This window comes from Gobius niger (assembly GCF_951799975.1).
Source record: "Gobius niger genome assembly, chromosome: 1".
NCBI classification, from domain to species: Eukaryota; Metazoa; Chordata; class Actinopteri; order Gobiiformes; family Gobiidae; genus Gobius; species Gobius niger.
The window spans coordinates 20,743,719-20,887,897 of NC_136852.1; the positions used below are offsets into that span (position 1 = coordinate 20,743,719).

At 41.1% G+C, this 144,179-nt stretch overlaps 2 protein-coding genes across 3 annotated transcripts in view; both read left to right on the forward strand.

Moving 5' to 3' along the window:
• Positions 1-18,470: 18,470 nt before the first annotated feature.
• Positions 18,471-104,388, forward strand: cntn5 (contactin 5). Its single transcript, XM_079553441.1, is given in 26 exon segments — positions 18,471-18,821; positions 34,022-34,102; positions 35,749-35,783; positions 35,786-35,857; positions 43,611-43,814; positions 48,776-48,899; positions 48,999-49,174; positions 54,086-54,181; positions 58,813-59,016; positions 64,309-64,411; positions 69,067-69,248; positions 70,372-70,508; positions 70,702-70,831; positions 75,523-75,667; positions 78,731-78,858; positions 79,440-79,627; positions 80,391-80,511; positions 81,807-81,965; positions 83,494-83,643; positions 84,247-84,317; positions 98,816-99,050; positions 99,164-99,273; positions 99,812-99,998; positions 100,170-100,282; positions 100,387-100,555; positions 103,595-104,388. Coding segments are annotated over 25 exon segments (3,345 nt in total). The 5' UTR covers positions 18,471-18,821; positions 34,022-34,097; the 3' UTR covers positions 103,696-104,388.
• Positions 104,389-131,126: 26,738 nt separating this feature from the next.
• The window catches only part of arhgap42b (Rho GTPase activating protein 42b), a 70,613-nt gene continuing 57,560 nt past the window's right edge, over positions 131,127-144,179 (forward strand). For both annotated transcript variants that reach the window (XM_079553530.1, XM_079553531.1), the window contains exon 1: positions 131,127-131,376. In XM_079553530.1, the coding sequence (XP_079409656.1) occupies positions 131,223-131,376 (154 nt within the window). In that variant the 5' untranslated portion in view covers positions 131,127-131,222. The remainder of the gene's footprint in view (positions 131,377-144,179) is intronic.

Genomic DNA, 144,179 nt, shown 5'->3' on the forward strand with positions numbered 1-144,179 from the left:
TTCTGATCGCTAAAGCTTGTTCAAACCTATTATTTTGATCCATTTCCTGTCAAATAAAAGTCATTCCCGATATAATTCCAACATTTTCTCTTCCTGTGTTGTTGTTCTGTGAAACATAAAATCTAATAGCCAAAGTTTTGCTAGTAACAAGTATTTCTTTGAAAAGAAAGGGAAAGCTTGTATCATGAATTTTGTTTACATGCTGTACATCAAAACACATTTTACAAGCATTCCTCAGACTTTACCAACCTACATGAGGTGATACAGGATTCAGTATTCTTCTGCCCACGGTGCACCCTCATATTTAGTTCAGATAAGCATTTTCCATTATATCCATCATTATCCATTTCCGATGTCTAGTTCAATAAACGTTTCCAATTGCTCCATGCCTGTATGTGGATTGAACTGCTGAAGTGAAAGGGCCCTGTTCCTATTATTAAAGCTGACTTTTTGTTGCTGTGAATATTCATGCTTCATATTGCAGCAAACATAGCAAAAAACAGACCTTGTTGCATGGTCTTCACCTAATGCGTTATTGAGCGATGGAAGATAAGTAGAATCTAAATGAGTGACACTGTACCCGGGCTTGAAACGTGCATATAAACAATTGTGAACAATTCGGACATTTGGGCCAAATCAGAAAAAGTTGTCAACATTTTGTGCAGGAAAAATCAGGTACAGCAACCAGCACTAAATAATATCACTCTATTACATAAAGTGCAGTGCAAATGTCTGGCGACATGTTTCTATCTTTATTTATTTATCTATTTATTTAACTTCAATAGCTAGATTGTGGTTTGTCTCTATACATGTAAAGCTGAGGAAACAGTAACAAGTATCTTTGAAATTGTGACCAATACACATCTTTGCTTTGACTTCTATGCAGAATCAAGAGACAAGTTGATTCATTATTAAACAAAACAAAGTGACACTTGTACCTGTGCGATAATGGCTCGGCTCATCATGCTCAAGTAGCCTCATGCAAATTAGCCCCATTTCTCCCTGTGGGAGGCCTGAATAATTTAACAACACAGCTTTGTCGCTATAGTAAGTTGCATTAATTTCACCAATTTTAATGACAGGGTGCGCATTATTGAAAAGAGAAAAGACTCTAAATAGCATCTTGGTGTTTGAATTAGAGGTCTGGCACATATGCCGCTATGAATATTCAAATCAGGGTTTGCCCTTTTCTGAGAGAAGGAATTGCCATTTGGTGATCTGCAGTAATGGAGAACATTATTTTCTCCAGCGATACATAGCCCCCCATTCTTTTTCTTTTGTTATGCACCTTTCTGTTTTGCTCCTGAAAAATAAACATAATACTTTCCAAGGTTTGGAGTCATTGTTATTGTGTCAGCCTCAGGTTGCTGATAAAAACGAGCCCGTTGTCTCGCTTTGATGTGACCACTTGAATAGGATCTTGCCTCTATTTCCTGGATACGCTGCACCCGGGTCATCTGGCCTTCGCTCCTCAAAGGTTTTTTTTTTTCCTTTTTTTTCCTCCTTTTCTTTTTCTAGAGCTTACCGCCTCCTTCACCTTTCGTTACAATTGCCTCTCATCTCTCCGTGAATATTATCCGGCGGCATATAGCAACAGCGCATTCACATTCTATCCCATTCCGCTTCCTTCAAGGCCCTCGCAAAGTCAACCCCAATTTATTCACAGAGGATGGACTCATCATCCTGGCTCTGGCCTGCCTTTCTCCATGGCACACTTTGCATAGGCGTATAACAGGGCCCGGGCTGCTCATTCGCATGCAGCTGTTCCCACTGTAGTTCGTATTTCCATAGCCTCGCTCCAGTCACAATGATCCCTGGCCAGACGCAGACAATGAAAAAAACTGCAGCTGCATTCAAATCAATGGGCAATTAATAATTTAGCGAGTTGAGTTGTTGCAATTTACATGTAATGAAGCGGCTGAAGAGGCCTACTTGAAAGATTAGTCGTTTCTAACCATAATGGATGAGTGAACTGTTACGAAGCTCTCTATTTCATTTAGGGTCTGATCTCGCTGTGATGTCAACGTAAGCAGTCAGTGTCCTGGTCAATTTGACATACATTTCATGACAATTGCACTTTGTGACCCAACTCTGTCCCGGCTTGGTACAAAGAGCACATTACACTCACAATTGTGACCTGCAGTGAGAAAGCACACTGACTGGTAACTGCATGTCCACCCCCAAAGGACAGAAGAATGAGAATTAATATGAGGGATGACTCTGCAACAATGTCTACAGGTTCTTTACACCTTAACCCTTTATAGGGCAAGAGACTACTTTGGTCATTTCTGCACACTTTACATATGGTCTCCCTGCTGCACATCAGTAAGGTAAAGAAGCATGTGGTCCTCACTCAGCCAATCAGAAGAGAATCAACTGACATCACAGATCCCACGACTGTGGCATTTGACCAATCAGCAGAGACCTGGTACATTTCTTAACATAAGTTGAAAACTATCCATGGTAAGTTCATGAAACTCACACATTTTATTGGTGAATAATTGTGCTAAGTGATGATATATGTGTTGGTTTTGGAGGACGTAGTGAAATAAGGGAAATTAGAGCATGAAAAAGGCAGGCACCATATTTGATCATACGCCCTGTTCACTTAAGCCTTAAAAAATCATTAGTTTTGTCCATATTTGGACATGCCCGTTGCATCTATAATTCATACTTACAGTATTTTCTCGACAAAAGAACCAATAAGCCCTAGGACTATGTTTTGTATGCTGCCAAAGGTTACTTTCATTGACATTGCCTATGGCCATTCAAACATCAGTATCACAAAACAACACAATGTCTCCTGAGTACCAGCACACCCCGAGACCTGAAGTACTTTTTGTATATTTTATATATACAACCTTAAGGGGGAAGGAACCAACTATGGTAACTTCACTCACATTGATTTTCTGCATGATAATGAAACATTTTGAAAAATGTTACAACAGAAACAAACTTGTTTTATGTCCCACAATAACACTCTTGTTGAAATTTTTCTTGTCAAAGTCTTTCAATGAGTGTCCTATAAAGGGTTGAGATGGTGGTCAGTAAGAATAATGTGTTTAATATAAGTTGTCAGCACAGCCTGTCACCCATTTATTACCTGTATAGACTATATTCTGTTCAATAAAACACATGCAGACTCCACTTGAACACAGTGCTACGTCTCATAATGAACAAGAGTGTATTCAATTACATGACACAATATCTGCATTAAAGTTGTTAATGAAAAAAAAGTTATTCTATTTAAGCTAAAAGGTTTTTAAATTGGTGACAGCTCATACAATCGGCACCTGGGCTGTTTGAAAAAAAGAAAGGTGAGAGAAAGTCAATCTCTTCTGTGCAGTGAGAAAACATTGGCCACTCTACAGATAAAATATTAAGCCGGCAATGAATAAAAAGCATGCACATACCATATATATCCAGTGTAGAACTCACCTCTTGATTTGTGAATGGCAAATGGGCGCAGGCCTCTACTGTGTTTTATTTAACGGTACTGTATTAAGTCTGAATTGGGAAGACTTGCAATTTTCTCCGCGGTTCAACCCCTGCGGTTAGAATAAAAATGGGTTTTTAAGGAAGTCTCTCTGTTTGGGGAATATCAAAACAAACATCACAAAATTGAACTGGGCGTGCCACGCAACACTTTGACATGGCTTTAAGTTTGTAGAGGAAAATTGTTCCATTCCCATGTGGATTTCATACTGTGCGCATTTACCAGTGCATTGCAGACGAGCGACTGCTGCTTTCAACACCAACTGAGTGAAAATAGACTTTGTTTTTTATACATTATTGATTTTTTTCTTTCTTTCAATTTGACATCAGGTATACACTTGTCATTTCCTGTTTACTGATGCCTATAACCAACCATAGATGGGATCGACCAGCGGTTCCCAACATTTTGTTGTCTCGTGTACCCATTGAGTCTTCCATTCATGCTCCGAGTATTACCAATCGTCAGCATCAAAAAGATCAGTGATCACGCACTCAAAATGTGGTGTTTTGAGATGATCTGCACCTTCAGATGCTTTGTTGACCCTAACCTTGACTTTTCAAGCAAGAGTCTGATACATGGGGGTCTCAGTGGGAGTTTATAGAGGGTGGGTTTAATCCCCAATACAGAATATCAGACATTTTATGTCTTGGATGATTTTATCAGTATATCAGAAGTTTAGAAGACCACACAGGGCAATATGCAATTGCATAACTTAAGTTGGTATGCGAGAGGAACATGGAAGATTTCCCATGCCAACACCAAGGAAACATAGTGTCAGTACAGTAACAGTAACTTTTCTATGATATGTTCTACAATATTATCAAATTACTTAACCCCTTAACCGAGTGCATTTTCTCCAGTTTGACATTGCATTGCTTCTGGACTTACAGCCTATGGGTAATGCCTCATTTGAAAGCTAAGGCCTTCAAAACTGATCTTAGCTTCTACCTCGTTATGACGGTCATGTTTTCGTCCTTTTGGGTTGTGTTTTCATCATGTTTTTGTTGCTTTTTTTGACATGTTTTGGCCACATATTTGTAGCTAGATCACAGTTACATTACATTAAAAAAAACATTGCATTAAAAAAAAGGCAACAAAAGGCAACAAAAAGCAAAGGAAACATGATAAAAATGTGAAAAAGGCTATAAAAAAGTGATTAGAAATGCAACCTAACAATTAAAACATGATAACACAAACAAGGGGGAAGCAGTTTTGTAGGTCTTAGCTTTCAAATAAGCTGTAACTCTGGCCTAGTTGAGAAGCTTTTAGATTTGCGTTAAACTGGAGAAAATGTGCTTGGTTAAGTCGGGGTTCAGGAGGTTGATATATGAAATGGAGCGCAAATCCTTGATATTCTATTTGTGACGAATGATCGCCTGGTTTGAGCCAGTGCTTCCTAATGGCTCCTGGGGTGTTTAGATGTCTCATGGCAGAGCAGCTGGTGGTCCTGGGTGCTACCGCCTCCTGATGATGGAGAGCATGTGTCTCTGTCCAGGCGTGCTACCGAGATCCAGGGCTTTCTGCAGGCGTGACCTTCCCCTCTCGCGCATCTTAACCTAATCAATTATGGTTCAGAACAGGAGCCGGCAGTGAGAGGTAGAGACGGAGCGCCGGTAACCTTGTCTGAGCTCTGAGGAGACTGAATAATTCCCTTTGAGCCCTGTAAAGAGGGTTTCTATGGTGGGAAGGAAAGATGAAGCCTGAAGAACAATGGGGAGGTGTACAGGTATAAGATCAGGGTAAATGGTAGATGTAGCCATGGAGAAAAACCTTTGGTGTGAGCTATGTTGTATGTATAAGATCCTCCCCCAAAACTATTTTCTAACATGTCTAATAAATTAAGTGGTGTAAAGTGCGAGTATTTTGATAAATGTACTTTACTTACAAAAATGCACACCATGTTGCTGTTAAGCGCAATAGTTCACGATATTAAAGTCATTAGCTTTCATACCTCACAGCAAAAAAGGTTCCTGGTTGGATTTCCGGTTTCAGTTAAAGGGACTATACAGAGTTTAAACGTTTTCAAATGAAGTAGTTTCATCCCCCCACATGTTCCAGCCATGTCCTAATGTGTAGAATGAGCCCAGACCTATTCACCACAACTGCCTCCAAAATCCTGCACTGTCACTCAAAAAGTTGTTGCCTCGGGTCCGAAGTGCCGTCATGCACGAGCTTAATATAGAGACTGCAGTTACGCGTAAGACCTGAGGTGGCAGTAGTGAGCATAAATGACCAACTTGCATCTAGTCCCTTTAAGTTATGCTTTATTCATCTCCATCTCATTTGACCCATCCTCTCTGCCGCTGTACGAGCAGTGAGCATCCAAGCGTGGGCCGGCGCTCAGGCTAATGGTCAGAAACTGCTGGAGGATTTTTTTTATTGGGGGAAACCTACGCAGACATGGGGAGAACACGCAAACACACAGCACCCGGAACCTTCTTGCTGTGAGGCAGGAGCGCTGCACCACAAACAAACTGATGTTTCCACATCATTGTAATCAATGAATGTGCACATAGCATTGATTTTTATGTCATGCTTACTCAAACTCTATAACGCTACGCTTGGTTTCATTTGAGTCTTGATCTAATCTCAAAGGAATTAACCCTTCAATGTTTTTCTTTCACTTTCTTGCAATTAAAGGTTACTGTAAGCCATCCACATCTCTTTCAACACCTGTCTGAATTTAGTCATATTCACACGCTTGATTTGTGGTAAAGAGCATGGATTTAATAATAGAGCACGTTAACACATTTAAGACAAAGTAAAGCTGCAGTGACTTCATAAATAAACTGTTTATATAATGTAGTTTAAAGCAAAACTAAGTAATTAACGCCTCTAGAGTCCATAAGCGCTACAGCAGGTGTCGTAGCATTAGTTTTTTTACTCATTAATAGTCCGTGAGTGTAAATGCTAAAGGGAGAGAGGAATATTGTACATTGTGCCACAACTCAATTACACAATGGAGATAATGATTTTCACTCAAACTTGGCTGTAAATGCTGCTAAAGTGGCGCTAGCCCGCAGTTAGCTTTGCCCGTTAGCCTGTTCGCTTCTTCTTCGTGATTCCATAAGTGTGTATTGGTGTCTCCGACCCGGAGGCAGGAAAGTTGCAAGTATGGTTTTCTTGCCAGAGACACCAGGGAAAGATGTAAGACCCCCCCCAATCATCACATTACCACTTGTCTTACCCCCAGAGGGACTACGAAAAGGATTTATTAAGGTAAACAAGTTTATTCACTAATCCAGAGCTCACATTGACTATAACCGCATCAAATCTATAAGTTTGCATTAAGATATTATGACGTGGTTTTATTGTGTATGAAATAAGTTGTTATATCTATTATAAATAACTGCTATCTTTTGTTGAACTATTCTCCAAAAGAAACAACAACATAATGTGGGCAAACGTCAATAAAAGGCTTTTCCCGTTCGGTTTAGCTTTGGCTTAAATTTTGATAACAAGCGCAGTGTCATCAAAGAGAATAGTTTTAATTTATTCTGATGAAGACATTTTTTTTTTTAGAGCTTGCATGCCTCAAATTCATTGGTGCAATGAACCAATGCTCCGCACATCCTTGCATATCAAAGCTTTTTAATGGTGTATTTTTTGCTTCAAAGAGAGTGGAGTGGAGATTGCAGCTTGTAACCTAACATTACCCCGTAAGTGCTCAATGTCTTATGGTGTTTTAAAATGTCTGGTTTAGAATTATGACTTTCTATTTCACAGAGCAGTTACTCACTTGAAATTGTTTTGCTGAGGGCCCAGAACCAATAATGTAACTTCACCAGCTTGTCTCTGCATGCAATTTGTGTCTTTATATCTGCTTATTACCTTCTGCTGGTCCGTTGTAGCCCGGAGGAAGCCATGTTATTGGGTTTACATTACTTTACGATACAGTTTCTATAGGTTTGCAGCCTGGTGGGTGTTTCAAGCGATTTAAATGTCACTGCAACAGGCAAGCACAAGCACAAATCAAGGAAAACAATGCCTCCTCATGTGTTCGATTGTTTATGTGTTGGTTGAAAGTGACAGACTCGTCCGGCTTTATCGATCGGAGAGTGAAGACGCCAGATCCAAAGGTGAGTGGAACATTTAAGCTTTTATGACTTATTATAACAGCTCTGACTTTAGCATCCTTTATAACCTGTTGCTTTTTATATGTTCATGTATATGTCCCCAGAAATCCGGCATAGCTTTTTTTTTCCTCAGAACCATTACTTAAAAATCCGCCAGATTTGAATAGACTGTCATCACAAAGACATTGCACATATGGCGGAGGAGATGCACAACAGGACGCGACACTCGCTCACCTGCAGTTTGCCTGGCTCCTTCCTCTCCGACTCCCAACTTATTTGTAGCAAACACATCAATCACCGTCACCTCCTAATGACTTATTCATTAACTACTCCTAAACACACACGCACACCGCTGATGAGACTGGATGAAGCATGTTTCCAGGACACACCAGTGGAGCGGCCTGCAGTCAGCATTCTGCGGATTTAAAAGACACTCTTAATCAATTGAAAAGGCTGGAACGCATCCCAGACACGTATAATCTTAAGAGCGAAACAACGGGGAAGTGCGCTTGCTTGCCTGCTTGCATGTGTTCTGGGGGATGTCTGGGTGAACGGGGTGCAACATGCATTATGCAACTTACGTGAGGGGGGAAAAAAAAATACACCAAATTAATCACTTCACGCAACAGCTGCTCTCTCAGTGTCGTCCTGTGGAGAGCTGAACGGTGATTTATTCGGCAAATCTCACCTCATCTCATCCCAGTTTGGATGTTTTCACAAGTCTCGTAATTTGTTTGTTGTTTTCATTCAACATTGAAGGTGGGAAATAAAAGTACTCTAGCTCTCCGCGACACCCTTTTTTTTTTGTTCCTCCAATAGTCTTTCAAGTCAAATTCAATTTAAATGGTAAAATGTATGTACGCACGCTGCTCCACTTTGGGGAATTATCAGTGCCCACGGGTAAAATGCTCTCCTTGAGTGACAGCAATATATTTAAGTGCAATATGAGGTGGTTAGAATGATAACTATTCAACATTAACCTGTTGCCACCCTTTCTCCAGTTCGGCTTTACCCAAATCTAAAATCTTCTGGATTGGAGTTTACAGCCTATAGGCCATGTGTCTCGCCTCATTTGAAAGCAAAGCCCTACAAAACTGATCGTGACTTTTTGTTGCTGCATTTTTTTCCAGATTTTTCATTTTTTTGTCTTGTCTTTGCAGGTTTTTTAGTCGTGTTTTTGTCATTTTTCGTTGCTTCCTTCATTGCTTTTTTTCCTTGCCTTTTAGTTGTGTTTTTGTCGCTTTTTTCTTAATAGGGTTATTGTTGCTTTTCCGGCACGTCTCTGTTGCTTCTTTGTCACTTTTTTGGTGGCTGTTTTTTATCACTTTTTTCTGTCATTCTTTGTTGCGTTTTCATCCTCGTTTTCGTTGTTGTTTTGAGTCAAAGCGTCAAAACCTTTGACACTTTTTTCAAGAAGCTTCTAGATTTGGGTCCCGCGATTTCCTTATCATGCATTAACCAAATAAAAGGTGTGGAGACAAATGTGTTCGCATCTGAATGTGCTACCAACTTTGGGCTGGTCAGTATATATTCATTTGTCTAATCTGTCTAATTTGGGGGGTGGGGGGAGTGTAACGTGATCATTGATCTTACGATGAAGCAGGACATATGACGGAATAAAGGATGGAATAAAACTAATGATTTCTGTGCATCATAACAGCTGTTGGTCTTTTGTCATTTAGACTAACACAGTTTATTAACGCTGTCAACATCATTATTATAAAACGCATGTGCAAAATTTCTACTAATAAAGACTAATTATCCCACTGCGTAACGTGGTGAATTATGTCCATAATTACATGTAAGGGCATGTGCTCTGTCTTCCAGGGTGAAAAACGGCGAGGACAATCCCTTCTGGCGCTGCATGCGGAGCAGGAAAGCCCCCTTATATCCCATGTTTGACAAAGACTGTCACATTTCCTGCCTGGGCTTGTCTCGTGTGATTCTGAAGCCGAGTCGCAGGTGGAGGATGTGACTCTGCTCATTAAAAGGGCTCTTGGTGGTGCTGTGACACATGGATAATGCAACTAGAAATCAATCATGGCGTACTTATTGAGGTAATAGGTGAGCAAATGTATTTCCTGGTGGTGGTCCTTATTATAGCTGCAGTGGCGGGGGCCCCCGGGAGACCCAGGAGCCAGATGGAAGTGAGGTGTTGTCACCACTGAGTGAACAGGTAATGAATTACTGCAGGACAAATGGGCCGCCACATGGGGCTCGACGAGGGTGTCCTGAAGAGCGGAGATAGAGAGAGTGAACGACAGCATCCACGGCAAACGTTTTACAACCCATTCCCACATGCCATTTGATCTAAGCGACTAAAGAGGTGAGTAAACGTTCAAATGCCAAGGATATATATTGACATGTGTGTATATATGTATATATTGACGTAGCTGAGGAGAGCGACATGACCACTAATGATCTGACGCATCACACAAGAAAAAGGAAAGACTTAAAACAAAAAACGATCTCATTCAAGGATATTGGTTTGTTACTATCAACAATTACAATTGAAGTAAAAGTGAACAGGAGCAGATTGGGAACAGTTTAAAGCAAAGGATTTGGAAGTAATACTATAGCTACTTAGACTTAAACTGTTCTGGCTTTTTCCATTGAAACCACATTATCTTAAAGGAACAGGCCACCGTTTTTCCATACTGAGATATGTTCTTACCTGAGCTTAGACGAGTTGATACGTACCTGTCTGGTCTTTGTGCATGCCCGTGGAAGAGCGTGGTAGCTTCTAACTCCACACTGTTTGGAGCTATAGGAATATACTGTGAGAGGCCAAATGTTAACAACATCTTTGGTTGTTCTTACCTGAGTTTAGACGAGTTTATACGTACCTGTCTGGTCTTTGCCCCTGGAAGAGCGTGGTAGCTTCCAACTTCACCCCCGTTTGGAACTATCGGAATATGTTGGGAGAGGCAAAATGCTAACAACATCTTTGGTCGTTTTGCGTGACTGAGGGCACGCACAAAGACCATACAGGTACGCATCAACTCGTCTAAGCCCAGGTATGAATATATCTCAGTATGTAAAAACTGTGGCCTGTTCCTTTAAAGAAGACCATCACATTATTTATGGTAATCGTATCACAATGACCTAATAGTACAGAAAATGCATTTCCAAAACATCATTTCAATACAAAAAAAATGGTCAAACTGAATTCTAAATTAATTGTGTATGTTCACTGGAAGTCACCCAAAGTGACACCATCTTGTTCTAATTTTAGTGGCCGACCTCATATGTTGTTGGCCCCCGTTCCTGCAGACGCTGATGTGTTATGACAGTAGAAGCGATGCTGACACTCACAGCTCGGGGATGTGATTACTCGGTGGTAATTATGACTGTTATTTTCAATCACAGCTGAATAGAAATGGAGTGTGTTATTTCATCGCCGAGCCTCTGCCTGAGCTCCTGATGGGTCTGACGGGGACGATTCCAGACATGTTCTGCTATCACCATCATCGGTCTGTATGGGAGAGCAGAGAGTCTAGTCCCCTGCAGGTGGATCTACTATATGGACACAAAAGAAATAAAAAGGGATGTCCTGCCACCACTGGAAAATGTAATCACTGCATACTGAGAGGAGAAAAATCCATAAAGTGTAATAAATGGCTGACAAAAGAGAAATTAGTAACCCAGGGAACAGGCGCACTTGAGCAAGCTGTTCCACCCTGTGATGACTGACTCAGGCATTGTTAGCCAGTAATATACAGCACTCCCAAACTTCACAGCTCAAAAGAAGTGAATCCTTCCTCTGGGGTTCACCTGATGAGTGGGTAAAGCTACTGTTTTACCCAAGACCGAGCTACATTACCACCACTACTCCACAATTCTTGTTCATTTACAACTACTACTACTACTACTACGACTACTACTACAATACCACTGTTACGGATGGGGATTTTCAGCCCCGGTGCACTCCCGTTATTTTTGTTTATAATTTCTGTTTTGTTTAATATATGCGAAACCGCTTGGCGAGGCCCGCCGTATGACTGGTCCGCACCTGTTCCGCCGGCTGGCCAAGGATTGGACAACCGACACCACGGTGGACCAATCCACAGATCAGGCTCGTCAACCGGCTCGCCAATCAGAAGCAGCACCTGGAAGGCCACTCCCAATAAAGCAATGGACTTTCGCCTTGTTCGAGGCGGCTGGGAGTTGAGCTTCCCAGTTCGTCATTATGTTTTGTCACTATGGCTAGCTGAAATTTGTTAGTGACTTGTTTGTTTCCGTTCAGACGCTTCGTTTAGTATTAGTTCCTTAAGTTGTGTTGTTTGTGTTAGGAACTAATTTGCATATTCGTTTGAATCTTTGTTTGGTAAATTTTCTAAGTAGTCTTTGTTTTGTTCGTTTCCATCTTTTGGTTTTCGTTTGAGCTATTTTTGTTTTACCCATTGGGCCTCCTTTTGTTCCCGTTTTCCTTTATTTTTGTAAGAATAAAATGCGCAGTTTTAGTTTCCAATCTACCGTGTTCCGTCCTTTGTTCCCTAGACCAAAGAGGTCGTAACAACCACAATACTCTTATCAGATTGTGATATCTAAAAAAAAGCACAGTATACTTGGGAAAGTTTATTATATAACCTATTAAGTATTTCAATGTTTAGTTTCCTGCACCTCCAGAGAGTTGCCTAAAGCAGTAATAAGTAACTTGTTTACCATAATAAATCATTTCCGTTGTCCGTCTCGGGGTAATACAAGTGTTAATGGGATGATTGGGGGGTCTTTCATCTCCCCCTGGTGTCTCTGGGAGGAAAACCACACTTGCAGCTTTCCCTGCTCCGACCCAATACACGCTAATGGAATCACGAAGAAGAAGCTAACAGACTAACAGGCAAAGCTAACTGTGGGCTAGCGCCACTTTAGCAGTATTTACAGCCAAGTTTGAGTGGAAAAAGATGATCTCCATTGTGTAATTGGGTTGTGGTACAATGTACAATATCCCTCTCTTCCTTTGTTTTTTCTGTCACTGTAGCATTTACTCTCACGGACGATTAAAGAGTTAAAAAACATGACACCTGCAGGTTACTACATTAAAAACACAGAATTACAAGAAACAATAAAAAGTACAGTAATAAAAGAAATACTTTTATAGTCTTTGGGTCAAATTACTATTTAACTCAGAGATGACTGTCGGGAGTTACTTAGTTCTGCTTTAAGTGTCCAGAGTTTAAAAAAAGAGAGAGAGAGAGAGAGAGAAAGAAAGAAAAGAAATTGACCTGTGTGTCAGACCACAAGGTGAGACAGGCTTAATCTTTGCCATTCCGCCAAAAGACGAAATGTCACAGGAGTTAAATGAGGTGGCTTTAAAAGGACATGACCTAAATGTGAGTGACCTACTCAAATCTACATATAAATGCTATCAGGTGAAGCTGCTTCTGCACAAAATCTTTAGGCACAGCACACTTTCAGATTTTATAACCTGGGATGGGAACATTTTTAATAATGGATTAGGGACTGTCCATGACCCCCTGCTGACGAGTTATTTTTGTTGCCATGGATACATCATCCCCAAACTAAAAGCTTTTTCTGTGGCTTAAAACTCACAAATGGATATGCTGACACTTGGCCAATCTCTGAGCGCTGAGTTGACTAATGAGAACAGGGACATGAATCCCCTATAAGCTTTTAAGTGGATCTGAAAAAATGTAATGTGGTAGCTTGTTTACATTACTGTTTGTATGCTCATTACAGGTCCAACTTCCCGTAAGGCTACACCATGTTAAAAACGTCTTGTGGCCATTGTGTTATCAGCAAACATCCTTTCTACGCCCTGGAAGTCAAACGAGCAATTCTGCAATGACTGAAGCCATTACATGTGGCTGCCATGACTGAACACCTGGAACCTTTTGAGCAACCAGTAGAATATAGACTCCAGACGTGTTTGGATCACACCAGTAACAAACAGCACAACTACAACTGATGAATTTCTCTCTGATGTGAATAAGCAGCAAGTGAACAACAAAACAGGACCAGATTTTTTTTTTTTTTTTCTAGAAGTCAATAGGACTGGGTACTGTTAAACAATACCACAATGGTGTTGAAAATATTGTATGTACTACTGATATATATATAACAGCACAGAAGAAAGTTACTTGGTTGTTTCAGCTGAAATAAATTATACACATTTAAATGAAATAGTATCTTATGGAATAATGAACAATATTGTTCTGTTTTATTACTGTATAAGCCCCAGTCCTCCTTCAGTACACTGAATATGTGAAAAGACTGTCCATGTGATAAAGCATTTTTATCGATTCTGAAAGGCTTGCAGCAATAACCTCCTTTTCTCGGTACAGACGCTTTTTTTGCCTTTTTCTGCGAACTGCATTTGGGGTTTCTGTGCTCCACATTGTTTTGCAGGATGCTTTTGTACATCTTTGCTGTGTTTTTGTGAGGTTCAGTGGATTTTTTACACACAATGATCCTAAAGAAAGCAACTTTTTAAAAAGTAAACAAACAGGTAATGAGCTAAAGACATTTGAGAGCTACACGTTTCTGCTTCTGAAACAATGGTCGCAGCGGCTCAGGACTAGCACCTGAACACAATTTCGTTGTACGTTTGTACAGTGACAAAAAAACACTTACTAACTTACTTAAAGGCTAGTGTTTAGCTAGCATTACACTGACAATGACCCAGAAAGTTGTGGAAAAACAACAGTGACTACAAACAACAACTAACAGTGTAAACTCTAGCTCCCTCTTTCATTGTTGCTCTAACCACCAGACCACAGAGAAGATGAGGTGCAGTGGCTACATGGCCAGAATCAGATAACTAGAGTAATCAGATAATCCAATAATCAGATCTGATGCATTAATATTCACTTCATTAATCTGATTATCCAAAACTCTGTGTTTTACATGAGCCAGAGCAGTTTTTAAAGCAACTGAATGTTCTCCCCACCACTCCCTTCAATCATCTCATGATTGCCAATTTGCGCCTCCATATTTGGACTTGGAGTCAAAGAGCTCCATGTGACATTACACTCCTCATCATGAGCCCATTGGAGACAGCACCGGTTTAGAAACTGAAAGGTCCAGGGTTCAAACCGATTCAACTGGACATTATTATTTTTCTTCGTAATTGTAGTGATCTCAGCAAAGTTAAATAGAAATAGCACAAACTGTGCTTTAATTTTTAATAACGATATAAGGGAGAGATGTAGAGACATTTTAGTAAAAACTTAAAGCTGGGACTCGAACCCACAACTCTGAGGATGGAGCAATATTCTGCATATGTCATGGATATGCTAACTTGTGATATTTTTTTATATTATTTTATTAAAAAGGTTTTTAGTCTTTTCACTATTAATTTTAATCTTTATGACATTAGTGTCAGTTTTGCTTTATTTTCCTGGCAAGTTACACCAGTGTGAAAGATCAGAAAAAAATCAGATTGCATCTTTATCCGATAATAAATGTACATCAGATTATGCTGTTAACATGTCTCTTTAATAATCTGAGAACTCCAGAATTCAGATTATGATCAGATTTTTTATCTCTATAAACGTAGCCACTGCCAGAGAGAGCCCTTTTCTTTCAATCCAAATATGGAGTAGAAAATCAACATCAGTCAGCTGCACCTGTTGCTGCAGTGGCTCCTGATGACGGAGAAGTGGTAGAAAGTTCAACCAAACAGTTGCTAAATCCACACCTGAACTGCCAAACATTATACCTGGAGGTTTAAATCATTATATTTCTGAAATGGGTTATCTGCTAACTCCAGTTATCTTTGACCATGTATAAACATATCCTGTGTGTGTTTAAAATATATGTATTATAGTATTTCTAATGCATATTAGTTATGACCCTGGAGATGACCCTGCTCCAAAGAGAGACAGTGGGACTGACACCACCCTTGCACCCCGTAGTTTTCGAGTCACACCAAACCTGAGTATATCATCCTCCAGCGTGACTTGTATCCATAAACGTTTGGGCACAGCAGATGTTGGCGCTACCAGTAATGAAAAGAATCAGTCTACCAACCAAATTGTAATTTAGCGCCTCTATCGAGTCAGCATCTGTTGAGCTGTAGATATAAATTGTTCAAATTGACTAAGCATGTAAATATAAATCACCATCTGCGGCAGTATACCTTTATGTTTTACTGACGTTTTTACGATGCACGCGCTGAACTCGACGCACATGCAAATTCCCAGTACATGCATGTGTTAAATCTCTTCTCACTTTGAAGTCAACAGGGTGGGGTTCTACGTCTTCACATCACAAGTTGTTACAGCAGCCCGAGCAGCACTGAAGTGGAAAGCAGTGTATAGCACAACACTGCTCCCTGAGAGTATAATGAAGATAAATTAAGATGTTTTGTTCGCGGATAGTGCTGTGCTGGCTGGAATGCTGCGAATTGCCATCTCCTTAGCATTTTCTTGGGAAATTAGGATTCACTCAACTGCAACATCACACAGCACCTCGTGAGCCGCACATGTCAGATACTTGAATTGTCGGAGGTGTGAAAGTGTTTGCTGGCACAAAAGAAGACAGACAGACAGAGAAGGGATTATGTAAAGAGCAGTGTAGCGGGACAAGATCACAAACACAGGGCCTGTTAGCGCTAATGCGACTACAACCGGATGGCAGATCCTTGGGTCGAAAATGCCGTGACTTTACTGAAAACTTCTAAATAAAAACTAAAGCTAATTGCATTGAAACGCTTCAAATAGAACATAAATGAAGTGAAAAATGAAGGTGAGGAAAGTGCTAAACAAAATGTACTTGTCTTACAAAGTGGTATTAAAAATAGCTTGGTTTCGATACGGTATTACTTGTGTTTTTGTAGTATACAGGAATTTATTTTATTTGAATAACAATAAGGGGGAGCTGAGTCGGGGGGCAAAGCTGTCGATTTACCGATGTTCCCACCCTCACCTATGGTCATGAGTTCTGGTTAATGACCGAAAGGACCAGATTGCGGATACAAGCGGCCAAAATGAGCTCGGATTAGTGTCGCTGCTCCTTTACATCGAAAGGAGCCAGCTGAGTTGGCTAGGGCATCTGTTTCGGATGCCTCCTGGTTGCCTCCCTCGAGAGGTGCTCCAGGCATGTCCTAGAGGGACAAGGCCTCGTGGAAGACCCAGGACACGCTGGTGGGAGTACATCACCGAGCTGGCCTGGTGTCGCCTCGGGGTCCCCCCAGAACAGCTGGAGGAGGTGTGCGTGGATCGGGAAGTCTGGGCATCTGCTGAGACTGCTGCCGCTGTGACCCGGCCTTGGATAAAGCGGAAGAAAATGGATGGATGGATGGATGGATGGATGGATGGATGGATGACAATAAGCAATAAAGTAATTGGCGAGATTTGTGAAAGGGATATAAAACAGCATTAAACCCATGTCTTCACCATATGTGGTTTAATGTCATTTATTTCGCTGATGCTTATCGTATTATTGACTTCCCTCTAAGCCATTATTCTGCATGAGCTCTGTAATCTCACTGTATTTTCAAGTTATAGGTTTTTTTAATATTTCCCATTAATTTCATGATCTGCTCAGCATGTTACAGTTAACAATTCAAGAATTACAGTGCCGGCTTCTGCAGTTCTCCAGTATTTTCATAACCGAAAATGCTGTAACTGTTGCCTCCAGATAATAAAGATTATGTTGGTAGTAGTCAAAGATAAAACTATAGGAAATGCCTTTATTGATGTTAAGCGCAGTCGGCTTTATTGACACTTTACAAAGAAGCCTTAAAACACTTTCTGAAAAAAAAAAAAAAAAAAAAAAAAAAGGATCTAAAAGCCGATGAGAGCTGCAAGCAGTGAAATGGATCAATCGTGCAACAGGAAGCACACTCAGTCAAGGGTGCTGTTTAATTAATGATGGGGCTGGAGATAGGCTGTTAGCAGCATATTGTCAGTCAAACACTCTAAGCAAAGGCTGGCAATACGAGCCATGTAACTGATCCGGGAGAGACAGGACACGAATCACTCCACAGTCAGGAGCATTAATGTTAAGAGCACATACGTGATGCTGCTGCCTTTGTAACCATATGACTTTACACGAGACCAAAAACATGTATACTCAGCCAGATCTGTGGAGGATTAGTTAGTAAAAGTCCTGATAATCCACGTCTCATTATGAGTGAAGTGGGTAAAGTGCATCATTGATTTAAAGCCAATAATGACCGTCAGTGCAGTTAGTATGGAGATTATTGGCTAATTATACAGGATTACCTCTTGTATTTTAGGTTTCCTTCCACTTAAATGTAGCCGTTGTCTACTGACTAAGTGAACTTCTGTGCAATATAAATATGTACAAATGTGGTGCTAAAAGATCAACAGGAGAGCAGCAGTAAACGCTACATCTTGGCCATAACTCAAGACTCAGGATTGACAAAACAAAACAAAAACTGTGGCTGGCTAAATGACAAAATAATGGCAGTGACCACTAGGGGGTAGAGTTTAGATCGTCTGCGCCACGTGTGAGTAAAGCATACAGAAGAAATTAAACAAACTTTTACCTGTCCGTCATGCTGTGAAGTGAACAATGGCACCTAAAGAAATATTTGTAAGTGTTTGTTTTTAATCATTTTGAAGCGTAAGTGTAAAATGTGCATAATCAAAGAAGAATGGCGAGTTTTCAGTGTGAACATACAACTATTTGCCAACTGTAGCCAATGTGTAGCCTTGTTTGACTTGAGCTATTCATATGTAGGCTGATCATTCTTTAAATGATTGTGAAACGTTGCTGCTCACACACGATCCCTATTGCCAACATTCATCCAACTTGAAACAATTATTAACCTAAATCCAACTAATATGAGATTATTAGAAATCTGCCCCACGCTTCATGAAAAACACGGACGAGTTGCCACTCCTTGTTACTCACCGAGGACCACCTTTTCCCCTCCTCGCAGTCTGGAGAGACAGGATGCTGCGGAGAGAGAGGCAGCCGGCTACAGCAGCGCCAGTCTCATCAGAGCGAGAGCAGACCAGCCCTCTGTCCACACGGCGACGCACGGAACACCGGATCGCATCTTCACTCGGGCACGGGGGGAAAAAAAGGCTTTGGTGAGGCGTGAACAAGGAACCAAGACACTTTCATGCACATAATATTATTCTGAGCACTCATGGATATACTGTTTACGCGTCCTGGACAGACGGAGGATACTGGCTCACTTGGATATTGTTGATTACGCTTGCCAGTTGCTGTTTGGGTCTGGAACGAGAGAGAGACAGTACGGCGGTGGGATTGCTTGGTTCAGCGTGGGACGCTGGGGTCTTTGCATTGGGGTAAGTACACGAATTCACACGAGTTGGCATTTTAATTTGGATGGATGATAGCGCGCCTTAGTGAACGCACCTTGTTGAAGTTTGTGTAGGCTACTAGGATAGTGATGATTGTTGGTGATAACAAAACTAAACAGACTGGCAAGCAAGTCAGGGTATTCAGATATAATGCTTTAAAATAATATGATACAGCAACGTTCAGAAAATGAACTGAGGGAGTTCATGTTGCAAGTAAGGCTACTACACCTTGAGTGAAGTCACTCAGTGAGAACATGTGGCTGATAGTAAGCGACGGTCTTGCATCCTGCCAATCATTGCTATTTCAACACAGTTGTTTAATTTTCTTGAGCTGTTTATGTAATTACCCGTTATTATTAATGTTGCAGTATTTTAAAAGAAAAGGCAGACAAATATGCTTTTAAATTTAAGGAAATCTAAAGACCAATCATGAAGTCAAAGGGAAAGCAAAAACATATATATGTACAATAGCAACTTGTTTTCTGGTACAGAAGATATATATATATATATATATATATATATATATATATATATATATATATATATATATATATATATATATATATATATATTTTATTATTTTTTTCTAGAAAGGTATGCGAAGATGCTTGTTCATACAAAATTATTTTTTTGTGAATCAATGACTGAAGAGTTTGCAGGAATAGTAAATAAACTGGTATGCAGTGTGAAGCTTCAGGCAGTGCTTTCTAGAGATGCGTCTTTGCACTCCTCTTTACGCAAAAATGCATTAAAAACATGCACATTTTCAATATCCCTTTTCTTTACCCTCCTTTTGAATGTTTGCCGTATTCTCAGAGTGAACCAACGACAGTATGCTGTGGCTTGGAGGCTCACACACTTCTTGCTTTGATCTCATTGATTTTGGCTTTTCCAAGGCTCTGTAGGAGATGCACACAACAAAGAAGACACTATTAGGGCTTTAATCAATTTGGAATATTATTAAAAAAGTGTGTGTGTGCACGCGTGTGTGTGTGTGTGTGGTATTCGATGAAGGTCTAGTCACTGATGGCAATTAGTAAAGTAGTGGCAGTGTAAATAAAGTCTTGACAAAGGGAAAGACAACCTCTAAAAGTCTGTTTCCTGTTAGTAAATCTGATTTGCAGTTTTGGGATTCCTTCACTTATAATGCAAGTCCATTAAGACCTGCCAAGGAGGTGCAGCATGATAGTTTAAGGCAGATTTTTATAGCTCTTAAGTACGCTACTACAATATTTACATATCTGGATGTTTTTGAACCAAGAACTCCAAACCAATTTTAGCTTTCTAAAAATAGAAAAACTGGATTTTGCGATTTGTTTGCTTCAGTTACTCTTGAGTCCGACACAAATGCACTGAAATGACTGGAGCGGTGCTGTTTGAATAGTGAACGAACAGCATGGGGTATGGGGAGTACATCTGTAGCACTTAACCCGTATACAGGCAAAGTGAAACAAGTGCGCAAGCAATTCAAAAGTCACTGATTTGCTATGAAAATATGGAAACAAATGAGCTATTATTTGTAAAGAATGAACAGCGCCTCAGACTTCACGCATCCCACCATGGGCTTTCAGCGGATAACACACCAATACACAGAAAACCATTGCAAGGCTACTGCAGTGATACACACACACCCACTCATTATTAATTTGAGATACTTTTTGATCTGCACAATGATGTGACCAATGTATTACACACAAATATTGAAATTGTGGTGTGAAAAATATGCGGAAAATGACAAAACCAACAAAAAAGTGGAATGTGGGTAAAAAAGGTATACTTGTAGAGCAGTCTTTGTTGTATAAAAGGGGTATTTTAACAGCACTCACTTTCTTTGTTTGTCAAATGATTGTTGAACATTTCTGAAGGTTGCAAAATGATTGCTTCACATGCCGTTGACAAAGTTCGCAAACCCCAAACTACATGTTGCCAGGTTGTCCTCCTTCCAGTGCACTGAAGTGATCTGTCAGGAATAGTGGATGTCTGCAGTGCTGCACCAGAGGGCCCATTCTTCAGATATTCAGCCCGGATCTTAGTCAGGTGTACCTTGTGGGTGGGGTGGACTTGTTTTTGATATTTTGACGGGACCAGACATATATAGCCCCGGTCTCATTCATATACTTTTTTCAAAGATTGTGAATCAAACCAACCTCCATTCAAGTGCCATGTCAGATACAGTGGTACAGTATTGTTTACCACATGGCCACAATCAATATTCAATTTAGTAACAATGTAATACAATAGGAGCTGTTTCAGCAAAATCACTGTACGCATTTCTCTTCCACTTGCACGTATGGATTTTGGAGCGTTTTATTTTTATTTATTACACTCATAAGAAAACCAATACTTATTTTTCTTAAGTGTAATAATCAATTGAGTTCGCACAGTGACGGAGAATATATGAATACATTGCAGTTTTATAACAAAGCTCTCTTTCCTATTTTGACTACTTCTCCTTCCCTGGACCCAAAGTTGAACTTGCATTTTCTTTTTTTCCCGGGAATAAGTAATTGAAGATGATTTGAAAGGGAAGCCCTGCAACTTGGCGAGCACTTTATGATCTGAGCTAGCTTTTGCGCCTCTAATGGAAGCAGTCTCACCTGCGCGCCTTGGGGAATGGACGGACCGATGAACAGATGTTAGCTCTAATCAGAAGTCCGCCGTAGCCGTATTGGCTGTAAATCACTTATTTAGCTGCGGTGCATGTTTTCAAAATGTTGGTAAATCTGCTTGGGGGCAGGTGCGAGATGAAATGTAAATTAGCCAATCGGTTAATCTTGACGGAAATTGAATACGCCTTTGCGTCCGCAGCTGTCCCGCCCCTTTATATCCCCATCATTATTGACACGGGCCAGCTGACATGTGTGCTCGGGGGGGGGGGGGGGGGGGGGGGCAGTATCATTCGCTAATTGAAAATGACAACTCTAGTGAAGGCGTGCCCTTGGGGGAAAGTTGCAATAGAAAACGCGTCCCAGCATTGACAAAGCGAGGCTCAACACAGAAACTGTCTACCAAGATAGCGGCACCCAAGGGAGTCCTATTTTCACAGAGAAATCTGAGACTAATAGTGAAAGTAGGGGGGAAAAAAGAGCACCCTTGTAGACCGTGCTTTGTATTCAACACATCCCGAAAGACTCCTCCTGTGATTCTGTGATTTGAGTCAAGATAATTCAGAAGACAGTGTGATATATGGCTCCCGGTACATGGCTGGATGTAAAGGGCAAGTGCAATTATTCCTCAACTGTAACGGAAAGAAGGCTCTGCAATCATGATAAACTGCATTGCTTACAGTGTCCACTAGGGGTGAGTGATTGCACATTACATTGAGCTACAATGTAATTGTTCATAATCCTTCTATTGAAATGCTCCAGGTCAAGTAAAATCAAGTCAAACTTTATTTCTTTGGCAGAACATTTTTCTTTTTGACTCCACAAAAAGCCAGGAACTTGTCCCTAAACTTACTACATTCGAAGACATTTCAAAATACTACCGGCTGCTCTGAATCATCATTGGAATATACAAGATTGTTACTGCATGGTTCTTGGCACTCTCAGTGTCCTGACCACGGTTCGTGCAGTTTTGTTCCCTCAAACAGAGCAGCGACTGTGAGTTTTGGGCAACAGCTCTTGGGAATATTTAAGATGACAGTGCATTTGTTAGATTAAAGCTATTCATTTTTTCAGACATGTTGCGGAGCTTGACAGTGTCCTCCGCCCCTCTCCTCTTTCCCTCCCAGTAACAGGATGCCAAAGCGAGCCGGTCACTGGCCTCTCAAGATTGCGCAAAGGCACAACATCCCTCGGGAACCATCTGACAACTTAATTTATATAATTGCTTGGAAGAGAGACTGACTTTGAGCCCCCTTATTACTTGTCACTGTTCAGAATGACTTTGAATGTGATGTTCAGTGAGTCAAACAAACAAGCTTCCCAAGTCCCATTTGCGTTGTCGTGCTAAACATGTGTGAAGTTGAAAGTAAGCGCGGTTAATTTAATTACAGGCTCGCCTTCGTCTTACAGAAAGACGATAGCCACAGTTGACATGTCTCTTCTGGCTGATTCTATTGTGCACCATCACAAATGTTCACATGTAAAGCAGGAGTGTGGTGCATATTATCAGGAGTGGCACAGTGATGACCCCCTTAACGCTTTTGTGTATGTGTGCATGCACATACGTGCATGGTCCAGGTTGGCTAAATAGGCTGCACTTTATATGTGTTGGTCTTTGTGCCCTCGATGTGTTAACGTGTCATGTGAAAATACCTGCAGACATAGCTCAAAGGTTAATAATGGTACAGAAAATATAACAGTTTCAGAAGTTAGAACAAACTATTTCTTAATTGGTCTATAGTCATACACTATAAATTATATTGAATGCCATGTTTTAGATCACTGAATGTTTCATACTAGTTTTAACAATTTGTTTCATGTAAAACTGATGGGGCTTACAGCTAATTTGTCACTCGTGATGAAATTACACTGCTATTATCCAATGCATCCCGAAAGTCTTAAAAGGCGTGTTTAGTACAGAGTTTCACACATGGTTTCAGTACAGAGTGATTATAAATAGAGTGCACAGTTTTCATATGGTTTTACTTTGTACAGCATACTTTAGGATTTTATTTGTTTTCCTATAGCTAGCAAAAAGTATGCATTTTTAATTATTATAGAGATTATTAGAGATATGAATCAGTTGTGAATTATAATGAGCTACATTATAATTCACTGTACTTCCGGCGGCATTGTAGTACAGCGGTTAGCGCTCGTGCTTCACAGCGAGAACGTGTTTCGAACGGGTCCTTTCTGTGTGAAGTTTGCATGTTCTGTGTAGTTTTCCTCCGGGCACTCCGGTTTCCCTACCACTAAAAACATGTACAATATAGGCCAGGATGAATGAGAGTGTGTTTGAGAGTGCGCATGAGGGACGACGGGTGGAAATTAGCCCAAGGCTACAATAAAAGCAATAAGCATAAACATTCAAGGACTATCTGATACTATCTGATACTGTGAATAAATGACAAATTGGTGAGCTTATTATGATTCTTTTTATTGTAGAAAATCTCCCTTCTCTCCCTATAATAAAGTATTTCTGAAAAGTGTTCCCTTGAGTATGATACAAATTGCACATTTTTAGCCACTCGTGCATGTTTGAGTAACCGTAGTGGCTTTTCTTAGTGCCTGTGTTTACCCTGAGCTTCTTATGTGACCCTACGCAACCAGGAAGCACATTTCTTACGGACCCCACTTTGGGAACCATTGGTCAAAAACATCTGCTGAAGCTTCACTACTACCAAGTACACGAGGCACCCTGAGGTTTGTTTTGAAGTGGAGTGAGGAGAGGGTTGAAAGACGGGCTTCGGGACAGCGCGCTTATTTATGCATAGGAAGTATAGCTAAGGAAGACTTTAAACACAATGCATCAGTTCGATCAAGATGTGTTTCAAATGATCACCAAATAACTGAAAAAAGTACAATAGTCCATCTAATTATATCCACAATTATATGTTTTTGTCTGTATTGTAGATTGCTCTGTATATAGTTGTATTTAGTATTGTGTTCAGGAGTTTGAGAGTAGCACAATATAGATTCTTTCTTTGAATTAACAATGAAGCTAATTAAATTGACATTAGTACAATTACAAAGTGTTAGCTAAGATTGTTAATTGTCACACTAAAAACGATGTAAGTCATCGTTGGCAGGTTTGTGTGTGTGCAAGTAGTCAGTGTAGTGAGCCGGGCGTGTACAGCGAGCAGAGAGGAGTCATGAGGCCGATGTTGGGGCAGCACCGGAGGATGAAGTGTTTTTCTGTAGGCAGCTCCTGATTTTATGTGACAGTAAAAGCCCTTATCTAGCAGGGCAATGATGAAGCACGGCCATCTTTGATTTTTTATCAGCCGCACGTACATTTAACAGTCTCATGCTGGAGACAGATTAGTGAGATGGGGTTGTATAAATGGGCTGTGGGGGAGCAGGGGAGCCAAATATACAGTCGCATATTAGTTCTTAGGCCACATCTGCATCACGCTGATAGTGCAAATGGAAAGATTTGCTCCAATATCTGTAATGCTTTTGACCTTCAGCTGTAAAATACTGTATTTGCTATCAGCTGGATCCAAATGTATTTGTCATAAATCCTGCAGCAAACATCCCTTGCATCAAAAAGAAAAGACTACAAAGTCAAACAGCGCAGAACCTATTAAGGTACCCTACAACCGTCCTGTGCATTCCACCTTTCACTCAGGTGCTCATTGCCTCAGACGTTGCATCGTGCCCGGCGGAATTTCAGCCGGTGTTTTTTTAACCTGATTAAAATTCATTGAAGGCCAAACTCTTCTATCTATTTTAGTGGCATCCTAATGAGTAAATCTTGTCCGTGAGAAAGAAAGCGAGGCCAAGTGTCTGCAGCCTGAAGAGAAACCAGATGGCTCTGACAGAGACAGACCAATCAATCTGTGTTCATTAATACGCTTTCTTTTGCAATAATATTTAAAGCTGAATGTAAATAAAATATTTTGTGCATATCAGAAAAAAAGTTATGATATAATGTAAGGATATAAAGTCAATTCAGTCAAAACAGACACTAGTAAGGTGGCTGAGTAAGACTACATTGATGTATTTATTTATACACCACGTTACATGGGGAAATGTTCTGAAAGAGATCCTCTGCTCTCTAGACCTGCCCTCTTCACTGATTCAGGCACTCACAGGCCTGTTGATAGTCATGAAGTGGTTGGATATTGAAGCAGGGAAAAAAATAAATATCCACAAACGTATGTGTTAAATAATGTTGCTTTTCAACACTGATCCATTCTAAGATGATTGCAAAATAAGCATTGTTGTGGGTCACCTTCCCTACAGCACTCAGTCATGCATCTTCCTGGCTCATCATGAGTTGTTTCGTTCCAGTCGCGCGCTTCCTTTCTCCCGAGAGATGAGGTGTGCATGCAGGTATCTGTCAGAACACAACCAGACGACCACTGTGCCGCCTTCCACATACCTCCATGTTCATCCTCGTGTGACAAACACTGAATTTATTCTGCTCAAGTGAGCTCATGTAGCATTCAGACAGTTTTAACTCTAAACTTAAAAGAGCTGTGCAAGTGAGACCCGGAAAAAGTCATTAACGCTGTTTTGTGTCGTATTCATTTTGGGGGTTATTTGTGATCTGTTAGTGTCCTTCTAAAATAAACGATTCAACAGGATTATGGTTAAGCGTTCGACTCTGGAAACCTGAGTTCATACAAAGCCAATTCCTAAATTACAATTTCATACAAAAATCAAAAGCTCATTTGGACCTTAATTGCATGCAGAGTAGAAATGTAAGTGGTACTAATAAAAACAGCTTGAGAGGCATTTTGCAGCCGATTATACAAATTGCCAGAGTTTTAGGGAGTAGAAAATTCTCAGCTATTATTATTCGATAGGTTGTTGTTTCCTCCTTGTGTGACTCTATGGATTCATGTTTTCATGGTATCTCAGCTTTTCTTTTTAAACTGGATTCATTTATCTTCTTTTTTTATAAATTCGTGTAAGTTTTACTTTCAGTAGGTCACATTTGTATTGTGTTTTGTAATGACATTCCCTAAAAAGCTGCTTCTGGTTTAAACACCATAAGCAGTGTTAGATCAAAGGGATTATTTAAGTGGAAACGCCATGTTCAGAGCAGGGGCTTTTGTTGTATCGCTGTATTAGGAAGAAAGGAGGCCGACAGCAGAAATTAAATTCAAATGGAGAATCTAATAGCTTATCTATTATTACTGTGGCTCTCCACTGAGTTGTGCTGGTTATGGTTATGTTCTGCATGATAATGCGCATTTTAACATTTGTTTTTATATTTGGGGGTGTGTGTTACAATTCATTATCAGGCTTTCTTTACCCGGGAATCTTTAGTGAGATAGGAGAAACAAATCCTGGCTGCTATTGAAAACACAACAAAGATTATAAACTCTATTTCTTCTTCATGGTTTCTTACTGAAGAATTGCTGCAACCTCTCACTCCCCAACATATGTATGTAAAGACACTGTATGTAGAGGATTGGCAAATAAGGAAGAAATACCAAAAGGTCCCTTTGTTTCAAAAGGGACATTAAAGTGTTGCTAAAGTACCATTACTCTGGCTGTTTTCTCATTTTGAATGACATAGTTGAAAATATGTATTAGTGTGATAAAATATGATACAAAGGTTGTTCACCATGACTTTGGTGGTGAAAGGCTCTTTTTAGAAGCGTCTTTGTCAGCAGTGTGGTTAACCCGATTCCCGGTTTGACTTTCTCCTTTCACTAGATCTGCTGCATTGCTTCTCACTCACTATATGATTCATCTCAAATAATTCCAGCTTCGGGAGTGCTGGTAGTCGGTAATAGACGTATTGCATCAGGTAATGGCACTTGCTCTGCCGGAATAGTCAATTATACACCTGTAAATAAAACATCTAGTCTACACATAATAATGCAATTTTATCTTAGGTTTCCCTTCTGTTATGCCAACATGATATACATCTTGCTTTTGAAAAAAAAAAAAAAAAAAAGCGAGAGCTCTGTGTCGCCTTCTCATCCAGGTGCAGCAAGTGTTAATTTTGCTGCATCAATTAGCAACCCGCTGTCCACACAGCAGGGCCGACAGTAACCACCGCCTCAGCATTTCACACAAACAAATCTGTTCTTTGTACTACTACTAACCATTGCATAGAACGAAGAATCAGCCCTCACATTATAAGCGTTAACATTCGGTACAGCTACACTGAGCCCTTGGCAGTGCACTTCTTGTTGCACTTGAGCTCGGATCAGAGGACAGATGTTGATGCATATTTTATTAACACGTGGGAATTAATGATATGGTTTGGTATAGTCACATGTTCCTGTGAGGACCTATAGATAGAGAATAACGCCTCTTCACTGTCAAATAACAGTACTATGAAGGCACACTGCATTTTGTAAATTAAACTATATACAACATGATGAAATAGCAAATCACTGTTTTCTTTAGTTGTTTTTTTTTTTTTGGTGAGGATGCTAATGGTTTAATCAGCTAGTTTTCTGAGCCTTGGAGAGAAACTGGTCAACTGGGGGCCAGTTAAAACTTAAATGGCGTGTAATGAGAATCCAATTAAAAGAAAATAGAAAGCGCTGTACTTATTAGTGCTTTGTGAGGTTTTTTGACTATTTTCTTTGCTTGTGTCTGCTGCATTAAATATGGTAATATGAAATAATAACATCCCTGAAACATGTTCAATAGGCTAATCCTGCTGTTTTGATGAACCGTTTTTAAAATCGTATTCTTGAGCTCTCTCCTACTATGGCTTTGTGGACCACCCTAATTGTCTGAATCTGTACTTTTTCTCTGTTTCTGCCTCTGATATCGGCCTGTACATAATGTCTAGTGTCATGGACTTCTTTTATTTAGATGACCGACATGAAGGAAAGGAACAGTGTACTATAGATCGTATACTTATCTCTCGTCACCTGTCTGGCTAGTACATAAATTGTAGAGGACTGCTGTTTCTCTCCGGCTCACTCTGCATCTGATCCCTTTACCAGCTCCTCACACGGGGCACTGCTCCTCCATTGAAGCAGTTTACATCTATGCTCCTCGAATGCTTTGATGACGATGATTCAACGCAAGTGCAGTATTACAGTTCACAACACATATTACTCTATATATAGTCACGTATTCACACCGAATACTTGTGAACGTTCATGATGACACTCTAGCCTTATTGTAGTCATGGGCTTTGATCATGAGTTCTTCCTGTTATTGACATGATTTGACCATGAAAGGAGTATTTTGTTTTGAACAGTTAAACGTTTATCGCTGTTACAGGGTCCTCATTTTTTCCTCGTATTTTCCGGACTAAAAGTCGCTCCGGTGTATAAGTCGCACCAGCCTTTTCAACTACCGGCATGGAGGCGTAACTGCCCTGTTTGACAAGCCTCTCCCGGCAGCACGTTGTTCAAGCACCCATTTGCAAACTCGTTCCTCTAGCTGTGGCCATCTAGCTTTTACGTCGCAATTAGCTTTTTTTGTTTTCTTTATTACAGTAAGAGTAACTGCCGCTTTTCGCAAGTCCCTCACAGGTTTCTCGCTCACTTCAGTTTCTCCTTTTTTTCTGATGCTCGATTACCGTTTTTTAAAATCTTCAGTAGTACAGGAGTGAAAGATACTGGTACACAAGCCGAGAGCGCCCTCTAGTGGCTGTCAGTGTGAAAATAACAAACATGTGAAATTATATATTTTGGTACATGAGTCGCACCTGAGTATAAGTCGCACCCCAGCTAAAATATGAAAAAAAGTCAGACTTATACCGTAGTCCGGAAAATACGGTCAGTGCTTTGTTTTACCACAGTTGGAAGACCACAATATCATTATTACTGAAAATTATATTGATCTGTTGGGCCAAGTGTCCTCCTACAGTAAACATTGATTTGAATCCTGTATTTTTTTTCTACAGCAAATGGTGCCAGAATTGAAAGGCTCTGGATAAAGTACCTATGATTCATCACAGAATGAGGAATGACTTGGGTTGGCTATTTACCAGTGAGAAATTTGATACAGCGTTTATCTATATCCTGCGAAATTGTCTTGAAATATAAAATATCTAAAGTGTGTTTGATGTGGTTGGACAAAACCGTAGTCGCCTTAAAGCAAACTGCCCGACTTAACCTATTTCTCCCTCATCCATGCCTGGCCTGGATTCCTGTGTAGAAGCTCCCCATCGCTGTGTACCATTTCAAGTACTTTGCTCTGCTGGGATTTGAACTGTCATTGCTGCATTCCGATACGAGGGCCGGGCAGAGGACATGCACCCTCCATGTTGCACTACAGCACATACTTCACACTGCTCACATCTTCATCGCACAGACACGACGCCTGTTCATGTAATTGTATCTCGATGAAAGGTGCCGGGCCCATTCAGGTGTGCGCCGGCTCCTGTTGAAGACAATAATTGCCTGCACTGCTTTTCCCTTTGGTAATTGTCTTTTGATTGAGGTCATCAGGACAATTAAAACCACTGAGGGGTGAAAAGTGGCAGCAAGAGGCGTGGGACAGTGGAGCTGATTCTTGGTGGTAAAATAGAACAAAACATGGAGGAGATAATTGTGCTTGGGGAGACACAGGACGGTGCACTGTGCAGGAGCTTTGTATCTCTCCTGTCTGCCTCTGAACTGCTGTATAAATAGATTGGAGGTTGGAGCATGTCTTTGTGTGCGCCCATTTTTCAAATTAGTTCATACCAGGCGTGTTTTTAATGATGCGTAGGGCTGGGTGCTGTTTTTTTCGGATACCAATACCTTACCGATACTTGTTTTCGATACCGATACCTGAACAATACCTTTTTACAATACCTAAACTAAAATATTTCTCATCTAGAACTAGAAAACAGAACAGTAATGTTTGGAAGATCTGTAAATTTAGAAGATCGGGTTCATCTCCATTCTTAAGAAATGTGTGAAAAAAGGGGAATAATTTGGGAAAAATAGAGGGGGAAAGGGAAAATATTGATTATATATTGAATATTGAAAATTGAGAAAATATTTGGGAGAAAATGAGAAAAAAAATGGGGGTATAAATGGAAACAAATGCGCATGTAGGGGGGGTATCCAGTATTCTGCAACTCAAAGTATTCTCAACACTGCATAAGTGTGGTCCTTAAAATGGCAATTTAGAAAATGTAAGTTCTAACCCTTGGAATTCATTGTAATAGTAGAGAAAACTCTCCTTGTGATGTTTTTTCTCAATTCAACCTGGATAGACTCAAACAAACAAAAGCAGCGATTAGGAAGATTTATTGACATGTATATTAGTTTTGGCGATCAGACACCGGCGGTAGACATCGATGTATGAAAGTCAGTATGGATGAACAGCTTGTAGTTAGGGATGTCTTCCCCCGGAGCCTGGACACTGGTGGTGGTATGGAAGATCCGTGAAGATGCAGCAGGTAGAAGCCGTGGATGGAAGAAGCGGAGATGGGGTGGAGGCGGGTCGCAGCGCAGCTGGGAAGCGAACAAACCATGATTGCTGGGGCTTAAAAGCGGGACCGAGGGCGATGATTGGCTGCTACGGAGGTGCGGCTCTTATGCTGATGGCTGAGGTGGAGGTGTGGCCCTCTCGGAAGCGATCATTGGCTGGAGGTATGTGATGCTGAAATTAATCTCCCAGGTTGAATTAACGCCTAGGCTTCATTTGGATAAAATTTACCCCTGCCTCATCGACCTTGAAGTTTTACCCTAGGGAACCCTTAGAGATGCTTTGTATTTGGGAGAAAATATAGAAATATATCAAACAAATATAGCAACAAAATAAAACCATCAATTTAAACCTGGCTGGATCAATTATTCAGATTTTGTTGCCAAAAAACACCTTATTTTTTAATGAAAACATACAATGACCAAAAAGCATTTTCTTTATCATATTCAGGTCTGTAATCGACAGCAAAAGGTTAAAATTGATATCTTTAAATTTGAAAATGTTCCCTATTTACCTGCAGTGTCTCACCTTAACAAAATGTCTTTTACTTCCAATACCTATTTTGTAGTTGTTGTAAGCAGTTGTAAATTAATTGTACACAATTTATATATTCTAGCACAACATGGAACACAATTGGAGTCTTTTTAGTCTTTAGAACAAGAATCCACAGGCTTCAAGACCCATTTGACTTTGTGCCTTTGAGGTGGAAACTTCAAGGTCAGTGAGGCAGGGGTAAATGTTGTTGGAATCTGAAAAAAAATATAGAGTTTTTGCGACTATTCGAGAAAATTTGGGGGTTGGAGCATAAAAAATAACAATTACAAAAAGTACATGGGATTAAGGACCACCCTATAAACATCATCACTGCAGTGTTACAGAAAATCTGTGTATCTAAAAATATTTTTGGGGGCTGGGCAATACTGTATGAGGGGACTAACAAGCAACAACAAGAAATAAATGCTCTCCACTTAAGCAGCATTTAACAAAAACTACTTTTCATTATATTCTGTAAGTCCTATCTCCACTCCAAACGATGAGCTTTAACTGCCATATAATTGGATGTGTGAACTCTATTACTACATATTAAGTATGATTACACTTTGAGCCAAATGATGTCTTCAAACATAACTCCCAACTGAAGTCTCTTGTGGGAAAGGTGTTTTGAAAGAACGGCACAGGAAGATTCAATTAAATGGCACCTTCAAATGATCAAACTATAAACATAGAGCCTCATAAGCAGTTCACCCTAAAAAATCTTCCAACTTTCATTTTATGTCACTTATGAGGCATCATTAGCTTATTTGGTTTCAAAATAATATTTACAGTTCCTCAACAAGAAACAGATGGCCATGTTTGCCCGGCAGATACATGTATGCAATTATGTGCGACAGAAACACACCGCCATCTCACTCAGTCATTTAGGCAGGCAGTATATTCTATGCCATGTTTAAAAGGTTTTCTAAATGTATGTATCCATTATGTTTAAAGTTATATGCTGCTGATGATCTGGTGGTTGAAGCTTCTCCTGTGTGGGCACTGTTCTGTCCCCAGCGTTGAATGTGCTTTATATTGGATTTAATTTCAACTCCAGATGTTTTAAAACTACAAAACTGCTTGTAGGTGTCTGAAGTTTATTTGGTTTGAAAGCTCTTCAGATTGATCTGAAATTCTGAAAGTACTTACCCTCTGAGAAAGAGGTGACTTGTTTGATGTCTTGAGCCCTTTCAAAGGCATGGAGTCCTGGAGCTTTCAGATTTAACGCTGGCGAGTGTCTATTAGACCTTCAGGACCAAATGGACAGGCATGTGCATTAGTAAGAGCATTGTACTTTTGTGGAGACTTTTCCTCAGTTCTTTATTCTTTTGTAAGGATGATTGCTTGAGAGTGAAGCTCGAGTCCTCAAATGACATGTCTGGCTTAGCTCTGAGACATAGCGTCAAGTGGAGTGAACTTTGAGTGCAGTTCTGCTTTATTTGATGCACACAGAGGACCACTGTTCTCTCACCATGAAAGCTAGATGTCTGACATGTCAGACACTCGCTTATTGTCTTCACAGATAATTGAAAAAGGCATTATTTTCACAGAAAAAAGATATTTGTATTTTGTTTATACAATATCCTTTGTCTTTTGTGCCTCGGAGACTTCAAATAATGGATTTAATATTGTATCCAATGCAGATTGTCAGGACTATTTGATTGTAAAAGCCAACAAAAGAGTTGAAAGCAGTATTTGTAATTGAAACTGCATGTTGTCATATAATAGAGTTAATCTGCTGAACAATGTAATGTGAATCACTGGGCTGGAAAACCATGATGGCGGAAGTATTGAAGAACGTGGACAGCTACATTTTTTTTCAAACACATTTTTTATTACATCTGTTGAACACATAAACCTTTTTGAGGACATCACTCACTGCATCCTTGTGAACTTTGCAAATGCATGGCTATTTGCCTGTGATCAGGTTTTTCCCCCTGATGGACTGTACTGGTAATAGGAAAAGGGAAAAAAACAATAAGAATAACATAAGATAACATAAGATAAGATTATATATTATTATTGATCTCACAATGGAGAAATGAACTTGTTACACACAGCTCTTAAAAACAGAGTGTGCAAATAGGCAGAAAATGTGACAACATAAACAATAGTATAAAAAATAGTAAAAATACTAAATAAAACATCGTAGTATTTTCTCAGCGAAATCATCTTCCCAAAAATGTATGTATGTTTGATAGAATGAGCAGCTGCACTCGTGCGATACTGTACATTTACCGTAGATGACATTCAGGCAGCACCATCTCAACTCAGTTTGTCTGTTGTCCTGCAATATGTTCCAAACACTACAAAGGGTTGTTCCCTAAACACATCTGTATCTAAATCCTATAGCAACAGTGATCTTTCAGCCATGACTTGCTGACAGTGACGGGCATGTTCTTGGTCTTGAAGCTTTTAGCAAAATCAAACCAGATCTGAAATCCTGGAGGCATCTGGCAGCTGTCTCGTCTGCAGACTTGTCAGTGAGTAAAGTGAGTGAGAGCTTTGAGCCACACGGAAAACCATCTCCACTTTTGTTGCTTTTCTGAAGACTGTGCCACTGGATGCACAATTACACGGGCAAACAAAGAAGGACAGACAGTTTATAAAGAAGTGACGCTTCCTTTTTGTTTATCTTTTCTTATTATTGTCTGCCTTCATGACATTGAGTCTTTGTTCTTTTCTCTGCAGAAACAGCGGCGTGCTCTTCCGTAATTGTTTGAGCCACTAGCCTTCTGCTAGTGGGTCCACGGAGGACACGGAGTAAATGAGGTGAGCAAGAGACACAAGTCATAAATCCTGTTGCATCTCCACATGCTTACACACTCAGAGGAAGAGATCTCAGATGACTGCCGGTACTTACACATCTGAGTAAAAAGACAAAATAAAAACATAGAATTATTCTAGAACGACAAACTACTGTATTCATCTCAATATAAGCTGTACTAATAGTGCGAGTGGGAGCGTGACTGTTGATTATGTCTTATCTCTGAAGTCATCCAATCATCGCTCTATTACAACACGCTATCTGTAACACTATCAAGTAAATTAGAGTAAAACGAGGATAGAGCCAATTATTCTCTTGAAGTGGTGCACTCACCTCTATAAAAGGGACAAAAGAACCAAAACCACAATTAGGCCCAGAGCATCATGGCTTCGTATAATTGGAGGTTTAACTGTTTTAGCCTCAGAATTAGCTGCCTGCCTGCACAGATGTTCAGCGTAATTGAGGTCACTGTATAGAGGCCAGCTATTAGTCCAGCCCCACTTGGAGTTTAGCTAAGTCTGATGTGTTTACTGTTCAGGAAAAAAGATCCGGCGAGAACGTCTTAAGAACTTTGAGGAAGGAGACGATCCGATGCACTCTGACTTTAGTAACAGATACAGATGTTTACATGCAAAAGCTAAATAGATTTCAAAATACACTGGAGATAAGCAGGGAGACAATAAAGAACTCGGAATCATATATCGCTAAAAAATATCGTATCGTGACATTAGGCGATGCAATATATGTATCGCAAGAAGCCACGATATATCGCAAACATCACTAAAGCCTTTATCGGACTGAGATTGACTTTTTTATTATTATTTTTTATTTATTTAGTTCAATCTTAGTCTCGTTGTGGTGCTGATGTTGTCTTTCTTCTTTTGAAACACTTTGCTGAAAAACAAGTTGCTTTTAATTAGAAAGGAACATATCGTGTTGAAATGGCTTAGTGAAATATCGCAATGATACTGTTATTGCGATATTGCACCGCCGTATCGTATATCGCAGTTTACTTCGAAACTCGCCTGTTTCTGCTCGCCTACGACCTACAATAGCCCTCCATCTTTGTTTCGATTTGTAGAGCGTGTTAGAGTTTCTTGAAGAGCGCTTTAAAAAACATATGCATTATTATTATTTATGAATACACACACAGGAGATAACACTCAGGGAAACCGAGGGCTAGAGGAAAAGTACTTTCTGCCGAGCCAAGCCTCCTTCCTCAAAGTTCTTAAAAAAAATAAAAATAACATCCTGTGGTGGCAGTGTAAGGAACAACTGGTTCATCCACAGCCCCAGAACAAATACCTCCACACATTCTTAAGCGAAGAAATAGGACCAAAAAAACACAAATTTCTCTGAAATATTGTATGCAAACTAGCTTTAAAATACTTTGGATGAAGAAATGTAATTGACTTATTGTATGTTCAAAGACAGTGGCTCAGTCGATTCTCTTGACCTGTATATTGATGTTGTAGCTCTGTTTTCTCTGTGAATAACTGCTCTTACTGCTGAGGTTTGTCAATGTCAACTGTCAATGTAAACATAAGAAAAGAAACCTGCAGAGTGAAGCTTCAGTTTGTGAACAGTAGACTGTGATTTATGAAGATGGAAGCATTCGGCTGACACTCTTTCTCTGTTCTGTCCAGTATAGCTTTAATGAAGAAGCAGACCTGCTAACACTGCTGAAGTGACCTCTTCAACAAGTATGGGGTCACCATGGAAACCATTTATTTTCTTCTCGATCATCAGTGGCCTTACAGGTAAGAGCTTCAAAGGACCTTTAGTTCACATGTGACTTTATGTTTTTCTTCCCAAGGTTGGTTTTCTTCAATGTTTAACACCCAGGTAGAAAGAAATGTGGGAAGAAAGATAGTTGAAGTTGATTTTATACTTTGAAGATGGTAACAGTTTACACAACAAAAGTTCCATATGCAAATGAAATACGCTTTCACAGTGACGTGACCATCTTTTGACCTATTTATTACTATGGCTAATGAACTTATCTATTTGGACAGTGAAAGGCATTTAAAGGCATGTCTTTTTTTACAAAATGGTGAAAAAATGTGTGTTCTTATGTGTCAACTTTGCTAAATATCCACAGTAATTGATTTATGATGATTATGTCTGCTGATGCAAATTAGCATTATTTATTACAGAATGCCTAGATTTTAGTCAGTAAAAGTTGTGTGAGTAGTGTAGAAAGTTTTGTTCTTCCTGCATTTACCTTTGCACAAGTGAAACCCGTGCAAAGGTAAGTGGAAGCTTGTTTTTGCGCCAAATTGATTGTCCTTTCTTAAGACAGTGGATACAATTTAAACATTGATGTTCTACACTACACTCTACATCAGTGCTCTATTAATGTGCATTGTCCCAATTAACAAAAACAACATAAAACATTTGGTTACTGAATAATAGTTGTTTTATTACAATTACTCTTCTTCTTCTTACTGTTCTTTTAATTGTTCTATTATTCTAAATCTTACACTGTCGGCACATGTTAGTCATTATGTTGATAATAGCAGCCGGGGGAAGCTAAAAGGTCCAACTGAGGCAAGCTGATATTTTAGCATCAGCTTAGAGTAGGTAGAGTGGTTCATTCTACCCAGTAATGCCTGTAACAAAAAGTACCCATAAAAATTCCACTTCAGTCTTAACCGTGTGGAGAGCTGAGTATGCTCTTACCACTCACAACTGTCTCAAATGTGTCAGGTTTTAGAAAGCGAGCGACACTTGAACAGCCTTTCAATGTTATCAGCAACAAGAGCAATGGGCAGCAATTCTCCGAGGCGTGATGCGGTCTTTGTCTATTATGATACTTTTGACATGACGGCTGCTGTAATGGATTATTGACCCACTACTCTCTGAATATTCAGATTTTTTTCTTTATCAGTGTATCAGGCTTTTTGTATTGTTCTATGTTTTTCCTGCTTCGAGTGCCTTTTATTTCTGCTGATATGGAAATGACACAAAACCAAAAGCTGCTTTTGTATTTGTAAGGTTCATGAGTAGTATGTCAATACTACAATACATCCCACTACTTTTGGCATGTGGGGTATGTTACATTTTTTGAATAAATAATTAAATATGGCCAAAATATAGGCGAAATATGAGGTAACACTTTCAAATCAAAAATGTATATTACTGATGACAATGTTGTTTTTGGAGATTTGTGTGATTCCACAATGTTTTACATTTTGGTTCTCAAAACGATTGTCCAAATCAGTACACACAGCAGTCCTTGGGTTACCAAGTTCTGTGGCTACAGTCATGAACATAATGAACTCTTCCTTTGCACAATCCCAGTACCTTTCCCCAATCGCATCCTACACAGTGCTAGTGCAGCCTCCAGACGCTAAAGCTCGGTAACTGAACTCTGGAGATTCTTACCTTTTGAATGAGTAATGATGTTCACATTGTGTGTGCTTGTGTCTTTCTCTGCAGCTAAAAGCAACCCAGGCTCAGTTGTAGTTTTTTTAAGCAACTAAGTGCACATCATTCAAGTAACTTTTTATAAAGCATAACATAAAACATAACATATATAGAGCATTGAATTTCTTATTTTAACAATTTTGAGTCCTTTGTGATAAACCAAATTGGCCCAAATTAATTGAAACTTCTTCTTTAACTTCTTCTTTCATCCATCCATCCATTTTCTTCCACTTTTCCGTTTCCGGGTCGCGGCACATTGCACCAGCCCCTTATGGCTCCTCCTGCAGGTGATGGGTCCACAGAAGGACGGCCTCATGATTAACCGGGCCTGTTAGTCTCTCATAAGAGGTTTCTGAACCGCTCTTTGTCTGACCCGTCACCTAGGACCTGTTTGCCACGAAGCCCCCGACAACAGAGCCCCCAGGATCATTTGGGTGCTCAAACCCCTCCAACACGTTAAGGTGGCGGTTCCAGGAGGTGTCTGCTAAACATTTCATCTGAAAACTTCATCATAGCTAAAAAAAAAATCTCCACTGAATAATTTTATTTGTTGTCTCCTCCCTGGAGAAGTTTGGTTTGTTTGCAATCTAGGGCAGGTACAAAAGCACAGAATCTGACAATAGAAAATCACATGTAACGCACAACACATCTGTGGCAGAGTTTATTTCATGATGGCACCAAACACAGCTCCACTGAGACCCAATACTAATAATGTACTTCACAGAATAGTTTTAGGCCCAATCTCAATTCTCCCCCTTAGCCCTCCGCTTAGCCCTTTCCCTTCGTTTTGCGCGTGCACGAGAGACGAAGGGGTGTCCCAATTCTATTTTGTGGCGAGGGGTTGGGGTGAGGGAGAGGGCCACATAGCCCTTCAAGCGAGGGTTTTTCTGATGCACACTTCAGACGAAGGGGTAGGAGGAGTTTGACAAAACACGGAAATAAGCTGCGAAATGAATTCACGAACATCATCACTAAGCACTCTTACAACATTTATAAAGTTGCAGAACTCTTCGTTCATGACTTTATTCACTTTGTGTAACAATTAGAAGAGTCTATTGCGTTAAACGTGTCAGTTCTATGTTTTCGCTTTGCTGCTGCGAACGCTTTATTTGCGCTGTATTGGCTGACTTTTGCAATTTCTTTCCAAACTTTCGATACGTCGCTATGCCATGACACACGGGGTTCATCGCCGCTGCGCCCTCTGTCTCCCGGCTGTCTGTCTCCCCGTGCCGCTTGTGCTCTGAGCCCATGTCCGAGGCTGTCTGTCCCCGGTCTGAGCGCACCTCAGCAGCCTCCGCTCAGGCCCGGGCTCAGAGCGGAGGCTGCGGGTGCCTGTCCCCGCCCTGTGCGCACTGCGAGCGGGTCTACCTCTGTCCATCCCCGCTGAGTGCGCTACATGAGCAGATCTCTTGCAGCTCTGGCTGCAGCCACAGCGACTCACGGTAGAAGCCGCAACACACGAACGGGGGAAGGAGAATGTAGCACCGAATGAAGCAGAAACAGATGAAAATCTGTTGGGTTTAGGATGAGACGAGTGCTGTTGTTTAGGTGTTACAGAACAGTATCGGTCAAGTGATGAACTGGTTTAGTAGTTTTTTTTTTTTTACATAACCAAAATCATCTGTGTTAATAGTAAATGCAGTCAAATGGAGGGCTGTCCCATTTCTTAGGGCGGTCTTTTCAACCCTCGCCCTTCGCCCTTGGTTTCAGGGTGTAGGGAAAGGGCAAGGGCTAGGGCTAGAGGAAGGGGTAGGGGTAGAAAAGAGAATTGAGATTGGGCCTTATTCACACTGAAAAGTTATATCTCACCAAAAGGCCCATTACATAATAGTATACTGACTAACCTATTAGTTAGTTAGTATTCTTTGTATAAAGTATGTGATACTTCATACATGATATTTTGTACTTAACATAATTATAATTATACTAACTACCGGTATTAATTATGGAAAATGGTAAGTAGTCTGAACTCATATAGTGCTTTTCCATCTACATTAGACGCTCAAAGCGATTCATGATTAATGATAATTAAGCATAGCCTTTAACCGTAAAAGGGATGTACTGGTGAGAAACATTCATTGACTTCTGCCCTATAGGATGGCTCTATGCAGGACTGTAGAAAGTTATTCCACCTTGTGCAAAGCATTAACTGCCTGCAACGCTCATGTATGCAGAGAAATGTGGAAGGATTTGTTACATGCTGCAAAACTGCAGCAGCAGTTTATTGTTTACAAAGAGAAGTAAACATTTAAAATACAAAGTTTCCGTGAGGTCTCTTGGGGCTGCTGCTGTTGATAGCATGCCCTCTCCATTTGCTTTGGAGCACAGTGCATCTCCACATGAATAGTCAATGCCATTCAAACCTCAAACGCTAATAAGTATTGCAGAGTGCATTTTAGTAAAAAGTTGTATTTTTAATCTAGCCACCATGGGCTTTCTAACTTTCTCTAGTTGGCAGAAGAACTTAAAGATTTGACAGTGCCTTCTATTGTCACAAAGTGAAGCACAAAAGTGAGAAAATTGGTCACATTGTTAAGTCTTGGCAGTCATGCATCTTTGTTGTTCACTGTGATCAGCAGTTTAATCAGTGCCGAGGGAGTTAGTGCGTGGATGCATGAACATCACAATGCGCCTGTGTGCTGAAGCCAATGTTTTTATATCACCATCACAAATAGACTTCATCCAGGCAAAGACTGTAAATCATCTTGTCATCAAAAGTTTTGCTAATAATTCTCTGGCTTATCTTATACTTTAAATCGATGCATATAGTCACATTATTTTGGGCTTTCACAAGGACTGCATGCACAACCTGTCGCTGGTGCACCACTGTTCTTACTATTCTTAATGATGCTGTAATGACCATGAGATCGACCCATTTATTATACTTCTTCATAAAGGCTGAAATGCTTATCCATCCATCCATTTTCCGTTGCTGGGTCATGGGGGCAGCTGTTTGGAGCTGCCCAAATCACCCTGCACCAGCCCCCTCCTGCAGGTGGTGGGTCCCCAGAAGGCCGGCCTCACGATTCTCAGGCCTGTTGGTCTCTCATAAGGGCTTCTGAACCGCTCTTTGTCTGATTCATCACCTAGGACCAGTTTGCCATTGGAGACCCCACCAGGGGCACAAAGCCCCCGACAACATACGTAGCTCCCAGGATCATTCGGGTGCTCAAACCCGTCCAACATGTTAAGGTGGCGGTTCCAGGAGGGGTGAAATCCTTATGCTTTCTCATTTTACATGAACACATAAAATGTGAGGAAAATCTTAGCTTTACTTCATAGTTTAGGGCTCCACATTTTTGGAAAATCATTAAAGGTTTTAGGATCACAATTCACAATTTAATTTTAAAGATTCAGTTCAAATATTGCATTTTAACTGAAGAGCGTAATGAGACTGAAACATAAATAACTAAATTAATATCAGAATCAGAATTTTTCCTGCTGATAAACCATATACATAATGTTCTTCGAATACTGTCTATTGTTCCCAGTCTGATTTACTGAAAAACAAAACAAAAAGAAACCTGTGTAATTAGCACTTTTGTGATCTATAACCACCTAAAACCGTGTGTGCTGCCCGTCATTGTTAAACTGCAATTTGGATTTTGGAGGAGCCAAACGAGCTTGCTGACGTTAAGACCCCGAGACAATCTGATAAGTGCCTCAGACCCACACATCAGGAGGAGGAGGAGGAAATGGGAGCATTACTGACCGTTCCATAGAACAGTTTTTTGTGCCACAGTGCACACCGTTCATCATAACACAGCTATAACTACACCTGGTGGTAATGTTATTCCAGATCAGCCATTATTACTGCAACGTTAAGTAACCCTTAATCCAAGCAATAAACGAATCAACTCGTCATCTAACTTTTCATTGTTCGCTCTCATCATATCTCCGGTTTATGCTGACGACTTCAGATTCATGCAAATGCATCCTCACACGCTCAATTTTAACCATGACAACATTAATACCATGTATCATAAAATGACGTACAGTGCGGCTTCCCAATGACTTCCTTTTGTCAAGGTTGATGCAGAACACCGGATCAGGAAATAGAGCAGGTTTTAGTGAGCTGTCTGCCATTATGGAGAGTGAGCTGAGGCTGCATATGATCTATGGATTGTTCTATCTGTAATGATATTCTGCTGAATAAATGGTCTCAAGCATAATCAGCTTCAGTCAATATAATCTCCCCGTGAAGGTCTTCATTAATCTTACAGGCTACGGCTAATCATGTCCGTCTACTTGAGCCCCACGAGCAACGCACCAACTTACAGTACATTATTTAAATGAATTCTTCACACCACTCCCTCCCAGCTGCGGCCGCGCGCCTCTAAACCTCTGGCCTCATATCAACAGAGGCAATGATAGTCAATTATGCTGTTGGTCTATTGTTCAGAGCTGTATTCTCTCTGTCATGTCTCAGTAAATGTGTATAGTTTAGGAGGGGGGGGGAATATACTCAAATCTAAAACGATTTAGTATTTGTGAACTCTTGTTTTCCGCGCTCTGAGGACAATAGACCAGCACCATGGACAACCACAGTATCCGTCATTTGTACTGAAAAAGAAAACGTTTAAAAATGCCTAACTCCATCAATTATATTTTTCATAAGGAGCCATCTTGCAATAATACATAGCTAAGTCATGTGTAGAATGTGTGACCTGTCAAATATGTGAGCATCATCCTTTATATGATTAAACTAATTTGTATGAATAGTTTTATTCTGTCAACAAACCGAAAAAGAAATATTGATTGTGTTTACCAGAGAAACAGGTTCTTCTATATGCTATGCTTTCTTCATTTAAAATGTCTGCTCGGCTCTTCGACAGTGATATCATCCAGTTAGTTTTTTTTAGTATAGAACAATATTGTTAAGATTGCACATTCAAGCACCCTGATGTTGGAAATAAGCCCCGAAAAAACAACTGAACAACGCAATAAAAAGGCATTAAGTTAATTGTTGGTGCAAATTATTTCTTTTTTTAACACGCCATCTGAGAGTTGGAATAAAATGAATCCGGAGGCATTTTCATGAAGGTTAATTTGAGTGAACCTTATTGGATTTTTGCTGTGTTGACACATGTAATTGTTATGCATTTGACTTTTTAGACTTGTTATGTTGAGAATCACGTAATGAGGATATGGCTAAATTAACACAATTGCTGCCGACAGTGTCCTTAATATGTTCTCGCGTAAAATTAGTGCAAGGAGTGTTTTAGCTGATGGAAGTGATTTCTAAGGGGGAAAAAATAGAGTAATTATTCGCTGCATAGCCACTAATTGCTTACTTATTATTTTTAAAGCTCGCAATGTAATATTATTTCAAGTGGAGTTTCATATCCTGCCTCTCCCCTGAATATGCACTACAGTAATTGCCCACTCTCTGTTTGTAGATAGGAGTATTTTTGCGTCTGACTGGTCCCTAAGGGCACGTAATTATTTTTTAGTTTACTTCAGTTCTATTTTATCATGTAGCGGAAAACATTCCGGTGTCTCTTCTTAGTCCTCTGCTTATCTTTTGTGTGTTTGTTTTGCGTTTGTTCATTTTCTGTATTTATGATGCATGTGGTCTTTATTATCAGACATTAAGCCAACTCAGGACAAGCAGAATTACATATTTTTAACAGTATACATGTACATGCTGAGACTGCTGTAATTTTCTGGTTTTGGAAAAAGTCATACAAAATTGTGTAGAAAATTCTATCTCTCATTCTTCTGGAATTTGACAAAAATGAATAATAAATGTGTATGAAACATATGGTTCCCGCTGTATAAGCGAACTCAATGTAATGGTAATGAGCGACGTATTAAAACCATGACCTGGACCTGTTCCTGTTATGCCATGTAGCTTCAATAGACAGGCTGTATCAAGTATAGTGAACATTATTTTATTGTAAGAGCTTAAAATGTACACGTCATCACTGTACATTTCCTTTCCAGTCGACATTCAAAGTCAATGCTTTTGACATGTATCAAAATGTCAAAGAAACATTCCCCTGTGATTCTGGAAATGCTGCTGTTACTCAACACCATGCACAGATTTTGATGACAATTATAATCTTTATTCTTGTCCCACAGACTTTACAGAATCGGTGGCAGGCCGGCCTATGACCTACGCCGCAGCAGTGTTACGAATGAAATCAGACAGCTCTTCGTCGCTGCTCAGCTCCCGCGGCCGGCCTCGACACAGTGGACCAGCCTCTCCTGACTGGTCCCTTTTCTCCAGCTATTCCTTGTCATCCCAGTACCTCCTCAACTCTCAAGAGGACTACAGAAGTGAAGGTTTGACCAGCCCTTCTGCATTTTCTAATGTTGACCAAGCTATATTTCGGGCTTAAATTGACAACCGAAAGCATCTTCATTAAAAGTTGCATCTCGCCTGTTACAGTTCGGTAGCAGACGGATTTTAGCCAGAGTTGTGTGAAGAATGTATTATGGATGAAGCAGTGATGAGTAGAGAATAGAAACAGAGCAGTGCAACTGGAGCCAGAAGTGCAGAGGCGGAAAGTGAAGGGCCGAAGTGCAGAGTGGTGTGAGCCGGGACAGTGTGAATGAAGCAGCAAAGGTGAGCGACCAATAGCGCTGGAGACTGAATGGCTGTTGGACAGAAAAACTGAGCAGAGGAACTCATGCATCATGGGAGTATAGAAGAAGGTTGTTTTCAATGTCAATTTGAAGTAAAAAAAAACAAAACTAAATAATATTATGGTATTGCTGGATGCTTGTCGTGTAATCTGAGCCTGGTACAAATATACTCTGATGTTTGACCAAACATTTTTTAGTGTCATTGCTCTGTCTTTTTCATGATCTCTTCTCTTTGTCCTTTTCCAAAGTTTTGTGCAAAACAGATGAGTTTCATTCACAGCTTATTCCAGGCTGAGAATTGAACTTGTGGGTCAGTCAGAGCGAATGGCAGGTGGCTCATCAGTGTAGAGTGCATTTTTCTCACCTGCTGACACAGGCCTAACTCCTGGGTAAAACCACACCAGATTTATGTCATATGCTACTTCCAGCTGCCAACACTGAGCCTGTATTCTCTCATGTCATGTGTGCAGGCCTCCTGCCTGTGGAGATCAGGTGTGGAAATGAGTTTCACCTATCCATCTCCAGTGCACTTGGTCTGCAGTGACCAGGGTCACGCCCTGTGTGAAATTGAAGTGGGATTAAGGCAATATCCACCTCTCTCTGTGATCCTGTCAGTACTGAGGCGATTGATATGATGGATATCTTTGTCAAAAAGATGTAATATGTAAGCTTTAGTGTGTGGAAACACACTGTCATAAATCTGCAGCAGTCACCTCTTGACTATAGTGAGAGCATGGACTGTGGAGGATTTAATGATTTAACGAATCACTCTAATCTTTCAATTATGTCAGTGGTAATCTTGACACCATAGAATGACACCCTGAATGACTAGAGAACAAAATCATGTGCACCATTCTCTCATTAGAGTTAATTCAGGCTTTATCTTGCAAAAATCTAATCAGTGTATTAGAATACTAGTCATAGCATAATCTGTCTTTTTAGAGAACATGGTCTCCTGTCGATGTTGCTTTCTTTTGACAACATCATCAATATCCAGCCATAGCATCACTTCCATCTCTGAGACCAAGAGCAGAGAAATGCCCCTCCACTGTCAGCGGCGACAGGAACATTGAGAGCACATTGTTGTTTGAGGAGAACACAGAAGCCGAGCATGAATGCTCTGTCAGCTATCCAAAGACAATAGAGCAATTTTAGTTTTGGACACTTTATCTGTAGTAGAATGTGTCTGGTTAATGAGGGCTCCATTTCTTCACTGTGGCTTTTAGTGAAGTCAGTTCTGCATGTTTGAAGAGAGCGTTATATGAAGCTCAATGCCAGTTCACTTCACCTTGAGTTGAAGTATATCTGCCTCTTGTTAGTGCAGTGCATTTTTGTGCTCATTAAACAGTACCATTAGTACCATGGGCGGCACGGTAGCGCAGCGGTTAGTGCTCTCGCTTCACAGCTAGAAGGTCCGGCTTCGATTCCCACCTGGACGGGGGCCTTTCTGTGTGGAGTTTGCATGTTCTCCCCGTGTCTGTGTAGGTTTCCTCCGGGTACTCCGGTTTCCCCTACCACTAAAAACATGCACAATAGGCCAGGATGAATGATGTGTGTGAGTGAATGTATGGTGGTGGTCAGAGGGTCCGTTGCCGCAGACGTGTGTAGTCGCGAAAGCGCCTCTGACAGTCTCCCCCAGGGGAAACTGAAGCTACAAACGTAGTTTACCACCACCGAGTATGGAGTGCATGTACAATTGTCTCATGTAAAGCGCTTTGTGACCATGTCTGTGAAAGGCGCTATATAAATAAAGATCTTCTTCTCTTCTTCTTCTTCTTCTTCTACCATTAGGAACTAATGCAGACAGTTATTTTTAGTTGTTTAGACTTAACAATGCCTGTGTTACTCAAGATAGTAAAAATACAAAAGTTCTAGTCATTTAAGTCATCTGAGGACAATAAAGAAATAAAGGCATTGTAGTCTTCCTTTCTAAAGACGTACTTAGTAAAGTTGTGGCTGCGTTTTGTAACTTTGCAATGAATCGGCTGAAACAGAATTAAGCATGATTTATTGTGACGCGTTGTTAACCTGATCACAACACTGTGTACAGTGTGCTGTTTTTCACAGAAATAACACATTTTGTGGTTTTGAATGTGATGAATGAAATGATGGTGGTTCACTGTTGAAAGTGCTTTATCATAAGTTTTATTCAGCGCTGTCAGAGGTTCTGGGGAGAGAAGAAAAGGCAAAGGACATGAATGTCAGCTCCATTCAAACTGTCAGAACACAGACCCGAGCCCAGGTGCCCCGGATTATGAGGACTGCTCCATGACCTGAGATGTAAGGGTCGTCCCATATCACTTATTTAAGAAACTGCCAATCAATGTTTTAGGTCTTGTCTTGGAATGTGAAAGTCGACATCAGATTCCAGTGCGCTGATGAAGTGAAACATTGCCATTCATTTAATGCAAGTCCAGTTGTTGTTGATGTTTGATTAGGCAGTGTTTAAAGTTGTACGCCCCATTGCTCCTCAGTTATGTGCCAAATGTGGACGTAATTTAACACAAGCTTTTCTATAGCACTTTCCAAAGCCTCTCATAGAAGCGGTGAATGTTTTAATGACAATACTGCAATGTCCTTGGTGAAAACTGAAGTGTTATGTATGTAGCTCAGCATTCACATCCGTGACGATACATTCTCAGAAAACGGTAAACTTAAGTGGACCCTGAGTCTCTGAAGTTAAGATCAACACCATTCTTCTTCTGTCCCTGGGCAAACAGCAGCGGTCCAGAAGATATAAATGCAAGTGAACACGGCTTTATATGTGTGTTGATCTTCTCAAAGTGACGTTTCCAAATGTGTATTTCCCCCCGTTGAAAGTGTAATCCAACCTGGCTGTCAAGTTGCAGAGTTGCTTCCCATTTGATTTCAGCACTCCAGTCTCCTCACATACTCTTTAGTTTGGGGGTAGACTGAAATGTGAATATACAGTAAGTTTGCAAATAATCGTAGTATGCCCTGGATATGGTTGGCACAAAGAAACACAGAGACAGAACACATTTGCGTACCACTAGTTATGGTTGTCAATGCAGAATCTTTAGGTGTGTAGATGTAATATAACAGGTAAAGATAGCAGGTGCATTGTAAAGGAATTAAAGCTTACTAGCCTTATACATTCAGTGCAAGTCTGAAAATAAGACAAACTAAACTGCTGTATTTAGCTTTGCTTATTTTAGACTGAACACTTTACAATAGACTTTAGACTTTAGAACAGGCCACCGTTTTTCCATACTGAGATATGTTCTGAACTTAGACGAATTGATGCGTAGCTGTCTGGTCTTTGTGCGTGCGCTCAGTCACGCAAAAAGACCAAACATTGTTGTTAGCATTTAGCCTCTCCTCCTCTCGCCTATGGGGCCATAGAGGGGGGCGACGTTAGAAGCAACCAAGCTCTTCCACGTTTTCCCTATTTAAAGGGACTAAGTGCAAGTACGCGTAACTGCAGCTTCTTTATTGAGCTCGTGCATAACGGCACTCTGGACACGAATTAAGGATTTTAGAGGCAGTTGTGGTGAACAGGTCTGAGCTCATTCTACACATTAGGACATTGCCGGAACATGTAGGGGAAGGAAAATACTTATTTTTTACATTTTTAAACTCCGTATAGTTCCTTTAAATACGGTTACATGAGTAGCTACATGATCCAAGTATAGGTACATGAAATTAAACATTTCGATTTTCTAAGCGGATAAAAAAAAGATACAATATTGTAAGGCGTAATAATACCTTAGGAGCACTTCGACGTCCCCGCTGTAAAGTCGAAGTGCTCCTAAGGTATAATTTTGTGATACTATACTTGGATTGTGTAACTACTCGCGTAACCGTATTTAAATAAGGGAAAACGTGGAAGAGCTTGGTCGCTTGTAACTTCACCCCCGTTGACCCCATAGAGGAGTTCATAGGCGTTCATTACTGTGGTATAGAAAGTGGTATGCAGTATCTTTGTTTCCCTCTAGTATTGAAATTGAGTTTGTCTTTTTGTTATTGCAGCGCTGCATTTAGCAGTAGTTTATTTAAAATATATATTTGCTTTTTTTAATGATTTGGACCAGATTTACACTGACCTAAAAGTGCCGCTCTCGGCTCAAGAGTCCCTTTAGGTCGACCTAACTAGAGCCTGTGTGAAAACGCCCAAAGTCTCTGGATTATTGACAGTTGCTTTTTTTCTGAATGTCCGTGATTCGCTTTTCAAATGTGACTATGCTGTCTATTGTAACTCCAAGATATTTGAAACTGTCCATTGTCCACTACTTAATTTATCCTCTTGTAATTGTCTGTTGAGCAGTCATTTAAAATAGCTTCTGTATGAACTCTTCTCTTCAAATAAACTTGTCTTACCTGATAACATGGACATAGTAAAGGAGAGACAGGATTATGTATATATATGTAAATTTTGTTCATTACTGTGGTATAGAAAGTGGTATTCAGTATCTTTTTTCCCCTCTGGTATTAAAATCCAGTTTGACTTTCCATTATTGCAGCACTGCACTTACTGGTTGTGGGTTTATTAATCTTTGTAATATAAATATATTTGCTTTTTATTAATGATTTGGACCAGAGTGCGCTCTGTGGTGTATATAATGATTCTGCAAGACATTTCTTATATGAAAAATAAATAAATGAGCACTAGGTTACAATTCTGTTTTATCTTCCAACAGAGATGGAGGAATGTGGGCCTGCTTTTGTCGAGGAGCCAGATGATGTTATTTTTTCATTGGATTCTGATGAAAAGAAGGTCATGTTGCGCTGTCAAGCACGAGGAAACCCACCACCCACATACAGGTGTGACATAAGTCTTTCTACCAATTCGTTACAGCTCTATTTAACTACCCAATGGTATTCATTACTGCTTTTAATGAAAAATAAATGCTTGTTTTACAGCTGGTTTGTCAATGGCACAGAGGTACATGCAGAAGCGGACTACCGGTACAGTGTGATAGAGGGGAACTTCATTATAACCAATGCAAGTGAAATCACAGACTATGGGAGGTACCAGTGCAAAGCAGAGAACATCTTTGGGACCGTCCTGAGCCGAGAAGCCCTGCTTCAATTTGCATGTGAGTCTTTTTATCGAGATTCCGTCTTTTCTCGGCTCCATCACACAATCACGGGACTATAAAACATTCTTGTGCACATCCTGGCTTTGAATGTTGTTGAAAAAAATTCCACGCTGTGTTAAATGGATGTGGGACAGGTTGTTCGAACTCTGTGCTATCACAAACCCAGTACAAGTGTTTGTTATCCTTAAATATTCAAATGGCAGACTTTGTAGTGTTTCTATGCCTATATGGATCTGCCATGTTGGCACTTTGGAAGATAGAAATTTCCCCAAGACAATTGCTGTTTTACGGGAAGAGCAAAATCTCAGATAGATGTCATTCGTCATAGCAGGCGGTGAGATGGGTTTTGTTGCTACTGCAAACTTGCACAAGTAAGCCTAGCCTAAAATAGAAGTAGTACTTAGTTGCAACATGAATGAATACAAAAAGATGAAGTCTGTTAATCTGTGTTGATTATTTTCTAATCCTATGCAAATACCCATTAAAAGTCACAAATGTCCTGCCCTATTTTTAGATGCAGACAGTGCATGTTGTAATGTTTACAATAGACTCTATGTTTGCAAACAGAACTCTACTACAGCAAAATAAGTTGGATGCCCTAACTTTAACCCTAAAATGGAATAACTATCATTACAAATAATGAAGCATGTGGAATGTGTATTTAAATGATCATTTAAAAAGTTATGAATCAGGTGGAAACAAACTTAAGGTGAGACAATTACCTTTAAGCTCCTGTCTCTTTGAATGAACACATGTGTGCTTGGTTGCAGGCACAAACTCTAGACTTTGTGCACATAGGTTGTTGCGGTGAGTTAGTTTGAAGTTTGCTGCTACTGGCTCTTCATGATGCTGATCGGCTGCACAGCTAACAGGCTATGTGGCCCCAAATGCCACGTCTCCCTGGTAAATGAGAGCAAAAAAAAGCACATTTCTTCCTCCAGCAATTTCTTGGCCTTTCTCCAACACATCAGAAGCAAAGGCAGCACACACACGGGGGGACCAGGGGCTCTGAGCTGGGAGGAGGAAAAGGCATTGTTGCTTTTCTGGATGGTTTCCATTGGAGCTACAATGATAATGGCCATATTGACATTTCGACTGGGAATGTACCATGGCCATTATATAGTTTCTACAAAGTATGTAACCAGCTAGTTATGGAGGAATTACAAGATCTGTGACAGGGTTCTTTTTTGTGGATTAAATGTTGCTGGTGGCTTTGCAAGCAGTAGCTGATGCTGAATGACAGAACGTTGACAAGCTCATACTATGTCGCCCAGATGGTGAAGCACAGTCGTCTTTGGAAAAAATGTATGGTCCAACATGTACCTTCGTCTGTCCTCAGACACTCTCTCCTCCGCTATTCTCTTGGTTTTATTTCCATTTCTGTAATGTTTTAACAGGGGAAATATACAGTAAGGCTGGCTGGAGTTGTTCCATGTATTAATGCACTTATATGTAAGGACATTCAGGCTGACAAATGAGCATCTATTTATAGCTCTGCATGCATAATCACTATTATGTATGTGACGCTGAAGTATCTATCTACATACTCATACTTATCTACTTATAGATCATTTATGCTAATTTGTTAAAGCAGTGTATCTGTAGTAATGATCACAGTTTGTTTGTGTCTCGTGATTATAGAACTGCACATCTCATTATGTTTACTTGTACAGTACATTCACGGTATGTAGTGTTTCAACTGAAATTTTATAGTGTGATGTTTTTTATGCATGTTACGGTAGTACATCTCAAGACTTAGTTGTTTCTGCATTCGGTTCATTTGAGACACCCCATTTACATTTCCCTCTGATTGACAGGTGTGTCTGCTGACATTCGGTCATTGAAACGTGCAGATATGATGAAATGTGTTTTTTACTCAACAAACTCATGTTAAAAATGGTCTTCTGATACCGGGAAAGGTCAAGTTACAATCAAGTCATTATATTGTTGAGAATGTATGACGTTATTTCTGTGGACTAAAGGTCCATAGATGCACAGAACATATCAAACTATTTGCAGCAATTACAAGTATCAGAAAAGATAGAAAACACTAACCTTTCATAAGAGCGTTCCATTGGTGCATAGCCTTTACCAGCTCAGTGTGTATCATGCAGTACGGCTAAGTTTAGTCTCTTTGATCAAGTGAGATAATGGTGAGACTGAAATTGAAGTGAGGTAAGATGGAACTTTTGCTTTGTAAATAAAAATGTAGGCCTGTATACGTCTACAGGTCTGTAATGAGGTCCATAAATTTTGTAAAACGTAGTGCAAGTTTTTTTTTTTTTTTTTTTGACTATCCCATACCATAGTCAAGTGAACTTAGAATTGTGGAGCAAATTAAGCCTTTTCTGTGATTAGAAGAACAGCAAGCTTTATTTTGATAGGGCAAACTAATTTGTTTAGGTTCACCACTGTCATGACACATTGGCTCATCTATTTGTCAGAACACCGCTGTTTGCAATAGCCATTTTTTTAAAATTGCATTTTATATACAGTGGCAAGAAAAAGTAAGTAAACCGTTTGGAATTTTCCACATTTCTGCCTAAATTGGTCACTCAATGTGGTCTGATCTTTATCAAAATCACAGGAATGATTAAACAGTGTCTGCTTAAACTAATACCACCCAAACATTTACATTTAATCATATTTTGTATTGGCCATAACATGTAGACATTCACAGGACAGCGTGAAAAAAGTAACTACACCGCCTGAATCTCATTGAACTACAGCAGTTTTGTAAAGAGGAATGGTCCAAGATTCATCCTGATCGTTGTGAGCGTCTAATCTGCAACTACAGAAAAGCAGTTATTGCTGCAAAAGATGGATCAGCCAGTTGTTTAATAGAAGGGTTCACTTACTTATTCCACGCTGTTGTGAATGTCTCAGGTTTTTCTGCAAAATATCTTGATAGACTTGTGAATTCATTTTTCTATTAATGATAGCACGTTGTCGAGGCCCTGAGGCAACAAAACAGCCTCAAACCATGATGCTCCTGCACCATACTTCACAGTGGGGATAAGGTTTTGATGTTGGTGTGCTCTTCCATTTTTCCTCCACACATGACAAACAATCCAACTGTAGATGTCCTCAGTTTGCTGTTAAAATAATCTTCAAATGTTGTTGGTTGATGAGGATCGCTCTAGGAATGTTTTGCAATCATTTAAAAAATATCTTTCTATCAAAGTTTTCCATATTCAATAGAGTTAAATAGAGTATAGAGTAAATTGTCATCTAGCGCCTTTCTACCTGCTTTAGGCACTCAAAGCGCTTTACATCAAGGAACCAGTCACCCATTCAGACTCATCCATAGACCAGTGTACGCAGACACTGGAGGCAAGGAGGATGAAGTGTCTTGCCCAAGGACACAACGACAGTGTGCACCTGCTGGATTCGAACCACCGATCCTCCAATCACCCCACCCCCAACTCTCTGCGCCACCGTCCACTCATCTCGAAGATGTTTCAGAGGATGTTTTCTTCTCTTTGTTTTGAAATTCTGAGCGGCTGAACTCATACTCGGGCTGTTTTTCATCCGTGACTTTGAAGGCAGCAGGCAGAAAGCAGGCTTCTGATCTTTCTCCCCACAGACCTGTCTCTCTGCAGACACGGTCCTGGCACAGTTCAGGTATCCAGCTGCTTTAAGGTGTACCGTAGTAATTAAATGAACTCCACACTTGCTCATTGCACTAGATACATCACACACAAAAACTGTTCATAAATCAGCACGAAAAGTTAACAAGTAATTGATTGCAACCTTAATTAACTATTACTGAGCACCCGTCTTTATTTCTCAAAAATGATCTGTTTTGAAATGGGAGCGTTTCTAAGAAGTAGACGCGTAATGTACGGTCATTTTTAATACTTTTATAGCCGTGCAGTATACATTATTTAGCAAGCATTAATATTGGATTCATTCTCGTTTGCAAGGGGGAATTAAAGGACATTAAAACTTGTTTTCTTTAATATGAAGCATGCTGTGGTTCTTTTTTCATCTCTAAAACCATGGTTTAGTGCACAAACCATCTCCGGTCTGTCTCACATGCTGGCTTGTATCAAATCGCTCTAAAGCTTTAATTTTTCTAGCTTTTTTCTAGTATTTATGAGGAAATCTCCCTGTGAAAAATACTTTCATTTAGCTTCTTTATCTTTTGAGGAATTGCCATACGATATAATGAACCAAAAACATATATTTTAAAAGTTATCCCATACTAAAACAGCTGTATTGAGTCGTCTGAATGAATAATTCACATTTTCACATAAATGTGAATGCACTTATGTGGTGAAGGACATCAGTTGTGCTGGGGGTTAGTAATTACTCTAGTTGTCCTTCAGTAGCATTGAAAAATTCTTTGTGTCAGACGACATTAATCAGAAAGTCATGTGGTTTCAAGAGCATGTATTTCTTAATGAATGCAGATGTAATGGCCATTTGAATACCAAATCCAACTAAAGGACGCTGATCTGTGATTTAGCACCAAGGAAAAGGGGAAATAGCAGTAGGCTGACAGTAAGACAGAGTGGTGGCAGCTGCTGCTGAATCAATATTTAACATGTTGACAATCAGTCACTCTCCATCCCCATTCTCTGCTGGCAGGTTTTTAGTACCAATAAATCACACATGGGATGCAGGCCAACACGATTAGATCTAAAATGTGCGAGAGGATCATCCCATTGAAGAAGATTATGCATTCAAACAATTCTAGAGTCTGATCCACGATCCTAGCACAGTTCAGTGGAGTTTTAAACATTACATTACAGGCTGTAAGATTGTTGATTTGTTGTATTTGTTACAATGTTTTCAGTTACCCAGGACAATAATAGGTCATCTACCTATGTGTGTGTGGATACAGCTATGGCAAAAGTACAGCCAAGTTGTTAATGGATCATTTTCATGTACATTTCTCTGTAGATCTCAAGGAATTCAGCACAAAGACGAGAGGAGGTGTTTCTGTACGAGAAGGTCAAGGTGTGGTTCTTATGTGCACCCCTCCCGCACATTCACCAGGTAAGATTTTATTGTCTTACTATATACACACATAATTATAAATACCACCGCATCAACAATATAGTACGGAAATAAAACAAAAAAATAGACACACAAACAATTAAGCAGAAAGATATAGAGTATATAAAAGAAACATTAAAGAGGGGGTATTATGCTTTTTTCAGCCACATAGCACCAGTCTATAGGACACTACAATGATGACGAAACCTTCTGTTGGTCTGTCAATGCAGTAAATTAGAATAACTGCCTTGTATAAAATTGCTCTTTCAAAATGGCGTTAGCAAATGACTTGAAATAGGCCTCTGTCTCTTTAAAAACCTCTGACCCTTTCCGACACGCCCCCTCCACACGCTGTCTGTGGCATCACAACAACACTCCGCTCGTTGTCTCAAGTATTGAAACTACGATCGGTGCATTTTAATTTTTATTGTTGGAAAGGAGCTACTGTTTATCACTTTGTGAACAATGGCCACACAGGATATTATTTGGAAACAAACCTTCCACACCGGACGCTTGGAAGGGGCTCTTGCCTGAAAAATAACTGCTGTTTGGAGGCGATCTCTTTGCATCTGCCATGCCCTATGGATCTCTAACTATACCCCCATGGACGACACCAGGATCTGCAGGAGCCCATACGATTCAAAGACGGACATTATCTGTGCAAGTGGACAATGGTTTTTCGAGGTTACCCGTTAGCTTGTTATAATCGACTACAGCTCATTGTTGATGAAAAGTCTGTAATAAACCACAAATGTGTAAAGCCAGGCTCATTGTGTGATCATCGTAAAGGCTGCTTCGAGTAGTTGCCGGCTTTATTGACGTTATTTGTGCATAATATGCTGCCTGTTTTCAATGAATGTTGTGAAGGTGAAGGTTGTTAGCTTGTCGCGGCTAATAGTGCCTTAGCTCCGAGAGAAACCACTCGGCTACGACTCACTGTAGATGAAATGTGAGCAATAAACTACACAATCAACAAGCCAGGCTCCGTGTGTCATCATCATAAAGGCTGCTTCAAGCAGTTGCCTGTTTTAGTGACGTTTTCAATGCATAATATGCTTGTATTCAGTGAATTTTCCCGTTAGCTTGTCGCGGCTAGCTTGTTAGCTCCGGGAGAAAACCACTCGGCTATGACCCATTGTAGATGAAATGTGAGCAATAAACTTCCAAATCAACAAGCCTGGCTCCGTGTGTGATCATTGTTAAACGGTTCTTTATGTGTGTGGTGGTTTTATTGACTTTATTTGTGCATATTTCTCGTTTCCACGTGATGACTCGAGGTTTAGCTTAGCATTAGCTTTCTCCGGAGGCTCTGTGCATCATCAAGGCCCAGCGCAGAACCAGACACTGAAATAAGTGTTTCCTGGGTGTTTCGGTAACAGAAACACTGATGTGTGTCTTTGTAAAAGTCTGCTGTGGCTCCGGTTCACAACACATGAAGCTAATCATCCATGATGACTCTGTTTACATCTTAGGGCTAGACACTGCGGGGAGGGGGTTCTGCTGAGGGGCAGTGGTTGGTTACTCGGCTGGTGACGAAAGGTCGGAGGCGTATCCTGGAGGTCGAGGGCGTTTCCTGAAGGAATCAGGCGTTTTATGGCCGCTGGCTGCCCTGCTTTTTGACCACAAACGTGGGGGCCGCCATTGCTCCGCTGTTGCTGTAGTACCTCCATATCGCCGCTAGGCCCCCATTGAAAAGCATTGGACTTTAGACACGTTAAAAACTACTTTAAAGCCTGGTTTCAATTGTTTCAACGCTAGACTACGCTAGATCTTCCTCCTGAGATAACGCTGGGTTAATAACAATATATGAAACCAGGCTGGTTTTCGTAATATGATTTTTTGAAATCTCGTATTTAACGAGGCTCGGACTGTTAGCATTGGAGCAGCGCGAGCTACACGTCACGCAAGGGCCGAGTCTACGGTGAAAATCCCGCCCGTATGTCCTTTTTAGGAACATTCTACGTCAGAGCTGGGCAGGGGGAGCCTGTAAATCCGCCATGAATTTCCCCACTGCCGTGGTCATTCTGGTAAACGGGGAGGAGTGAGCATAAGACGTCCATTATTTTCTACAGTCTATGGTTTTATCCCTAAAATGGCTGCCATCAGAGTTTCTACAGATTACTCGAAAATACGTGAATGTGCCAAGGCAACACTTCAGGCATGGTTTTAATGAGGGAATGACTTAATAACATGATGTAAAGCTTGAAAAAGTCGATTTTGCATAATAGGCCCCCTTTAAATGCTTTCATTCCTATAAGATATGTGTGTAATTATGTGCAATATATGATTGTAAGAGCTGCAGTGAAGTAGTTCTGATCAGATACATCAAAATAGTAAATTCAAAAACACCACTGGCACATTCAGTCTCTGTATTGCTGAAGGACAAATAATTACAGCCTTTTTCTATTTATTATAATCTCTTAATGGTTTGTTTTTGTACAAGCCTGTGCTTCCTTGCATCCATCCACATGTCTGACGTTGGCTGTTATAAGTTATGGAGACAGCTGAGCCGTTCCACAGGATCTCTCAGATCAAATTTGCTGGGTCATTAGAAATGAAAGGAAATGTTACACAGCCAATTATCCCCTATATAGGCAGAGTGTAGACGGCACAGTGTAATGGCATAGCTTTGAGTATGCCTCCAAACTGGTCCTCTAATGTACGCTCTTCTATGAACCTTGAATTATTTGGCTTTTCTTTTTTTTTTTTGCTTGGGCTGTGATGTGCCAAGCTCTCTTCAGCATCCGCTTAACATTTGTGGATGTCATGAGACGAAACATGAGCGATGATAGGAAGCAGAGAATCGGTGGCAGGAAAAGGTGATTAAAAAGACAATAAATGATTCATGGTGCCCAGTGACTGACAGATGAAAGCACAGCGCAGATGAGTTTTAGCCTCTTCATTAAAAGCCCAACCAGGGTTGCCATGGCGCCAGGGGGATGTCATGTTTGAAACTTCACACGTCGACCACATACACTCAACTTTAGTTTGCTTTTGAATGCAATTGTGTTTTTTTAATATTATTTCAGAGATAAAGCATTTTACTATTTCAAATCCAGCTGCGTTCAATTTACTTCCTAGTATGGGCTCTACCTGGTTAGCTGCCTAGGCGTCTCTATATAATCTTCAGGTTTCATCCATGAAATTTGCATTTAAATACACACAGTCCATATTTACTTTAGCCTGATGACATCGCGCAGAAACACAAACATTATTCACATTACAGAGGGAAAAAAATGCTATAGTAATATACTGGGAGAGGCTAAATGCTAGCAACGACTTTGGTCTATTTGCGTGACTGAGCGCACGCACAAAGACCAGACAGTTATGCATCAACTAGTCTAAGCTACTGTAAGTTAAGTACATATCACAGTATGTAAACTTTAAAGAAGAAATAAGTAACTTGTTTATCTTAATAAATCCTTTTCGTAGTCCCTCTGGGGGTATTACAAGTGTAAATGGGATGAGTGTTTTTTTTTTTTATTTCCTACTGTTGTCTCTGTCCAGAAAACCACCCTTGCAACTTCCCTGCTTCCGGGTCGGAGGCGCAGAACACACTTATAGAATCATGAAGAAGAAGCTAACAGGCTAGCGGGCAAAGCTAACTACGGGCTAGCACCACTTTAGCACCACTTTAATTGAGTTGTGGCACAATGTACAATATCCCTCTCTCCCTTTGTCTTTTCTGTCAGCGTAGTATTTACTCTCATGGACAATTAATGAGTAAAAAAAAAACGCAACATGCTAGGACACCTGCAGTGGAGCTTATGGCCTCTAGGGGCATGAGTTACTTAGTTAATTAATGAAGACAAAGCTGGGCACAGATGTTAATGACGCCAACTTTTTACATGTCATCATTTCCAAAACAGGTTCATAAATAAAACTAAACGCGGTAAAGTATAGTTGTAATGTTTCTCGGTTTGTCTGAACATTATACTAAGCTCATGTATTGAATCCCTTGACATCCAGTAGTGACAGATGATCCCCGGCACCTGCTCCAATCGCTTTTAGGAAGATCATAGACATAGCGTGTGCAGTGGTGATGAATGCTTTGGTGACTCAAATTTTGCTGCTGCTGAGACTCATATAGGACAGTATAACACACTGCTAAACACTGCATTAAAGGTTTGTGTGAGGGTTACAGAGAGAAATTCAAATACCACTTTAATGGGATAGGTCTGCTGGCAGTATTTAATTTGAAGCCAATGAGATGTTAAGAGTATATTACATTCTATTTCATGGCTTTGTGAACAGTTTTCAATCATATCATTGTTTATATTTCCATGAAATATTAGATTATTCCCAGTTGCTTAATGCATATGTTCTTATGTGGACTGCTTTTTATCTATAATTAGTCCATTCACTTGAGACTCTAATTGGAAAGAGACGTAATGAAACACTGTTTTTGTTTGTTTTTACCTGAAAGTGACTAAATTATTCCTTGCACAGATGTTTATCTTGTTTGGCATAGTCACACAGTGCTTTATGCCACAAATCCCAAAGTCATTATAGTTGGGAGTAAACTAAGGCAGCATGCTCATACTATATTGATCAAAGCTAAATACTGAATACTGCATGTGGTTCTATGAATGTAACCCCTAAATATCTGCTTGCTCTGTGTGCCTTTTTAGAGATCATCTACAGCTGGGTTTTTAATCTGTTCCCTTCGTTTGTGGCGGAGGATAGTCGCCGCTTCATTTCCCAGGACACGGGGAATCTGTACATCTCCAAGGTTCAACCCTCCGATGTGGGGACATATATCTGTTTGGTCAAAAACCCAGTGACAAAGGCGAGAGTCTTGAGTCCACCAACGCCTCTGACACTCAAGACAGATGGTAAGCCTATTGTATAGACAGTAGTACACCAATAAGGACATGACATTATAAGCACTGAAAGGAAGCGAGCTGTTTTCTGATCAGACAAAGCCCTTGGGACCCCCTGCAAGCTCTGATTCTCAGAATACAGAAATCATTGCAGTGGATAGTCAGTGTACATTGTGACCATTTTTACAGCTCTGTGCATGACAAACAGAAGAAAAGCAGCCACATACTGTATTTCCGTTTGCTGTTGTATAATGCCATGGATTCGGATCACATTACTTAAAATGGGATGCAAACTTACACAGCTCCAGTTTAGGTGATGGCATTATGAATTCTATATACACCATAAATAGACTATGAGCAATGCTTCAACATTAGCGTGGGGATGCTCTTTTGTTCACATTGCGCTTTGGTGAAAGTGGCCATCAGGGAAATCATTTTCCGGCATAAAATTAACTGAATCAACGGCCCTCACTGTGGAAGGGGTTTTACTCTTTTATACTGGCCTCTCAGGGGCGGTAATACAGAGCTGTTTGTTACACTCAGGTGTGCGTTTCACCTACAGGCAGTTTTTTTCATCTGACTTCACCAGCAAACATCCATCACTTCACACAGGTGCCTGTCATTGTCAAAGTTTCAAACAAGCCTTCAAGATTACATCCTTGGAGTAATAGTGAAAAGGGCGTCTGAGCCCAGGAAGCAGAGTTGTTCCAAATGTACCAAAGCGCCACAACAGCACCTCTTAAGGGTTGAAGCCCCTCCAGCGAAACTCCTCCTTGTATTACCATACCCTGGTGTGAAATGGCACTCAGAGACGTACTGTATGTGTAACACTTAGCACATAACCATGGCAACTGGCGCTGTTGGTTTTGTAAAAGGAGCAATTTGTTCGATTAGAATTACACAATTAAGTATATTAAGTATCAGCAGCCAGAGAGAGCAGCAGTTTGGGTCAGAATTTGTTGTGTTTTTAGTCAGTCCCAGAGCTAGTGAATCTCTCCCTCTTAAAACACTTGCCAATTTTCTTTGTAAAACATCTACTAGTCAGTTGTCTTGCAACCCTGCTTGCCGAAACAGCTACATTCACTGAAAGCAAGAATAATATCACTGGGATGACTGTGATTACATAGCAATTTGCTGGAATGCCTTGAGAATGTTATGCCAGTGCTTAGGTGTAAGTGTTTTGCTGAAGGACACAATATAATTTTCATCACTGTGCTATTCATAATGTTCCCGGGCTATATTCAGTGATCAATGTTTGGACTGAAGAAACCTGTGTGAAAAATACTGAAGAAACCTGTAAGCATGATATAAATCTTATCTGCAAACAGGTGATATAACTACCAAATCTCTGCTGCGTGTTTACTCTAGTGTTTATTTTATATCCCTCCAGATGATTCACAGGGATAAAGACCTGATACTACCCCGACTCATATTTTGTGATTAAATCTAGAGCTGAAAGCGGTAGTTCCTTGTCTTTCAAATTGGTCTTAACACAATATCTTTCCCACCCACACAACTTGGCCGAACCAGATCTCCACAGCTGCAGGTCTATTATGCCAAAAAAAAAAAAAAAAGCCCTGGCACCTCATACTCTGCCAATCTCATGATGTTCAGCGGCCCTTCCGCATTGTAAACTTGGATCTGAATTGACTAAAATTACATTGGCACACCTCCCCGCATGTATCGAAAAGTCCCTGAAGAGTAAACACCCTCAGTCTTTAGAGTTGGGCCAGTGAGATAGTACAATCTGTGCCTTAGTGAAAGTGTCTGGTTATTACATAGTCGATCGGTGTAAAGCTCAACATTGGCGGCTCCAACCTTGACTTTTTTAATCAGAACAAGCATCTGCGCTCCATTCTGTGCAGCGGGAAGCCATTGATCGCACATTTACCATCCACCTTGAGGACAGCGGGTGTAAACTGTGAACTTTAGGAGAAAATACTCTTTTGTAAACAGCTCAACATAATGCTTTCTCTTCAAATTAGATTTTTGCACTTAGCCAACTATTACATGTGTATCTTAATAAATGACATGTTTTTCAATTGTTGAGTTCAAAGTGAAAGTCATTGTAGGTATAGGATCAATAGACTTATCACAGCAGTGATGGGGTTTAAGTGAGGGTCACAGTTCCCAGTTATCTGACAGGGCCGTTCATTCCCACATAAACTCACCAGAGGCCAATAAGTTTTATTGCAATTGAGACACTCTACACTTAAACTGTACAACTGCAAAATAAACTAAAGCACACGAAAATGTGAGCTTTTTTGAAATCCAGTCACCAAGTAGTCATTTTCAAGTCTCTGTATTTTGACAGTGATGGCCGAGAAGCATAATATCAGCTGACACATGTCATCTGCAAGGGTCATGTTTTCTAAATTGTAAACTGGACCTTATGCCTGCAACCATATTAAATGTCACCATGATTTTCACAACACATAATTTATTTCACTCATAAATGTGATCTTTGGTAGAAACACGAACAGTGTGCTTTCAGACCAGTGACAATATAAAAAACTCATATAATAAATGCTCAAGATGTGTGAAATAATATTAAACCTGTATTTAATAGATGAGATTTAAATATTGATGATAATGATTAATTTGTGTTCAAAGCATCCACAAAGGGTCACACTGTGGCTGGAGAAATAACAAAGATTGTGTCATGGAAGGGCATCTGGCATCAAAGATGTGTTTCATAATATTCGAGTTGTCCAGCACATTACAACATACAACAGCATAGCAGAGCCTTTAGGGATTTTTTTTTTTCTGGCTAAAATTGGATTTTATGTTTTACTGCACAGGGGACAGAATTATTATTCAATTCCATCACTATTCAGTGAAACTCAATATCACATGAAATATACGGGGACATTGAAATATTGCAAATTCATTTTATGTGAAGGGCTGCTTTGGAGCCATAAATGTTGGGAATGAGATTGAAATGGAAAAGTTATTTGTAACAAATATCATAAAACACTTCCGCATGTAACAGGCCACAATTCAATAAGTCTGGACCGGCTACATTTGTTTCAGCTCATAAAGTGTCAGGTGCACGTAGGAGGTGTAATTATGGCTGCGGAAATGTCATGTCGGTCATTTGTCTGACGCATGTATATCTCTGTACTTTCTCCAATATACATTTCTCGTGGATCGGGTTTGTGTCCATCTGCAGTGCTAGCCCAACAAGGTTTGCTTTTAATATTCGTGTGTAAACCACTGAAAGCCTCATGTAATATTCATGGCACAAACGTTCATATAATAAGATGGATCATGGTAATTAAATCCCAGATGAAGGTGTTTTTCTTTTACTCTCCAAATTTACTCTATGCCATCTGACACATCATCCAGGCAAATTTATATTAATGGCGGCCGTAACGTACAGATGAATAAACAAAAGAAGTCGTGTCCTCTGGCGGGGACTTCGAGCCAAGGTGGTAGTCATAGTGGCACTTAGCAAGAGCGATAAGGCGTTATCACTACTGTCCTTCAGTGTGTGTGTGTTTGGTAAATTGCTAAAGTGCTTTGCTAATTCATCAGGACGGGACCATACTTATCTTTGTTGTCACAGTAACTGCATCATCGTTCTAATGGCGTGTCGTCTTGCATTTTGGCTTTTGTGTGAGCTTTGCATATGCGCTGCATGCCGCCTCTGCATATTCGAAGTTAAAGCTGTTACATTCAAATTAGAGTTGCTTAATGTTACGTTTGACCTATAACGGGCTATATTGAGGACCATTTCTGCAAAAAGATGGATATTAGTAAGATGTGCCAGATGGTGCGTGTGATGTGCACCTGTACACTAAATTAATACCAAGTTTAGTGATGTTTCTGTAATTACAATTTAGGATAAATATTGAAGAGGTATTTTGTAAACATTTCCAAACACATATGAGCAGTAAAGAGACAAGTGCTTAGGCATATAAAGTTGATGCGTTGTTTGTTCCCTCTTAAACTCACACTTGTTAATTGTTTTTAGTATAATGCATTTTAAATTGAAACATAGATTTGTTCGACGGCGTGTATTTCCCTCAGCGTCGACCAATATCTGGTCGCCGAGTGTACATATATGGAATCCTATGACCAAAGTTTGTGGGAGTGTAATAGCAGTAATTTTGCTGAAGCTAGTTTTTCTTATTACCAATGTATGGTATACCTTTCCTTTTATTTGCAGCTTTTGCTTTGTAAATGGATGAACTGTGAGGCAGTGAAAAATGAATGCTTTGGACTGTAATAGGTTGTCTTGAGCCCGTGATGTCTAAAAACACTTTCTCCTTTTGGGAGACAAATGAAAAATGAAATGGCAGATGCATATTTTCACGACTGGGTACTGTTGATCTCTACTCTGTCTGGCTGGTGCTATTTTTTATTTTATTTTTTCGATAACAGCGCTGACAGATCACTAGAGAGGCTGGCTCATTGTGACCAGCGTTCCAAAATATCAGGCACTACTTGATATCGGTCACTGCTCGCCTTTGTCCATGAGACGGTTCTATTTTTAAACGTCTTTATCCCTGTCTCGCCACAATGATCGAGGATGCATGACACATTTCCACACAGTCAATGGTCTTTTGTCTCAGATGTCAATATTGTGCCATGTAAACTAGGAATAATTTGTCGGATAAACTCGAGGGCCATAAAAGTGCATTATTGTTTTGATTTGGACTTATTTTAATGTATGGCAAAAACCAGTGCTCACTTGAAGTGTTGGATTGGCCATGCATGTGAAAAACAAAATGAGATAAAAAAGAAAACTCAACAAATGTAACCTCTTAATCCCCGCCCGAACAGAGCACATTTTCTTCCGTTTCGCCACCTTTTTGTCACTTTTTTGTTGTATTATTGTTACTTTGTAGGCAGGTTTTTGTTGCTCTTTTGTAGCTTCTTTGTTGCTTCTTTGTTGCTTTTTTTGTCACTTATTTGTTGTGTTTTAGTCACATTTTTGTTGCGTTTTCATCCTCGTTTTCTCCAAACTGGAGAAAATATGCCCGGTTCAGGTGGGGGTTGAAAGGTTAATGATTGAACAGTGACTTATACATTCTAAGCAAGCAATAGCTTTTTGATATCGTTAAATATTACCATGCACATGTTTCCTATTCACCTTCCTGTTTACATGTTATCCCACTTGCTTCTAATCTTACCCAATAAGTTCCACTGGCAGGAGAAAGGAGGTCATTATTTTAATCCTTTTTTCCCCTGTGCAGTGAATGGCAGAAAATGGCAATTGTGAAAATATGGTTTAAGTAGCAGTTTGCAGTCTGCTCATTTCTCATATCTGCAATCTCTCTCTCTCTTAACCTTTTCTAGGTGTCATGGGTGAATACGAGCCCAAAATTGAAGTGCATTTTCCCACATCAGTCCTCGCCGCCAAAGGAGTCACTGTGAGACTGGAGTGCTTTGCTCTGGGAAAGTAAGTGTACGCATTTTGCAGAGATTGTACAATGTGTAATACCACTTTGTCATATTAATATCCGGATGCAATTCACTAAAGCGCACCATTGTTCTAATGCAGAGAGAGATCCTGTTTGTGTTTGGGCTCTATCCTTTAAATTACATTATTCCATTACCTGAATGGGCAGCGGCCGTATCTCGTCTTGAGGCAGAATGTTAAGTGAGTGCGAGAGAGTGCCTGTATTGCAGCTCTCTTGTTAGATGGCATGTTAGTGCATAGTAGGGAAGAGTGAATGGGGAATTCGGCCCGAGGGAACCATGTGTTCTTATAATTGAGAGCCCTAATGTTGCTGGTGCTTCCATAGGTGCATTCGGGGACTGGTACGAAGGAAGCAAAGTAAAGGTTATGTCTCTGAAAGAAAATAATTGGTAATTGTTGCCAATCAATAGGGAAAACTGTCTGCTTATATCAGAACAAATCATTTCCATCCATTATTATTACACATATGTTTTCATGGAAGGGTTTGTATTTAAAGGGGCTAGATGCAAGTTAGCCATTTTATTCGGACCCGAAGTAACACCTCTTTGAGTGACAGTGCAGGATTTTAGAGGCAGTTGTGGTTAATATGACTGGGCTTATTCTACACCTTAGGACATTGTTGGAACATGTAGGGGAAGGAAAATACATAATTTTAACATTTTTAACTCTTTATTGTCCCTTTAACTAATATTATGAGCACCGTATATTACGGACGATAAGTCTCTCTGGAGTATAAGTCACACCAACCTTTTTTTTTGTCTTCATTGCTGTAAGAGGAACCTCCGCTTTTCTCCAGTCCCTCACAAGTTTCTCGCTCACTCCACTTTCTTTCTGCTGCTCGATTGCGTTTTTTAAAATCTTCAGTGGTACAGGCAGATACTGGTACATGAGCCTAGAGCGCTCTCTAGCGGCTGTCAGTGCGGAAATAGCAAACATGTGAAATTATATATATTGATATATAAGTCGCACCTGAGTATAAGTGGCAGCCCCAGCCAAACTCTGAAAAAAGTGCGACTTATAGTAAAATACGGTACATTCATCTGTACTAAGAACTAATTCCATAGTTTTAAACAGTTGTCACTTACTACATTGAAGTAATGTAATGTAAGTAAAGATGTAAATAACTTCCGCTGTGCTCTGACTGATTTATTGAAGCACCAAATCCTTCAGCCAGAGCAAGGAAAACATTTTTTGAATACCATCTGAGGAGTGGAGAAACATAGTGATTTTCCTCTTAAGATGTTGTGTTTGCCATTGCATCAAATACTCCTCGCACAACATCTCTAATCAATGATATTTATAATTATTTTTTGCATGAATTATTCATCTCTGGATCAGAAGTACAAACATGCACTAATCTACAGCTGAATCCAGACCTCATAATTGTTTACTCTGATTTCAATTAATTACCCACATTATGCAAAGTCATTTCCTAAGTCTATAGACAGTGCGTTACAACCTCCCAGGCTTTATTTCTTCCTATTACCGGAAGAGGTGTTGCTGACGCGCGTAGCAATGTCAGCTCTTGCCTTTCTCAGTCAAGTAATTGGTATGTGAAGGCTCTCAGTCAGAGTAATCCTCGCGACTTACCCTTTTACAAAGAGATGAATGCTTTATCAACGCGCCTCATTAAGAAATGCCACTCTTTATATAGCTGCAGAAATTCAGTTAAATGGGTTTAGTTCTTCTCCCTCTGATCAGTATGTATGAATGAATCGAAGGCTACAGCAACGCACTGAGTGAATGTCAACGACTCCTGACGTAAGGATGCAGCGATCCAGTGATTTAAATTTCGATACTGAATCCTGCATCATAAACTGTCATTTCAGTTTGATTAAGTTTTGGGATTATTTGGTTAAATATTTTCCAGATCTCCTTTATATAAAGTCGAGTACTTCATCGATAATGCACAATTATAAAAGAAAGAAGCTCTGAGCATTAAAGTAGTCACACTTCTTTCGTATGTCGTGTATTTCTTGATTTATTTGAATGTCTGTAAAAGTCTTTATACCTCTTTGTGGGCCGCAGCAGCAACGTGGTGGTTCTTCTTTTTTAATTCATGCAGTCCTAAAAACAGTCTGACCCAAGTACAGTGCACCTGAGAAAAATCAATTATAATACCAGACTACCGATATAAATGTCTGTGTTGACTGAATAATTTTTTTAATAGAACCATTTTGCATTTAAAATAACTTATATTTGAGCAGGATCAGCTTCCTGGTTGTAAGCTACACTGCGGCGGAGTGATCTGCTAAGTGACCGGATCTACAGTAGTTTGTTTACTTGCGGCCGGCATTACTGCGCGTGGAATTCACAAAGGAGCTTTCTACAAATTAGATATGGCAACGTTTGGAGGACTACCCGATGATTTTGAAGAGGTTTTGAATGCAGGCTAGCACTAGTCTAGCACCACTAAACTCTTCAAATATAAGGACTGTATGAATAAATAAATAAAAAATCTCCAGAAATCAACAATATCCTTTTAAGTGCATTCAAAAGTTACGACGTTGCTATTTTGTGTTGCTTTGGAGGTGAACTAGATGAAGTAGTATGAAGAAAAAAGAAACATACTGATGGCTGATATTTTTTCTTCTATCTTGCCATCATAACCCAATACAAAATGAATTTGTTTGTCAATTGGTTTTCATCCCCATCTATTAAATGTTTCTTCTTCATATGTTTTATTAAAGCGTTTTTTGCTTCACTGTCTGGAAGTGGGAAGATCTAAAACGCTAGGGCAGTCTTATCGAATCCTTTTTGTTTTTCAAAGAATATGTGTCTTTATTTTTTACATTCTCTTAGAGTTTGTTTTTCAAATACCACTTTTTTTTGTTTGCTCCTTCAAAAAATGTGTAATTATTTGAAACAAACTGATTGCCTCCACTGCTATATCGAATCAAACGCTGAGCTTTTATCGGAACACTTTTAGATGTGGGGGTAATCCACTAAGCCTGCCTTCGGGTCTTTTTTGAAATTGAAAAGCACCACTCCAGTCGCTCAGACAAATGCACTGTTAGGGTATGAAAGAGCTAAACAAAGCAATAAATCTGGCATCAGAATATCTTAAATCCCTCTTTTCTTGCACTGGTCTCTGAACATGCCCGCTGCAGCCCCGGTGCTCATTATTCTGTCTCCAAACTTGAATCCTGCCACACTCAGGAAGACTCAAACTCGTGTTCGGGCTTTCCCTTGGTCCCTGTGGGTTTTGCTGTGTTTCGCTGCAGGTTAAGAATTCATTTAGAGTAGAGGTCTTGAGCAAAACTTGACCCCAGCAAGATATAGAAGACCACAACATCCGCTATTTATCTCAGTAGATTATAGTGTTCTCGTGTTAGCAGGAAGATGAGTTATTGTGTTGTATTTCAAAAATCAAAAATAATTATCGTCCAGCTTTATCAAAAACATAAAATGCAGGTAAAGGGTTTTACAGCTGGACACCCCCAATGCAACAGCGGTTTGCATTAAGATGAGCCTCTGCCAAATCAATATGCTGATTACAGCTCTCCAGGGGAAATTCCTATGGCAACCCTGGATAGAAAACAGGTAGAGGACCACGAGAATCAATCATGATGCATTGTCAGCACATGGTCCTTGGTTTGCGGCGTGAAATTCAATGTTCTCGCCTGCATCCCAAGAGATTTTATTTTTATTTTTCTGTTATTATCTCAACACTTTCAAATAATAATAATTTCCCATGAAGTGAAATGTCTAAACTAAGCATTTGCCTTGTTTAGCCCTTTCTCAGCCATCCAGTATTAAACTTTATGCTCTAAAAGCTCCTGTACATCCACAATAGCGGAACCGTCCGTAACCCAAACCTATAAAGAAAAAAAAAACACCTGTCCAAAAGCCGGAGCAACACAAAATCACGAGCATTGTTTTGTCGAAATAGGATGTGACTAAAATCGAAAAGCAACATTTGTTTGCTCCTTTGTTTAATTGAAAACATGCTTTGAATCCTAATTTGTTTCTCTCTCAGTCAAGAGCGTTGTATGTCCTTTCCGACGATAAAAAAAAAAGGAAAGGCTTAGGGGTGTAACAATTTCATCGGGGCAAAATGATTGATGGGTTCACAGGAGGTTTGTAACGGTGTCAAATTTCCATCTTTCGCACAGCCGTCAAATCCACTCGTCGCACAGTGATGGCCTATAGAAAGAGCCTGTAAGTCTGCATGTGAGAGCCGTATATTGCCAGGCCCTATAGAAGACGCCATGAATAAACAGGGAGAGAGGATATTAGTCAAACCTAATCATAAAAATGTCCTGGCTGTGGGAATTGCGTGGCTTTATTATCGTTGATGTCCTTCAACACCGGCTGTCCAATAATACTCGGTGTTGGTTATTAGCATTTCTGCAAATACGTATGCTATGATTAGTCAAAAGGTCAGTCTGCTTACATGCATGCACTGCAATAAATAAGCACAATTCTCTAGTCAAGGTTCAGTGTAGAATGTCAGCTGTTCAGTACAATAAAATATCAGACGTATAGATTTGGGATACAAATATTAGAATAATAAAAACATATCTTTTGCTGATTTTTTATGGGAAAACATTCTGTATCTTCTGTTCCTGCTTGCAGTATTGTAAAATAAGATTGTATTAAATATCTGCAATGGATTGCTTTTGTGCCTCCAGCCCTGTACCAACGATTACATGGAGAAAGATAAACGGCAACATCCCCAAGAAAGCCAGACTGCGGAAGTCTCAAGCCGTCCTGGAGATCCCCAACATCCAGCTGGATGACTCGGGGACTTATGAATGCAAAGCCGAAAATCCAAGAGGAGGAACGGCATTCAAAGGTCATCTGCAGGTCTACAGTAAGTCTCATTTGATCTGCTTTTAACTGCTCAAAGTTCATTTACTTCTAGCAGTAACCTTGTTCAAAGTCCCTTATAAATGTAATAGAAGTAGAAGATAATGTGTGTTGTTTTCTGCAAAAACACCCTAAACCTAAAACATAAATCAGTGGATTTTATATCAAATCTAAAATGTATCGAGTTGTTCGACGTTGCTATTTTAACATTGAAAATTGAACACACTCTAAATACACTGCAGTTGATACATTTTGATTAACTACATACAATACTACCTTTACTGAAATCGTCTTCTTTTTTTTCCCCCACTGTGCCTAGAATCAATGAAACAGGATGCCTCTGCTTTGGCAGGACACATTTCCAAAGCTCTGGTCTTCTTGGCACACTCTTTTCTGCAAGCATCACACAGAGAAAAGGGAGCCTAATTTGTAGCAGGCTCACGTTAAATGTAATTTTCTCAGGTCAGCCAGTAGCTTGAACCTGTGCTGTGAGGCAGACCTCGGCGGCCATAAACATTCAATCAAAGCACACAAAGCCTATTGAGCTGCGGTGCATTATGCAAATAGGAAAACATAGACCGTATTGATAAAAGCACCCCAGACAGTGTATCTATCTCTAGACAAGAGACATTCGTCAAAAGTTACCATTGGGAACATAAATATCGAGCTGTATATAAAATGCCATGATTCCTGTTGGGTTGTTTATGTTACGTGTGAATCTCTGCAGAGCTAGACATTTCTGTAAGCCACATATATGTATGACAGAAATGAATTCAGCGTCTTGTTTAGTGGCCTCCAGGAAATAAAGCTCCTCTCTACAATGTAAAAGAAAAAAGTAATGAAATCTATGTGTAAAATGTGCACAGGCATGAGTGTACAAACATGAATGTTGTTGGTTATGGCTCAAAGCACTGAGGAAGCTCTGTAGAGGACACTGAGTTGTGCAAACCAGTTGCCGCTTATATATTCATCATATTTAATAGAAAACACACTCTCTCAAAGGCATGCTCCCGTGATGCTTTTTACACTTATCAGCCGTATTTGTGCATACTTTTTCTCTTCTCTCTTGAGTCTTGTGTGTTGCAGAGATATATTACTTCATTCTTAAATCTTCTTCTGTTCCTCAGCCCTCCCTCAGTGGGTGAGAATGATTAATGATACTCAGATGGATAGCGGAGAGAAGCTCCAGTGGGAGTGCAAGGCCATAGGGAGGCCCCGGCCCACCTATCGCTGGCTCCTTAACGGGCTGCCCTTGACATCGCAGGTACCTACAACGCGTCGGCCCCTGTTCTCATGGCGATTCAAGCATAAAACATGTGGATTATTCCTTATATATTGCCCCATGATGTGAATTATTCCTCATGTACACCCCCATGATGTCTGTGTGTAGCGTTAGACTATTGCACGGTGTACATCTACTTTGAATATGATTTCGCCGCATGTTTCCCCTGTTGCAGGCTCGCGTCGAAATCATGAACGGGGAGCTAACTATCCACCGAGTGCAGCAGACGGACTCGGGGATGTACCAGTGCATCGCCGAAAATAAATATGGGGCCGTCTATTCCAGCGCGGAGCTCAAGATTTTAGGTAGTAACTCATTCCCTGTAGAAAATGTGGAATAATACACTTCAGTAATGAACGGAGCAGCCAAAAGATCACTCGAGTGACTCAAAACTGTAAGCCAAGTAACGTGAAAAGTACATTTTTCAGCAAGTAAGTTTTGGGTGACTTTTAGATTTTGAAAAACAGCTATCACAGTACGTTTTCCCACACAAAGCTTTTAGTCCAGTCAGGTGTTGTGAGGACATTGACAATTGTGCGAAAAGAGTGCATTGTTATAAAATGACTGCTACTTGAGTAATCATAACTTGGCCACTTCTCAATTTCATGATGCAACTCTTCCTCTCACTCAGCAGAGTTTCTGATGCAGCGCGACGTCTAAAATTGCAAGCGTCGTATTGGCATGTGAATAAGGCCCGGGACGATAGGTGAGGCAGATTGAAATGCGAGCGAGAGACTCTCAAGTGTGAGATGTGCTGATTGCCAATCAATGGTCCCCGATTTAACCCAGCCAGGGGACCGCATGAATAAAAGAAAGACCCTTATACATACACACATGTCTGCACGTATAAAGGGGAGCGTGGCCAGGGTTACTTCCATAGAGTCACCAAGGAAATTACTATATGTTTTTTTTTCCGACATGGGGAAGCAAACAGAAGAAATGGGATGCTGGGTGCTTTGATGAAGTTTAATGACTCTATTATGGTCTAATCTTCATCTCTGTAATTTGTGATTGAAGAGCAGTGCACCTCATTGTCTCTATTACTTAACAAAGCAAGTCCTCAGCAAGTTATCTGCTCTCATTATTTAATCAGATGCTTAAATTATGAACAATGGAGTCCCCGCTTTCAGGATAACGGTTGGCTAAAAAAGAAACGTCAAAGCTTTTGAAGCACGGTGTTATAAAACAAAAGATAAAAAAAAAGCTTCAGGTGCTTTAAAGTGCAAAATTAGTTTAGAAAAAAGGCAAACTTAGAAGCTACTGAAGATTGTGTACCCATCTGAGGGACACATCTCCAGATGCTGACCGCTCGACGTGCCCCTGAGTGTTCTATTTTAAATCTGAACCCGCTTTATATTGTCACAATTATTTATTTTTTCTTACAAGTGGTCTTACATCACAAAATGGTGAAGAGCGGCTGTATCAACATCTTAATTATCGTTATATGTTTGCTGAAAATACATTATAAGAAGGTATGTCATAAAAATGTTCAGAAAGTCCAATTTTATCATCAACACACTGAGATCCAGAGTGCTTTTTTTTTTTGTATCCATCCACTCTGAATTATGCGGCACATTTGCCTTGAACATGAGACATTAAAAGGAAACAGTGCACTTCAGACTCAAGGCTTGGGGGTAAAAACTTCCTGAATGGATGTCCAGTGTTGTGCGTTGATGGACTATTTTCTCCTTGTCATCTCCTGTACTGGGTCGCAGCTGGTGACACCCATTCCCCTTTCATTTTTCCCGAAGGGACAGTTTGATTTACTGTCTGTGTGGCATGCCCTTTTTTGAAGGGGAATCTGTGGCATTATAAAAAATCTTTATTGCAAAGTCCTCTATGGATGAGCTATAAAATGTTCTGCAAAATAATACGTCTGCAAAATAATACGTCTTTTTTTCCTTCCAACAACATAATAAATTCTAGAGTTTCATTAGTGTTTCAGTAACAAGCCATTCTAAAATGTAAAAGGAACTAGAAATGCAATGGCTGCGCCATTGCGATTGACTGCGGAATTGCGGGAAGCGAATGCAGAAATTGCATAAACTGTTTAAATTGCATAAATTGCTTAAATTGCATAATCGTATTTGCATAAACTGGTAAAATGCATAAAATGTCACGTTGCATCTATTATAGAAAACGCTATCTCAATGGCTGCCGCCTGGGCGCCGCCATGTTTATTTCCCATACCGCCTTTGAAGCTAAGCAGGGAAGTGCCTGGTTAGGACTGGGATGGGAGACCGTTCCTCCGAAGCTAAGCAGGGACGGGCCTGGTTAGGACTGGGATGGGAGACCGTTTGGGAACACCAGGAAGCCTGGCGACAGTACTGAGTGTGTGCGTGGACATCCGCGGCCGGCCCCCACGTGACGGTCCCACCGGCCGCGGGCCTTGGCCACGGGTCCATATGGACCGCGGTGCTGCTGTCCGAGGACAACCCGCTGTCACACAAACGCGAGTGCACGAGATCTGACTGCCGTGCGTGTGCGCGCATCCAAACAGGGCGATGTGTGCCTGTGTGTGTATGTGTGTGCGTGTGCGTGCGTGCCCAAAACCTGCTCAAACACGAGCCTCTAATCACACGCGCTGCTCCGACTGATTTCTCCTCCGTGTGAGTCAAAGCGAAAATGAAACCACTTAACGAGCGCATGGCCTGCACTGCGTACTTTTTTCCCCTTTTTCTTTTAAACTTTGCTGCTGTACCATTTCTTTTCTATTTTGCTTTCACGTATTGTGAGCCCAGAGGTACATTTCATTCTAAAGCAGCTTTGAACGCATTGCCAATTTTATTGTAAGGTTATAAATACTGTCTAACAACGATCATTAGGCTATTTCAGTTCAAAACCTACTCATTATTTTTTTTTATTGTGCACTACCGTCATGCACCAAACCACGGGTCCTGCACCGTCAACCAAACCGTTAAAGCTGAACCCCTAATATTTATCAATAATTATTCCACTGTCTCTTGAATCCTGTTCCCCGAGTTTAGCGAAAATATTGTCGTACTTTATAAGAGAGGAGCACGGGTGCATCAAACACTCCAATTGCAGTTTGTTTGAGATTTTTTTGAGCCTTCATTCTTTTACTCATTTGTAGTGGCCATAGTTTTTGGAATGGGTTGGGAACCACTGGTCTACAGCTGAACTGTGTGACGGGTTGGACATTTCTTTGTAGTCACTCACAATCTCTGAATATCAAATGTGGACACTAGCGAGGCCCGGCCGAAGGCCGGGTCTCAGCTAGTAAACTGTATAAACTGCGTAAACTGGTAAAATGCATGAATGGGTTAATTTGCATAAATTGTGTAAATTGCATAAACTCTTTAAAATTCATGAATCCTAAATGGCATAAACTCTTAAGTTGCATAAACGCTTTAAAATGCATTAACTGGTTAAATCCCATAAAGTGGTTCATTTGCATAAATTATTAATTTAACTTTTTAAATTCCATAAACTGGTCAAACTGTTGAAAGTGCTTGATTGGCAGAAGCTGCACAAATGGCTGAAAGGCCTGGAGTCTCCCCATTGGCTGGATTCCCCCATACACACCAATGCAAAAATTTCAAACTCTCGTATAAAAAAACTGCATAAGCTGAACATGCACAAAGTGCAGAAATTGCATAAAATGCAGAAAAAAGTGCAGAAAAGCATGGATTTGCGGCAGCCCCATTATAAGTCAATGGGAAAAATCTCCGACATTTTGGCCGATTGCGGAAAAACCGTAAGTTGCAGAAGTCTCAAAAGTAATAGCACCCTTCTCCTCAACATGCGGAACATTTTGATGCATAACTTGCATAAATTGCACAAAGCATGAAGGTGCTGAAAGCTCTAGAAAATCGGGAAAAAGATGGAAGAGGAATAATAATAAAGAACATGAAAACCAATAATTGACTGCGGAAGAATTCCGCAGTCAATCAATTAGACTGACACAATGCTGCTCTGAATCTCCTCTTAAAAGTATGTTTTGCTCGAGTCCTACAAATGTTCTTTATGTTAGACTTCTGAAATGTTTCACCAAAGTGTCAGTTTAAAAGTACACTCGGTACTTGTTGGAGGCATGTTCCTGTCGTCTTTTCAAGAAGAAGCAATCTTTAATACGCTTTCCCCTTCAGAGCAGGAGTCACCCTGATACTATTTGAAATCTGTGATGAATGTTTTCATAAGTGAACCCCCCAGACATGTCTTCTCAGTGACCTGTGCTCTGTCGGGATGTCCAGCAGCAAACACTATCAGGAGAGATTAGATGGATAATAAGCGCCCGCAGATGAGCGATCACCAGAGGCTGCACGGGGCACCGCCTGCCCTCGTGCTTGTGATCTTGTCCCAGATCCGACTCCACTGGGAGGGCAGAGCAATAAGGCTATACCGCTGCTGCCACCACTGCCACCAGCTCTGGGCCTGCTCCCTATTTTGATTAAAACAAATACACACAGCAACTGCTCTGTTTTCCCATCCTTTTCGCTGCCTACAGGGACCCTTTGCCACTCAGGCGAGCACTTGGGCTCAGAGACACAAGTGTTGCAAGGAGAGAGGTCAGCCTGTAGCTACACAAGGGATTGAACTGTCATTGTGTGTAATGTCACTGATAAAACATCATTCACTATTTGAATAATCACTCCCGACAACGCCTGCAAGCCGCTGGTTGGCCTTGATGTGCGACACAGCTGAGTTAGTGCTACAATGTCGTCCTCAGCTCCTCAGGCTACAATTAAGACATCCATGTAGATGTTTGGCTTGATAATAGGCTTTAATGGTTAAAGGGTGTTCTGGGTTGTTTATGGAATGAGTGAATTATTGAGCATAGAACGTGGGTTGTCTTTATTTTATTTAATCTTGAATAAATTGTCTATAATGAATTGAAAGCTTAACTGCAAACACACAGCTTTAAAAGAAACACAAAATAAAACAGTGTACCTCAAGACACAGGACAGAAATGCACGTATATGACCAGTATTAAACTTACTGTTATTGTATTCTTTTTTCTTTCCCCCCTACACAGCCTCTCCTCCTGTCTTTGTCCCTAATCCCGTACACATTATTGCGACACTGGGAAAAGATGTTCTCCTCGAATGCAAACCAAAAGCATCTCCCAAACCCCGGATAACATGGAAGAGAGGAGACAGGCGAATCGTGCCAAATAAAAGGTATTTATCCATGCACCTACACACGCACACAGCGTTCATTTTGAAACCAGACTGCAGCTTGCGGTGTATTTTGTGGCCTTTGTGAGGGGAGCGTTTGGACCATCCTACTCTATCCTTGTGTACATCGAGCTAGAAGACATCCCCGTTTCATTACTGTTGCTGAAATTAAGTGTCAAAGCTAAAGCAAAACACTGCAGGTTCTGGGAAATCTCTGGAGACTGCCTCCACTGCACCTCCCTTTCAGGCCTGCTGACAGTTTCAAGCGAACAATTGCGTTTCACATTCACATGCAGTTTGATGCATCATCTTTTATGAGAAACATCTCTCTTGTGCGGCAGAGGGAAGGGAGCAGGCCTGGGGAACATCAATCACAGTGAGCGACACCAGCGGAATTATCAGTCTGTGCCGCGCGGCTCAACTCCAGAGCAGAGAGCAGGACCTCTGTTTATCAGCCAAGATTTAGCAGCCTGTTAAACAGCCTGGCACTAGGGCAACCGCCTCATAATCACTCTGTTGTTTTTACTAACAACAAGGAACTAATCATATCACTCTGAACAGGTGGGAAGAAACTATGAATTTAGCTGGCATTTCATCAAATAAAGAACCAAAGTTTTATTTATTTTTGGTGGGGGGTGATGGGATACCAAAGCTTTCAGTTAAGCTGATAGATGGGAATATGTTAGCAGTTGTGTTGCCCTAAAATGTTGATTAATGACCCTGTCTAGTCTAAATCTGATAGAGCCTTAGAGGCATTTTTCAAAGCTTCTCAGATCCATTTTTCAGAGTTGTTGGTGCAAACCACAGGAAGACTCAGCTCTGCCAGCGGATCTTATTTTTATCTGCTCAGACAGGACACTGTCTTACCCTAAAAGGGTATAAGATACTCCCATGATTGTGGCAGTAGTGGTTAGAGTGAACCACTGCGTCTGAAGATATTTAATGACATGAAAATGAAAGAAGCAATAAAACATTTGGACTGGATGATATAGAGCGTTGAGCAGGGTCACCAGGAGAAAAGAACACATTCCATCTGAAGAGACAATACCAGACGAGAGGAGCTTTAAAGGGTGTGGGCCAGGGTGACTTGAGGAAAGTTTTTCTGACGCTACCTATAGTAAAGTAAAGTAATAGACAGAGACAGGCTATTCTTAGAAGAACAGAGGTGGAATCGAAGCGGCTTCACGTTTATCTGCCATTGACAGCTGTGCTGCCTTAATGGAGGTTTGTAATTAACATGGATTTCCGTTAATGTTCAGGCCTTTTGTCTCTTAAATAGAAAGTATTAATCCCATTAGTCTGAAAGGATGTGCGATATGTGGTGTTTGACGGTCAAGCATTAAGTCCATAAATTGTTTGTTTTTGTAAAAATGGAAAAGATTTGACTGACACATTCTTGCTCTATTCAAATCTCCGTTGACTTTGATGTCACCTTTGATGGGGATGAGAGTGGTTAAAGCTTGTGATGCCGTGCTGCTCCAATTTTTTATACAATTATGAGTCTGAAAGAATTTGCATTCGATGTATTGTTGCCAACATCATCCATTCTGTCCTGCCTCAGTGTCCTTGTGACTTGTGCATTTGCCCCTAATTTGAAGCCTGTCTCCAGGCAGCAGATGCTCTGTGGTTGGTCTGTCGTACAATATGGTCATGGCTTTATGAGTTCATTTTTTGACAATTTCATCATTTCACCAAAGATAAAAGAGTTCAGTCTTTAAATAGGGATTAAATTAAAGGATGGGGACCGCCTCATGCATGTCATTGTGAATATTTTCAGACTGACACTGATTTCCATAACATATCAACCAATCAATCAAGTTTTATTTGTTTAGCATTTATAAACAATATTGACAGATTTTTTATTATTTTTTATTATTATCGTTATTTATTTTATAAATCTACTGGGAAATGACATTTGATTTGAAGCTCTTTATTTGTAGGTCTTATTGATAAACCGAATAGTACGTATTGTAAAAATATAACAGTGATACCTGCTATCTTTAGCGTTAGAATTATTTTCTCAAATTACCGGTATCCAAATCTCAAAGCCTATTGACAGGAGAGCTTACAGCCTATAATGCCCCTGTGATACCTCATTTGAAAGCCAATTCCTTCTAGTTTCTAAAATTAGGTGTAAGATCTGTGTGAGTGAAACACAACTTATATCACACTTCCCATCCCTAACCCTGACGGCAAGTAACAGGTTAAGGTTCATCATTACAGGCTGAATAAGGAGCTTTTTCACTTGCAGTGTTTATCCGTGCCATTCTTTATGTTCCTGTCTATAACACCTGTGTCCCCATGGACAGCCGACTGTTAAGATGCTTTTGTCACTTGTGCTGTTTCTTTTAGAGGCGTGTGTTCTCTTATACAAATTGTGTTGTTTGTCCGCATGCAATATTCAAATCAATACGAGCGATCGCGATGTCGTCACATCCGTTGGCCGTGGTAGGCATTTTACATTTTCATATTTGATAAACATTTTATTAAAATCCTATAATCAGCAAAAACAATGTCCATAAACAGTACATTGCTTCTCTTGCGCTGTAACAGATCTATCATTTTATAAAACCGAGTTAGAGGCCTGGATGCATCAGCTGTTGCCTACCATTCACCAAAACATCCGGCGAAAATTGCGGAAGTAAACAATAACAGCGATCGCTCGTATTGAATACACCGGCATTTCAGGGTTAGCCATGAAAAATGAATGTAAGCAAGTTTGTGTAAAGGATTCAACACAATTGAATCAAAATGACCATTTTACCGGTCAAAAATATGCAGTTGCTCAAGTGTTCAAGTGTATATTCTATGCCTCCATATGTGTTCTATGTAGTTTATAGTGTAGTAGTAGATATATCCACAAACCTGCTCTGAAATGTATATTCTGTGTCTTTAAGCATAATGATTGGGGGGATATTGTATATATTCTGTATTCTCCAATTCCTTTTTTTTTTCATTTACAACTTGTTAGGTAACATTGGTCCCCCCTCTGGATCGTACGTCTAGCGTCCTGTTACTCTGTGCATGTGCTTCATAGCAGTATTGATTCCACTGTCTTTTCTTCAGGATTATGTTGTTGCGGAACAACACTCTAAGGATTGTTAACTCCAGCCGAGCGGATGAGGGCAACTACGTGTGCCGGGCAGAGAACCAGTTGGGCTCAGCGGAGATGACGGCCATGTTGTGGGTAAAAGGTAAGTGATGCCCCGGAGGCCTTTATTTTCTGCCAAATTAGCACAAGTCAGCCCACCAGTAAATAGTCCCCAATGTCATTTTTACCCCCCACCTTTTTGCTCGGGCGCCAGGAAATTTATTGTGCTTACTCAACCGTGCACAAAGGCCCTCACATTCAAGAATCATATTACAAGGACAAACTTTAACAGCGAAAAGGTGCAGATAACAATTCTAGTGTCGAGTGAAAACACAAGATTTGTTTGGCGAAGGTGGTGAGTGCAGGCAGGGTGGGATTTAGGATAGAGATTTTATTTGTTTATTGTCACAGTAAAAAACATGTTTATAGTTGAATATCTATTTCCTGCCCATAATGAATGCCAAATAATGGGTCTAAATTTGTCACATGCATAGAAGTGTGTACAATTATCAACTTTGACATGACATTCAACTTGGCCACTTTTAGATTCACCTGTTGGGACTGTGAGCAAGGTTCGTAATCAGGAGTGGGCTGCTTAGCTGGACAGTGTTATGGGTTCCAAAAGCCTGAAATGAGTGTGTTCGGTTAGCCTGGGGTGACAGTGCAGCAGCTTTGTGCTTGCAGAGGCCATGCGCGTGGAGCTAAACCCCAGCAGAGTGGAGGTGACTGTGGGGGAGAGCGTGGTGCTCAGCTGCAAGGCCACACATGACACCTCCCTGGATGTGGCGTTCCAGTGGTTGTTCAACCAAAGGCCCATTAACTTCCATCAGGACGGTGGCCACTTTGAATACATCCAGACAGTCAGAGCGCAAGTAAGAGCACTTTTCTCTCGAATAAATTTGCAGCTGCTTGTCATTCATAAGAATATCACAGAAAAAGAAAGACTTTCACTTGTTACTTTCAGGTTAAGCTCAAAAATGCATTATTCATGTAATCGCATGTTGCATGCATAATGTGGTAATTATTGAGTTGACAATTTCATACAATTATACTGAGAAATTAGTTAGCACTTATTATTGAAGATAATAAGAAAATAACTTAAATCATTCTCTGAGAAATCTCTACTTGAGCCATGAAATAGAAATAATGATTGTTAAAATGTATGAATTCTATCCTGATTAGTGTACAACAGCAACACTGTACTTTTGTATTGGTTCAAAATGAATGACAGTTATTGGTTTTAGTCAAAATCTCGCTCTGAAGTATCACTTATGGAATTCCCTTTGGTCCTTGTATATCCTAGTCCACTCATGGTGCTTTAGCAAGAGACAATTTGCTGTGGCAATTCTTTAGGGACGATTCTAAGCTGATGCATGGTTTGCAATTTTAATCAGGTTTTGTGCTAAACAGCTGCCCGTAGACCTTGAATTATTCTCAGTCTTGCCTTAGGCTTTTCTCATTTCAGGGAAAATACAGATAGCTGAAGACTGTAGCGGAAAACTGCACCTGAATTAAACAGTAGCGTCTCGAGCCACATAAACCACTTAGACATTTAAGGGAATAACACTTTTCTTGTCGAGCACATTTAGGCGCTTCTAAGACCCAACTTTTTTATCTTCTCTGTTCGTACTGCAGCAGACCTCCACTGTGGACCTGATGATTAGGAGTATTCTGCTGAAACATGCCGGGAAATATGGGTGCCGGGCCCAGACTAGTGCTGATAGTGTGTTTGCCGAGGCCGAACTTCTTGTGCGTGGTGAGTGTATTCATCAGTGTACCACTGTTTTCACACAGTCACTGATTCAATGTCCCCTTGAACTGAACCACTGCCCTGGAACATAATGCATTCTTGTAGTGCATTTGTTTGTGGAGGGTTTTACTCCATTGGGAATCAACACTGCTGTGCAACAGTTCACTCAAGTGTCTTTGTTCAGCTGGAGAAATGCACATGTTTTTTGTTTTTTTTGTTATACAGCACACGGCTCCAATTAGAGGCTGATGCTAGGTTTGCACATCAGTCAGAGTGTGCTCCTGGTCCTTTTTAACCAAGCCGGACTATTCTGTGGTCACTGGAAGTGTAGCCCACAGACAGTCTGTGTGCATGCATGAACAAGTTTGATAAGACAAAAGATCAGCCATATCTGTTCAAGCTGAAAATTACATTTAGCAATTACTGCCCATGTAGCTTCGGGACCCTTTAATCTCCTCATAGCAGAGTTTCATTATAAAATCTCGATTTTGGCTGTCATGACCATTTGATTTCCAACACAGTTTTTGTACATAAACAATACAAGTGAACTGAGAGCGATGCCTTGATGTGATGCTTTTATGGTAATGAATAAAAAATATTTCTTGCACCTTTTTCTCCTTGTTGTGTGTTTTCATATTGGTGGCATAAAGGGCATGCCCCTCCCAGTGGCATAAATGTCCAGATGGGGATTTTTGACATTACCACAAAGCACCCTTTAGAGAGATGGCACTGCTACACCATATTAAATGCTAATACCTTGGACTCTTTGAATGGCCACTATTTGGCAGCCTGTTACATTCGTTTTCATTGAACACACCACCTGCCAGACTTTCATTTACAGCTGTTCTCCCCCGAGTCCTTAGACATTTGCTGGAGTTGCAGATTGGATTTACTTCTGAGTAAAGAGGTAAACATATGTTGAGTTGTACAAAAACACGGCAACAACCAGCTCGAGTCATGCTCAGCAAAAACCGGCAGACTGCCTCCAGATCCCCCCTCCCAATAAAACAAAGTCTTAATATTATCCTTTAATCAGCGAGAATCAATGGCCACAAGCTGGTTGAATATAGCAGGTCTTGTCAATTGGGCAAAACAACAACAGGGGAGTTGTCATCACTGTGAGCGTACAGTAGCACACGTTCCACCTAATGATCGCACGGTTGCATTCATTAGCGTGTCTATTAGGGTGCAATTTGGACCTACACTCAACGAGCCTTTTTGTGCTTTTACAGAACCTGAATCGAGGTTATTTAAATCTTGTAATTACAGGTCCATGTCTTGGCTGTCTTCTCTGTACACAGGTCCGCCCGGTCCCCCTGGTGTAGTCATAGTGGAGGAGATCACCGACACCACAGCCACACTATCCTGGACTCGTGGTTTAGACAATCACAGCCCCATCAGCACCTATAACATCCAAGCACGCAGCCCCTTTTCGTTAGGCTGGCAAACCGTCAAAACAGGTAATCAATAACAAGCCAAGTGCAAACTCTGCAGTGGGAACCAGATGTTTACATACACGATATAAAAAGACACGTATGCATTTGTTTTCTTAGTGTCTGACATGAAACCTCAATTAACTTTTCCTTTTATAGGTTAATTGGAATATTCAAAATTATTTCTATTTGCTAAATGCCAGATTTTTTTTTTTAGAAATGTTTATGTTACTTTCTACAAAATCAGAACTTTACATATAACAAAGATTACTATACCTTTAAGAGCAATTTGGGACAATGTCATGACCTTGGAAGCACAAATCTGGTTCATCCTCGGGTGCAATTTCAAGATGCCTGAAGGTGCCACCTTCTGTACTAAAGCTGTTCACAGTCAAAGTTTTTGGCAATTTTTATGTACTTCTTATTGAGGTGCAGTACTAACTTTTGTGTATTAAATTAAAATTAGCATCCCACTTGGAGTTAGTTTATTTAGTTTGAGGTATGTATAAGCTATTAAACATCACTGACCTTCTGCTTGACGATATTGCGTAATAGTAACTCATCCATATTTATATCCATACATTTATCTCTATCTATCTATTATAACATCTGTCTAGCAAGAAGCGAGATATTCTGATAGTGTGCAATTAAGACCCTTTGATATATTTGTCAGAGAAGATACTGCAGGGCTGTAAAGCTAGCTGAAAGGGCTTTGAGCCTTACTTCTTCAAACACATTTATCTGCTCATGTTTGTAGAGCTGCTTGTGTTCTCTAAGTGCACGGCTTTCAGTATTATTTAAATGCATTCTCTATCTAAAGTGGCTGTAGTTTACATAAGAGGACCTTGATGTATTTGGTACAGTAATATGCGTGACATAAGCCAATAACGATTATAGTGACAGTAAACACATTTCACAGAGGCTAAAGTGGCTCTATTGGTCTTTAGTGTTTCAATTTTAGCCACACGGCTTATTTTCTAATTACTCACGACTGTGGGTCTTTTGTCTGTACTGTGAGAATGAATTGAAAGATTTGTTTTGTGCAATTACTGAATCAAATTTGTGGTAATGGATTCAAATGTTTTTGAAGCGTCTGAAAAGCTTTTTACAGACATCACACACTAGTTTTCTGAGGATCTTTGTACCCCCACCATCTGCTCAATAAAAAGTAAACAGCCAAGTTACAGTAAATTGGAGAAAGGGATTTGTGGTTGTAAAGAACATAACAAAGACAAATGTTTTCCAGTGTTTTTAAAAAGATATTGATGGAGAGGTAGGGATTTTTTTCCGCTTTTTAAAAATTCTTCATTAGTTGGCCCAAATCATGACGTGTACTTACAGCCTGGCTCAGATGCCCTTCACCCACCCAGTCTGTACCTTGTGCCGCCACCCTTGAGCCCACACATGTAGTTGCTGTAGGCCATGATGTACCCCTGACGCAGAGGCATAAATCAGCCTTTACATTGAGGCCAGGTGACCTCGGTGTGAGTGGAAACTACTCACACACCATCCACACGGACAGAGCTGAAGTGGGTCCCGTTTCTCCCGTGTACAGAGCCAGAGCCAGTCACGGGAGACCTGGAGTCAGCCGTAGCCGTGCAGCTTAACCCCTGGGTGGAATACGAGTTCAGGGTTGTTGCCAGCAACGCCATTGGGACCGGAGACCCCAGCGCACCCTCCAGAGCTGTGCGGACGAAAGAAGCAGGTAATCACCACAGGCTTTACTTATTGTTATTCATTAGATTCGGACCAGACTTGTTCACGACAGATATAATTGTGTCGCTTACAATTTACAACATAATGGGAACCTGTTTGTATTTGAGCGATAAAAAATTGCAATAGTAAAATGAAGATGTGTAATGAGATAAGCCACCAGTGTAGATCAAGTCCTGGGAGAAATTCATAGATTAAGACTATTTATGGTGAGCAAAGACTGACTGAGACAGTGTGCCTCACTGGCTGCTCATTCCTCATTGACAAAATGAAATAATTACAAAGGTCAGTGGTCATTTGGATGTGGCTTATTTAATCTGTACTATCGTCTCAGCATGATTAATAGACTAATTACTGTAACCACATGCTGATGGGGTGATCTATCTTTCAAGACACACTCAGTAATGTGCAAGATACAACTTTGAGATTCCCCAACAAGCTGTATTAATATTGCGTAATTTAGGGTGAAATCGGTCCAATGTTGTCACTTACAACAGTTAACAACGATCACAAGTTTTTCAGCCCATGTTTGAAAGAAGAAAAGTTTGGTGTCTTAAAGTCAGTGATGCATTGTTGACCTTTGTATTTCACACAGTCCCATCAGTGGCACCGGCCAATGTGAGTGGAGGGAACGGCCGCCGGCATGAGCTTGTCATCTCCTGGGAGGTAAGGCACGCACCGTCAATCTGACTTCACAAAGGTCACAACAACAGGTTTTTTGACACTTTTAATGTTGGACTTTGAAAGTGGGTTCGTGGTTTACAGCGCTGATATAGGCGCATACATAAATGAGAATTTCTGAGTGTAAAATAATAACGTCAGCGCGTCTTTGAGCCCTCTCTTACGGAAATTGGAACTGCCAGTGTGGACTAAACGATCTTGACTGCTTCTCTTTTAAACGTTCGCACTCCTTTGTTCAAACACAATGCCCACTCGTTCAAACGTAAAACTTGTTCAAAAGTGTTGCAAAGCTTGGTGATATGTACGTCCACTGTATCCAGTATTATGTAAAAGACGTGTGGCCTTGCATGCACATATCCCCCTTGCCTCGTCTCAACAGATTTGAACGAGTTGGCATTATGCTCAAAGGAGAAAGTGAGAGTGTTTGAAAAGATAAGAGATAAGATAAGATAAACCTTTATTCATCTCACAAAGGAGAAATTCACTTGTTACAGTCGGCGTTACTTCACAGTCTTATTGTACAGTCTGACAGCAGTGGGGATGAAGGCTTTGCGGTAGCGCTCCGTCCTGCACTGAGGGTGTCTCAGTCTGCCACTGAGAGAGCTGCACAGCTCTTCTACAGTCCCGTGCAGTGGGTGGGAGGTGTTGTCCATGATGGAGGTGAGCTTGGCTAACACCCTCCTGTCCCTCACCTCCTCCACAGAGTCCAGGGTGCAGCCCAGGACGGAGCTGGCCCTCCTGACCAGCTTGTTCAGTCTGTTCTTGTCCCGCTCTGTGCTGCCCGGGGCCCAGCACATTGCAGCGTAGTGGAGAGCAGAGGCCACCACAGAGTCATAAAAAGTCCTGAGCAGAGGCCTGCTCACTCCGAACGACCTCAGTCTCCTCAGAAGGTGAAGGCGACTTTGGCCCTTCTTGTACAGGGCGTTGGTGTTGTGGGACCAGTCCAGTTTATTGTTGAGGTGAACACCCAGGTACTTGAAACTGTCCACCTCCTCAATGTCCTCCCCCTGGATGTTCAGCGGTGTGTACGGCAGTGGCTTCCTCGTGAAGTCGATCACCATCTCCTTCGTCTTACTGATGTTCAAGCACAGGTGGTTGCGCTCACACCAGTCCACAAAGTCTATGATGACTGACCGGTACTCCAGGTCGTTCCCCTTAGACACACAGCCCACGATGGCGGAGTCGTCGGAGAACTTCTGGAGATGACAACTGTCCGTGTTGTATGTGAAGTCCGATGTATAGATGGTGAAGAGAAACGGTGAGAGGACGGTGCCCTGAGGGGCCCCGGTGCTGCAGACGACCACCTCAGACTCACAGCTGCGCAGCCGCACATACTGTGGTCGGTCCGTGAGGTAGTCGATGGTCCATGCGGTGAGATGTTCATCCACTCCCGCGTCCTCCAGCTTCCCCCGCAGCAGCGCCGGCCTGATGGTGTTGAAGGCACTGGAGAAGTCAAAGAACATGACCCTCACAGCGTTCCCGGCGTGCTCCAGGTGCGTGAGCGCCCGCTCCGACAGGTAGATGACAGCGTCCTCCACTCCGATGTTGGGTCTGTAAGCAAACTGCAGCGGGTCAAGGGTGGGGCTTACCACAGAGCGGAGGTGGGTGAGGATGAGCCGCTCCATCGTCTTCATCAGGTGGGAGGTCAGGGCGACTGGTCTGTAGTGGGCCGGTTCCCTGGCGTGCGCTGTTTTAGGAACTGGAATCAGACAGGAGGTCTTCCACAGGACGGGGACCTTCTCCAGGCTGAGGCTCAGGTTGTAGATGTGGCAGAGGACCTCGGAGAGCTGGTCTGCGCAGGTCCTCAGCAGCCTGGGACTGATGCCATCTGGTCCTGCAGCTTTCCCCCGCTTCAGTCGCCTCAGCTCCCTCCTCACCTGGTCCGGTGTGATGGAGAGGGGGGAGTGAGGGGGGGACCGGTGTGGGGGTGGACTGCCGGGGGTGGGGCAGGTGCTAGAGGAAGTCCGTATGATGGGGGCTGGAGACGTGGGTGCAGGGGGGCTGGAGGCAGGTGAAGGTGGTCGGGGGAGGGGGGCAGTGTCCACTGTGCTGGAGACGCGTGAAGAGGAGGGAGTGGGGGGAGAATCAAACCGGTTGAAATGTTGGTTGAATTCATCCGCCCCGCGCTGGTCTCCATCAGCTGTCCCTCTGGCACTCTGTCCAAAACCGGAGATGTTCTTCAGTCCCCTCCACACGTCCCGTGCGTTGCCCTGCGCCAGCTTCTGCTCCAGCTTCTCGCCATAGTCCTTCTTGGCCTTCCTGATCCTCCACTGGAGTTCGTGTTGGACTCTCCTCTGCTCCTCTCTGTCCCCTGAGTTGAAAGCCCTTTTCTTTTGGTTCAGGAGGGCTTTAAGTTCAGGGGTCACCCAGGGGTGGTTGTTGGAGAAACACCGTACCTTCCGGGTTGGTACAGTGTTTTCCACACAGAAGTTGATGTAGTCTGTGATGCAGTGGGTCAGGCTGTCGATGTCATCTCCATGAGAGCTGCAGATCATGTTCCAGTCTGTGGTCTGGAAACAGTCCCTAAGTCTCTCTTCAGCCTCTTCACTCCACACTTTCACAGACCTCTTCTGTGCTGGCTCTCTTCGCACCTTGGGTGTGTAATCCGGCCGCAGTAGGACGAGATTGTGGTCTGAGCGTCCGAGCGGGGGGAGGGGGGCAGAGGTGTAAGCGCCCTTCACGTTAGCATACAGAAGGTCCAGGGTCTTATTGTTCCTTGTGTGGCACTTAACATACTGCGTGAGTGTGGGGATAGTGGCGGAAAGAGAGGCGTGATTAAAGTCACCGGTGATGAGCAGCAGGGCGCGGGGGTGACGCATCTGGGTCTGGGTCACGGTACTGTGGATGCGCTCACAGGCTGCGGCGGCGTCGGCCGAGGGGGGGATATACAAGCACAACACCACCATGTGTGAAAACTCCCTCGGTAGATACCTAGGCCTCATGCTGACGACGATCATCTCCAGGTCCCGGGTGCATATCTGTTCTTTCACGTGCACGTGTCCGGGGTGGCACCATCTCTCATTCACAAACACAGCCACTCCCCCGCCTTTCTTCTTCCCGCTCCCCTCCACACACCGGTCTGCGCGCGCGAGTTTAAATCCGTCCAGGGAAACCACAGAGTCCGGTATATTCCCGTTCAGCCACGTCTCCGTAAAGCACATCAGTCCGCACTCCCGATAAGCCCTCTGATGTCGGGTCAGTGCGGCCAGCTCCTCGGTCTTGTTCACGATGGAGCGCACATTACCCAGGATGACGGAGGGTAGCCATCTTCTCCTCTTGCGTCCACCTCTGCAGCCTCTGCGTTTTCTGCGTATCTCGGCGGGGATCACCGGCCTCTCCACATGCATGAGAGGTGAGTCCTTGAGTCCGAGAAGCTGCTCCCGTGAATAAACAAGAGGACTGTGTGTGTCACCGTGGCAACGAGAACAACAAAAAGATGCAGATCCCAAAAATGCTGAAGACATTGCAAATAAAAGGGAAAGTGCAACAAAAAAACAGCTTCCCCTGTGCACAAATGCACAATGTCTAGTCTACTTGATGAAATTTAAAAAAAAAAAAAAAAAAAAAAAAACACGTCTATAAATAAAGATAAAAGCAAAAAGTGTAAGAGAGGTAACAGAGCCAACGCAACTAGCTGCCAGTTAGGGCCGGCGCCATAGCAACAAGCTCAGTCAAGACTGTTCATTCCGCACTGACCGCTCCACGTTTGCGCAGTCTCTGGCTTTTATAAAGTGCACAGTGACTGTTTAGTTCTACAAAGGCAAATATCAAAAAGAGTAACACATGGTTAATTGAATAGTGTGTATCAATAAACAGATTCATATATATAGAAGATGAAGTTGCAGGAGTAAACAGAATTTATTAAAGTATTGTAGATTAGTCAATGTTGTAATCACTGTTTTACTATTACTATTTGCATCCCCCTATATGTTCCAGCCATGTCCTAATGTGTAGAATGAGACCAGACCTGTTCACCACAGCTGCCTCTAAAATCCTGCACTGTCACTCAAAACGTTGTAACTTTGGGTCCGAAGTGCCGTCACGCACAAGCTTAATATAGAAGCTGCAGTTACACGTAAGACCCGAGGTGGCAGTAGTGAGTATAAAATGACCAACTTGGATCTTTTCTCTTTAAAATATGCAATATGCTAATTTAATGGTGGGTATATATTTTGCATGCTAACGAGATGCCACTTTATCATTCAAAAGCAGAAATTCACACTAGTGTGTGTTATGCAGATTGTACACAGAAGCATCAAAAAGCCAAGGTATTTAGTTGACTCTTTAACTGTGTACTCAATAAAATCCTGCATTGGCGTCACATACTTCATAATACAAAGGTAATCAGAATTCACCTCTGAAGCGTACTGGAGAGGAAGTAAATATTTGCTGCACTGCATCATTTCAAATAAGTCAGAGCACCTCCACAAGGATTTCAGAAAACGCTCCTCATGTATTCATTTATTTCAATACTGTCCTGCGTGCTTAATCTCATGTGGAATTTCTGCAAGATGTTGAGTTTAACAGAGTGTCTCTCCCCGCTCTTCGGCCCCTTTCACCTGGTACTGTCCTGTCCAAAAAAACATGCAAAATCAAGCTCGCAATCTGACACTTTCTTATTACCCTTGAGTTCAACTGTCTTTGTGTCGAATCCTCAGTATATAGGTTCATTATCTATCTTGTAGAAGTGTCATTTATTAAGAAAACTCCTCTTGATGCTTGAGATTTCTTGTCACCCGTTATTAAGGGGGATAAAGCGTAGATGATTGGTAGCTAAAGTCACTAGAGGTTATCTTAATAGCTGGTGTTTTGCTTCACTGGATCGAGGCGTGTTTTTTAGTTGTCATCCTATTCCCTAAGCCAGCAAGAAATGTATTTTGTGGCGCTCAAGTGGGTTCTGAAAGAATCTTAATGGGGGAAAGGGCCACATAAGGTTCCTTTCATTATATCTGTTTTGTTGTCTGGCCGCGGATGCCACTATTGAGTCTGACAAGCTCCCTGTATATATATTTGTGCCTCTCATGTAATAATTATGGTCTTTATGAAGCGTGCACCCTCGGAGCTCACAGCAGGAGACAGTCGGCGTCAAATACTGTGTAATGTGTGTTAGGACAGAACAGCAGGGGAGCGTTGATATTAATGCTTTGTTCATATCCTTTGAACCCTTGTGGAGACTTGAAGTATTTGTGGTCTGCTTTGCCATGCCATACACTTGTGTACACATTCTGCATCAGCACAAAAAAAAAAACACTCAAAATCAGTCTAGACATTTATTAATAGCACTGGCTAGTCGCTCATTGTTAGTTTGTGCTCTATGCGTGATTTTAAAATATTCATGATGTATTAATAAAGTGTTAGGTGTCATGGACGGGTTGTAGTCAGTAGGTAACCATCACGCACATGAAACGACTCAAAATGAATATAATAGTTCAGGCTCAGAAGGCATTCATAAATCAACGTAGCACCAGCAGACACCGACTGGGTTAAACCACCCAGGTGTGAGATGCAGCGCTGACCTGGGAAGCGCTGACCCTTGTGATAAGCACAGCATTAGAGACGCACGTTATAAGCAGTGGGATGACGCAGGGGTGGAGGTCGCTGTCTTGCTTGCTCTGCTGCACTTGAGGAGATGGTGTTTGGATTTTTAGAGGCTCAGGTGAGGACCATTGTGAGGACAGTGTGACCCTGGTGCACTGGAGAGAAGCGTCTCAGACCCATCTGGCACATGGAGCGTCCGTGTATTGTGTAAAGCAATCGAGAGTGAATTGAGCTGCTTCAGTTCAAAGAGATAGAATCATTTCCTTCAAAACAAAGGTTGAATTACTACAAATAAACGACTAGTCTGACACAAGACAAATGGTAGAACACATCCCGGAGGAAATTAAAGTGGTAACAGCAATGCGTTCTTTTTTAAATGACTCTTTTTATTGTTGAAGTGCTTGGATTTGAAATGATACTATAGCAAAAAGCAAAATACAAAGTTTGGAAAATCAAGATCATGAAACTGAATTGAGACCAGAGCAGATCAGGACAAGATTACAGCTAGTAACATATTAAACAGTTCTTTCTTATTCTGTTGCAAATTTGTTTAACTTTTCAAGGTAAGGGTCAAGGATTTAGATGGCACAACTTGGGCACAGAAATAAAGTGTAAAGATGTAGCCAGATGAAAGCAAGCCAGGCTTGTACTGCACAGAACAGCATTGGTCAGGGGAGTGATTGAGATGTACTGAATATTAAATGCAGTCCCACTAGAGTGACTTAGCGATGGTGGTTCACCTTGAAGTTCAGAGTGTTAACAGTGAATCAGAAGGGAGTCGGTTCAGTCCAAGTGAAGATGTTATTATAGGAATTGTTAGACAGCTTGGCACTGGGCCAGACTCAGGCCACAGCCTGCACTGTGTCACATACATAAAAGTGAGAATTTGTAATTGAGATGAGGGTATATTAACAGGGGAACAGTGAACAGATGTGCTGCGCACTGACGGTTATTCTTGTAGTTATTAAGTATGGAAGCCCAACTGCCACTGGGAGGATAACCTTCATATGAGCGGAAGAGCACCTCAGTGGTGCATTATGGGAGATAATGTCCACTCCAGATGGGCTGTGTTTGGTGGTAAACTATTCCCTATTTATAACCCAGGAGTGCCATTAGCACAGCTAATATTACACACTCACAACATCCTTATAGGACACTATGCTGGTTCAATGGCCCAATACAAGTGCACCAAAAAAATAATTGGAGTCTGGTTAGCCATGAAACCTTTGGCATGACACTTTCTGTAAGAATCATTAATGTCAATGCAAAAACACATTAGATTAGGGTTTTCTCTATCTATCCTATAGATTATACTAATAATTCTACATATGTACAATTTAGATAACTGTGTATTTCCGGAAAAAGAAAAAAAAAACTCATTGCACAGTTTTACGCTATAAGGGGACATTGATAAAGTGTCTTTGCCATTCAGTATTGACTCTTATTTTTCTTACTCTTAAAATGTGTTTGGAAACATTTGAGGACTCCCGACAGTGATCAATGACGATGGATATTAGAGTAGATGGAGCAGGAATGTTAGCCTTTTTTGGCAGCAGTGTGCGTGCACGCTCAGTTCTAGCTGCTCTGCCTCTCCAATCATCTGTGGCGAGTTGTCAGCGGTCCGGACGGCCATAGTAGGCAGGGTTATTAAGCAGGATGAATGACTAAACACTCTCAGCAGCTTCATTCAGCCGTCTCATTATAGTCGATGGAGAGAGACAGCTTCTTCTCCTGGAGCCACTGGGAGGACCATTAGTAATGCCCCCACAGTCAGCCAGCCGTACTGAGAGCCCAGCAGGCCTTCGCTTTCACCCACAAGACGTAGCTCACTTTATAGACTTAATACACACTCTCACGCCACCATTTAAATTCCCATAGCCATAAATGTTTTCAGACTTAACTAGCCAATTTGTTATTGGTGTTTGAGGAAGACTCTGTATTCATTGGCCTCTCGTTTTGAGCTTAAACACGACATGGACTTGGCATTTAGACTATCACTGATTCAGTGTGTCTTTGGCTGATGGAAGGAAGTCTTAGTTCAAAGAGTTGACCTGTAGAGAAATTATGCTTTGCCCCAGGATCAAGCTCACGACCTCAATCTAATGTATTATAAGATAAGATAAGATAAGATAAGATGGTGCTTTATTGATCTCACAGATGGAGAAATTGCATTCGATGAGAGAGCATCCGGCAGCAGCACCCATTCAGTGCGCACCACTCTTTTTTTTTCTTTGGTGAAAGATCGTTGTGTCGCAGCCGCCATCTTCACTGTTTTGGTCACAGGAGGAGCACTGGTTGATGGGAAATCCGTAGACGATGACCACGGCGGTGGAGCTCTTGCGCTTGGCCACACAGGTGTAGTTGGCCGTGTCGGACAGACGCGCCTGCTTGATGATCAGGTTGTGGTCCACGATGATGTAGAAGTTCCTGTCCTCGGCCGGGTCGATGATCTCGTTGTCCTTCAGCCACTCCACCCGCATGACCTTGGAGGATGGAGAAACTGTAGCTTCAACTAATATTACTTATTATTACTATTAATAATAATAATAATTATTATTATTATAATAATAATAATAATAATAATAATAATAATAATAATAACATTAAAGCCGCGCGCGGCGATAAAGGCCCTCGCCCTTGGCGCACTCCCCGCTCGCTCTCGTCCCTTGCGACCACTCTTCATCACACTAGGTCCTTGCGAGCCCCATGATTGAATTCGCTCATTTTGACGCGAAAATCCCTATTAAGTTGCATTACAGTTTATTATATGCGAAAGTCCCTTGAAGTTGCATTACAGTGCATTATATGCGAAAGTCCCTTTAAGTTGCATTACAGTGCATTTTATGCGAAAGTCCTTTTAAGTTGCATAAAAAAATCTCTGACAGACTTCACTGTATCATAATCCTATTAAAATGCCGGCAAGAAAAGAGAAAGCATTAGAAAAGTGTCAAAGCCATATATGAACCAGCAACCTCCTACACCAAAGACAAGCACACTATCACTGAGCTGTAGCTCCATAGTACTTTGATCCTGATGTGCGCTACTTTTGTCTAAGTTATCGAGCAGAAGTTAGTTCCCAGCACACCACTGGAGGAGAGAGGTAGCTTCATTTCCTCGATTGTTTTCGACATTTTCCCTAGTGTTGCCTCAATTGTTTTCCTACGATCCCCCCCATTTCTAGCTCTTTAGTGACGCATATGAAAGCGTTTTTCATGAAAGTGGGACCGTAGGTGCGGTTAAAAAAAAAAAAAAAAAGAGGAAAGGTCAAAATTGACCCAGCTCATGGTTGGAAACCCAATGCACAAGCAATAACGCTACACAGGCACAGCAAATCTTATGAAACGTGCTGTACTCATGTGACAATGTGCGCAGTGGCCCATGTAAAAGGTGAAAGCAATAGAAAAGTGTCAAGGCTGTGTTTGGACTAGCAACCTCCTTCACTTGAAACATGGGCCTGATGACTGCTTGGCTTATTTTAATTCCCAGGCTGCAATTTTGTACCAGCAACACACTGGAGGAGAGGTTTTTTCTGTGGGGGACCATAGGCAATGATTCTTGTTCTTCCCAGAAAGTGCTGAGTCCAAAAGAATTTTTTTTTTAAAAAGAGTCAAGGTTGGGATTTGATCCAGCGACCTCCTGTACACTAACCCAGCTCTCTACCAATGGAGCTACTTTAGCTGAGAAAAAACCGCGGATGTGAAATAAATGTCATGAGAGACTCCGCACTTGGGTGTTTGCAGGAAACGGATTAACAGTTTAGAAAATAATATATTGTATCATTTTTTTGGCTGCCCAAAGAATCGTTGAGAGGGGGTTTCAGCCCTGCAGCACCCTCGATATTGAAGCAATTATTTGGTAAGACCCATATAGTATGAGGAACACACAGAGAGACGGACAGGAAACAGTCGAATTGAACTTCCTGTGATTGTACAGTTGAGAAAAACGTGAATTTGGAGGCAAAAACGTCCAAATTAAAGCTGATGTCTGTGACAGAGGGGTAGTATAAGTATATACAAGTCCAAAAGTGTAGTTTTTGTGAAAAAAGGGGGAAATTTGGAAAACAGGCGAATTTCAGGAGAAACCTCTGACAGAAGCCAGCCTGCTGCCAGGCTAAGACCTCTGGCGATTTTCACGGAGGATGGGCGGGCCACTTACAAGCCACTTAAAAGACATTTAAAGGACTTTTTGGCGATAGCGGCTGCGTGTGCACACCATTAGGTCCAGGTGGGGAATGTGCACGCGCGCCGGATTGGGTCCGTTCCAATCCGGCCAAGTCTGTGAAAGATATGAGGCTTTGAAATTAGCTGAAAATGGCCTCTCAGTTGCGGCCTTGCCATGACCACGCCCAATAGTGTAAAAAAAATGTAGTTGATAATTTTGAAAGCCACATGGGTTTGGGACATGTTGGCCAAAATTGGAGGCTTTCCATTGAAAACTCGGGGATCAGGAGCCAGAAGTTCAAGAGGTACTATTTTGAGGTTTTGAGGTTCGGGCCAAGATGGCCGACTTCCTGTAGCATTTAGGGTGGGGTCATAATATCATTTTTGACATGTCCTGACGTGGTCTATGTCCCTGGCCAATGTCACTTTTGTACGATGATTTTTTTTTCGACCTCTCCTCCATTGGGTCAATGTAAACTGCCTGTTTGAGGGGGCGCCACAGAGCCATCTTTTATTATTCTCTCTCGCGAACCCCACCCAAAATTAGAGCTTGCGGAGCACTACGTTTTGACCCCTGTTACTTGCGAATCGGTTGACGTTTGCTACGTGAAATCTTGCGTTTTCGTCCCCCGTTAACGGTTTTAATTAGTCCCTCGCGGGACACTGCGTGTCCGTTGCTCGGGCCTAATAATAATGGAAACGATTTTTCGGCCATTATTTTTCTCCCACAAAGACATTACTCAGAGTGACGTGGCTTTGATATGTTGTTCCCCATCACAGACAAGGTCTGTATGATTTTTTCCACACCTCCATACCATCCGTTTTTTTTTATACAAATTTTTAAAGACAAAACCTTTGAGGGGGCGCCAGTGAGTCATTTTTGGCGATAGCGGCTGCGTGTGCACAGCATTAGGTCCAGGTGTGGAATGTGCACGTGCGCCGGATTGGGTCCGTTCCAATCCGGCCAAGTCTGTGAAAGATATGAGGCTTTGAAATTTGCTAAAAATGGCCTCTCAGTTGCGGCCTCGTCATGACCACGCCCAATAATTTAAAAAAAATTGAAATGATGATTTAGAAAGCCACATGGGTTTGGGACATGTTGGCCAAAATTGGAGGCTTTGCATTGAAAACTCGGGGATCAGGGGCCAGAAGTTCAAGAGGTACGATTTTGAAGGTTTGAGGTTCGGGCCAAGATGGCCGACTTCCTGTAGCATTTAGGGCGGGGTCATAATATCATTTTTGACATGTCCTGACGTGGTCTATGTCCCTGGCCAATGTCACGTTTGTACGATGATTTTTTTTGCGACCGCTCCTCCATTGGGTCAATGTAAACCGCCTGTTTGAGGGGGCGCCACAGAGTCAACTTTTATTATTTTCTCTCGCGAACCCCACCCAAAATTAGAGCTTGCGGAGCACTACGTTTTGACCCCTGTTACTTGCGAATCGGTTCACGTTTGCTACGTGAATTCTTGCGTTTTCGTCCCCCGTTATCGATTTTAATTAGTCCCTCGCGGGACACTGCGTGTCCGTTGCTCGGGCCTAATTATACAGAAAATTAAGCGAGATAGAGGCATGTTGTAATAGACTTTTTTGATCAGTGCGACGTGCCGAATCAGGATATCACCTTTGTTTTCACTTTCGTGCAAGTGTAATTTTGAAGGTATAGGTAGGGGGCGCTATTTTTGGGAAAATTGTACAATTATCAAGGGTAATCAGTACGATCCATAGAGGGGCTTATGTGATCCAAATATGAGTGTGATCTGAATTTGCGTGCCCCTGTGAGTTGTCACCAAAGAGGCGGGGAAAAAGCATGTTTTTTAGCAGAGCGGTAGAGACAAACCGTAACAGATATCCGAACAAAATAGCTCGATTATTGTAGCTCTACGCCTCTAGATTACACTCACCAAGTTGGATGTCATTTGGTCCAAAACCCTTCGAGTGACTTGACAAAATATCAGGTGAAGAAATTCAGGTTACAATTTTCAATCCAATATGGCCGACTTCCTGTTTGTCAGAGGGCGGAGTTATAATGATGTTTTAAGTTTGTCTTGATGTGCTCTATCACTGTACTCAAAGACAAATGTTTAGGCCAAAAAATGCATGCTTCCAAATGAATGGGGGGCATGCATGTGGGGGCGCCACTGAGGCATTGTTCAAAGTGTTGTCTTGCGAATATCAAAATAGTTAATTTTACACCAACCTTGAACTGTTGGTCAAATAAAATTGACTTTTCGTTAATGTTCAGGGGGTCAAAATTGAGATCAAAGACGTAATAATAATAATAATAATAATAATAATAATAATAATAATAATAATGGAAACGATTTTTCGGCCATTATTTTTCTCCCACAAAGACATTACTCAGAGTGACGTGGCTTTGATATGTTGTTCCCCATCACAGACAAGGTCTGTATGATTTTTTCCACACCTCCATACCATCCGTTTTTTTTTATACAAATTTTTAAAGACAAAACCTTTGAGGGGGCGCCAGTGAGTCATTTTTGGCGATAGCGGCTGCGTGTGCACAGCATTAGGTCCAGGTGTGGAATGTGCACGTGCGCCGGATTGGGTCCGTTCCAATCCGGCCAAGTCTGTGAAAGATATGAGGCTTTGAAATTTGCTAAAAATGGCCTCTCAGTTGCGGCCTCGTCATGACCACGCCCAATAATTTAAAAAAAATTGAAATGATGATTTAGAAAGCCACATGGGTTTGGGACATGTTGGCCAAAATTGGAGGCTTTGCATTGAAAACTCGGGGATCAGGGGCCAGAAGTTCAAGAGGTACGATTTTGAAGGTTTGAGGTTCGGGCCAAGATGGCCGACTTCCTGTAGCATTTAGGGCGGGGTCATAATATCATTTTTGACATGTCCTGACGTGGTCTATGTCCCTGGCCAATGTCACGTTTGTACGATGATTTTTTTTGCGACCGCTCCTCCATTGGGTCAATGTAAACCGCCTGTTTGAGGGGGCGCCACAGAGTCAACTTTTATTATTTTCTCTCGCGAACCCCACCCAAAATTAGAGCTTGCGGAGCACTACGTTTTGACCCCTGTTACTTGCGAATCGGTTCACGTTTGCTACGTGAATTCTTGCGTTTTCGTCCCCCGTTATCGATTTTAATTAGTCCCTCGCGGGACACTGCGTGTCCGTTGCTCGGGCCTAAATAACAGTCTTAGTAGTCAAATTAATATTTTGTATTTATTCATATTTATAAATTTATTTATTTTAGTTTTAGCTTAAAGTGAATGTGTTTGCCTGAAGCACCTTTGTATCCCTGAGCAAAAACTTCATCCATGGATTCATGGAAAGCGAAATGCACATTATTGACGATACACTCTCAACATTTGGGTATTTTAAAGTATTGGCTATCGTCCGATATCTCCGGAACCGAAAGTGTTGAAAATCGGTCACAAATTTGTACATCTATTTTATAATTTCGGGAGTATAAAAGAGATACAGTTTTTTTTTTTAGAACCTACTTTTTTTTCTTCCAAACAAGCTCCCTTGAAGTATCTACTTAACATGAATGTCCTGAATAAATCAGCCCTATACCACTCATACAGTGCCCCCTGCTGTCACAGTTCAACACTGACACATTAAGAAGCATTTTTAAAAATGTGGCCCCAGAAAAACTGGTCAACCTTATTATATATATTTCTATGATTGAAACCTTTACAACAATGAATGTGTATTGGCTATTTGAGAGATAAAACAATTTACATCAAATTAAATTGCTTAAAATATCAGCCTGTATATCGGCTATCGGTATCAGACCCCAAAAATCCATATCGCTCGGGCCCTAGTACACTCTATAATATTGTAAGACCATTGCTTTAACAATGGACCTTGAATACAGATCACACAGCTTACCTTCACCTCTGTAGCTCATTTGAAAGCATGTTGTTTTACACTTCATCCTCACATGCATGCTACCCTTTAAATCCCCTGAGACACCAGTGTTTTCTGCCATTTTGCTCTTCCTGTATTTAAAAATAAAATGCCTATATTCCTTTAAAGCATTGCCAGCTCAGATAATAACTCTGATCGAGGCTAATTCACTTTTGCTGATCATCCTTGTAATTAGGCAGTGGAGCTGATTAGTCGTTGTTGAAGGGAAAAGGGGAAAAGAAAAAAAAAAAATCAAGTGAACCACATCTGCATTCAAGCCATTTCCCCAGTCGACTAGATGGCTCATTTGGCCAATCCCTACAGGGGAACAATATTACTTTGAAGCTTATGCAAATGAGACATTACGGAGGGAGCCGCGGAGATTCTGCCAAAAACAGGTGTACAGGTGTTTGTCAATTATTAAATGTAGCCAAAGATCTAATCCCCGTTGCTTGTGCTTTAATTAAATCGGAGCTCACTTAATAAATTGGCAACTTATTTGATTACGGACCAGCTGTGGAAGACATCCCCCGTTTTTTTTTTTTTTTCACTTCAGGCTTGAACCTTGGGTAAGCAGCTGGAGCCAGCACGCTACAACCTGTGTCCCCAAAACCAGAACTGTCAGACACGAGAAGATAAATAGCTACGTAACGGGCACAGGAGAATGAGATATGATTTGTTTCCATTACTCAGACTGCCTGCATCTTTATTAACACTGGCAGAGTGTTACAGCAAATGGATAATAAATTGAAATCTGGTTAGATGAGAATACCTTTGAGGGGCAAATTCCTGTCTGGGCTTTCTAGTTGGCGAGAGGGGCTGCTTGAATTTAATAAGCTACTCAGATGTGTATTCTTTTTTTTTTTTTATTCCTTTTTTTTGTTGTGTGGTTTCAGCCCGTCTCTGAGGAGTTCCAGAACGGGGAGGGGTTTGGTTACATTGTGGCGTTTCGGGCCAATGGGAGCAGAGGATGGAAGGAGAAGATGGTGACTTCAGCAGACTCCACTACATATAAATACAGAGATGAGACTTTCCCTCCTCTCACGCCGTTTGAAGTGAAAGTCGGGATCTACAACAACAAGGGAGACGGGCCTTTCAGCAAAGTGGTGGTTATTCACTCTGCTGAGGGAGGTTAGTTCAAACACAGCTACCCCTGCCTTAGACATTTTTCACTTTTTGTCCATTGTGGTGATGCAGTTCTAAAAAAAAAAAGTCAATCTGTTCCAAATCTCTGTGTTTCACAGAACCAAGAGAGGCACCATCAGATGTCAGAGCATACAGTATTTCCTCATCTGAATTGAAGGTTACTTGGAAACCACCCAATCCTGGTCCGGGAAGACCCAGGGGATATGAGGTGCATGACTTTATGTATCATTATAACTATGCAACCTAAAACCTCCACTAAATTCAAACCGCCTTTTTCAGTTACTATACAACATGTAGATATAACATATTATTTGTTCACACAGATATTTTTCAAAACAGTGTGCATGGATTCTTTCTGCAGGTTGTGTGGGAATCCTTAACACCAATGCCGTCTACTTTGAAAAAGCAAGGACATGAGCTTGACTGCAGACTTTACACAAAATCAAACCTTCAAACTACTCGGCAGATTAATTAAACCTTTACAACCTACTTCTATGAAATTTTACCCAATGTGCTATATTTATGAATTAGCTACTCTATTTATGTGGGAAAAAGGCATTGAGATAGAAGTACATTTGGCAAACTGGACTCACATATTCACCCCTGAACTTGTACCTGCAGATCTTCATCTTTGTGAGAGTGATACCTTTCTATTTCCGTAAACGCGCACACTTCATCACTATTTCTTTGTACGACTCTATTGTAGTCCTATCTGAAGGTCTAAGAGTGACATGTATTTTTGTCAGGTGAACTACTGGAAAGACACAGAGCAGGAGGAATCAGGACAAAAACAGCGCACTGCGAGAAATGAGACGTCAATGATGTTGTCTGGACTAGAGAGCAACAGCCTGTACCACATCACTGTTAAAGGCTTCAACAGCATCGGCCAGGGACCTGCCAGTGCCGCTGTCATTGCCCGGACGAGGAAAGCCCGTGAGTGCTCTGCTGACACTAATCATGCATTACTATATCAGGAAGCGGAGGTTACATGTTAAGTTGGCTTTACATCTCCCAAGAAAAGTTGCAGTAATTGACTTAGTTGCCTGCAGGCTCTGTTGACGGAAAGTTTTTCGATGCAGTGATGCTTGTGTTTCTATTCCGCAGCTCCTGCACAGCCTCCCAGTAACCTGATGTGGATTCAGGAGGGAAACAACGTGTCTCTGAGCTGGACTCCTGTGAAAGCCAAAGACAACGAATCTGATGTCATTGGCTACATGGTAAGGAAGTCATGAATACATAACAACAATGAGAAATTGGGGAGTAGTAAGAGATTTCAACACAAATGTACTATTATGCCTAAACTGGTGGTATGCTGACCCAGGTGATGCTGAGACAGGAGGGCAGACCACACAACCAGATCACCAGAACCATCAACCCATCCACCATGTTGTCACTGCCCGAGGGCGGCACTTACATCATCGAGGTGCGCGCTCTGAGTGAAGGGGGCGAAGGCTCACTCAGCTCCCAGGTCCGGCTCGTCACTTCCTCAGGTGAGTCTGCCATGAAATTGTATTGGTTTGTTCAAAATAAAAAGAAATGTGAAGAACTGTCTTGTAAAGATACTTAGTACACGATGACAGTGGAAGCAGTGGTCACTATGGTCAATACTAAAACGATCACATTTGTTGTTTTCATGCCCCCTTATTAAATACAGAATTCAGTATCATCCACCTTTGTCTTTTGCTTCTTGTTGTTGTATTATTTTCCCATTAAAAGATAAAAAAAAGCAATTATTGATAATATACAGCCTTCTTTCTCACCTAAAAGTCTGGCTGGCGCTCGGTTAATAAACATGTTTTTTTTCCAGGATAAACTTAACATCTATCCATAATGTTTTCCTATTCTCTGTCTCTAATTGAGACACTGCAGCAGCTGTGAGAGCCAAGTTTTCTTTGGCTAATACTGTTTTAATTACTTCTCCCACACAAACCTTCCTATTCTTCCACAGACAATTAACTTCCAATCGAAAGATGAACAGAAACGTATGTGTGATGTGACCATAGCTGTCTCGCTCACTTCCCCACCCAATTTTCCCACTGTTGACTTGTTTATGCTGTAGCGCGCTATTTGTTTTTCTTTATGGCTCAAGACTCAAGAAAAAAAAATCACTCTACAATACTTGACAGCATGTACAAAGTATGATGCAGTTTGTTTTGACACTTTTTTGCAATATTCACTTGACTGTGTTCCCCACGTTTTCTTCAATGGACACCTTTTGTTACATTTTGAGCACTGCAATATTTATCCCGCTCAAGTACTTGTTTCAGCGTAAGATTGTTGCATGGCGGAGAGAGTTATTTTGTAATCAATTGAATTGTCGAATAGTTCTACATAAATTCATTGCATAGAAGGAATGCGAGTGATGTCACAGCAGTGCACCAGCAAACACGATGGAGAAATTCACTCATGGCAGCTCGTAAGAAGAACACACAGTGAGATGCACATAATCAGAAAAAGGTGCAAAAACAAGGTAATGTGCAAATAGTTCATGTTAGAGGATAACATTAAATCACTATTTATCATATTGGGTCAAGCTGTAAAGTCGCACTATCCGTGGGTCAAGCTGTAGAGTCATACTATCTCTGTCATAGCCTTGACTGTGGTGCTCAGGCGCCTACTCGCCTGTGTATCAGTATGACACTCTGAGAGGGTGTTTATCCCTCTTCTGTGGAAACATAGACAGACTTGAATGGTAAGACTAGCGCAATGTCTCGAGTTCATGGGTCCGGGTCCGGGGCCTGTACCGATGGTAAATAAACTTCTCCTGTATAAGACATCCAGACTGCTGCCTATTCTTCATCTATCCTCTCAAACACCGTTGTTATTTCTCTAACAGAATAGGATTAAAGTTAGCTTATGTACAATGAATAAAACACTTACAAAGCAAGCAAAAAGATCTATGAATCACATTAGAACAAAATCTAGAAATATCAAAGTTGGCAGTGCAAAGAAATAGATTTTAGATGTTACAGTCACAGTGCAGGTATTGTGATTGATGCAGTAACACTGATTGAACATGGTTTTGCTTCCTGCGGTTGTTGCACATGAATGACTATACTATACAGTGGAAGGAAAAAGTCAGTACACCATTTGGAATTTCATTCATTTCTGCCTAAATAGAATAAAATTTAATAAAATCACAAGAATGAGTAAACAGTGTCTGCTTAAACTACTTAAACATTCACAGGACAGGGAGGAAAAAGCAAGTGAACCCAGGAATCTCACTGAAGTGCAGCAGTTTTGTAAAGAGAAATGGTCCAAGATTCATCCCAATTGTCAGGAAAACAGAAGGTTCAGCCAGCTATTTAATACAAGGGTTCACTTACTTATTCCACGCTGTTGTGAATGGCTCAGATTTTTCTACAAAATGTTGTGCTAAACTTGCGAATTCATTTGTCTATTGATGATAGCGCATTGTTCAAGTCCTGAGGCAAACCCGAACAACTCAACTTTGGGTTAATCAGTCCACAGTATATTTTGCCAGTAGTGCTGTGGAGTATCCAAGTGCTCTTTCGCAAACCAAAGTTGAATAGTTTGGGAGGAACACACAACGTCATGTGTGGAGGAAAAATGGAACTGCACAGCAACATCAAAACCTCAGACATTCACAACAGTGTGGATTAAACAACTAATCCCTTGTATTAGCTGGCTGACCCTTCTTTTGCAGCTGCTTAAACTGCTTTTCTGTAGTTGCCGATTAGACGTTCACAACGATCAGGATGAATCTTGGACCATTCCTCTTCACAAATCTGCTGCAGTTCAGTTAGATTCAGGGAGTGTACTTACTTATTCCACGTTGTCCTGTGAATGTTTACATGTTATGGCCAATAACAATATGATAAAATGTAAATGTTTGGGTGGTATTAGTATTATAAGCTGACACTGTTTATTCATTGTTGTGATTTGAATAAATATCAGACCATATTTTATGACCAATTTAGACAAAAATGTGAGAAATTCCAAACGGTGTTCTTGCTTTTTCCTCCCACTGTATATGGCAACAGAAGCTAAATTGAGGGTGGAGAATGAAAATCATGTATGGGCATATCCTATCCTACTGCAGTACTATTTATATCAAAATGAGTTTGCAATGAGCAAGGGTGTGCTGTGCCGTGTGGCTCCAAGCTCACAGCAATTGTACAGGCTCAATGTTCCAACACTAGAGCAGAGAAATGTTTAGTGTGACTTGTGAACATGTGATAGAGGTGAAATACAGTACAGGGCTCACAGCCAATGTGTGGGACTTGAAAGTCATGAGTATTGGACATGCTCTGACCGAGTTAACTAGCTATTACAATATGGACCATGCGACACTCTCTACAGTCCTCGTCCTTTTCTACTGCTTCTAACCACAAACCACATCAGCTCTAACTACAAAATGTCCACTTGTTGTATTATAATGTTTGTATCTTCACTGACTAGCAGTTGGCAAGATAAGTGAGCTGTTAACGTAACCCGGCATAACGAGAGATTTATGTGTGGCAATGATTCTGGCAGGTTTCTAACTCTATTCATCATTCTTCTTTCAGGTGTTCGAGCCAAGAATCACCAGTGTTCAGTGCATTTCCTAGCCCTGAATTTAAAATGGACTGCTCTCCTGGTCGTTGTTCTGGTGCCTTCAGCGTTGTGAGGCCGCAGTGCCGCCCCCTACCCTCTGAGGGAGCTACTCTCTTGTCGCTCTGACTGCAATCTTTGGCCTTAACCCCAACTCACAGGGCCTGCAGGCGAACCCCAAGGAGCTCCAGCCGGCATCAACTGCAGCTAGATCTCTCTCAATCTGGACATGATTTCCTAACATGGCGGTAGTGTTGTATTGTAGTGAACATTGTGTGGAGAAAAAAAAAAGTCTACTTCAAAATCACATTGTAAGGACCGAATTCCAGATGTCACAAACTGGTTTGGAGCTCGGCTGACTATGGACAGTCCACAGGGATCAGCTGGCCTGTTATGCTTACTAAAATACCCTGAAATACCCCTTGGTATTGCAGCAGAAGCTTGGTAAAGATAAGTGCATTGTTTATTATTCAAACAAACGGAGAGGATTTTTTTACAAAACCAAGAAACTTTTCTCTTTTCAGACTGGATTTTTTTGTACAATGTGTTACCTTTAGAGAGACAAAAAAAAAATGGTGATGTGTGTCAGCTTTGTCAAACACTGTCTTTGGTAGCAGTATCGCAATGCCTGGTAATGATGGTCTGATTATTGGATGTATGGGAAGTCGCAAGTGGAGATAAAACTGTAGTGCCCGAATACATCATTAGACAAAGAGAACTCTGTACGCACTCTGTGTCAGTACAAATAAATGTGACGTATATTTTTATACTCTCTTTTTCTCTTTTATTTCCCTCATCATTCCACAGTGAAGCAGACATCCAAAAAGTTATGATACAATTTCACCGCATTTAAAAGTCACTCATTTTAGTTTTTGCATCTTCAGAGTGTAACCACACCTATCGGTATGCACAGTAGCACTCGCACGATGTGCAAACAATTCATAGGGGCGTCATATTTGGCCTTTGAACCCCAACCCTGCCTCATCAGATGTGAGTTATCATTTCTTTAAAAAAAAAAAAATGAAACATTCCCAGCATTTTAGCACCAATCAAGATAGTAAAGTTGATAAACCTCCCTTTCTCTTGATAAAGCGGAGTTTTGGGCTTTTTCTGTAGTTTGTGTGCTCCACATTGTTTTACTGGATACTTTTGTACATCTTTGCTGTGTTTTTGTGAGGTTCTGTGTGGTTCTGTAAAAATAGTCAAGCTTATGAGCTGAAGACATTTAAGACCTGCATTTCTTCTGCTGAAACACTGAAGAGGTACCAAGAGCCTCCCACAACTGCAGCACAGTGGAGGTGTCGCAAGAGGAGCTACAGGAAACAAAAAAAGGGGAAATGGGGAGGTATCCAGGCAAGACACAGCTAAGCCACACAAGCATTCCAACCTTACTACTACTCTTCGTTCTGTGGAGAAGACGGATTTTATTCGTCTGCTACACTCTTCGTAGAAGATGGTGAAAGACTGTTGTGGAGTGGAGGGAGCTGCGCAGGAGGAAGAAGAAGGAAGAGGTGAAGGAGCTGACCAGTGCAGGACACCATGCTCTGAAACAGGGATAAACCCAGAAAGCGGTGCACCGTTTCAGAGGAGCACTGCCTTCAGTACTCCGGTTTCCCCGACCTCCAAAAACATGCTGGTCAGGTTGGCCCACAATGGCGGCGCGCTCAGTCGCCACAGCTAAGGCTTTATCCGACTCCTGAGCACAATTTTGTTGTACTTTGTACACTTACTTACTTACTTTTCATCTTTCCACCGTGCCCAGTGCAAAATAGTACTTTGAACAATCAGGTATTTGTTTTGTTGCAGCTCCTGGCCTCTTTTGGGTTGAGTGTACTTCCATGTTAGTTAGATAAAAGTACATATGGTCTTGAGTGCCAGAAAAACTTGTGAGAAAAAAGGTGCGCCAGAGCCAAATAGGGCAGCATCAGAAGTATGTATGGTTTCTCCCTGGCTCCTCTTTTGCCTTGTCTGCAGTTAAGCCTTATCTCTGGCTGGGCAAAAGTCCAAATGAATTTGCCTCAAGTGTAATTAATGTTAGAAAGGAGCAGTGCTGGTGCATAAGCCCTGCAATGTGCCTGCAGCTCCCTGGACTCTCTGTCATAGAGCGCAACCCAGCTCACCCACTCTGGTTCAAACAAGGGTAGAGCCAACCGACGTAGATGGCAGCGCACGTCTGGAAATGCAGAGGACGGACAGTGCCGCTAGCTCAGTCTATCTCGCAGACTCCTCTCCATCACACCACTGCTGTGTACTGGTTAAAATTAGACGATTGGGGGTGGGATAGCGGGGAGAGCTCCTCTATGTAAAGCACAGATACTTTCTGCATTTTAGTGCTTAGTATTAAGCAGCTTTAATGTGGATGGAAGGATTTTTTTCCGTGGTTTTTGCCTCTGGACCGTTCTCTAGCGAAGGCTCACACATACCTCCGCACAAGTGCTAATGTAGCGACCTTTAATTATTCATGCCGTACCTGTCTGTGTCGGTGCATCTGATTTATGATAATGGATGATGCAGCCTGTGAGGGGCACCCATTTGCTACAGAGAGTCAGAAGCACCAGGGTCAGCAATTAAATCACAAACCCCATCCCAGGTTAATGTTGGTGCTGCTGGTGGGAGCATGGGCTGGGATCCTTTGTGTACATAGCCTTTATACAATGGTTTATGGAGTATGCCCATTTAATGATGTAATGTTCATTTCAAGTAGTAAAAGTTAATTGAGAGTATGCAAGTGAGTGAGTAAGTGTGACTATAGAAGCCGTACAAATAAGAGTACCTTGCTGTTCTCTTCATTTTGGGTACTTTTTGTTACCATATGTTGGAAAAAAAATCAAACAAGAATTAAACTCAAATCAAAAATAACCTTGTTTTGCGCAGCCTAGTGGGTAAGTGGTTTACTCCCCAAACCATGTTCACTTTAAAGCTTCCGACAGTGCGATGTTGTGCGAGGATAGTGGGGAAAACATATCTTTATTGACCCATCCCTCCGCCTTAAACAAGATATATCAGTTCTATCCCTGATAAATCATACACATGTGTCAGAGTAAAACCCTAATGGCAGCCTTTTATTCGGTGCCTTGTCATTTTGATGAAACGTCGCTGTGTGTCTCCTCATTCTTCTCGGAGGACCAGATTGTTGTCTCACTGTCTCTTGTTTTGGAAACAGCTGTGCCAGAGATGTGATGTTCTCAATTTCTTTTTTTTTTTCCTTTTTTTTTTTTTAAACCACTCATTCACAAGCTCTAGTTTTTTTAATTGTTGTGCTAGCCTTAAAAAAAGACCCAAAAAAAATAATCTAAAGATTGCATGTGACATCAAGCACGATCTTCAAAATACTTTGGTATATCAAAACAGCTGGGGTTACATTTAAAAGAGAAGCCATCCGAGGAGCTTTTTGTCGAGCAAGTTGCGTTGACCTTTTTACCAGGTGGTTGTTTTGAGTTGGGTCAAAACATGCTTGATCAACATAATGAGATTGAGACACACGAATGTGCACAAACCCCAGGTCAGGACAATTGCCAGTTTTTCAAGCGGAGTAAACACCGGTGGAACTGATATTTCCCCCCAATTAGGCCATTCAACAAGAAGAGAGCAGATTTAAGGGTGGAGTCAGTGGCAAGTCTGTCTGTCCTAATGGAGAGATACAAAGACCCAGCTTGAGAACTACGGAGGAAGATTCTTGGAAGGGTGCCATGCTCAAAAACAACCCAATAAAAAGTTTAATCTTGTCTTCTCTTTTCTATGAGCTTTTGACAGAAAGGAGTTCTAGTGATCAATGGGCTTATCACCACTCGAGGCCAAAAAAAAAAAAAGATGGACATTTCCCTATACGGCCGACATCACATTAATAGAGCAACTCTGTCATTTATTATTACACGGCAAAAGGTCAAAGGCTATCCTCGTGTTAATATCATAATTTAATAATCAGCTTGTCCGGCACTGAATGATTGGTGGGAGAGCACTTCTTGCGAGGCCTTGATTACAGTGTCATACATCACACGCAGCTGATCGAGATAACCTTTCATTTGAGCAGAGACAGATGGAGCAGTGGAAACATTACATTTCTCAGAAGCACCAGGGCTTCCCTCGCCTCTGTCTCACAAACCTCTCAATCTGCTTTACACCAGGAAACCTGCTCCCTGAAAATGCAAAGTGAATGTAGTCTTTCGATGCACAAGAAGGAAAACTGAGAATGAGGCCGGCACACAATGGGAGACCTCTGAACCTCTCTTCACCTTCTTATGTGGCAACTGGCAAGTAAATCATTTACAGCTTGTGACAGCTTAACTTTTTATTTTTATTTTACTCTTGAACAAAACTAGGAACTAAAAGGTGACTGTTGTGCTGTTGTAATTTACATATTTATAAAGTACGGTAACTGCTGCCAGTGTGACTGAAACATTTTTAACTGCACTTTATCGTTTGAACATAATACCAAGTCGTTAGAACGTATTGCCAACTCGTTCTAACATAGATGACAACTTGTTTTAATGTGTTGCCAAAATTGTTAGAATGACTGATGAGAATTGTTCAAAAATAAATAAATAACAATATCAATTAATAAATACATTTTCACTTGCTTTACTTTCAGGTCGGTGAGCCTTTTTGTAGCATGTTGTGTTAAGCAACATGTTGTTGGGTGCAATTGCGCATGCTCATACCCTGTAGTATTATGGGGAAAACATTACGTCACATGTGTCAAACACATGATTAAATGTGGCCCTTTGTAGAGCATGAATTTCTTGAGTATGTCAGAAAAAAAAAACTCCAACCGCTAGGGAGCAGCTTAAATTTATAAAGGGAAACAATTCCACACGTGTCCAGCAGAGAGTACTGACTTAATAGGAGATCTGGATATAAACGATACCTTATAGCCATGTGGCAAAGTCAGTCTGCCTCAGGGCAGCTGTGGCTACAATAGTAGCTTACCACGATCAGTGTTAAAGAGGGGGTACTATGCTTTTTTCAATCACATAGCACCAGTCTATAGCACACTATTCACCTTATTCCGGACGTTCGCGTGGGCGCCGCCATGAATTGTGCCCGCCCCTTTTCTCCTATGTGTTAACATGGGGCTGGAGAAGTCCGCATAAAATCAGTCACTACACGAAAACAAAGCCGTTTTCAGGCCGCACAGAGAAACGGTGCAGTGTTGACATGTTGGTGCAAATGAACATCGGACATTTTACACAAATCAATCGACTAAACATCAGATTTGAGCGGAGAATATTTTCCCTCGTTCTCCGTTAAAATGAACGGGCTTCGCGCCTGACCGGAAGTGTCAGGAAAAAGAGGCGCCGAGACGACGCAAAAAGTGACAAAAGTGGGCGGGGCGGAATAAGGTGAATAATGATGACCAAACCTTCTGTTGGTCTGTAAATGCAGTAAATTAGAATAACTGCTTTGTATAAAATTGCTCTCTCAAAATGGCTGTAGTGAATGTCCTCTGTCTCTTTAAGAACCTCTGACCCTTTCCGACACGCCCCCTCCACACTCTGTCTGTGGCATCAGTGGGGAGGGGGTTCTGCTGAGGAGCAGTGGTTGGTTACTCGGCTGGTGACGAAAGCTCGGAGGCGTCTCCAGGAGGTGGGGGCGTTCCTAGGTGGACTCAGGCAAACCTAGCCGTAAAATGGCTGCCATCAGAGTTTTTACAGATTACTCAAAAATACGTGAATGTGTCAAGGCAACACTTCAGGCATGTTTTTAATGAGGGAATGACATAATAACATGATGTAAAGCTTGTCAATTTTGCATGATACCCCCCTTTAAGTGAATGAATAATGACTTTATGTAGCACTTTGAGAAACGTGACACAGGCTGATAAAGCGCAATAAGTGTAAACCGTTGTTTTAGGCCACAGTCCTTTACAATATATACGGCCCACGACCCGCCGTGGGGGCTGAATTTTGGCCCACAATCCAAACGAGTTGGACACTCCTGCTTTAAGTAGTCGTTCAAACAACTTTGGCAACACTTTCTAACGACTTGGTATTACGTTCAAACGAGAATCATTTTCATTCAAACCGAACCCTCAACGTTCAGTCTGAGCGTCGAAGAAACGACACTCATTTGGCTCCTGTTGCCAAGATGTTGCTGTGCTGTGACCTCACCTGCACGTCTATACAGTTCATTCAACCTTTGCATTGATATATTGGCTATTCTTTTGTAAATCTCACTGCAGGATATTACTCACTAAAAACGGTTGTCAGCGCTCTTGAAAATTACTGGCACAGATCAGTTCAGTCAGCCTAAATTCATTTTTGGTGTTTATTGCTAATAGTCTCTGAATTATTGATGCCTCATGACTGATTGTGTTGCGGATATGATACTCTCCGATGCTGGTTATAGTTCCTCCTCTCTTGCCTCTGGCTTCGGACACCCTCGTCCTGTATTTTGTTCCTGGGTGCAGAATTGTGTGTGCTTTTGGAACGTTGTCGCAGAGGCAGTGGCAGTGAGAGAATAAGAATCAGGAGTTGAGCACATATATAGGAGGAAAGTGAACACAGGCATTAAAGTAGCAGGCCCTCACAAAAAAAGTCAACTGCTGGCTTTGTGTTCCCCAGCATCCAGTAATTACTAAAGGTATTACTGAAGTTGTCTTGTGACCTCCAAAGCGATAGCAACACAACCGGAGAGGCACTCGCGAAGGTGACAGCTCGGTTTATTTCTGTCCGAAAATCAACTACATTGCACTGTTCCTATTCCACCGATTCTCTGGCTGTGTTGGAAAGACCAGCTGGTGTTCTCTGAGGGAAGAAACAGTAACGTTTTAAAAGGAAGGCTAATTTAATATTTTTTGAAGGCTTTCTCGAAGAAAAAGTAGAAGTGTCACACTGAGAGGCCTCATTAGGGTGCTGCAAATTTAAGTAGAACAAGACAAATGCTGTTGATTAAGCGTCCCATTCCTTGTTAGAAGGGTTCTCGGGGCTGCTTCATCTGAATGGAGATCCTATATTTTACTCCCACGGCAAAAGACTTGAAATAGAACCAAAGTAAAATAACAGGCTGCATTATGCACACTCAAACATCTAAGAGACGTGATGCAAGTTGGTGAAAATATAAGTTACGTTTATTTATCTTGATGATGTGTGGAAGAACAGGCTGAGAAAATGTTAAAAAATAAAATGAAATGGATGTCAAAATGGATTTTCTTCTTTCTTTGACTTTTGAACGTAGCAAGATGTGGTACTTTTTTTTTTGGGGTTGTTTGTTTGGTAATACAGCAGAGGCTATTCATTTATTTTCTACCGGATTCTTCCTCACTTTTTCAAATCTAAAAATGTAAACGCCTGATGTGAAACAAACCACACACGGAAAGTTGCTGTGTAAGAGGTCCCACGGTGCATCTAGTGCATCTAGTTTTCTGGAGAAAGTTTGTTTGCCAGGTTCATGTCACTGACCAATGGCCACGCTTTTAAAATCCTGATCCTGAGCCAAATCCCCGCAGAACGGCGAAGATGGAGATTCGATTTGAAAATCTGGTCATACTTTCCTTCTTCACGGCCATTGTGTGTGAAACACAATGGGGTGGGTTTGTAAATCTGTGGATAATCTCGCTAGACTGTATAGGAGGCAGGAAGGAAGATTTAAAGGTTGACTAAAAGCATGCGGACCTCCTCCATAACCTCCTAATCTCACAGTGAGCCCTTATCTGCTCAGTCCCATATGTGCTGCTTAAGTGCAGGGTAAGAATAGAGCCATAATGTGTGGAGTACTACACAACAGAAGTATGTGCATTGCTTTAATATAACGCTTGTAACAACTACTGGTGGTGGTCGTAATAGTAGTTTAAAAATATAAATTACAAATAACATAATGTAAGCTTGAGCAGCAGTCTTTGTATTATGTTGAAAGAAGTTATATAGTAGCCTGCAAATTGCCAGTGATTATATCTTTCAAATGTAATAGGTTCTAAAATTGGGTTTCTATTGAGTTCAGTAAATTTGAAGTCGTTTTGTTGAGTTCATTCATCTCTACAGTACACGTGCACCTACCTTTTTAGCTTAACCTCTTAACCCCCACCTTAACCAAATGCATTTTCTCCAGTTCAGCTTTACCCGAGTCTATAGGCCAGTGTAACACCTCGCTCTTTTGTAGCTTTTTTTTTTTATAGGTTTCCATGACATATTTTGTCACTTTCTCGTCACATTCTTGTCACGATTTTTATTTCTCACGTTTTTGTCACCTTTTCGTTGCATTTTCATCCTCGTTTTTGTCACCTTTTTGTCGCTATTTTGAAGAAAGAAGCTGTCGGATTTGGTTCAAGCCAAACTGGAGTAGATGTGCTTGGTTCAGGTGTTGGAGGTGTTAATGACAATTTTCCGCCAGTATTTTATTCCCAAAACATTACTGTGGTATAATGTACTCTGAGAAACATGTATTCAATGTTGTACGGCAATGAACAAGGATATATTTTCCTCCAAAACAAACATGCTGCACTTTTGCTCTAAAACCTCACTACTTATGGCATCACCTCTTTCCGCGGGAAACACAAACATCTCCATTGTTTTGCTGCGAGAATACGGCGGCGGTTCAGCAGCATGTGTCACAAAACAGCAGCGGTTGGTATGAGATTTTTGACATTTGTCACCATTAGGACGAGAGAGAGATGCCGTCTGCCTGCACAAGCCCAAAACTAATTGTGTTTTCTGGTGCTCACTTCTTTGCCTGAAAGTGAAAAATCCAACGCCATAGCCAATTTCAGAGACACGTGTACAGTCAGATGTCAAAAGAAAAGAAACATGGATCGTCACGAACTTAGGATCTTGTACACCTTTGTGCACACTCAAGAGGATTTTTACTTTATTTGTTTGTTGTAGGTGTCGGGCTCCAATTGTTGGACCCTACGTCACTCTTCAAAGACCTTGCAGCACACTGTCTCTATCAAAGCATCCGTTGCATCCGAGATTCCTCTTTCCAAAAACACTTCTGTTGTGCCATGCCCAGCCAAGTCAATCTATTTCGTCTTCCAATTAAATCTCATCAATGTATTCTGTGCTTTGACATATTGTCTTTGCTTGCGACCATATGGATAACTGGTCCATTGGTTATCAGAAATACTGCTACTCGTCTGGATGAATTTATTTTTGTTGCTTTTCTGGAAACATGTTGCTGTCATCAAAATCAAAACAGATCTTCTCATGTGTTTGTTATTTTGTTTTTCGTATCGCCTAGCCCGCCCTGCCTCTTCAGCAGATCTTAAAGCATATACCACTGTGTTAATACCTCATGTTTTATTCATTGCTTCCAGGCTGGGATGACTTACGGCCTCATCAGTTGATTTAATACAGTGTTTTGAGCTCGGATCGAGCCGCCCTGACCCATCGCTGGGACCTTGCCGCGTCCACCACCACCTCTCCATTTTCCACGGCGCAGACACAGAGCGTCTAAATGCGGGCTTTATCCTTGGTGTGGAGTCTCGTGGCTGGCTTGGCCTTTCACGGCTTCATTGCCTGCTTTAAGGTAAGCCCGGGCGCAGTGAACCTTTAGCGTGGCTGACATATTGGCTGATTTAAAGATTCCTTGGGTGGCGGCACACGCTAAAACCCTCGGATCAGTCCAGGCAATTTCAGAGTTCCCTTCAAAAGTAAGACTAAGTAATGAAACAGTAGAGGCCCAACTTGCTTCGCCTGTCAACGTCTTTTCCTCTTTTTTTTTTTTTCCTCCAAGTTGAAATTGGATGGATTACGGCAAAGCCCCGTATTTGCTCATTTCAGATTTTATCCAGTGAAAAGGTATAAGTCAGTGTGTCTGATAGAAAAGAAAAGTTACAGCTCATTTGATAACTCGGAGCAGTCTGAAGTCCAAAGCTGCAGGAGAGAGAAAAAAAAAAAGCAATATTAATTATGAATCAATGTCTGTGTGTAACATGCTCTGGAGAGAGATTCATGCAGTACTTCTAAAACTGTGTCCTCCCATTGCACATTCCACAATACCGGCAGTCGTGTGAACACTGAACGCACTGCTACTGCGCTCAAGGCTCAAATCATTCATTTTTGACGCTGTACACAATTCCTGTCGGTACCCCTTCCCTTCCATTTTATTCCAACAGCTTCTCTGCATCAAAGATCAAACAGCGAGCAGCCGTTGTGTCCCTCTCTCTCTCTCTCTCTCTCCCTCTCTCTCTCTCTCTCTCTCTCTCGAGTTCCCGTCTCCTCCAGGACCATCACACAAGAACAGGTGTACACGTGTGCTATATGGAATCAATACATGGAGGTTAGGGCGATAAGTAAGAGCATGATAGATGAGACTGACATGCAGGTGATTGAGCGCGTCTCCCCCCTGCCGCCGCTGCATGTAAATGTATCGGCCTAATTGGTAGCCAGAAGAGGTTTATCGGTGGACGCGCATGCAAGAGCTACGGCAGAAGAGAAATCCAATTCAGATTTAATGAGGTGCATGGCCTAAACCTATACAGTATACCTCACATGTCGCGCTAACAGCCACTTGTGCTTCTTTTTTTTTTTTCCTTCTTCCCTGAAACCCAGTGATTAATGTCCTCTGTTTGACCTTATTGACTCCTGGCTTAGATGAGGAAATTGCTCTCAGGAGTGGTGCACTTTAGCCCCGATTTGGACCAGAATGGCAGGTGGTCAGGTCAGGTATCGCTTAGTGCCTGATTAGTTTAAGCCATTTTCCTGTAGCACTCACACAGAACCCTTTGCTAAGTCAGAACAATGCTATAACCATGCATACGTGTTATGATCAGTGTTGGGTTACTTTAAAAGTAACTCGCTAGTTCGCTTGTTAATCCTCTGGAAAAGTCGCTAGTTATGTTACTGCGCTACTTTATACACATACTCACTCAACTTGCTTGAGATTGTACAGCTGACCTCAACCACATAACCGGCTTCGAGTTTGTTGTTTACATTGGAACGCCCGATGCTGCCAAAAGCCAAGCGTTGTTGTTTGGGAGGCGAGGGCTAGCATCATTGTGGTTTTCCTCTTTTAGCTTCGCCTCCAGCAGCACATCCACAATGAGAACGCGCTCGGTGAAAACTCCGCCATGTTGCTGGGTTGATAAAGTGTTGGAGGAGATGACAGACTGTCACGGTCATATCTGCCCATGGTAAATAAAAAGGAATGTTGTGGCGGATCGAAAAATAAACGGCATTGCATTGCTAAATTGACGCTAGCTAACGCGTTATTAAGTTATAATTAGCAACTTTTCCGCCATCGAGGAACACGGTTTCCACTGTTACCTGTGACAAACTTTGAGGGGGCTGTACATTTTCTGTTTTTGGCCACAGGTTATAGAACAAGCTGGGTTGTTTACGTGCCAACTAATGAACTCATATAAGTCAGGCTTGGTTCCAAATTCGCTGCTACTAAGTTACAAAGTTTAATACATCAGGAAGGGCATTCAACACACCCAACTGAATAATCCACACGAGGAAGCAGACGACATGGGAATCAAAGCTGGGAACAGCCAGATAAAACCTTGTCGAAGTTTGAGAATGTGCATGCCATTGTATTCTGTTTCAATTCTTGTGCTTAGGGCCTTGGTAACACATCCAGGCAAGCACATTCTGACATTAAAGCCTCTCAGGTGGACAGGACAGCTCCAACAACTGCTCGCACTTTGAGACAAATAGACATCTCTTTCATGGTCCAAACAAAGCAAAAATACATGACAGGAAGGATCCTCGGAGAGCAGCAGCAAAAAGGCACGGAAACAAAGCAGACGCCCATACTGTGAGAATTACGATAAATCATCTCGTAATCGTGGAGAATGTCGAGGCTTCCTCTTCACACAGCTCTGCGTACAGGCTTCACTCCGTAAATGACGCTGTGCCGTGTCTAAATGTCCGTCTGTACATGTTCTGAGTGGCACGCCAAGATAAGCTCATTGCTGATGCGCCATTTATCCCCTTTGTCAAGCCAGAATTCTTATCACAGTCAGGAAAGAAAACAAGTTAGGAGCATTATTTATGAGTTCCCTCTTCGTTTTAGCTGTGTACAGAGTAGGATTCTATAGTGTATGTGATTTGTTTGCTGATCAACAGAAGAATGACTCATACTTGGCTTGCGCGTAAAGGTGTATAAGAAGAACTTTGTGAAAACCTCTAATGGAACAAACGCTTTCAATCAAATCAGAACACTGTATTCTCCTTGTTGTTCCTCAACCAGTCGCCTCAAGCCATGTGTGTGAAAAAAGAAAACTGAATAATGAACTTCCAAACAAGGGAGCCATTTACCAAGTGTTTGATCATGTGCAAAAGGAGAAGCATGTGGATCAGCAGAGTCACTTTCACATTGTTTAATCATGCAGCATTCTCCCAGGTACATATCAGATTTGGGGCCCTAAATCTGTTATACAGGCGGTTTCAAATGGTAAATAAGGTGCAACATGCCCACAAATAGCTATGCTATTTTCCTGCTGTCACTAACTCCAGACGTTGTGAATCACATCCATTACAGAGCATGTGTGTAGAGGTCTTAACTACAGGAATAGACAGTTTTATACAAAGGCCCAATGAAGAGAGATATATGAAAGATATTTTCTCACTTGAACACTGCTCTTGCCATTAAAAGAGAACTTATAATAGCTTTTTAATTTGATTGATATTAGTGCATCAGGCCATTCAAACCTTTCCTTCAAGTTCAAAATAGCAAAACCATTGCAGTTTGTACCACTTATATATTATAAGTAGATCAATCATAGAAGACGGTACAAGAAGTCGAGAAACTCATTGTTCAAAAATATTTGTAGTTATTCAACAGAGCTCAGGAATCATAAACTATTACACATCACCAGATATTATGACATCATTAGATTATTTTGTACATATTGGTTTACAGAAAACTATCTAAACTGCAGCTGAAGAGTATTTTGTGCAGTGAAAGGTTATGACAAAAACTTAACTTCAACATAAGTTATATTAAGCTTTAAAGCTAAGACAGTGCCAGCAGAATCAATAGAGCCGCTGATATCCATTGTACTGTGGCACAAAATCAATGTAAAATGGCTTTCACAATATCCGGCTGGATGTCTTAACTTGTGCAATGAGCGGATAATCTTCAAAAGATTTCCTCTGGGCTTATTTTGGAGCGTTTTTGCTTTTAAGTGCTGCTGTTACAAGGCTTTCTACACCACTCTGTGATTACCACTTTCTCTGCTGAGGCTCTGTTTAGTTTGTTTGACTGCCAAAGCTAATCTGAGTTTAGCATTTTCCACACAAAAGCTGTCTCTGTGGCTTCTCCAACAATAGTAGAAGCACCAGATGACTCAGAAGTAGCCATTTGGTCCACAGCAACATGGATCTTGGGGCTTGGGGGTGTTGGAGGCTGTAGTTTGTGCTTGTAAGCCCCACTGAAACACCTCCCCCTGGAACATGTGTTGACAACAGCCAATGAGTCGTGTTGTTTGGTGCTGAGTAGAAGGTTGATGGATCCTACCGAGAGGATGGACAAAACAGGAGTGCTTTCAGCACTGTGTCCAACAAGGACTTGGATTTGGCAACTTTTCATTATTTTGTTTCATATTCTTTGCTTTTAATATTTGGGGTGCAGGAAAGCATGAGCAATGACTCTGAAAGCTGATGGGGATCCAAACTGGTATAATGTATGCCATCAAACTTACCAGAGGAGACGGCAGCTCTCATAAATGGAGGAGAGTATTTTTAAAAGCTGCCTCCTCGTCTTGCCCAGCCTGAGCTGTAGACAGGTGAATCCAAGCCCGAGCGCTGCTGATTTGATCAGTGCAGTGTTTTCCCTCAGGGGACTGTGCAGCGGCCCACTGTCCTGACAGCTCCCGGCACTGATGAAAACCACGCCGCCACTTTGCACTCCTGCCATAATGTTATAATATTCTCTGCATTTCCACTGGGCCTTGTTGAAATCCTGACTTGGTTTAGCATCCATGCCTCGCATACTAATGAGCTGTCTATGAACCAGCAAATCTTGTGCTCGCCAGCTATTTATATCTTGTAGCAGTGACAAATACAAGCCAGAGTACTAAAGGAACACGCGGGCATTCAGATGGGCCATTGTATTCATGAGAAGTGGAAAATACTGTTTAAGCATAAACTATACTAATGTATTCCTGCTCCTTTTCTTTTCAAGGCAGCCTATTTACAATGTGTTTGCATGAAATATCTCCTTGTTCAGCGCATTAACACACAGTAGTGCATGTATAGCCTTTAGGAACATGATGAAGCTCTGTAATTAACACGACCTCGATGACAGAATGCTTAGTAAATGCCAGGGTTTAACCAGATCACTTTATTCATCGAATACATTATTCTCGTATCACTGTGCACTGGTGTGTACAATATGAAGTGACATGAATCTAATCAATTATTGCAAATTTAGAGCATTCCACAAAATGAGATCAATAAAGTATCATCTTATCTTATCTTAAAATTCTGTTGCCATTTCCACCATTTTTCCTGCACTTATTCTACATTTTCCCCGATTTCATAGCTATACTGTACCGTGGCATTTATGGTAATTACTGTATTTTCCAGACCATAAGTCGCTCGAGTGTAAGTCACACCAGCCAAAAAATACATAATGAAGAAGAAAAAAACATATATAAGTCGCTCCGGAGCATAAGTCGCACAAGCCTTGGCAACTACCCGGGCATGGAGGCGTAACTGCACCGTCGACAAGCCTCTCCCGGCAGCACGTTGTTCAAACACCCATTTGCGAACTCATTCCTCTAGATGTGGCCATTTAGCTTTTAGCCCGTGATTAGCTTTTTTTGTTTTCTTCATTGCAGTAAGAGTAACCTCTGCTTTTTGCCAGTCCCAAGTTTCTTGCTCACTCCAAACCTTCTGGTACACAGTAGCGGCTAGCGGCTGTCAGTGTGAAAATAACATGAAACATCAAATTATATATTTTGATGTATAAGTCACACCCGCAGCCAAACTATGAAAAAAGTTAAAACTTTATTTTGTTTTTGTTTGTGTATTTTTTTGACGGGGTTACCATGCTATTACCATTTTATTATCATGCTATAACAAAGTGGCATTCTATTCGAAAGGTGTTATATGCTGCCGGACAACAAGGTGCTGTGTATCACTTGGCTGCCTCTACATTCCCACCGCTCTGTGCTCTGTTAGCAGTCTGCAGCTGTTTAGCGGCAGATTCACAGAGGGATTTGTCACACCTGAGCATCAGAATATCCGTCTCACCTCCTCCTCCCCACAAATGTCTACCAGCTAGAGGGGTTAGCTAAACTGCACCAAAGAAATATATATATTTTTTTCTTTTTTCCAAAGTGAAAAGCCACGCATCATCACACATGAAAGTGAAGGAGATAATCCGCTTTGAAGAGAAACCTAAACCACCACAAACATTGGCTGGAAGCAGCGGAGTGATAGCTAGAGTGTTGTATCGATACATGTCGTTGAACACACGCACACAAACATGACTCCAAAGTTTTAGAAATTAGATCAAATCTTACCCAAGTGTTCCTATAGCTAAAATAAAGTATTCTTTCTCAATCAAGCTTGGATTGCATTGATGAATTGCATACTAATTTGAAGTACAAGTTGTCTTTTAGCCTGTCCTCTCACACATCTATATTTTAAGAATATGGTGTTGGGATAGATTGTGCACTGGATTCCTCATATTCTAAATAGTGGGGGCAGATTTCAGACCTTTATTGCAAGCATTTTCATTTAGTAATACTGTATATTATGGCTACAGATACTTTTTAGTCATGGTATTTTTGCTTATGTTTAGCCTCCCCAAAAAGCATTGATTAAAATACAACAAAACGTGATATACCTATAGGCTTTGGATATGTGTACTTACTGTACAGCTAGTCTTAATATCAAACCATGATTATTTTTTAAGATTTTTTGTCAAATACTACACATATTTTATAAAAAAAATATGTGCATATCCATGCTTAAGCCTTAAAATATTACAGTGGTTTGCATTTCCCCCATGCCTGATTTCTCAGCCTCTTGCCTTTTAGATCCCCCTTTTCTTAACAGTTTTGCGCATCTTCTCTATTATAAACCCTGGCAGCTCACAACAGCCCACTTGGCGCGCTCCTCACAGCCACCGAGATTAGCATAAATCTTTAAAGTGGACGCTGTCACTCATTGGCTTTGACTGGCATTACTGGCGATGGGAGGCAAACGAAAAGTGGTTAGATAAGCCTTTTGTCTTTGTCTGTTAAATGCCCCGACCTTGGATTATTGAGCTTCTGTCAAACGCGCTCCCCCTCTCGCCTTTTTTGCTTATTTGCCAGCTTTGCGCTCCGGCGAAGGACATGTAGCGCGGAGACGGCGGATCTTTCTGATGCTGTTTGTATTGATGCTTAAGACGACCATTAGTCCTGACCTCATACCCAGATAATTAGAGATCATGTTTGCGCTGATTGCTGTAAGATAATGACTCTCTGTTTGCAAGCCAAGCAACATACTTCAGCATAAACAGCTCCCGGAATAATTGAGGGAGAGAGGCAGTGAGAACTTTATTGGTATTTACTCATCTCCATCTCAAAGCTATGCCTGGTTGAAAATGTTATAATTCTACATTGCTAACCTCTTACCCGCCTGAACTGATAGTGTTTTCTCCAGTTCGGCTTTGCCCAAACCTAAAAGCTTCTCGACTGAAGAGCACCACTGTAAGCTATGAAAGCTATGACCAACAAATGTGATCGTAACTTTTGAAGCATTTTGTCATGTTATCGTCTCAATTCTGTTGCTTTTTCATCGCTTTTTTCATTGATGTTTTGGCCACAATTTTGTCAGTTTTTTGTCACATGTTGCATTTTTTGTCCGTTTTTTGTTGTTTTTATCGCGTATATGTCAATTTTTAGGCATGTGTTTTCACCACATTTTTGACGCTCTTTTGTGTCTTTTTGTGTCTTTTTGCCTCATTTTTGCATCACCTTCTGTCTCTTTTCTGTTGCTTTTTCATCGCCGCTTTGTTGCATTTTTGTTGCTTTGCTGGCATGTTTTTTAGCTTTTAGATTTGGGTAATGCTGAACTAGAGAAAATGTGCTCTGTTCAGGTGGGGATTAAGAGGTTAAACCAAGATTACAACTAATACTTCTTCCTAGTAGTATCTTTACTTCCCGTTAAGCCAACAATTGTATCACCCCTTGATGACAAGTACCTATATAACAGTACAGTACAAAAAGGCACTTTCTGTTGCTAAATTGAACCTGTCAGATCACACGCACACTACACACTATGCTGACACACTATGCGACCCTTAGTTTACATCAATCCATTCCAAACTTATAAATGTCATTGCTGAACAAGAAAAGGGCTTTGTTAGACTTTTGTTCCACCCTGCTTTTAGATCGTATAGGCTCATTTAAACGGCATACAAAGACTTTTCAATTACCTGGCTGGGAGCAATAGGGATCCACAAAGAGCAAACAAAGCCACCATCACTCAATCTCCCCATGGCCTCGATGTACTTGTGTGTCTTTAAAATAGAATGCTGTGTAGTTATTAAACTTACTTCAGAGTGAATTTATCTGCCCGCAAAGGAATAGATCGCGTCCGTGGAAACTTCCCCTCAATGGCTTATATTTTGAAAATGAAATTGATCCTTTATCTGCTGCAAAAGGAATGTCATATTGCCAACAGCTTGTCACGATGCAAACTTTGTATCGCTCCAGAGTCAGAGGAAATTCATATAATGTTTCAGAATACATATCTGAAGAAGAAGAAAAGACCTTGGTGTTGAGGTAAAGTGGCAATAGCATTAGCAACCATATGGAAATGAGCCATTTAGCTATAACCTGGTGCTGTACATCTGTTGCATGTGGTGCAGTTTTCCTTTAAATAAAATAAAGACTAAAGACTTTAATTATTCAAAAACGATTTTACCAAATGCTGAATTATAGTTTTCTACTAAATAAAGATGCAAAGACATGGGGAGGAGCAAAGTGGTTCAACAGCCCATAAATACATAAATAACAGAGAATGCGCTAGCTACGACTGACATTTTTCTGCTTCTACTGAACAATTTGCTGTAAATAGACATCCATATGGACCCGATTTAGACTTGACTTTAATTGTATGTGATAAATAAGTTTATATTTTGCCAGAAAATGGCTAAAAAGAGTGAAAAATTGTGTTTTCCAAAACATTCTATTTTACCCCTCAACGAGACCACGCCCCCTTCCATGACGCGATGCCGTCTTTATCTATTGCAACTTCCCTGCTTCCGGGTCGGAGGCGCAATACACACTAATAGAATCACGAAGAAGAAGCTAACAGACTAACGGGCAAAGCTAACTGTGGGCTAGCACCACTTTAGCAGTGTTTACAACCAAGTTTGGGTGAAAAAAAATTATCTCCATTGTGTCATTGAGTTGTGACACAATGTGCAATATCCCTCTCTCCCTTCTGTCAGCATAGTATTTACTTTCACGGACAGTTAATGAGTAAAAGAAAACGCAACATGACACCTGCAGTGGAGCTTATGGCCTGTAAGGGCATGAGTTACTTAGTCCTGCTTTAATCATCACCATCCTTCATTCCAGTCAGCAAAAGAAGATGAATATATTGATGAAACATTGGCGTTAAACTAATGGGTGTTAAATTTAAATCTGAGGAAAGGAGGACGATTGGCAAAGTTTTGAAGAATGTTAAAATTGTAATTCAAACTCCTCCAGGACACGGCTTTGAGGCGCTAGGACCTGTGTAATTCTGTCTCTGATGAAAACCTTAATGCTGATTTATCTGATCACGAGCGCCTCAACTGCCTGCTCCGCTCCGCGTCACGAATACTAATAAAACAGTCAATGAGAAGGCTTGTTCTGCACAGAGAGCGCCACTGCCACAGTAAACAGCACTGTCTGCAAGCCCGCCTTATATTCCATTATCCACACTTTCTGACTGGAACCACGGCACCAAGATGATATTGTTGCTTCTAATCATATTCTATTCTTATTATTCAAAGCCAGTTCCACCAGAGCCAATATAATTATAGCCTTTTAACGCTGAAATGCCATGAAATCGGTTCCTGATGTGAAATACCGTTACTTCAATTTTCTTTTCAAGATGTAAGAAATATTGCTTAGTAAAAAACTGATTTGGTTTAAAAATTCGCTTCACTCCCCCCATTTTTATAGATAATAATGGCGTATGCTGAGTCTATACACCGTGCGAAGTTTACATGCAGCCAATTTTAAAGCTACAATATGGTACTTCAACCCATATGGAGAGTGTTAAAATGTACAAAATACACAAGTAATTAAAGTCTTTAAAGTTGCTGCTCGACTCATACATAGTCGCTGGTAATGGTTCCGCACAGATTGTGTATAGTCAGAAAGATGCAATACTCAATACTTTTTTATGTACTTTTTTTCCCCCCAACCATCTGTTCATTTCTTGCACATTGTTTTTTCAGTGTTTAGGAAGGAACAATAATTTCCAAGTGAAATGACAGTCATAAAAGCGTCGGTCCAGATGGAATAAGAAGCCAACGAAAATGGACCGGTTTTATTCGCAAGCTGTTTACGGTTTTGCATTCACTGTATCTTTTCTGTGCTTCTCGATTGTGCAATTTCCAGTCATTTCAAGAGTCAACCCAGTGTTGCCAACGAACCAACTAATGACCTCAATGGATCCTTTTATTGCCCACTGCTAACACTATACTCAAGGGATGCTTCTTTTCCCCCGTTGTGAACACAACCCCTATCTGTATGAATTTGGTGTGTGTGTGAGTAAATGGTTGATGGTGGTCGAGATTCACCTACTGTATGTACTAGGGGTTGGCCAACACTATCTCAAAAGCCCCATCCATCCATCCATCCATTTTCTTCCGCTTTATCCGGGGCCGGGTCGCGGGGGCAGCAGTCTCAGCAGAGATGCCCAAACTTCCCGATCCACGCACACAAAAAGTCATATATGCCTTTTTAACCTCTTAAAGGAACAGGCCACTGTTTTTAAATACTGAGATATGTTCTTACTTGAGCTTAGACGAGTTGATGCGTACCTGTCTGGTGTTTGTGCGTGCACTCAGTCATGCAATACGACCAAAGATGTTGTTAACATTTGGCCTCTCCCAGTATATTCCTATAGCTCCAAACGTTGTGAAGTTGCAAGCGACCAAGCTCTTCCACAGACAGGTACGTATAAGCTTGTCTGAGCTCAATCTAGAACTTATCTCAGTATGGAAAAACGGCCTGTTCCTTTAACTCCCACCTGAACTGGTCACATTTTCTCCAGTTTACCCAAATCTAAAAGCAACTTGGAAAAAGAAAGCACAAACGCGACAAAAAATCGTGACAAAAACGTTGCAAAAAAGTGAAAACAACATGAGGAAAAAGATCTGTTTTATGGGTCTTAGCTTTCAAATGAGCTAGGCGGTAGATTGGCCTATAGGCAAAGAGGAGATAATGCATTTGGTCTAGGCGGGCGGTAAGAGGTTGATAAAGGAGACTGTCCTCCAATAGAAAACGACACAAGTGGTCGTTTGTCTTATAACTGAATTACGAATATAAGACGTCTACTAAAACAGCGCCCCCAAGCTCCCATTGAGGGTATGTACATTACATTTAACCCAATTCAGAAACGACTTTATTTTACGTAGTGTATCTGACCAACTTTGACACGATTCCAAAAGTCAAACGCAAAGAAATGAATTACAAACTTGCAAAATGATCCCCAATTGCAATATTTGTTAGGGCAAATAGCAGTCCCAGGTCTTCAGCCCTGCCACACCTGCATCTCTTTCAGAGTTCCTCAACGTGCAGCCAAATGTCTGAGATGAAACTGATGTCGTTCATTTCTCCGCAGTTTCGTCATTTAAGGATAAAAAACATAAAACATTACAGCTGTGTTTAGCTCGCGGGTTTTTGAACTAGATTTGACGGAAACTCGCTCCGTCCAATGAAAACACGTGAATCAGCTCGAGGGTGTTTGGGCAGGTGAGCCTGCGTCTCTGATTGGCTGAAGGGTCAGCTACGTCATAATGTCATATCCAGTAGTATGTCTTAATAATAGTGATATTATTTTGAAGTATCTGTACTCTTGAGTGTATAGTTCTCTTTTTACTGAGTAAATCTGGACTCACGAAGACATCAATGGTAAGTAATGCTTTGGTGTCGCTGTTGTTGTGAGTAAAATGGCAATAGAGTGGTAATTGTGACGCTACTGCGGTTGGGGAGGTGTGATGCGTAATAGCGCAGAGCGCGCTTGGAGAGCTTTTGGCACAGCTGGACGTTCAGTTCCTCCACAGGTGTGGCAGGGCTGAAGACCTGGGACTGCTATTTGCCCGAACATATATTGCAATTGGGGCTAATTTTGCAAGTTTGTGATTCAGTGGCACAGATGGTAGAGCGGGTCATCTCATGATCGGAAGGTCGGGGGTTCGAATCTCACCTCCTGAAAGTGCACATTGTCGTTGTGTCCTTGGGCAAGACACTTCACCCACATTGCCCCCAGTGTCTGCGTACATTGGTGTATGAATGAGAGTATAAATGGGTGAGTGGATCCTTGCTGTAAAGTGCTTTGAGTGCCTAATGTAGGTGGAAAAGCGCTACATAAGTTGAGACCATTTACCATTCATTTCTTTGCGTTTGACTTTTGGAATCGTGTCAAAGTTGATCAGGTACACTACGTAAAAGAAAGTCGTTTCTGAATTGGGTTAAATGTAATTTAACATACATACCCTCAATGGGAGCTTGGGGGCGCTGTTTTAGTAGACGTCTTATATGGTCGTAATTCAGGGATAAGACAAGCGACCACTTGTGTCGTATGGATTTGGAGGACTTGTTGGGATAAAGTGTTTTTGAATAATGAGTTATTAAGAATATTAGTCTTCAGATGCTTTAGTCCGGACCCCAAAGCCTTTTCATCCTCTAGATATACTTAATTTCTATGGCTCAATTAAATATTATCTAATCAATTTGAATAACATTGAAATAAAATGGCTAAATTATTGATTCATTGATCAGCTCTGCTATGTAACTAGACAACCTGTGCTCATGTTTTAACATTTCAAGAGCAATGACTGCATATGTAAGGACCCTGGACGAAAGAAAAAGTTTGCGGACCTCGAGCTGATTTAGTTGGGGACCCCTGGTCTACATTCAAGCCAGAGTGAGAGGCAGTGACAAATGATTTGTTTAAAATTCCCAGGAACTCTCCATGTCCCCCTTTTGTAAGCAATATAATTTCAAACATTGTTCATAAACCTCTTTCCCTCCGCCTTAACCAAGTGCATTTTCTCGTTAGGCTTTACCCAAATCTAAAAGTTTCTTGACTGGACAGTGTAATGCCTCATTTGAAAACTAAGGCCTACAAAACTGATCCTAGCTTTTTTGTCATGTTTCGTCACTTTTTTGTCCTGTCTTTGTTGCATTTTTATCTGTTTTTTTTCTTTGTTTTTTCTGTTTTACCGAGGTTTAGCCACATAATTGCCGCACTTTTGTCACTTTTTTGTTGAGCTTTCATCACGTGTTTATCACCTTTTTGTTCCTCTTTAGTCACTTTTTTGTTGTGTTATTGTTGCTTTTCTGACACGTTTTTGTCTCTCATTTTTTGCTCCTTTGTCGGGTTTTTTCCCCCACTTATTTGTTGCGTTTTTGTCACTTTTTCGTTGCATTTGTTTTTCTTTTTTTGTTGCTATATTGACACATTTTTCAAGAAGCTTTTAGTAATGCCAAACTGGAGAAAATGTGCTTGGTTCAGGTGGGGTTTCAGAAGTTCAATTTCTTTTGTACTTAAAATGTATTCATTTATTGTTACTTTGTTCATAATACAGCACTTTATGTCTTTCATTTTGCTTGACACAGGCCGAAGGTGTCTGTTGCTGTTGAAGGTTGCCGACCCCCTGACCAATACTGTTGATAATAGTTGTTTATTTGAACTAAACCTGTTAACGCTCCGAGGGCCACGTTAGATTGATTTTGTATCTCCATGAAAAGATATGAGTCGTTCATTTTTCACTGAGGTGGGCTATCTGATGTGAAATTGTCTTTGAGCTAAAATGGAATCAAAGACTTTGCATGTGATTCAGATGAAATCAGAAACAGCTGCCAGCCTCTTCTGCCATCTTGCATCCGATTTTAAAAATAAGAACAAAGGCTTCTCTCAAGTGAAGTCAAATCTCCAAAGCACTCACTACCGTTTCCAATTCAGTGTGATGATTGGGGAAACTGGCACTTGGGAGGCAGCATAGAAAGGCCCTCTGAGTAGTTTGCTTTTTGGGGATCGACAACAGTGCACAGGACATTGCTTGGGAAATTCACATCTACTTCAAGTTGTGAGATAAAAAATACTATGTTTACTTAAGTCTGCAGGAGTGGCTTAAGTAATTCAACAGCTTCTGAGTAAATGTGCACCCAGGGTCTTCCTGGACAGTATTCCCTATGAAGGTCATCCAGGCATAAAAAAAAAAAATCCAACTGCTTTGCCTCTATGAACAAGCCCTTTTTAGTGAAGATTTGTAAGTCAAAAGTGACTCTCAGAGACACCAACAAGGCTTTTATGTGCGCTCTCTTGCATTTACTCTCTGGCATTGACATTTTCCAGAAGAAGAGTCCTTTACCTGGCTGACACCTGCTTAGATTGTATGCGGCGGTGGCATTTCAAGCAAAAAAAAAAAAAAAGGAAAAATACCGTCCCAATTTCCCGCATACAGTCAGAAGCAATATACAGGCAGTCCCAGTGGACATCCCTGAGCTTTAGGGTTGTCTTTTTGTGTACAGACGAGGTAATCGTGCCTAAACTGCTCACGCATCATCACGGCATGGCCGTCAGAAATGAGAGGCGGGCACTTGGCTCTGGGCAGATTGCAGTGTCAGGCTGTAAACAACAGGAAGAATGAGGAAGGACTCATCTGAGAGGAAATGTCAGAGTGTGATTGGATGAAAAAAAAAGGGCCTAAATTAGGGTCATTAATCATGTGCTGAAAAAACAGTGACAGGCCTTGTTCTGAAAAGCTCAAAGCTGTCCTCTGGAGCTACGTAAGTAAAGTGCCACCCGGAAATTATGCAATTACTGTAATACCTGATTTAGATGACAGGAATGCACAGCAGTGTCAATTGTTAATTAGGGAATACGCTACATAATGCATTGCAAAATTGCCTTCACAAGATGAGTTATCTAATCAACATTTTACTATGCATGTGTTAGTAGAGTAGAATGTATAATTACACTGCAGTGATATACTCCAATACATTGACAAGTGCTGCCCACCAGACACCATGTCTGCTATAGCTGCCGGTTCCTAATATGTGAAATGGAGTGTCCCGTTGGTAGCACTCAGGCCAGTAATGGACATGTCAAGAGTGACATCTTAAACCCTAAAATACTGCATTTTCAGGGAGAAAATTGAGAGCAAAGCACTGAAAAGAGGCATACTTTTTTTTTTTTTGCAGTTGTTGTGTTTCACCCACTAACCCAGTTTAGCTCAAAAGAGATATACTACAATTAACAAAGGGCAACAAGGTCCCTCAGGTAAATCACATTTAGGGCAACTAAGTGCCCCCAAAGGGATGCAGCTGAATCAGAAAACACTATAAAAACATATTTTGTATGGAACCTCAATATACCTTGTATACCTTGTTCCATTTGTGCAACTCGTTATTGTGTATGAGAACAGATTGGTAAAGTAGATATGTTGGGATGGTTACATGGAAGGGGACACATGATTTTTCAATCACTTGGCTGAGTCCCATGTCTCTACAGACCAATGTTTACATGAAAAGTATGTGCAAATGGCAAGATGTGGCAGACTTCCCTGTTAGGTTCATCTTAATTAAAGCAAATTCCTCTCAAAGACTCCACAGGCAGCTATTTTAGATTGCAATTAGCCACGCTTTGCAGTCTCCGCCAGTGTTGTGTGTTTTTCACTTTAAATGTCACACAGCTGCTTTCTGTATATTTTGCTATATACCCAGTGAGTTACCTGGGCAGCCATCCATTGCTTTTCCCACAGTTCTGCAAATGGATGAGACCTGCAAGGGCATAATAATGACAGCAGTAATTACATGTCCCCAGGCAAACTGGGCTCCCTAACCCTCCCTGTACAATGTGCTCTTTTGAATGTTTAATGTAATTTTAGTGGCATCCCCAATGAGGGTGTTACACCTCCAAATCATCTGCTCAGGGCTTATATTTGGTTTCACTGCCAGGCTTTAAATTTCATCACCTCTGATGCAAATGTGTGAGAGCAGATACAGGTGCGGTGTCCTGCAGGTGCAGCCATGAGCCTGTTCCAGTTTTGGCGCAGCTGTCCTGCTTCACTCATCCCTATTTAGTTGTTTCTTGTTGCTTTATGGCATTCTTTATAAAGTATAAAGAGTACCTTGTGCTAGAAAATGCAATATAAAATGATAAAATAAACAATTGGTAGTATCACTATATCAATATAAAATACAAGTAAGTAGTTGATTGACTTGCATTATAATGCATAGTGGTGCTATAGGGTAATGTAATGTGTATTTGTGTAAAGCCTTATAATATGTGCATGTGACTGCAGGTGGAACATGACATTAGCAGTAGCACGGTACAATTGTAAAGCAGCCAGCGTGGTGCTGCAGAGGAAGGTTTTCTGTGGCACGTGATTTATCATCCTGCTTCTTCCTCCCGTCAAGCCAGGCCTCTTATTAGCAAAGGTTGCACTAGTTATCAAAGAGTGGGACAGGACAAAGGACATTGAGGAAAGAGTGTATTCAGTCTACATGCTCCGGTCTGCACTTACTAGTCAAACAATAAATTATTGATGGTTTTTCATTTGTCTGTTTTGCTGCGACAACAGAAGCAGTAACATCAGGGTTTTACTTAAGCCTCCATAATGCCCCTGATGCAGCGTAGGAAAGTGTCATCCATGCTTAGTGCCACCATGTGACAGGAGCTCTGCTTCATGCCTAACCACACTTATTTGGACGGTAACATCATTATCTAATTATTTCCCATTTCAGGAAGAGTATGACAAATTGTGTAGTCACTAATGAAGCAAAAGGCTTACAGTAATTACCAAAACTTATCAAAGTTGAAACCACAAACTAGCAATAAAAAGTAATAATTCTATTTTATAAAGTGTAAGCACTGAAAACTACATATCATTTACAACAGGGAAATCTTGGGCACAGAGTGCAGGTGCAGTTGCGTCACAAAATAGATTACACCGCAGCGCTGACTAAAATTAGCCTGTCAGTCAGAGTAGCAACAGGCCACAGTCACAGCAATGTGATAATGTGTTGTTACCCTCAAATTTACTGATGACTGGATACTCTTGGCTTTAAAGTCTGTGAAGAAGCCGCTCTGTGGTGAAACATCTGCTTTTTGGTCAAGATCAGTATCCAGTTGGTCAATTTATTGGATAATCCTTAACTTTGGAGAAAAACTTTCCAAATGACAGGACCACACCAGTCACTTAGCTTATCCATCCATATTCATCTGCTTATTTAGAGGTGAGTCCCATGACTTCTTACTGTGTATCTTCCCTGGGGCCTGCTCCCCATTGGACATGGTTTGAAGACTCGGAGGGGCATCCAGGAGTCAATCCAGAACAGATGCCAGACCTCCTCACAGCGCTCCTTATTGTGGAGCAGCAGCTCTACTCTGAGCTCATTTCAGGTGACTGAGCTTAGGGAAGAATCCAAATATTCTGTGGACCGTCATCATCATCATCATCATCATCATCATCATCATCATCATCATCGCCATCAACATCGTCATCATCATCATCATCATCATCATCATCATCATCATCGTCATCATCATCATCATCGTCATCATCGTCATCATCGTCATCATCGTCATCATCATCATCATCATCATCATCATCATCACCATTGCCTCATCAGAGGGTCAGGTCAGGTTAATAGTTTGATTTATTTACTTTTTTCACCGATACATAACAGACCTAAGGCAGTTAGGTGATAATTTATAGGTTATAGGTTGTGTTCACTATTTAGAATGATGTCGTAATGCCAGGTGGAGGGCAGGGGCCAATACAACTCTATAGGAGAAATACTGTTTATGTAAGAAATCTCCAGAACGAAAATTAACAAATGTTTTTTACAAACCCACCATATTATTTTTATGTCTGAAAGTCCTTTCTACTGGCCAACATCACGCTCATGTTTTCGAATATTGTCACCACTTTTGGACGCCTTTCAGAGAAAATAATGGGACATTGGTTTATGTGTGATGATAGAGGAGACAATGAACTTGGATACAGTTTTTGTTTCATGTGGATTCTTCCAGTAATAACTCAACCCAAAAACTAAGACAAAAAAAATCTGTAGTTCACCAGTTACCACAGTTACCATAGCTACGGTCACGGATGTTGCGATGCCACGTGAACCTAAATACTTTGTTGATAAGAAACGCAAGACAGTGACATCATTAATTTCATATTACTCCAAAGGTAGTGATTTGACATGCTGTGATAGAGCGTGTGAAAAAGTCTGTGCCGTATAAAAAAAAAGAAAGTTCTACTTTTGTTAAGCTGACCCCAAATATCCAGCAGGAGTCAGACCTTCACCGCAGTCTCTAAGGTAAAGGGCGCACTAAAAGACGAGGCGGAAGTAATGAAGAAAGCAGAGCAGCAAAACTTTGAAGGGACCCGTTGAGACGTGCGCACTCCTGGGTGAGGAGACACACAAAAAAACGTTTATATGCCGAGTTATCTTTGAAAACGACTGCATTTTCTTGTGCTGCGACAATGGGGCTCCCTACGCTGGAGTTTAGCGACTCATTTTTGGACAGCCCAGACTTCAGAGAAAGACTGAAATGCCACGAAATAGAGCTGGAGCGCACCAATAAGTTCATCAAAGACCTTATCAAGGATGGCAACATGCTCATCACCGCGCTGAAAAGTAAGTTCACGACAGTGTTTTTGACCTCATGCTTCTGCCTCCTTTGTTGACTCTACGTTGTGCACACGAAGTCCACCGCGCGCCTCGTATGGGATGCTGCCGTTTCCATTGTGGCTCGTCAACGCTGATGTCAAGCACTACGTGAACGCCCGTGGGTAGACTGCACCTAAAATAACAGAGATGTTGATGGGTTTCCCGTGCATTTGTCTGCGTTTGTCTTTTCTTGGCTGCGCTGCGCTCAGGGGCGGTAGTAATTGGCTACTGAGGGCCCTGCACTAACTAAGTGGCCCCAGCTCACACAGGCTTGGCACACGAGATGAAATATTGTTCATGAATCAAAATGGTACAAGGTTGCATTACAATGATAGGCACCGTGCTTGTCTAAGGCAGAAGGCCCAGGTAACAGAGGGGACAAAGTGTTATGTAATGAATTGAACGACCGGAAATTAGGAGAAGAAGAAGTGATGTGATAGGGCTATTCCTTCTTAACACTGCCTGTGAATAAAAGCAGATTTGCAGCAAGTTATTTTTCACTTTAAGAGAAAGGATGAGTTGGACAATAAAGTTGCATGACAAGCAAATCTCAGTAATCTCAAGCAAAGTCAGTGTATACCCAACGGAAACTGAAGCGAACCACAGACATCACTCAGTCCTTGCTTTGACTTCACAAGTGTGGTTATGACAAGAAGGTGAGAAATGTGAGGCTTTAGGTTTATTTACCTATAGTTGCATTGTATCTATAGGTAAGGTTTGCTTTTTATAAATAATTGATTTTGTAAGTTCGAGTAGCAGAAAGTTCTCTTATAACATTGTGTTTCCTGCCACAAGCTTTTGTCTGGACCATGTGTAGAAGAAGCTGCTAGACAAAGATGTGAGTTTGAAATTGCAGTTCAGATGTTTATCACATGCTCCTGACTGCACTGTTTTTTTTTTGCTTTAAAAAAAAAAAGGAGCTCATAGCGGCATGCCGTTCTCTCTGCAGCGGCTTTGTCATTGACATTCAGACGTTCAGCCACAGTTCAGTGTGTCGTTACTGTGGGGTAATTTCATTTCAAGAGGAGCACAGAGAAGTGAGCAGCAGGCTGTTGGATTGAAATGTTTTATCACTGTATTTAAAAGAATGCCATTCTGAAGGGCACCTGAAGGCCAAACCCATTTCAGAGGACTTTTTTCTTGGAAAACTACCCCCTCTGTGGAGAGCACCTCAGGTGGGCTGTATGACAGAATGGTTTCTTCAGTGCCGCAAGAGATGCAGGAAAGTCCCATGCATCCAGTTAAGACTAAATAAGACCTCCATTGGCCTTTGTCCCACTCAGTAAACATAACTGTTTATTGATCTGGATAAAAAAAAAATACACGGGTAAATAGGCTTGTCACAATAACAAATTTGAAGTTCGATATATTTACGCAGGAAAGTATCGCGATAAACGATAGTATTGACTATAACTATACTAGATACTGTCAACTCTCAGGTATAAAATGACAATAAAGCTTTGTTCCAAAAGTGCATCATAATATCCTAAAATACCACGCAAGCTGCAATAAACATTAAATATTATGAAACTCAATTTGCACTCAATTGTGTTAAACATCAAAGTTTTCTAGGCCAAAAATGTATTGTTTATCTGTTTTTTATTGGATGATAAATCAATATAGTATTTATCATGACAGCCATACAGATAAGACTATGGCACATTTCCATGGTGGCTTTACAAAAAAAAACCTGCACATAATTATATGAAGGATAGTGCGTGGAAAACTAAAGTACATACATGTTGAATGAGAATTACAACCACATCTAGCCATTTAAATCAGTGTATTTGTGTTGCAGTGACCACTAGACATCCCCTAACAATCCACAAAGCATTGTAAATCATCGATGCCACTTAACTTAGGACTCCTCTAAGGTTTATGACACTTTATGACCCGCCATCAGTGTCGACTTTGCCAGCAGACCTTTCAAAGACCTTTTTAAATAGTAATCGTCTCCAGGTTCAGTATGACACAGTGACTATAATTCTTTGTTATAACATGTGCTATGCATTAGAACAGAGCAATTGAACCAAGGTTGCCTTTCACATTAATACATCAGCTGTAATAGCTCCAACAGATCGCTGAGACGGCACTTTCGGGAACGTGTGCATATGAAGTTGTGTAGTATTAATGAGAATAACTCAACATCGGAAGATATTAAAAATTGAGGGAGGACAAACTGAGCCTTTCCTTATTAACTTATCCAGTTTAGTGTTATTTATAGCTAGTACATAACGCAACCATTTTTTGTGTTTATTTTCTTTTATTGCACAATTATAACATTTTTTCCCGTTATTTATCCTAAAATCCACAATTGTGTGCCCTGTATCTCATATTATTTTGTTACACTGCTTCAAAGTATTTAAGCAATGCCAAATAACAATGACTTGTTAATGAATTACCAATGTAGTCAATGCTGTTATAGTGTGCTAAACTCTGTAAATATTGACCTCCTGAAGATGAAATCTAACGGCTTTAATCGTCCTGCGGAAGCTATAGGAAGAGAACATTCACCCAGAGGTTACCCTGTGGAGAAAACTTCTGTACGAGCTCTGGGAAAAGCCAGCACTAGCAAAATGAGATGCCATCTTATGTGGGCAAAGACTGCTCTCGACTGACATAGCCAATAGGGGTCATGGATGGTTGTGCTTGTGATTTGCACAATGATGAAATATTACATTCAGACTTATGGGACAGAAACGTTTAACATTTGACAGCTATTCAGTGGCCAAGAGCAGTTCAGGATAGAGACAGGTCAGGCCGCTGCACACGACTGAACTGTTGATCTGTGCAATATTGCAGTTTCAAGAAGCTGTATTATTATTATTGATTGTTTATTCCGAGTTCAATGTACAATATATATACATTTTTTACATCATTTTTTACATTAACATGTGCAGCTTTTGCGACATTTTAACATACATTCATGACATATATACTTGCATATATACATAATGCTGTACATAAATTAAGTGTTAGTAAATCTTGTTTTGATTAATTATATTCCTTGTATTATGTATCTGTTTATGGGATGTACTCTTTGTATCTGGGATGTAGAGGGTGTCTTTGGGTGAGGGTGGTCAGCACATATTTGCTTGGATTGTTGCCATTATGGATCATTATGGATCCACAATATAAGAAAAAACTGCAATATTATTTTTGTTTTTGTCGGTCGAATAGAAGACTTCAGTAATCTTTTGATACATTTCTTGATATAACTCCCTGTGATATGGATATAGCGATAATGTTCATTTGGCAATATATTGTGCAGCCCTACTCCAGAAAGATAGGAAGTATATGCAGGCCTATTGTTGTAGTTGTTGTAAGATTAGCTTTATATTTATTTTTTTATTTGTGTTGCTTGTGAGTTGCTTGTGAGTGAGTGATTTTTGGACTTCTTGTCACGCCATGAGCACTTTGTCAGATGGCATTTCACACCAAAGTATTGGAACATGAGTGTTTGTTTGTCTGGGGACTGATGATGCTCTCAAGGCTCGGCTACAGGAAACGTCCTGTAAACACGCTCGCGTAACCGCCCCCATCCTCCCACAGAGACCATTTGGCTTTGCGTCCCTCCGCTTAGCTGTTGTGTGCGTTTGCCATTTTCTTGTGTGACTGTGATGGTGCAGCGGGATTATATATTATTCCTATTACTGTCGATGGGGCTGCTGCTTTGACCATTCTGCTGAATTTGAACTCGTGTAATGAAAATGAAATGCATGAATACATTATGTGGCTTGTTTGGCAATAGAGCGGGATCACAGCAGCACATGTGGCAGTGGGAGCCAGATGGGTTTTTTTTTTTTTTTTTTTCTCGCCAGCAGATTTTGATGAAGAGGGTTAGACGTTGTAGCCTACTCCTAAAAGCTGCCTTCCCCTCTCTCTCCGGCAGCCCACAAAAGGCTGTTTCCGCACCAGGGTTTGTTGTGCTGATTATGCCTTGTCAGTCAAAGTGATTGTCACGGTGAACACAGTTTGGCTGCTCCTCCATAGCATTTTTCTTTCCTATATATCCTTTTTTTAAATGTCTGTTGTTTCGTTTTGTTTTTTTCCCGCCAAAACATACAGCTCTTCATGTGTGGCAGATTTTCTTACTCTTTTTGTTTAATTTGTCTAAAGTGTGTACGGTAAAATATGCCTAAATTAAATCCTTCAATTTGCCAAAGAGATGTTTTTTATTTATTTATTTTGGTTTTAACTGCTGTGAGCTTTGTTCTTCTCCATTTCCGTTAAGGATAGGCATTTATATGATATATTGTACCTCTACCGCTATGGAGCACTATTTTTTGTGATAAATATATGTGTATTCTGGAGGTATTTTTCAAACCCGGAAGACACAACGCTTCAATTCAGTTAACTCCGCCCCCTCTCTCCGCACATACAACTTTACGTAATATAAATAAACAGCAATTAGTGAAGTTACTCATGATCGTCTCATGATCGGAAGGTCGGGGGTTCAAATCCCACCTCCTGAAAGTGCATACTGTCGTTGTGTCCTTGGGCAAGACTCTTCACCCATATTTCCCCCAGTGTCTGCGTACATTGGTGTATGAATGAGAGTATGAATGGGTGAGTGGATCCTTGCTGTAAAGCGCTTTGAGTGCCTAATGTAGGTGGAAAAGCGCTATATAAGTTGAGACCATTTACCATTCACGATGCAGTTATAAGGAGTTGACAACTCCTTCAACACACAAGCTTATCAAAAGCTAACACGCGTTTTGATAAACTCACCACTCTGGTCCATCGCTGTTTACATTATGGGACACGTGTTGGTTATAAAAGTGAATCCACTTTGATTCTGGTGAAGGTTCAACAAACATCCATCAGTGACGCTCAGAAAAATTATTTTGGCTGATAGTACCCGAATCCCGGAGTGAAAAAACAACTCCTGACAAGTGGCCTCTTCTTTAGGAAAGTTGAATAAAGTCTTCGTAGCCAAACGCGCTTCTTTTTCTCCGTGACATTATCGGTAGGTAAGAAAAAAGAACAGGTGTGTCCAGAATAGGTTACGATGAGCTCCATCTTCACAGCTGCAGCGCAAACATGACATCTGTTCAGACGCTCAGGGGATGCTTTTTTTTCTCTTTCTTTCTCTCTTATGACAGAAACAATGAAAAAGCTGTTCTACAAATTAAAATCAGGCCGTAAGGCATTACATTACAGACGCCGAGCACTTCCGTTCCGCTGTGATGACACAACTGAGCAAGTCAGTCATTTACGAGAGGGCGGAGCAGCTGCTCAGAGAGCAGGATTCAGGAGGATTGCTGAGAACTGCGTGAATGAAGTCAAAAAACACTCTGGGGGTGTTTTTGTTAAGGAAATAGCATAACAACATGGCTAAAATCTCAAAAAAGTCGATTTTGCATGATATAGGACCTTTAATGACCCTGGTAACTGAACACTCCTCAGCAGCAGCGTACCTACATAGCTGTGGGATTTGTGTATTATGTATTTTGTTAACGCCAAATCGGACAAAACCGTTTGTGGTTCTGCCCTGCAACATTGAAAGAAGACCCTCTTCAGTGCAACATATTTTCTTTTGCATAATTTATACTGTTTGTGTAGCAGCCAGTTTGTCCAATGTCCAGGGCACTCTGCACGTTTGGCAGAAAATACACTCCCAATGGTGCAAAGCTACATGTGTTGATTTTCCCTTTTAGGAAATACAGTATTATCTAAGACGTTTAGGACCTTTTCTGTCTCGCTAAGTAAACATACACTGATCACAATTATTTTTTCATCACTATAAGGCGTTGGACGTTGAATCTACACGCTGCTTGTTTTATTTAAACAGTAGATGTCTGTGATGTTGTTGAGATAACAGATGCTAAAGTCAGAAATTCACTGCTCAGTGAGAGAAGTCTAATCCAAGTTAACACATGATGGTGTGATGATAATACTTGCCCAACTCTCTTTCATGTAGGCTTGCAAATTCAGTGAATTATCAGCACTGGAAATTTTCCATGGGAATTTGAGGGCACATATGGGACTTCATGGGAATAAACCAGTGGGAATACGATAAGATAAGATAGGACTATTGATCTCACAATGGACAAATTCACAAGCTGCCATGTGTCAGTCTGTAGAGATTGTTCTATAATTTAGGTCTGTTCTTTTTAATGCATATCTGTGCACAGACATAGGCCACACATATACGTATGCACGTATATGTACTGTATGTATGTATGTACGGACGGATGTCTATACGTACGGGGTGTTGTTTCAACTTTAGGAGCTTATAAACTCCTTTGTTAGATTTACATATCCTCTTTAATACTTTATTTTTGTTGTTGTTTTCTGTGGACTAAATATTTGCTATTTGTGACCATTACAATTGCAATTCCAACTGATATGTGCAGCGCTGCCCTAAATGTCACTATACCCCTGATATTACAGTGACAGCAACATTAGTGCTGATATCAGTCTGTGATCACTCCAGCTGGGAGAGGATGTACTTTTTTAGCCTAACTAAAATAACAAGTGATATTTAGTCTGAGGACCACAAATTCATTTTGGAGGTGTGGTTTACGATTGTCCATGGTCATTTATTGGGCACTACAAATGTCTATCATGTGTCTGCACGTAGCCATAGCCAATCATATCATCGTATCCGATGACGTATGACGTACCCACTGTAAACTTTCGAGTTAAACTATTTAGAACACGGTCTAAAGCTTGATCGAAAAATTGCGTCGCATCTGCTGCTGTCATCTTCTTTTATTTTTTATCTGTAAACAAACTACAAGCTTCCGTATATCGACTAGTCATCGTCTTGCCGTCCCTCCTCGTTCTGATTGATTCCCAAATCCATGCAAACATTTTGGCCATGGTCCCCAGGCTGCTGTGCAGTATGAAATGATTCCAGCGCACACATCGGCCATTTGCTGCTGATTTTATCAACCACATCGTAAATCCATTAGATATTTAGTTTTGAAAAATGTCATGCATGTTTGTAAGTCTGTAGCTGTATATCTCTGTTTTTTCCGTCGTAGAGGCATTATTTTTGTATATTCATGTGGCCCAAACCACTGGTGGTTTGGTTTTCGAACAGATTGGTGAGAGCAGTACAAGATGGATTCTTGTGTCTTTGTGAACTCACAAACACTGCGAGATTCAGCTTGCAGGCAAGGTAAGAACTCTGGAATAGTGGACTTAAATTGACGAAGTGCAGTGTGCTTGTTGGAAGCAGCAGACTGACTGAGGTGTTGGGTTTGCTGTGAGGCTCTCCTCTCACACTAGCGCTCCTGCCCCGCTGGGCCACTGACAGAAAGACTCAGTGGTGCTCAGGTGAGCGAGTCTACCTAAAGGCCCTATCTGCAGGTTACAATCCCTCCAAATGGAATCAAAGTGGCACAATGCACCCCACTGTTGCATCAAAGAGATTCAGCGTCTCTCGTTAAGCTGGTGCCCACAATGATCCTCTTTGAAGACCTCCTCATCTTAAATCAGCGGCGTCTCGCTGACAAGAGAAAGAACCTACTGGTGTTTGTTGCTAAAGGCTGATGTACAAAAACACAGTGCTTTGACTTAGTGCATTTGTGCCTTTGTTTATGCTTGTTAGCGCTCATAGAAAGTAATGTAGGTAAACTGTGCAAACATACCGGCAAACGTACCTGTAAATATATGTCAATAGCACTGGTATGAAGTAAAAGTTGATTTGATGAATGCATTGGGCTCACACTTGATTTATACTCTAAGATATTAGTGTGTGTGACTTTCAGAGGCTAAAAGCTCATCTCAGTACTTTATTAAAAGTTGCAGCACTATTAAAGAGGGCAACAGCGGCTGCTGTTTGTCATTAGTGCTGTGTGGAGTGTGTGAGTGATTGACGTCCGACATGTCTCAGCTTGTGCCCTTCCAATGGACATTTTTCCAATACTTAAAACATTTACGAGTGCAGCATTGTATATTTTGAGTTTGTTTGAGGTCAGAGACGGTTGCTCAGACATGTGAACAGATTATGTATGACATTAAAAAAAAAGCTAATTCAAATATTTTGGCAATCTTGGCTTGAGCAGGTATAGGTGACATTGCATTGCCTCATTATTTATTGCCAGATCCTGCTGAGCTGATTAATCAAAGTGTCAAAACACTCCTGAAATGTCAGTGGCTGCTTTGATGATGTGTTAAAGCTTAAAGGAATAGGCCACCGTTTTTACATACTAAGATATGTTCTTAGCTCACTTTAGCCGAGTTAGTATATCCCCGTCTGGTCTTTGTCCGTGCGCTCTGTCACGCAAACGGAGCACATACGCAGCCTCTCCCACATGTCACATAGCTCCGAAAAAGCTCACGATAGAAGCTACCAAGCTCATCCACGTGTTCCCTATTTAAATAAAGTTACGTGAAGTGTTTTCATGCGAAGTATATTTACCCAGAAATGTAGCATGTCGATTTTATAAGCAAATAAAAAGGGGGACTATATTGTGAGGCGTAATGATACGAGGAGCACAGCGTCCGCGTAGTAACCATAGACTGTAGTAACTCCTAAAGACTTCCCCCGCTCACTTCCGTCAATAACCTTTAGGAGTTACTGCGCGGACGTTTTACTCCTCGTATCATTACGCCTCACAATATAGTCCCCCTTTTTATTTGCTTATAAAATCGACATGCTACATTTCTGGGTAAATATACTTCGCATGAAAACACTTCACGTAACTTTATTTAAATAGGGAACACGTGGATGAGCTTGGTAGCTTCTATCGTGAGCTTTTTTGGAGCTATATGACATGTGGGAGAGGCTGCGTATGTGCTCCGTTTGCCTGGCAGAGCGCACGGACAAAGACCAGACGGGGATATATTAACACGTCTAAAGTGAGGTAAGAACATATCTTAGTATGTAAAAACGGTGGCCTATTCCTTTAAGGAAGTGTTTTTCAAGAAACAGATGTTAAGAAAGAAACTCCCTCAGTAAATGTGGTAGCTCCCAAATAATGAATACTTTGTAGAGAATACAGCTCGAATTAATCATTTCACATCTAAAATTAAGATTTGCCCCCGTGGTCAATGGATTGGTCTTGAGTGCACTTTTTTGGATTTCTCAATTTCAACATTGCAATCTTGTAATGTATTTGAGTGCATTTAGCTCTCTGTTTATAGTAAATGCCGGCAGCTATTACATAATTCTAATATTTTCCTTTTTCAAAAGACAGTGTGCAAACTGTATAGTGACCTTTGCCCTGTCTTCATTGGTAATTTCTACCTGATCTGGGCTGTAAAAGGCTGGCTCGATCAGTTTGGAGGCACAGCAGTGACTTCCCTGCAGTGTTGTCTGTGTTTTGTCAGCAGATGGAATTTGGTAGTAGTGGTTGCCCTGGAGACAGAGATAAAGGATACCCATGAGGCCTTGCAATGTGTGGTGAGTGGCAGCCATAGTTCTTCCTCACAGAGAGAGAGAGAGGGAGAGAGAGGGAGAATCAGTGTGTGTGTGTGTGTGTGTGTGTGTTTGTGTGTTTGTAGGTGTGTGTGTGTGTGTAGGTGTGTGTGTGTGTGTGCGTGTGGTCAGGGCTTCACCTTAATTACAACCTGTGCTCAGAATGATACGGCGCCCTCGCTGTTTGTTCCCCACTTCTCTCACTCACATCACAAGCTGCACACTGGGAGACCATCATTACAGAAGGTCACACGCCATGGCACTCAAGGCTCACGCTGCTCGTGATCAAAACTTTAGTGAAGTGTCGAAATTCTACTCGTCCTTTTGCGGATGTTGCTTGATGATCAATAAAAGTTTTGGAGGGGCACGTTCTCCTTTGACTGTATCACGTTTTGGTCTTTAACTGCCCCCCATCTCCATGTAGCAATTTATTTCAATATTTTGTCAGCTATCAATATTTTAAACTTGCTTTCAGTGTTCTGTATCGTATCTTTATTGTTCCCTTAAAGCCACAGTGGGATCGGGACCGGCGGATTTGATCGTTTTTGAAATCTCACTTCTGTCAGAGAGATGCAAAAAGCTTGTAATATCAAGGGAGTCGTAGTACTGTGAGGTAACTTAAATGCCCCTGCATTACTTCCTTCTTTTTTCTTTGCACTCCTGATTTCATTTCATCTTTCACTGCACTTTTTGGGGGCTTTTGTTTCCGTGCAGAACTTTATGTCCCAACTCTTCTCATTACTATTTGTGACTTAAGTGTATGCTAAAGTTTCACTCTCATGGTCCGGGTCCATTTCGAAATCAAATCACTATTAAGCATGGTCGGAAATAGTGTTTTTCAGGTTTTAAACCTCCATTTAGAAGCTGTTACTACTTTTTTAGCTCTAGATTTATCGTCAGTGCATGTATTAGCATTCCCCCCCTATTTTTTCTTGTAAAACTTTGATTTCTAACTGAAGCAAATTGAGTTACATTATATTTCATGTTTTTTGCAGCTTGGGTGGTATTTTAGGATATGAAGATGCACTTTTAGAACAAATGAGAGTTGACTGTGTCTAGTATTGTTAGAGTCAATAATATCATTTATCGCGATACTTTCCTGCCTCAATATATCGAACTTCAAATTTGTTATCGTGACGTGCCCTAGCTGTTATGGCACTGACCCTGCTCTTTTGTAAATCATATTTTATTTTTTGGGGAGATGGATTTAGAACAGGGGCTGCTCAAAGTGTGGCCAGACTTCTTGTTGAAGAGATAATACTTTTTACTGGGCGTTAACTAGCATTTTGTACATTTTGACTATATTTTTGTATTCTTATAGTTCACAAAACTCTCTCACGTACTACAGCGTTTTTGGCTGGTATTCTCGTGCGCTGTTATCAGGATTGAAACATGAGTGGGAAACCAAGGTGATTTTGTTTGAGCTTAGTTAGAGGATTGTGACTTTGGCGGAGCTTGTGCATTCTTATTAGCAGCACACAGCGCAACACAGAATATGAATCATCCAAATCTGGTAAAATATTCATCATTCACCCCTTTAGAAGGATCATCTTCTCCCCGGGCCATGTCTTTGCTCTGAGCTCGAATCCAAAAACCAGCCCGGACATGCATTTAGTTGTTACTTAAGTGTTACGTATGGCATGCACTGATTGTAGGTGCAACAAATGGCTCTGAGCTTCACTCCTTAGTTTGTGGTTGGTGCCAAGAGTGCATACAGTAGTAGAAAATGTTAAAAAAAAATGTTCCCTGTTTTTCCTCATGTGCAAAGTTTGACTGACATGCCTTTTAGGAATACGTGGACTCGGTTGACAGTATTTGTTGAAGCAGCAGAGTTTGTTTTGTGGGTTTGGGCCTGTCTGTAAGCCAGTGCTAAAAGATCATCCATTATTGATAGCTCCGCACGCTCTCCAGACAACCGCACTACACTATTGATCTCAAATCTGCAGTTAATACTGTGCAGACTGCATTGATATCAGCCTGGCATCTTCCCCCAGGGCTTGACAATAGCAAGAGAGGTAAAAGCTGAGGAGGCGGAGGTTTCTGCTGCTGCGGTGAACTGGCGGAAAGAAAAGACAGTCTCCTCTTATTCCCTGTGGTGGCATTTTGTATTACTACATAGAACATTTGTGCATCTAGACATTATTATAAGTTATATTACAAAAAAAAGGGTTCGGGTAGCTCTGATTCTCCGGGCTAAAGTTTCTAAATGAAATCTTTAAAGTGCCAACAAAAAAAACAACATTCCAGCAAACACATTAGGGTTTTGGACTTACATAGCACTTAGCGAGGTTCTGTGTAAATGAGGGTATCTGCATAGTTCGTGCTATATGCTGCGACGTTTCCTCTGAAGAATCCTTTCTTTACGTTTCCTTGAAGTGAAGGCAGAAGAAAGGTTGAGACAATTACTAATGAGTCATTGTCAACAGTGAAATGAATGAGAAAAATACGTACATTTCAAACTGTGTGGGCGGCTGTTTAAAATGTCAAAGCACATTTTAGCAAGCCCAAATTGGCATAAGCTTCCATTATCAATTCGGCTAAAATAGTCTACATCCCACTCTTAAGACTCATCCCTCTCTTTGACCCACGGAGCCAGCGCAGAAGACCCACACAAGCACCTTTATGTAACTACGAGCTGCATCATCATGTCATTAAGTGATTAATATGGATCTGGTCACAACATTTGAACCCCCTGCTGTGATTCAAACAATCAATCAATCAATGAGGAGTTGCCTCACAGGGAAGACAATGAAACAAAACAATGTAATGTTCGGGCAAATGTAGTGTCACATAATGTCCAAACAGAGGTAATGAACAAATAAACAGTCAGCAGCAAATGGTGACGATCCTCAGGGGCGTCGCCTGTCCTTAGACTCTCCTACCTGGCAAGGAAAAACTCGAAAACCAAGTGGGAGAAAAGAGAAACCTCAGGGAGATCCACAGATGGAGAGATCCATTCCCATGGACATACAGGCTGTAGATAGACCCAGGGCTTTTGTTTTAAATACATTATCTTTATGTATGTTGACAAGGCTCATGACATTGTTACGTTTTTTTGCTACTTATCAAAAACCCAGTATTTGGCTTCTTCTGGTAGTAGTGGTAAAAAAAACAAAAAAAGAAAAGAAAACATTTTGTGTTTTGTACTTACTGTATATCCTGGTTGTAAGAAGTTGTGACTAGCCAAACAGCTCACTTTTCCAGCCACATGATCACGTCAGATGTTTTTTAACTCAAGTTCATGTTTCTGATGATGTCACATTGAGTCAGATCAACAAACTCTGCTCACACTGCAGTTTTAGGGCAAGCCGCTGCACACGAATCAATGAATCCTGAACAGACATGTAACTGAGGCTGGCATGTCACTACAAAAAGACAAGGGAGCAGGATAGCTCTG